This window comes from Psittacula echo, assembly GCF_963264785.1.
Source record: "Psittacula echo genome assembly, chromosome: 2".
NCBI classification, from domain to species: Eukaryota; Metazoa; Chordata; class Aves; order Psittaciformes; family Psittacidae; genus Psittacula; species Psittacula echo.
In genome coordinates this window covers 147624506-147744416 of record NC_137737.1, presented here as the reverse complement: position 1 = coordinate 147744416, position 119911 = coordinate 147624506, and the positions used below count along the sequence as shown (strand labels likewise).

Here is a 119911-nt window from a genome sequence, read left to right as displayed (position 1 = left end):
GTTTTCAACTTCTCTTTTTCTGTTATAACATCCAAGTTCCTGCAAAAGCCACCCTAGTGAGATAACAGGAGGAATTTATCACAATCTGTCCAACATTTCAGCACCAGGGTGAGACTCGTATCTGTTTAGATTCTTACATTTCATGTGTCACTGACTTGGTAATTGTTATAATAGTGAGCTGAAGTGCAGAGAAAAAGGGATTTTGATCCTGAGATATGCAGAGGCAATCTGAAAGGGGTTTTCTAAGCCTGTCCTTACTCAGCTTTTCCGTTTTGTATATAATGTTCAAACACTCACAGGACCAGACAGAGACTGCGAGATTCCTGTGCAGGCTGACAGATAAAGCATAGCCAAGAGATGGGTTCATGTTTTAGTGCTTGCTTCTGTGATTAGATAAATATTTTATGGAAACAAACAGCTTCAGTAAGATAAAAGCTCAGAAATTCATGTCAGGCCAGTAGACCCCGTAACTCAAGTTGACAGTATGCTCTGCTAAACCAGCATTTTGCATTACCCAATGCCAGTGATGCCATTTGTTTGAGTCCCTCTACTTACCTACTGTACCTGGAATATTTTCTAATTCCTTTGCAATAATTTCTAAAAACAGTTGAAATCTTAAACGTTGAAGACTTCATATGTATTTCCAGTAGTTCTTTTTTTGTTTGTTTTCTCTTTATTCCACATTTAACTGATAGCAATTATGAACTCATTCAGCCTGAGTTGTGTCTACACTGTATGTTTAGCCCAGGTCACAGTCTGGGACTTGTAGTATCCATCTTAGTGCACGGGCTGGGAGGTGTGAGTCAGCTGGGAAGTGTGATTAAGATCTGAGAAGGAACTGCTTTCTAGACCACATCTCAAGTGTGAAGACAACACCTACTAGCTAAGTGGTAAAAGCCAGCTTCTTAAGTTGTCCCCCAGCTATATCTGTTAATGAGCTCTGATGTCTGATTGCAAGATCAAAAAGGTCGGCTTAAACCACTATAGCTTGAACTCACAGTTGGACTTTGCACCATAACCAGCTCTGAACACTCAGACGCTTATTTTTTGTCCTTTGCTGAGATTCAGTCTAAGACACTATTCGTTATTAGTCCTTTGCTGCTTATTCCTACTTCTCAGACAGAGTTTCTGTTGGCTGTTGCTCTTTCCACACTGTTCACGATGGAGCACACTACCTCAGGTGATCTGGCTCTTCCATGCCCTAGAGTGAGCATCACAGCCAGGGTTTGGGGTAGGTGGTGGGTGCAAGCATGTAGTGCACATAGATCTGTGGATATGTGGTTCTGGTGTCAGGAACAGATGCAAACAGTTTGACAGGGTGCCAAACAGCTGCTTCCATGAGACACAGAATCACACTCCTGTATGATTGATGAGGCTTTCAAAAGAGAAACAGTCTTTGCCAAACAGTATTCCCCAAAAGAGAGGTTCCAGCGTTGTCTCCATCTTTAAGCACATCACATTCTGTTGTTAGGTGAGGCTGTGCGACACACAGACATCCTGCGGCTGAGGAACACCAGCCAGAGAAACTGCTCCTCCAGCTGACAGGACTCCCGGGAGAAGCAGCAGGCATGGCACACGGCAGTTATGGCACCACTGCTGCAAGGCATCAGAAACACTGCAAACCAATGGCATCGCTCAGCTCCACCGGGATAACTGCCACCAGCAGCTATTCTGGCTCGTCTAACTCTTGTCTCTGTCTCCATAACAAACTGCAGTAGATAGGTGTTGAATCACTCTGCCACCCTGTGGTCCTCTCAAGAATTTAAGTATGAAAATGCCTACTAGAAAATCATTGTGAATTGATGCTCGACAGAAGAAAAACACTGTTAATTTAATGGTAATTTTATAAGAGAATAATCTGTAGATAATATAATCTCTGCACTGGATTACAAACACAAACATAATTGACTCCATCATAAGTTTCCCTCCACAATGAACACAAAGATAATACCTACTCTAGTCAAAATGAAAAGTTTAAGTCAGTAAAATCCTGACTATTATGAAAGCACCTTCCAAGGAAGTGTTTGTCTGGCACCTCCTGTGTACTCAAAATATTTATGGATTTCTTCGAATGCTGAAGCAATGAGACAAACTCAGTAGAGCATGCTTATAAAATAAATCAGATACCACATTGTGCTGAGATATAGTAAAATGATCAGATATGACCCGTCCTTTTACTGAACCAAGGCAAAAGGGGTTTTGGTGCTACAGAGAACCAGAATTCATTATGGAGAATGAGTTTTGCTGCAGCTGTGCATCAGGGAAACTGGGTGCAAAAGGAACTGGTGGAAGGAGGCACCAACAAACACAACTGGGATAAAGCAGAAACGTAGCAAGGTTTTATCATGAGAGCAAATACAGATTGCTTGAAATACAGAGCCAGGTAATAATATTGTCAAGGGCTAAACTGTAGTGGGAACACTGTCCTGCTCTCAACATCTCAGCAGAAAGAAGAGCATCAGAAAAACAGTCTGTAGTTGTGTCCAGGAAGAAAACTTCACCAAGGTGCTTTCACCCAGAGAAATGAGGACAAAATGGTAAAGAGCTGTGAAGAGAAAAGGAATGGAGAGAAGGGAGTCCCAATAAGAACAGAAGTGGGACTTGAGCTGAAGAGGGGGAGAGAACCGGGAAGGGAAGGAAAGCTGGAAGGAGCCAGTCCCTCAGAGCTTTTCTCCTCTGTATTACACCATCTTCACACTGGGATGCTGCCTGTCTCCACAGCAACTAGCAAAGAGATGACTTTCCTCCCTGGCTGCTCTGACTCCCCTCTCTGGAGAGGAGCCCTCTAAATTGTCACTCTTAAAGACGTATGTAGTATAGAAAATTGGCGTGGATGCACCCCAGGAGACCCACTTACTGGATGTGCCTGCCACAGAACAGCATCAGCTACACCTCTGTTTTTCTCATAACCCAATTTGTCAGACCCCAGTGCCTATTTCCCCAGGAATGAAACTTGCACAGAATTTTTAATCAAAGATTTCTAAGTTTCATAATTGCCTTTGATGTTTGTCTCATTCAAGTTATTAAATTGAGGAGGAAACTCATTTAGCTTTCCAGAGGGAGGTACCTCCCCTCAAGCCTCACACAGCATCTCTTCTGAAGCAGTTCATGATGACAGCAGCCTCATTACCCACTTACCAAACAATTTCCTAGAGAAAGGCAATTCTGTTAGGTAAGGGCTGCACCAAAACTGATGACCCAGTCTCCAGCAGGTAGGTGGGAGAAGATGAAAGGACAAAGATCTCTTCTAACTTTACAGGAATTTATTTTCTGAGTCAGGAGTAACTGGAGATCTGAGAGGCCAAAACATCCAATGAATAGAAAGTTACTTCTATTGTGCCGGTTATAGCTTAGCATACAATATCCCGTGTGATACACTCGCTACTAATCATTACTCACAGAGCTGTCAGAAAAAAATTCCAATTGCTCACTGACACAGTGATTACAATGGAAAAATATCTGGCCTCAAGACAAGCTGTAATATTCAGCAGCAGGAGAAAAAAATCAGATGGTTAGGATGTCCACAGAAAAATATCAAAAATCCAACAGATACAGAAACATTCAGGCTTTAGGTATAGGCCTTAGAAATACCTGATGAGGGTATAGATGGAAATCTTCAGAACAAAGTGTTTCTTGCAGACATGTCCACAGTTTTATCCACTTTTGTGTCAGACAGATGGTTTGGGGCTAAAAAGAGCATATCACTAGATAGAATTCCAGCTGTAGTGGGGAGCAAGATGACAGATCACTTGCCAGATGACACATACTGATGTTAAGGATTTTACTATTAGTAAGGTCTCCAGACTGAGCCTTGAAATTAGTCACAAAACACTCTACACAGTATTTTTAAAAGAATACATTTAATTCCATTTATCTACAGACATTTATTTCCTAGATATTAATGATAATACTGTTTAAAATCATTTTAGTAGGAGGTGTGTTATGTGATTAAATTTTAGGGCCCACAGTAAAGTTTTGCCAACTAGCAAGATCAGCTGAGTCTGAATTACAATATTTGCTGTGCTAGAAGCACTCTGGAGATCTATCCAGCAAATGCAGGTGGACCAAAAGATCTAAATGATGTACTCATATATTACATGACATGCACACCTGTCACATACTCTAAGCCCAGAAGGGAAGGGTGTCCCTATAATTGACAATGTTCTGCTCTTTCATGCTAATGTTAACAGAAATTGTAGCACTTTCCCACCCACTGCACCCATGTGCACACTGTGAGGATGTGCTCTGTAGCTGAGAATGTCCTGGCTGACTGGCTGAAGCTGGGAGATGCTATAAATGTCGGCTGGATACCAGCTTGTTCAGATCTACCCCCCTTTACCACCTCATCATGAATTACACCAGTGTGACATGGCTGATCTCTGCCTATGTTTGCAATTACATATGCTGTCCTTGTAGAGAAATGACACAGCAACAAAATGGGTATCCAAGCACTAGTTGTCTCATAAGCATTGGGCATCTGGGTTTTTCCTTGTTGCACCAGTGTACCATGGAATTCTCAGTCACTTCCTGTGTTGATAGTGTTTGTGCCCTGGCTATTCTGGTACTTGTTTTCCAGCTTCAAGTGTTTCTTCTCCAGTGTTTCCAGCAGAGAGCCAATTTTATGCCACTGAGATACTCGAAGCTATTGTAGAGTTTACACAAGTATTTAGGTTTGATTATGACTATTTATTTTCTCCTAACTTGAATATAACTGTTTTGTATCTCCCTGTTGGCCTATTAAGAGTGACAAGACAGAATTTATCTGAGGTGGATGAGCTATCTGGCTATTCTAGTAACTGGCTAAAATTTTCCCTGTTTGAGTCTTGGACTCTATCTCCTGCTTTCTGGTTCTTTGCTGGCTGGCATGATCAGGTATGATAGTTTTACTGGGATATGAGATTACAAATGATTCAATGTCTGAAACATACAGTATGCGAGCCACTGCTTTGCTATTTTAACTACTATTTTAAAAAATAAATTAAACAAAGAAATAAGTCTGACTCAATAACTAACTTCAACGGAGAGCAGAAGAGTGTGTGCTCTGGTGGTTTAGGGGATCTGAGTTTATTTAGGGTCCTGAGCTACAACTAAAACCTGAACACTGTGATTAGCAGAGACAAGCACATGCAACCTTTATGAACTTGTCTAACTTTTTTGTGGATCACACTCATTTTGACTTTCACCACATCTCACGAGTTCCACAATGTGTTGTATAGAAAGGTCTTCTCTCCTGTTACCCATAACTTTCTGTTCATTTCAGTGGTATTCCCCACTTCTTGCATTTGAGACAGATCAGACAATTATTATTCAAGCTATGTGAATGCCATGAACACTGCTAGGGATGGAGCATTCACCACTTTTTGGGGCAACCTGTTCCAGTGCCTCACCGCCCTCACAGGGAAGAAATTCCTTATATCTAACCTGAACTTCCCCTGTTTTAGTTTAAACCCATTACCCCTTGTCCTATTTCTACAATCCCTGATGAAGAGGGCTGATGAAGAGGAAATGTAACATACACACTGATTTTCAATATTGCAGAGGGCATTTCAGATGTAAAAAAATAAATCCTTGAAGTAAGGTTTGTGAGGCTTTAATCAAACTGTGTCTCTTCTGTGGAATAATCTCCAAGAACTGTAACTGAATTGTGCAATTATCACCCGGCTGATAACCTGTTACTGTATTCAACTCTGATGCCCTGCCAGTTTCTCTAGTGCTGGCTCTATTATCTTTCTGTTTTCACAGCCACCTTCATTATGCTTTGAAGGACATTCATAAGTTTCTATTGTGTATACCTTTGGCATTGAAACACCTCATTTCATGTAGCCCAATTTTCTTACTACATTTTACTGTAAATCTCCCAACCACTTGAATTGAAATCACACCTAGGAAGTCATCCTCCTGCTGCCTGATAACTACAGCCTGATACTGGTAATGTGAACTGTTATAACATATGTTATCTCCTGGTTCATTGTTTTCTGTCTTAGCTATGGAGCTATGGAGTTATTTGAACTTCCTTTCTTTGATCATTGTAAAATAATTTCAAGATCCTACCAAGCTCCCTTGCTATAGCATTTCCTTATAAATTGACAGCAACATTGGTAGTTCAGAATCTCCTCATTTTCTTTGCAATCCAAATTTGTTAAATTATTCATCTGTGTCTCTTGAAACTAACTTCACGAGTTCCTACACAAAGCAGTTTTTGTCAGTTAGGTCACTGCTCTAAAGCATTCTTGGTGAAAACAGAAGCATAATACAAGCTGTTTCCTGAGAAATGAAACATGTTTCCTATAGATTTACGTCCATGTTTTTGCTGATAGGCCAGTTGGCTGCTGCCTCTCAGAATGGATCAGAGCTGCTTTCCCGTAATTAAGGGCACCAATATACTGTTCAGCCATTGATTTCCACCAAACATCTAGTGACTTTACTTGCCAAATTTCCCTGACCTAGAGCAGCAACTTCCAGAGTTGTGAAAGACAGGCAGAGAAAGATTGCAGGCAGCACAAGCACACGTGTTTCTGCTCCTTAGGAAACAAGCTAAGAAACATTTACAACCAGAACTACTAGGACAAACAAAACTGGTTGGAAAAACCAACCGGGGAGCCAGCTGTTCTGGATAAGGCAGGGAAGAGGCATCGTTGAAGAGGAATGACTCTCAGTGGTACCCAGCTGTTGTCTTTTCAACCTCTGCTTCATGTTTCTCTTATGGTTTAAGAATGTCAGATTTCCTCTTGAACCTCTGAGCTGCAGACTATTTCCACTGCAATAATCACACCTACCTGTGGTTTTTGCTCATTCCTGCCATACCCTAGGCCAGGCCACAGCACGAACCCCTCCATGGGGACTATGCAGAGCCTAAGGGACCATGCGCCATGAGCGATGTCAGGTACTTGCCCTCGGTCAGGCTATCCCCGCAGCTGTGGCGACAGGAGGAGCAGAGATGGGTGATGCTCGTAGGTGCCTTCCACTCACTTCCACACTGCAACGGTGGCTCGGGCAGTCAGCCTCTCCCTCTCTCCACTCTTGCTCCCACGCAGTGGTGTTAAGGAAGTACCCAGAGGGTACTGTCAGAGCTGGGCACGGACTCCTACGTTGGGCCTGGTTTTGTTATATTTTACTCTGAGCTGCTGCGCCCGCCCTGCTGGCCACAGCCGGAAGACCGGCAGTCAAACAGAGAATCAACCCAACGCCTACGCCTGCGCCTGCGCCCGCCTCCCCGCCTCCCGCGCCGTCCCGCCCCTTGCCGCGACAGGCACCGCCTCGGCGTGGGGCGGGATAACCTTGCGGCGCGTGGTTCGGGACGGGTCGGCTTGGCGGGCGTTATGCGGAACCGAGCAGAGGTAGACGCGACGCTGCAGACGGCCAAGGTGAACCCGGCGGAGCTGCTGCCGGTCGTGCATTGCCTCAGCTTCGGTCCGCAGGCGGCCGCCGGAGAGTGCTGTCTGCTGCAGCTGGAGCCGGGCCTCTGCGCAGAGATCGAGGCGGGATGCAGGTACGGGCGCGGTGGGACTTGTCCGCTGTGCCGAGGCGCCGCGCGGCCTGGCGGTGGTGACAACTTCCACTCCGTCGTCTCTTGGGGCTCAGCTGCCGTGGTAGCCGGGACGGCGACCCGAGCCAGGCTGGTGGACCGGGGCAAGCCCGCCCCGCGGCGGGAGGCGGGAGTTTTCCACCCTTAGAGCTCGGCCCGCTGTGCGTGAGGATGGAGATGGGGCAGGGCTGTGCTGTTCCATCTTTAACATGGCTTTTAAACGTGGCCTTTTCCAGACTTCTTCTAAAACAGTTTGCGTGACAATGTAACTGGCTTTTAAACCTGGCTCTGTTACACGGAAAATCACACTAGTTACACCTAAGAAGCGTTTTATTCATTTATTTATTTACATATGGAAAAATTGCTTCTGAGGAGACATTCAGCTAAAACTCAAGAGCTTCTCATCAGGCATATGAGAACAGATGCCAGACACTTTGGGTTTAGGAAAGGAGATGATGTCTTTAGAAGAATCCCACTGACTCTGAGATTTTCCGGCTGGAGCTGTTGAGGTCGGGTGGATGGCAGGGTGCCTGTGAGACAAACAGCAAAGGATGTACAGTGTTAGCATAGGCGTTTCATGGGGTGGTTGCCTGGCATCTAACTCCGGACTAGAGCAGATTCTAGGTAAGTTTTTGATACGGTTTTAAAATTCCTGTCTTTGCTGCAGTGCCAGTGACATAATAAAAACATTTAAATGAGACAGTATTAGAACTCTTTATAACAAAAATAGCCTCAAATAGTTGGGAAGACCTGAATGTTGCCCTGCTGTGGTATTACCATGTCCTCATTAAGAACCTCTTTTTAATCAGGTATGTGAGCTGGGGAGGGGGGTTTGTATTATTTGTCCTGAAATGCCCTAGAAGATGGTTTTGTTTCCTGCTTGGAATTACTTGCAAGAAAACATACATATTATTGAGAAGGGATTATCTGACTGGTGCTGCACAATAGACAGAATTTGTGTTTACTTTATTGTTTCATATTTAGCCAGTTTCAGTCCACATTAAAGGACAACTGTAGTTGTAATCTAATTTCAAAGATCAGTGAACTAGTTCAAGCTTTAATCAATGCTTAATCAGTGCTTGGGGGGGTTGTGTGAATAGGCAGATGAGGTGATTCAAAATTGCTCTGCATGAGTACCTTGAATTGGCTTTCAGAGAGAGAAAACTCAAAAAGGAAAGGAGAAAACATAGTTAAGGTATTTTAGATTAATTGACAATTACATCTTTATATTTTGGTATGCTGTGACTGCTGTTACCAAATAGAACTGCAGCTTATAACTTTCTTACCAATGTATAAATACAAAAAAAATCAGACAAGTTTAGCAGGTATTCATTCTGAAATAGCAGTAAAAATACATCTTTATTTTTGTGTTGTTTCTGTTGCAGCCTAGTAATCCGTGGTGAAAAGGATGAACAAGCAGTGTTGTGCAGCAAAGATAAAACCTATGACATGAAAATAGCGGATACCTCAAATATGCTGCTGTTTGTTCCTGGTTGCAAAACTCCAGAACAGCTGAATGCAGATCAAGCATCTTGTAATATTATTCATTCACAGGTGTGTCTTTCTGGGCTTTTGTTTGTTTTAATTCTCTACTTTCTTATTCTCTATAACTTCTTGTATTTTACCCTTCTGAAGCACTTGTTCTCAGTGACTAGATTACCACATTTTGCTGATAATTTTTGGTAAGTTGCTTTGAATCCAAATGCTATATTAAAATGTTTTAAGGGTCTTTGCTTTTTCTTGTAGATCGCTGGTTTCTCCAATAACTATTGGGAATTAAGGAGATGCCGACCAAAACTGAAGAAACTGAGAAAGCTTTTAATGGAAGATCCCTATGTAGGGCCAGATAGTCGGAAAGATCAGGCTTCGACATTTTCAAAGGTCAGTCAGCAACGTGAATTACCTTCTTGTAATTGTTAACGGTCAAATTAAAGTGAAGCTATATTCTTAACTAGAAAAATGCCTTTCCTCCCATGTTTCACAGTACTGCTTTGGGTTAATTTTTTAAGCCTATACAAATTGGTGATTATTAGCACTTCTGCTGAGTGGCAGGTAAGCAGCCTTTTTGGGTTTTTAGCAAAGAGAGGAAAAGGAAGGACACTGAAAGAGTCTGTGGATTTCTGTTTTCAATTGGGAAGTTTCTTGAAGACAGTCTCCAGAACCTTTTCTAAATTCCTTGAAAGTTATATAGCCACTAAGGTGTAATGCAGCCTTTTCTTCTTCTTCGGGTGTGAATATATGACTTGTCATGTATGAGGGTGGAGGACACCCATTGCCAATCAGTAATTCATGATGCAAAGGAGAAGCAAGGAGTTGCATACTAGATGCAAGGAAACGCATGATAAGAATGATATGTGGCAGAGAGAGTAAGACTGACACTACAAGAAAGGAAAACACCCATGTGCAAATCGTTTGCCAATCAGTAATTCATGATGCGAAGGAGAAGCAAGGAGTTGCATACTACATGCAAGGAGATGCATGATAAGGACGGCATGTGGCAGAGAATAAGACTGACACTACAAGAAAGGAAAACACAAAATCCTCTCCTGCTGCCCTTTCTGTTTCCAGGAAATTCAGTTTAGGATCTAAAGAGTAATGGAGAGCCCTGGACCGTGCAGCGTGTGATCTCAGATAAAAGGCTGATAAAAATCCTGGTGTTTTGTTAGTTTTGACCTTAAAACCAGAAATGGTTGCTCCGAAGTATTTTATGTTGAGGCTTGGTTGAAGCTGATACCAACAAACCATCTGTGCTTCAATGTACAAACATAGATGGTACTTTTCCCCCTTGGAGAGAAATGCTGCCTCTCTTTTTCTGGACTATTAACAGACTAATTTCTGAACAGTTTCAGAATCTTTTTCCCCCAGCACTTCCTTCTCCCATCTACTCTGGTCTAGGTGTAGAAGGACACGCAACAGAATAGGGGATGGCAGAGGGAAAAGGGCTTAAAGTGTCCAGAAAGTACAAGCACTAAAAAAGACTAGTAACGGGGGGGGAAGTCATGTAGAATGATATCTATTGCTAATACTGAACAACTATTATAAAAACATGTCAGTGTCTCCCCAGACATTAGTGCCTAGTTTGAGGACTGTTCTTCTCTGTTTTGAAGGAGCATGTATTTCCTGTATCAGCTTACTGGAGAAAACTAGATATAGCTGATAAATATAGGCAATTCTTATCTTGCCACTGGTTATTTGAAAACAAATGACTCTTGGGATATGTTTAGTCTCAGTTACTGACAGTGTTTAAGAACTGTACAATATGGTCATCCCTTGCTGAAATACTCTTGCGAGTTCAGTGCTGCTTAGCCTGATGATGTTTAATAGGAATGGCATTGAAGAAAGCAGAGACCTTGCTGTATTTGTTAAATGTCTTTTTTAACATGTGGCTGTTCCAAACTTAGTATTGATTTCTTCCATTTGTGTTCCCATAGTCTAATGGATCTCAGGTACTTAATTCTTTTTTTTTTTCTGTTCTGATAGAACTATTCTTATGCTATAATCAACAAAACTTTAATATTAGAGTTGATTAAAAAGGCTGTAAGGTGAATAAAGGAATTTATGAAGCCCTGTTTCCTATGGATTTAAGTCTGGTGTTCTTTCCTTTTACTTCATTCCTCATGATACCTTCTGTTCCTCCTATATCTCCTAAAACTTTACCACAGACAGTATCTACAGTAGCCTCTCATCTCTCCAAGTACTCACCTCTCCAAGTAACTGTTCTGCAAGAAGCTGTGTATGTTGTGGCTAGGGCTGTGCTACATGTCTGCTGATTGGTTACCAGACACCAAAACACATATCTGTTGAGGTCATGCTGGAGGACGCTTTCCCTCAGGGGAGGTCCTAAGGTGGAGTTTTGACTTCTGTCCAAAAGGGATAAGTGATTTTTGTTTTGCCTTTTCTTTGAATCTCACAGGTTAAAATAAGTGATTTAGGAAAGACAGAACACATCTACTTTTCATTCTTCCTGCGATACTTTACTTAAGATGCCTACTTGTGCTAGTTTGACATCCTGGGAATACAGGTGTATTACTTGTGCATGGCACAAAGACTTCCCTGTAGTTAGACTGGCTTTTATATTGAATAACTCTTTGAGAAAATGTAAGTTACAGGAAAGGTTTCAGAGTGTGGTAAACCTTACAACTGAGTATGCAGGGAGGGGCACGTTACTCTTCATTATATCTTACAATGCATTTAGCATGCTTTGCTGAAGCAAAGGAAGAGTAAGGATAACCTGTTTTATTTCTTTTATTTCCTCTTACTGCAGTATACAACAGAAGATTTGTTAAGTCTGATTCAAGCAAGCGAAGAAGAAATACTGCACCATTTGCAGGTGATAGATGCCTGCAAAATTGAAGGTATTATTTTAAAGAATATTATTGCTTATGAGGAGCCAACCCTTCTTTTTTTCCCAGAATATGTGTCTCCTTTTTCTAAGGCCCATTTTACATCCTCGTCTTTCAAGGTGCAAGTCACTTCAAAGCACCGAGGTCTGCTTCCATAGGTCCTATGTTCTCTGCTGCTATGAAGCTGATCTAAAGGATAAAACCAAGCAGGCACTAACCAGTCTGGCTCTTCCCAGGGTAATTCCTTCTATACTGCTACAAACACTGCCATCAGAGTATCCCACCCATAGCATGAGTATTTTTTTGGCTTCTTGCCCTCTTCATGGATGAAGAGTTCTAGAGTGTATGCAGTTATAGAGATAAAAATAGCTAATCATTAGGTAACCCCCAGCCTTTTCATAGCTCTTCCTTCGTCCCATACTGGGTTTATCTCAGAAGTCTTCCTACCATGTGAGGCAAGGCTAGAGCAAGTATCTCACCTTGGGACAGGCCCTACTCATCCTTTACTTGGCCAAGTCCAAACCCTCACCTGGACATAAGGTGACAGTAGTCCTGGAGTCAGGGCAGAACTGAGCTCTGGAGGTTATCAGGTCCAAACCCCTGCTTTATGGCATGGCTGCATGTAACCTTGGCTGGTTCTGTTCTGAGTATTTCCAAGTATGGACAGCTTTGTCCAAGCTGTTCCTGTGTTAGACCCTCCACAAGGGAATAACTAGCTGAGATTTCCCTTGTTGCAGCTGATGCTTTTTGCTTCCTGTCCCATCAGTGAGCGCCACTGGAAAGACCTCTGGTCAGTTGTTTTTTGTACTGTCCCATTAGGTAGGTGAGGGTCTCATGGATGGCTTTCCTTGTCATTTACAGCTGCACAGCACCATTGTACCTCATCTGTGCTTTGTCACATCTGGATTTCTGTGTACTAGGCTGGACCTGAGCTGTCACTTTTCAGGGCCAGTGCAGCCACTTCCTTTCTTACAGTTCTATGCCTGAATTAATTACTAGTTTTTCCAGGTCTGATTCATCTTTGTATGGAATTTATAGTGTCTTTGTATTTGTGGCAGTTAATCTACATAAACAGTTATGAATAATTGAGATTATTTAACTTCTTTCTCCTTTACAACTGTTTTTACTATTCTGTTCTGTTTCCCAGTTTTAATTCTGAAAAGGACAGAATGTTGCTGTTGTACTTTGTAAAGGTGTGATCTAAATGTCCAGACTCCTGTAATATATGTACAGGAGAACAGAATTAAGGTATCAATGTTCTCCTAAGTCTTGATTTGTGGTTTTCTATTTGGCAGGATATTGGAGAATTCTGGAATTTGACTATGAGATGAAACTCTTGAATCATGTGATTCAGCTAATAGACTCAGAGTCCTGGTCTTTAAAGAAGGTTCCTTTACGTACCTGCCTTGAGGAACTTGGATCTCTAGAGCCCACGTAAGCCTTTACATTTAGTAATTAAAATTGTTTACAATCATTATTAATTAATTACAATAATTATTGTTTCTTAGAATTATGGTCTTATAACTGTATATTCCAGTTACCATAGTGTTAATGATACATTTTTCTTTGCCTCTAAAATATACACGGGCATTAGTAGCTTAGACAGGTTAGTAAACTGACTGTAGTGTCTATTGGTAATATTTCCACTGATTAATAGTAGAAACATCACTGCTGAATTATAAATTATGGAAGTAGCATGTACTTAAACTGTAAATTGCTGGCCATCTTGAAATACTTATTCTGAAGCTATAGCTAGCCAAAAAGGTTTAGTTTATCTCTTGTGTAACATATAAAATGTGGCATGTTTTCTGGTGTAATAAATCCAGATTGTAAGATTTGAATTTATTGTACTGCTGTTTGGAGTCATGAAATAATTGAAGATAACCATTCAAACAGAGCTTAAAGTTTACAGTATGTAGCATTTGCTATTTATTTGGCTTTTGGCTCAAAAAGAAATCTTGCTTTAGTATTAGTGTCTGCAGTTATGCTGGAATGTTATGTCAGAGTTCTAGAAAAATGCCTACTATTCAGTAAGTGATAATTAACTGCCAAATTTGTGACTTGCCATAGAATCACAGAATAGTTTAGTTTGGAAAAGACCTTTAAGATCGTCAAGTCCAACAGTTAACTGCCAAGTCCACCACTAAGCCATGTTCCTAAGGGACACATCTGCCCATTTTTTTAATACCTCCAGGGATGGTGACTCCACCATTGCCCTGGACAGCCTGTTCCAATGCTTGATAACCCCTCTGGTGGGGAAAAAAAAAAAATCCTAATATCCAATCTAAACCTCTCCTGACACAACTTAAGGTCATTTCCTCCTGTCCTATTGCTTTTTACTTGGGAAAAAGAGACCAACCCCCACCTCACGACAACCTCCTTTCAGGTAGTTGTAGAAGTGATAGTCTCTGCTGAGCCTTCTCCAGACTAAACAACCCCAGGTCCCTCAGCCGTTCCTCATCATGCTTGTGCTCCAGACCCTTCACCAGCTTCACTGCCCTTCTCTGGACCTGCTCCAGCATCTCAATGTCTCTCTTGTAGTGAGGGACCCAGAACTGAACACAGGATTTGAGGTGTGGCATCACCAGTGCTGAGCACAGGGGATGACCACTGCCCTGGCCCTGCTGGCCACACTACTTCTGAAACAATTCTTTCGATTTGCAAAGAAGTGACACTGCAAGAGTCCCTCTTCCTTATTCTCCTTATGCCTTTTAGTCTCTGTTACTTAAAACTAGAAAGTGGAAGAGACCTTTGATGACAGCACACAGAATTAACTTCTATCTGTCCTATTTGTCCCCTTTTGTTCTCTTTTGCTTTTAAGTTTCTATGAATTTGTTCATTTCAGCCATGAAGATGTGTCACATCCTCAATTCTCCTTGACAGCCCCCCCCCCCCCAATACCTGTTCCTTCATTTTCTTGGTAACTGTTTCTGTAGTGTCTAATGAACAGTTTTAAAACTTGATTTCTGATATTTTATCTTTTGTCCCCAGACAGATGATAGAGCACATTCTTCTAAGCTATGGCAGGAAATATTTGGACAATGGTAAGTTTGGGAAAGCACATGTATCTAAATTTTCATAAAGGAAATAGTTATTGATGAGTAAATGCAGATTCTGAGGATAGCCCAAAGAAATGAATTTGCTACAATGTCAATAAAAGGAGGGAGTAAACAGTGAGCTGAAACCGAGTAAAATGGTTAGAGAAAGTTTCATAGGAAAAAGGACTATTAAACTGTATGAGATGCTAGGGAAAAATCAGGAACTAACAGAAGTACTGGGAGTCATTTATTGGGTGTCTACAAACCATAATTTTGTGACTAAACACACACGACTAGTAAAATTTAGGTGGAATCTCCTGTAGGAGGTCTCAGATGTTTAAGCAATTAAACAAATAGCAATTGTGCTGTTGTAAATAGTGAATGGCACATGGATTTCCCTGAATTCAGCCTGCCTGAAGTAGACATCTGCCTTTGGTCCCTTGAACTGCACCACAAGACCCATTGATTGTATTGATTAAATCTCCTTTGCTCATCTCACATATAGACAGAATATTTCTGTGTCTTAATCTGGATTCTTCCCCACAGTTGCTTTCAGCTCACCTTTGGCTATAGCAGGAGTTGCACTCAACCTTTCAAGAGAAAAGAAAGTAGCTGGAGTGACACAAATTATAATCTTCGTATATTCAGATAGGTTGTACAAGAAAACAAGTTTGCAGAAAGTCCTGATGACTGAAAAAGTCAAAGGAAGTGTTTATGCCTGATGTCGTTCAGAGAATTTTAGTCAAGTCAGTGTGAAGCAAAATATAATGAGTTGATGAAAGGAAGAATGAGGATTTAAAGATTATAAAGGACATGAAAGTTTTATTGAGTTGTTCAACCGCAGGCAGCAAACACTTTAATACAAACCATTGTGAATAGGAATGAAAGATGATAGAAAAAGTGTTACTGTGAAAGGGAAGAAGATGGAGGGAAAGTACATTTATTGACATGGATTAGTACTTGTAGCTGGGGCAGTGCTTGCACACACAGAGAATATTTTGCACTTGAGAATGAAAAGATGCCATCATTTGTCCAAAGTAATACCAAGTCAGATTCTTCCTGAGGAAAAGAAAAAACAGAGTACTTGGTTTGTAGAAGACTGTAAAGCAGAATGGAAACACGAGGCTGTACTCTGGTTTTTTTATCAAAAAAGCAAGAACCCAAGATAACCTGGTTTTTTTGTTTCTCAGCAGGGGAGGTTTACTTTGAGATGCATGAAGATAAAATATGCAGAGCTATAGCGCAAATGCTTTTGCAAAATGCAGTTAAATTCAATTTATCAGAGTTTCAAGAAGTCTGGCAACAAAGTGTCCCTGAAGGGATGACAACAAGGCTTGATCAGCTTCAGGTAAAAACATGAAGTATGGATTCTTTCACAAGTAGGCTGTTACCTGCCTTGTGTCATACATACATTTTATCAATTAATGGTTGTTGATGTGTTATTTGTGTCAGCTTTCAAGTTAAAGTACTTCTTATACACATCCTCCATGAGCGCCAGTGGTCTGGAATCAGGACAACTGAGCTTTCTGCGAGTCTGGCATGTTTCACTGTTTGGAGAAAAGTTTCAGCTGTTGATACCTGTAAATGTAACTAGAACAGAAACTGAAGCTGTTGTGGGGCAGACTGGGGTGGCAGCCAGCAGAGTAGAAAGCACTGTGAAAATCCTTTTGCTTGAGGAGGCAAAGAGGTGTTGGAACTCAGTGGATTTCCCCTTCCCTTCTTGTCATATAGGAAGTGATAAACACTGCCTGTAGAGCAGCACCTTTATGATACTTTTCCACTTTGCCTTTCATAGTGCAGTTTTAGAAGGCTTTGGATGGTTAAGGGCAACTTGTACAGATTATTGCCAGGAAGAAGGAATTTTAATTGTTTTGCCTTTACTTAACATTTCCTCTCTGCTGATCTACAGGGCTTGGCTCTTTTGGATAGAAGCTCAAGACCAGAGACCATCTTTCTGCTAAAAGTAGAAGACTTACCTGAAGGAAATCAGGAAAGATTCAACAGCTTATTCAGCATACGGGAAAAGTGGACAGAACTGGATATTACCCCTTATATACAGTAAGAATCATAGAATCATAGGATATATTTATCTTTATTAAAAGTAATGTTAATATTCTTCCCTTTTTGCATAGCTGACTTACCAGCTATGATTGCCTCAGATACTATACTTCCCATTGTAAATGACTGGATTCTGTATGAGTGGAATCCCTACCTGTGGGAACTGTAGCTATATTTGTTGGATTTAAACTTGCGTAAAAAGGTGATTCTACTGTTGGAGGCAGATTCTATTGATTGAGGCACACTTAACTCAAAGGATAAACCTCCTGACATCTGTAAATAGTCTCCAGATTTACAACACGAGAACTATATATGCTTCCCATGCTGTGTCCTTCCTTCTTTAACACTCACATTCCAGTGCTGTCTGGAATCCTCAGCCAGGATACACATGAGCAGATCTAGATGGTAACCCAGAAGTAACTGCGTCAGACCCCTATGACTGTCTCTAAATTTACTCTAAGAAGTTCAAAGCTAACTGTTTTCTAGATTGAAAACCTTTAGAGAACAGTAATAATAAAAACCAACCAACTCCCTGTAAAAACCAAAATCCTTGTTTCTGGAGTAAATAATGTAGTTTTGCCAGTCACTTAAATGTCAAAGCCAAGTTCTAAACTTAAGGTAATTTGAAGCATTATGTGACCGTTACAGTTTTGTGGGTTTTTTTCTCCCAATATCCTGATCCAGTTTGTTATATTTACAAGTATTTCATGGATTCATTTTGTATGAGAGTATTTCTAATGCCAATGTCATCTGCTTTATTTCCTCTATAGAGACTTGTGTGCAGAGAAGCAGACCGTTGGGATTCTTCTGACAAAATACGCTCGCTGCTCAATGCAGAATGGTGTTAAAGTTTATAATTCTAGAAGACCCATCTCCTAACAAGTACTGTTTTAAGAACTGAGAATAATGAATGGAGTAACAGTGAACGTTACTTGTTGTTACCTTCTGGGGAAAGGAGTTGTCAACCAATGTCATACAATGTTCTTGAGTTTAAGCAGCTAAGCTTCTTGAATGAATTCTGCTTTCTGCTCAACTAAGTAGAATATGAGGGCATTTGCCTCTTCTAAGAAACTACAGTGCCAGCAGCCTTTGCCCTCTCCTTCCCTTGTTTCTCCTTGTTTCCTTTCTGTCTGTAGTTATGCCAGTTGAGCTACTTCTTGAATGCTCTTCAGTTGTCTATCCATAAACTGAAGTCTGACATTAAAAATTGATTCAGTTATCAAGGATGTTTTAATTTGATTTCAACAGCAAAACAGAATGTTTAGCCTTTTGCCCATTAGTTAGCATTCCTAAAGATTAAGGTTGCATTGCAGTGCTGACATGTTGAATACTGCAGACCTTGACGAGCTCGTAAACAAATTATTCCTGAGACTGCACTTACCTTAATTTTGGAAGATGGTTCTTTTTATGGTCATGTCTGTGAATAACGCTAGCACAAGCTGCTGGTACTTTAACACTTGTGAAGTTGCCTTTTACATATTGCAAAAAAACCAAATTGCAATCCAAGAGTGAAGGACATCTTGTTATGAGCTTCCTCTGAACTGCCATTAGAATGTACCTGAGGTAAAATTTGTTTTACAGAAGAGTAGCTTTGCTTTTTAAAGAGAACTTACAAAACTTTGTAATAGGATTTTTTTTACTTTGCTGTAACAATGTGCCTTGAAAACTTAGGGTGAAATATTACTGTGTAAAGTAATAGGGGTTTTTTTTATGATACTGTCATTATGTGGAGTGTCTTGTAATCATTAAAGGGATTCTTTACATGTCAGTGAACCAGAGTTTAATATTAGATGTTTTTCATATATTTTTAAAAAACTTAGTAATTGTAGGGGCTTGTATACAAAAAGCATTTGCTGTATTGAAGTCACATGTAAGGTGTATCAAAAGCCTTGGAGCTGCTGGCATACCTAATGCAGGGTGAGCGAGGTTAGAGGAGACACTGAGGGGCAGGACTTCATGCTTGTCCTTGCTGAACTTAATGAGGTTCCTATTAGCCCACTCTTCCAGCCTATCCTACTCATCCGTTGCAAGTGTCTACTTCCCTACTTCATCCGTGGTTGCTGAGCTTTAGGCAACCATGGGTACAGTTGATCCCATCTTCCAGATAATTTATGAGAATATTAAACAGTGTTGGGTCTTATACTGGTACCCGGGTCTCACACTAGTAAATAATCAACTAGACAACGAGCAATTCACCCCCACCTCTTGGTGTGGCTGGTCAGCCTGTTCCCCACCCACCGCACAGGCCTCGCCTCACGACTGTAACGTGACAGTTTCTCTGGAAGGAGGCTGTGGGACTGTATCACAGATGCGTGCATGATGTATCGTATGATGTGTCTTAGTATCCTCCTGTGAGCCCGCGTTGGGTGCGAGTCCTGCTGTAGTTTATGTGTGCGCTAATGTAGATCCGAATGTCGGTGACCACAGCTCTACCCCGGCAACCGCGAGCGGGGGGAGCCACAGGCGTGTTTAAACCGTCAGCAGAGGGCCCAGACTCATGCCTGGCGGAAGGTCCCGGTCCACATCAGCTTTATGGCCACAACCGTCGGAGAGGGCTGGGGCACTGCTGGCACCTGAACGGAACCCCGGAGGGTGACCGAGACGCGAACTGCCGTTTGCCGGCCCCCAGCCCCTCATACCGCCTCCTCGGTCCTTCTCTTGCACTCGCCCGCCATTCTCAGGCGAGATCCTGCCCCGCCCCAGGCAAGCCCTGCGCATGCGACCGTGCCCCGCACCTACCGCCCCCGCACTGGAGGCGCTCAGCGCGCATGCGCCTAGCTACATGACCCGTCCCCGGGAGACTTGGATTTTTTTGCGGGGGATATTTTCTTCTTTATTTCTGTTTTCCCCCGCGCCTGCCTCTGCCACCGTTATTCCACCCGTCTGGAAAACAGGGATCCAAATCGTTTCCCGTTCTTAAAGAGCTAAAGATCCTTTAAACGGGCTGTGACCTTTCAACTGCTAGGGGTCAAAGGTTGCTCACAAGATGGCGACCGCCGCTGAGAGGGATCCCGCCGGCGAGGCCGGGCGGGAGCGTTGTTGAGGGGGAGCCTCGTGCCGCGCCGGTGCGCTGCTGCAGCCCTCCATGCTGGCCGGGCCCCGCCCGCACCGTACCGTATCGTACCGCACCACACCGCACCGAGGCGAGCCGTGGGAGCCGCCGGCACAGCCGCCGACCGCAGCGACGATAAGACCGGGACGCGGGGGGCTTTGCGGCGCAACCTGCGCTCCACAGTAATCCCACAGTCGCCCCCCGGCTCCGCCTGGCAGCGGAGAGTGCGGCCTCAGCCGGCTGTCCCTGATCGGGGACCCCTTGGCCGTGCCTGCCTAGCCGCGGCCTTACTAATTGAGTAGCTCCCACCTCCGCTGCCCGTTGAGCCGGTTATTTATCATAGCCTCTCCGGAAAGGGAGCACGCAGCGCCGCTGGACTGGTACCGTACCCCCAGTGGGGAGGGGTAGCGTTCTGCTCTCGTAAAAGGTTAAATAGAAAACTGCATGTCGTTTGTGCTGTAACTATGGTGCTAATCCGAGCTGAAGATGCCTGACTGGTGGGAGTCACAGATCCACTGGCTAGATGAGTGATGAAGTACGACTTGAGACAGGGGAAAATCAAAGGACACATCGATCGAGGATGATGCTGATGCCATTCTGACGGTCAGCAGTGTGTGTCTAGTGCTGTTGTTCAGGATGAATAGGAAGAAGGGAGACAAAGGATTTGAGAGCCCAAGACCTTATAAATTATAAGTATCTATTTATTATTTTATTTTTAAGTTGCTATACTTGAGACCAGTGCACATTGAAACCGGCCACAGGCTGATCCGTAACTGTTTACCTGAGAAGGTTGGAACTGCTGCTTATGATATAGCTTGCATTCAGAAAATGTGTGTTGTAGGTGTATGTTTTATGTAAATGGACTCGCTGGTGGATGGTGAGTCTGTCAGCCATGCAGTCTCATAAACATATGTACATTGTGTTCTTCAGACCTTAGAGATTTCCACACCCTATCAGCACTACAGACCATGCTGCTATGTCTCATCCCTACTGCTCTGTCAGACCCTTTTGACTTAAGGGCTTATGTATATATTTGTAAAAAATGCTTGCGTTTGCAACAAGCACCTTTGTTAAGCAAATTGTCATTTTTGCACATGGATTGTTTTGGTTGTAACCAAACTCTAAAGCAGTTGGTTGGGCTTTTCAATGGATATTTATGTATTTCTGTTTATGACTCCTTGATTTCTTTAGAAATATGTAACACAAGTCAATTTATAAATAGAATCACTCTTGTTCTCACATACATATTAACGTATAGGTAATGTCTGAATCCATCTTGGATGCTACCTGTTATCATTCTCTTGTAGGAATTTTTATTGAACTTGCCTAGCTGAAGCAAAGTCGATTTTTAATGCACAGAGTACATGATTATGTATGAAAATTGTATTATGACAAGGTTGTATCTTTAGTCATGAATAACACTACTGCAAAGTGTGGTAAAAATGCCACCTACTACACAAAAGATATAAAAATAACTTCCAGAGATTTATAAAGGTTAAAATTACTATTTTATCTTCTTTTTTTAAAAATGAGTTTTATTTACTAGGAGTTCTAATATTTCATTCAAAATTAAGCAAATTCATTTGACTTGTTTAAAATACCTATCTTTTTTAATATATAACCATTATTTAAAGTAAGAAATTCTTACGATATGAAATTGTAAAAGCCCATACTGCATTGTTTCATGTATAGCACCTGCTTACATAAATGACATGAGAATCAACTCACCAGGTAAATTTTCCATAGGTGTCTCAATGCAGGAATTATAGCTGCTTGCAAATTGTAATACTGCACATCATTAAAGTGTTAGAACTTGATACTGTGCCTTTAGTAATACAAGATTTTTACATACTGGTAGATGATGTTCAAAAGTCATGTTGTTATCTTCCGGTATCACTAGAATCCTGGTGTGATGCTGTATTTGATTTTACTGAAACTTTCCTGACCTTGTGTGCAACTTCTATTCATTATTTATTTTGGACCATGTAAGAGATTTAGACAGTTGTGAATACTTACAGAGCCAATCCAAACCAGTCTGTGATTCTATGAAGTACATGCTATACACAGTATTTGTCTATATGTACATACATCCTGTATGAGCGCTCTGTTTTTTTAAAAAAATTGTTAGGTTAAAATGTTATTTTAAATGCTTTCATTTGTGTAAAACTTAACTTATTTTAAATTTTTTCTTTTTTTTTCCAGCACAACTCACCAGGTAGTTTGTATCAACAACATAAATTTTCAGAGAAAGTCTGTTGTAGTAAGTATTATTTTAATAAAATGTGAAAGTAGAAATTAAATGTCTGGGTTTTCTTCATGCTTTTAGAGGAAATAACTTCACACATAAGCTAATTATGTTCTTCAGCTTCTTTATGCTTTATACCTTCTGATCTCTTAAATCTGGCACTCCTCGATATGCATTAAATAAAATACTTTGTGAACACTTTAATCTCTGTAAGGAAAAGCTTTCTGAAAGAAGGCATTGCATTGTAAATAGTCTTACAGAGCAATCTGCAATTCAAAACTGATGTTCAGCACTGGGTTAGCTGATGTCAGGGGTTGGGTTCATAGAGTTCTGTATCTTGTGGGTTCACTGGAGCTTTGAAGAGACTGCATGATCTCAGGCCAGAAGTCATTGTGGCTTTTTGTGGATTTCAATACTTGACTGAATGGATTCTGCCTAGGTTTAAAAAAATCATCTTGAGCTCAGATACCAAAACCTAAAACATAGTGATGGAAAACATAATGATGAAGAACATAGTGATGCCAGTAACTCGAAGTCTAGTCATTAGAGCCAGGTCACTCCCAGTAAAATAGGCACAGAATCATAGAATAGTTAGGGTTGGAAAGGACCTTAAGATGATCTAGTTCCTACCCCCCTGCTATGGCCAGGGACACCTTGCCCTAAACCATGTCTCGTGATTGTTAGTCGTGTCTTTTTTTTTTTTAGTTTTGTTTCATATCTGGGAAAATCCACCTGTTCAATGGTATGACACAAAGTGTATTCTAGACTATTCTAAAAGGGCAAACCATTTTCCTTTTAAAATTAAAAAATATTTTTTTACCTACAATTTACCTTTGAAATGCATTAATAAGATTATACACTTTGTGAGTTGTTAAAGATTTCATAACAGGTTTTGGTTTGTATTTTCATAGGGTTATGTGGAACTGACAATATTTCCCACAGTTGCAAACCTGAATAGGATCAAGCTGAACAGTAAACAGTGCCGGATTTACAGAGTGAGAGTCAATGATTTAGAAGCAGCTTTCATCTACAATGATCCGACGCTGGAGGTTTGTCACCATGAGTCAAAACAGTAAGTGTTGTTTTTAAAAATCTGCAGATGCAGTGTATTATGTTGCTGTCAAGCGTGACCTGTTTTATTGTACTGGCAAGTTTTAGCTGGTGATTTCCTAATGGGAACTTTTGGTATGAGGACTAAATTCTGGGAGAGAATTTTGGCAATAATTTTGACTCTCTGCTATTATTCTTTAGAATTTCTTTTACTAACATTTCTTTGTATTACAATTTTGTAGAAGTATATGAAACTTTTTTATGGCAAAAAAGTGGTGGATGTAGGTGGTAGTCTCAGTGGTTTTCATGATGTGTAATGTCAGATTGGATGTCATTTTTCTTGCTTCCTATTTTTAAGCATAAGAATAGTCATATGGTATCAAAGTTTTGGGGAATATTTCCTGTTTTCCTAGCAAATTTTTGTAAGAGTTGCTTCTGATTTTATTCAGTACGTCTAGGTAGCCTTATGTATAATTAACTTATTACTTTGAAACAAATAATAGGACTAAGGCAAATCATGTGACTGCATCAGGTTAACTATTGGACTACTAAATTAAGATGCTGTCCTTCAGCTGTTTGTTGTGTCCTCTTGGATGGTGACTGCTCCAAGAGATTTGCTAGCTAAAAAAATGGAGAGGGCTCAGTAAGCAGCTTTAGAGGTGGCATCAACTTGGTTAGCTCACATAGCTGGTGAAGGCAGATAGGAACTAGCTAGTCTTATTCTGAAGCAAACTCCAAAGAGTTCTTAAGGTCCTGCTGGTTAGATTTGTGAGAACAGTGGCATTCTCAAATGATGTGGATCTATAAGAGTTTGTCTACTCATTGCCTTAATAGTCATTAATTAAAGAGAGCCTTTGAGATGTTTCTTAGCCCATTTTAGCTTTCAGGTTAAATCTGACTTAGTCTCTCTGACTGTAAACTAGAGTATTAGTTACTGAATTGTTGTTCAGTTACTGAAATTCAAGTGCTACTTTTTATCCTAAGTTATGTATCTTTGGATTTGAACTGTTTGCATATGGCACTATATTCCTTTATTCATCACTTAGCAAGAGTTTTAATAACTCAGCTTACAATGTTCATTCGTATAGGAGACTGACTTGGATATCAGAGTTCTGACATTTTGTTTGAGTTCTGATACTGAAACATTTGAGTCTTGTTAATTCTGTAATTCCTATCTGGTTTTGACTCAGTAAGTCAAAAATTCAGAATCCTCACTGGAGAATTCTGATCATTGTGCAGAGCTGGAAAATAAAGCTTTTGGTCTTTCCTAAGGAATCAAACTTTCATTATTTATTAACATCATAGATGAGAGTACAAGTCTTAGAATATTATAGAAACTCACTTTAATATTTGAAAAGAAGAGTTTCAAATTCATTACCATCTGATATTGAAGAGCAAGTTTAAAAGCATGTAGCTTCCCACATATTTTGGGGAAATGATGGGAAGAGACTTTGGTAAAAATCTCTCATCTGTTTGGTTTTTGGTAAGAGAAGCAACATGGGCAAACGTTTTTCACTAAATATTCTCTTTTGGTTTTACTGAAACAGTTTGTGTTCTCACACCTTCTTTTGGCTGGCTTGGTTAAGTTTACAGTTTGCTGAATTGTTGAAGAACTTCTAGTGAAAGCACTATACGTGTTTAACAGTGGCTAATATGAAATCGCAGAGTCCTCTAGGTTGGAAAGGACTTATTGAAATCACCTGGTCCAACCCCTCAGCTCAAGCAGGGTCAGCTAGAGCAGGTTGCACAGGGCTGACTCCAGTTTGGTTTTAAGTATCTCCGAGGGTGGAAACTCTATAATCTCTCTGGGCAACCTGCTTCAGTGTTTGGTAACCATCACAGTAGAAAAGCATTTTCTTTTATGCAGGTGGAATTTCATGTATTTTGTGTTGACTGTCACAGAGGCAATGAACACAAAGTGAAACCCAGGAAATTTCCTCTGAACATCAGGAAGCCTTTTTTTTTACTGTAAGGGTGACTGAGCCCTGGGACAGTTTGCCCAGAGAAGTTATGGAGTCTCCATCCTTGGAGATATTCACAAACTATCTGGGCATGTTCCTGGGCAACTGACTTTAGGTGGCCCTGCTTGAGCAGAGGAATTGGACTGCATGATGTCCACAAGTCCCTTCCAACCTCAACCGTTCTGTGATTCTGTAGTAACTTCATCCTGAATAACTGCTGGAAGATGTGAGAAAGGTGCAGTCTTTAAAATTATCAGAATGAAAACTCCATTATGTTAAGAAAGGGATCGGGAGAGAGAATTCTGTCATTTTGTGCAGAAAGTGAGATTTCGTTTAGCATTCTAGTGGTATAGTGGAACATCATCCTTTTTCCATATTACCCTGTTTAAGAGCAGTGAGTGAAATTTGAGGACAGTGCATGTAAAGTGAAATACTGTCTCTCAGAGGGCTACAGTGGCCTGGGGTTTTTACTACTGCAGGTTTTCACATCACTGTTTGAACTTAATAGAAGGTCTCTGTATTTCATTATTCCTGTGTTATTCATAGTTATGGAAGACAGAGGTCACCAAATATTCTTAATGAGGAACTGGTATGCCTCTTTTCTGTATCTTGTATTACATGATTTAGAAAGTATTCCATGGTTTACAAAGTATCAGATATGTATTTTTTCCATGGGCATACCTGGTCACAATTGGATATCGAGCATGATGGTAGTAGCTAAGGTTTGATTAAATACAGCATCTCTGCTCTTAAGGCAGGATTACAAACAGAAATGCAGGAAATCTTAAAAACTCTAGAATTAGACCCTAAAAAAAAAATCATCAGTGGCTTTCCTCTGCCCTTCTTTATAAACAACTGCTTCTGGAAACCCTAGTGGTTTCTAGTAGTCTTTATATCGAATCACCTCGTCATCTCTTCCAAGTTCTCATTTGTTATAGCAAATTTAATGATGATGTCCTTTGTACCCTTGCAGCTGAATTAGATATATCAGTTGTTTTGAACAGGACACAGATTAGTCATCAGGTTTTGTTTCTGATGTTATAGAAATAGTTACCTTTTGCATGGTTTTTTCCAATAGTCTATTGAACTAGTAAATATGAAATGAAGATGGTTCTTGGCAACCTATTTACTTAAAAGAATTTGGTTTGCATCTTTACTCTTTCCTGTGGTGTGTAGCAAATAAAAAACCTGAAGTTTTAAGGTTTTGTATATAAACATTTTCTTGCTTTTATAAAGCTTTTGGTTTAAGTAAATGTTGATTTCTGAAAGAATACATAAAGTTTGTAGAAAAAGTTATTAATTTAATGGAATCTTTCTTACCTTTTTTTATAAAAGTTAAAATATTTTAAAGAATTCTTACTCCCTTAGTAAGAGAACTCAATTAAAATAGAAAATTCTGTATTTAAAACCACTATAATTGTTTCTTTGTGAAGACTTGCTGCAGCATCTGTGACTTGAGAGATTGTTTGCTCATAGGAGGTGAAGGCCAAGTGAAGTGAGTAATTGTTTATGTTGTGCAAATTTTGGCATGCAAGAAAACAGTTAAAAGAGGTTTGAGAAAGTCAAGATTAAAGAGAACTTTCTTTGTGAAATCCAAGCAGCACCAGCTGAATTGTTTCTGTCTCACCCTGGTGTCAGATCAGCTCTTTGTGCTCTGAATTTGAACATTCAGCTTGTTTTCAGTTCAAGTAATACTTTTGTGTTTTATATTCTATTAATGCAAAAATCATGGACACTTGGTCTCTGTCATTTCACGTTTTCAGCATTGCATAAGATGAAACAACTTTTTATTCTTGTCACTTATGCTGAATGACAAAACCCCTCAGTTAGAAGGGAATTAAAAATGGGCAAATTTTGTCAGAAATGTTAGAAATCTTTAATTTGTGCGTGAAATATATTTTCAGCTTTGATACCATTGCCAGTTTACCCGTCAGTCCGAAACCATAATTTCAGGTAACAACTGAAAGGACCTTTAAAGTTTTATCTAGAAATAACATCAGTCTTCCATCTTGTCATTTCCTCCTGATGCTTCAGGACATCATAGCTTTTTCATATTGGCATAGATTGATGAACTTACAGAATGCAGTCACTTCTTCTCTGTCTGAGCAAACCTCTGAACAGTGCTGTAAGGTAGAAAACAATTCACATCATTTTGCCTTGTGTACACCAGGTGGCAGAGAATCCCGTCTGTTTCAGACTTTTAAGGAAGAGTTTGCGATCTTGTAAAGTGCAAATAGTGTTGGAGAATGCCTGTTTGGGTCTTGGTGTAGGACTACTGTTGTTGAATGTTCCAGCTGCCTCCGTCCAACTCATCTTCCCTCTTTTCTTGTAAATTGTTGCATTCTCAGTTCTGTCAGTATAACATAAGTGGGATTTATTTTTCTGGGCTCTGGTATCTAGAAGTAGTGTAGAAATGTAGAAATAATGTAGAAATGTAGTGACAGGACAAGAGGTAACGGGTTCAAACTTAAACAGGGGAAGTTTAGATTGGATATAGGGAAGAAATTCTTTACTGTTAGGGTGGTGAGGCACTGGAATGGGTTGCCCAGGGAGGTTGTGAATGCTCCATCCTTGGCGGTGTTCAAGGCCAGGTTGGACGAAGCCTTGGGTGGCATGGTTTAGTGTGGGGTGTCCCTGCCCACAGCAGGGGGTTGGAACTAGATGATCTTCAGGTCCTTTCCAACCCTAACTATTCTATGATTCTGTGATTCTAAATCCCACTCTGTATTCTGACTACTGAGACAATTGCTTGTATCTCAGCCCCATTTACATTAAAACAGGCAAATCCTACAGGTAGGATTGTAAACTGTTAAATAGCTGCAGCAAAAGTTTGGAGTTTCAGTGCAGTGGTTTGATCTCTGGTAAGTGAAGTTTGTGATGATCCTGCAGTTGACGGGTTATGTGCTTCACATGTTTGTGTGATAACTGTGGTGCAGGGTTGAGAAGCTGTTGCATGACATTATTACTCAGTGTAAAGGAAGATATGTTTATAGGCAGCTAATGTACACATAATGCTTTCCTGTGTTTCCTGTGTGTAGGTCCTCTATTCAGTGTAGTTTTAGCCTTTGGCAGTGTATACTTGTTCATTCACTAGTTCAGCTTTATTTTTTCTTTTTGAACTTGAAGCCTGTAGTTTTTAAACCGTAAAATACGAAGATTTTTTGATATCCTCTAACATACTTGTTGCTTCAATTACAAGCAGCAGTAAGGTGTGAGACAGCATGATGGCCTTCAGGACATGTCTTGCAACATTCTGAGAAATCAGTGATCAAGCCTTTAGCATATACACAAAATAGAAAAATAACTGGTGGGCTGAGCATATGTTATGCTGCAATAAATAGCTTTCATTTCCACTGGTATGATGCTTATGTGGTTGTAAATTCATGGTAGACTTTGTCAGAAATAAACAGAAGTGTAGAGAACTTTTGAAGAAAGAGATGGCAAAACCCTTAACCTTTAGCAAGAATGAAAATTTAATTTTTTCAGTGGGCCAAAGGTTTAAATCATTGCCTTATTAATGAATTATCTACATGTGTACAAATTTCATATAAATATATATATATTCAAAATATGCTCGGTATGTGCTGTATCATATATTTGGGGGGTTGGACTCGAAAACCAAGTGTTAATTGTATCATAGAATCATAGAATAGTTAGGGTTGGAAAGGACCTTGAGGTCATCTGGTTCCAACCCCCCTGCCATGGGCAGGGGCACCTCACACTAAACCATGCCACCCAAGGCCTCATCCAACCTGGCCTTGAACACCGCCAAGGATGGAGCATTCACAACCTCCCTGCACAACCCATTCCAGTGCCTCACCACCCTCACAGTAAAGAATTTCTTCCTTATATCCAATCTAAACTTCCCCTGTTTAAGTTTGAACCCGTTACCCCTTGTCCTGTCACTACAGTCCCTGATGAAGAGTCCCTCCCCAGCATCCTTGTAGGCCCCCTTCAGATCCTGGAAGACTGCTATGAGGTCTCCATGCAGCCTTCTCTTCTTCAGGCTGAACAGCCCCAACTTTCTCAGCCTGTCTTCATATGGGAGGTGCTCCAGTCCCCTGATCATCCTCGTGGCCCTCCTCTGGACTTGTGCCAACAGTTCCATGTCCTTTTTATGTTGAGGACACCAGAACTGCACACAGTACTCCAAGTGAGGTCTCAGGAGAGCAGAGTAGAGGGGCAGGATCACCTCCTTCGACCTGCTGGTCACGCTCCTCTTGATGCAGCCCAGGATACAGTTGGCTTTCTGGGCTGCGAGCGCACACTGCTGGCTCATGTTCATTTTTTCATCGACCAACACCCCCAAGTCCTCCTCTGCAGGGCTGCTCTGAATCTCTTCTCTGCCCAACCTGTAGTTGTGCCTGGGATTGCTCCGACCCAGGTGTAGGACCTTGCACTTGTCATGGTTAAACTTCATGAGGTTGGCATCAGCCCACCTCACAAGCGTGTTGAGGTCCCTCTGGATGGCATCCCTTCCCTCCGGCATATCAACGGAGCCACACAGCTTGGTGTCATCGGCAAACTTGCTGAGGGCGCACTCAATCCCACTCTCCATGTCAGTGACAGAGATGTTGAACAAGACCGGTCCCAACACCGATCCCTGAGGGACACCACTCATTGCCGGTCTCCAGCCGGACATGGAGCCATTGACCACAACTCTTTGCATGCGGCCATCCAGCCAGTTCTTTATCCACCGAGTGGTCCATCCATCAAATTGATGTCTCTCCAATTTAGAGACAAGGATGTCGTGTGGGACAGTGTCGAACGCTTTGCACAAGTCCAGGTAGATGACGTCAACTGCTCTGCCCCTGTCGATTAGTTTCGTAGCCCCATCATAGAAGGCCACCAAATTGGTCAGGCAGGATTTCCCCTTAGTGAAGCCATGCTGGCTGTCACCAACCACCTCCTTGTTTTTCATGTGCCTTAGCTTGTCTTCCAGGAGAATCTGCTCCAAGAGTTTGCCAGGCACAGAGGTGAGACTGACTGGTCTGTAATTCCCCGCGTCATCCATTTTCCCCTTCTTGAAAATGGGGGTTATATTTCCCTTTTTCCAGTCATCAGGAACTTCACTTGACTGCCATGATTTTTCAAATATGATGGCCAGTGGCTTAGCAACTTCATTCGCCAGCTCCTTCAGGACCCGCGGATGGATTTCGTGAGGTCCCATGGACGTGTGTACATTTAGGTTTTTAAGATGGTCTCGAACCAGATCCTCTCCTACAGTGTGCCTAGGATCTTCATTCTCACAGTCCCTGCGTTCGCCTTCCAAGACTTGGGTGGTGCGGTCAGAGACTTTGGGAAGCACAGTATCTGGGAAGCACAGTAAAATAGCAAATGAATACAAGTAATGAAGAATAATGAATTATATGTGGATCAAATAACTTATTTTGACAAGTTGATGTTGAGTACTGTAGGAAAAAAAGTGGTTTATCAACTGTAAGTTTGGGCTGTGTGACAGTTCAGTAGCACTGCTGCAGCTAGTTTCCAGGCAATCAAGAAGCATCCATTTGAGCTGTAATTAACTGTGTTTTGGGTAAATTGTGGTAATAAAATGTGCCTCTATCAGGATAAAATGTGAATCACATCAAATACAGAATGGTTGGGATTGAAAGGGACCTCTGGAGATTATCTATTGTCAACCTACACTTAGCATTAGGAAAATAGATCTTTGTTCCTTGGGCTGTAACTTTTGGCATGTGCTCTGTTTTTGTTAAAATGGCTGTATCGAGTTTATTGAGAATAGTACAACCTATGAAACAAATTAATCTGTGGTACTAAGCCTTCAGTGGATTCCTTTTACAATGAATCACCCATTTGAATTGGAACACTTCACAAAAATAGAAATATCAGAATAGACTGTTTTCCATAAAATTCTAAGCCCTGTGCAATCTACCTTTTTTTTTTTCTGTAAAATCATAACTCTTTCTGTCTATGAACTCATTGATGATTAAAATGTAACCACAAGCTCATCATGATCCCTAAATTTGGAGCAAATTCTCACTGATGTATTGGAAAGGGATCCCCTATCAATAACAGTGAATTTTCAGAACCAGTTTAGATTAAAACTAAAAGCTTTGAGGCTTTACAGTCTAAAAAAATGTTACTGTTGTTTTCTGTTGCTAGTGTCTTTAATTGCTAAGCTAGTTCTTAGTCATGCAGTCTTTTCTTAAAGAACATTTTCCTGATAGTATTTGTTTGACTTCCTAGGATGCCATTTAAAGGCAGCTTAAAGCGGCATTGATCGAAGTGATTATGATCCCACTCTTAGTCTTCTGTGCCTCAGTAGCAGCACTTCTTTGACCCCTCAGTATGTCAGATCAGAGAGCTAAACCAATAAACCAACTGAAAATTGTCTGCAAAGAAAAAAAAGCCCCTTTTTTTTTCATTCCCCTTGACATTTGACACTTTCAGCTGCATCACCACAGGGTCGGATGAACAGTGGTCCTCTTAGTGAGTGATAGAGTAGGAATGTGTGGCTGAGACTAGGAGACAACACATCAGCTGAAGTTTAATTTGGTTTGAATTGTTCTTGAACCATAGCTGAAGGGAAAAAATTATTATGTATTAAAACTTGTGATTTGGGTGTTTCTATGCTCATATGCTCCTACTTACTATTCACGTCCGATTTTCAGAAGCTTCCAAGCAAAGTAGACAAGTTTACTGCTTCTAACATTTTCAGTCTTGGTAGTGGTGCCAGGGAATTTGTGCACTATTATTGCCAAAGATGAAGAACTGCATGAAAATATGTTCTCAATATATTTCAGTGTTTTAGCAAAGTTTTTTAGATGTGAAAGGCTAGGAATATGACCATGGTGGTTGACATACCTAGACTTATAGGATGATGCTGGCATGGTTAATTACCCTTCAGTCTTCCAAGTAAGGTACTATAATTTGGGTTGAATGCTGTTTTCTCTGTGGGTAGTGAACAGAGAATGGTTAGATGAAAGCGAAATCCCGACATGAGATCATGTCTGCTTTGTGTGGACTTCAGATTCCATGGAAGAGTGGAGTCTGCAGCCAAAACTTAACTCAGTTGTGGTGCAGTAATCCTGCACATGGGCTGGGACAAGCCCTGGTATCAATGCAGGCTGGGGGATGAATGGATTCATAGCAACCCTGTGGAGAAAGACTTGGGGTTAGTGGTGGATGAAAAGCTGGACATGAGCCAGCAGTGTGTGCTCATAGCCCAGAAAGCCAGCTGTATCCTGGGCTGCATCAAATGAGAGTAGCCAGGAGGTCAAAGGAGGTGATCCTGCCCCTCTGCTCTGCTCTCATGAGACCCCACCTGGAGTACTGCACCCAGCACTGGGGCCCCCAATGTAAGAAGGACGTGGATGTGTTGGAGTTAGTCCAGAGGAGGCCATGAAGATTATCAGAGTGCTGAAGCACCTCCTTATGAGAAGAGAAGGCTCTAGGGAGACCTTATTGTGGCCTTTCAATACTTCAGGGGACCTGTAAGAAAGATGTGGACAGACTTTTTAGCAGGGCCTGTATCAGTAGGACAGGGGGTATTTAAATGGCTTTAAACTAAAGAGGGTGAGATTCAGACTGGAAATATGAAAGAATTTTTTTTACGCAGAGGGTGTTGAAACATTGGCACAAGTTGCTCAGAGACATGGTAGATGCCTCATCCCTGGCAACATTCAAGGTCAGACTGAACAAGGCTTTGAGCAACCTGATCTAGTTGAAGAGGTCCTTGCTTATGCCAGGAGGGTTGGAGAAGTGACCTTTAAAGGTCCTTTCCAACCCAAACTATTCTATGATTCTGTGGTAGCTTTATGCTGGATTGTGGCTTTGTCCCCACATTGCTTGGATTAATCAGTGATACCTAAAATCTGGAAAAAACTGTGATGAGTAATTCAAGCACTTCAGGTATAGGGTTGTGGAAGCTTTTGAAGAGCTCTCTGTACTGGAGGATTATAATTAAGAAAGGTTTTACTCCCATATTCTATGGTTTAACAACCCATTTTTAAAAAGTATGAAAGCTATCATGTAAAGATGCAAAAGCAGAGTTAGTTTTGGGCCTGACTGGTCATCCTCCAGCATTTGAACATAATCATATTAAATAATAAGATATCATCCTGCTCATAACTACTTTAACAGTGGACATATGCAGTAAATAACAATCTAAGTCATAACTGAAGTAATGGTATGACTTCGGAATGAAATGCGCAGTGAAGTAGCAACTAATATATAGTACCTTAAATCAAACCTGATTAGACTAAAAGTATAATGCGTGTTTCTGTGTTTGTGTGTTAAGGCCAAAACTCTAGCATCTGATATTTTATGTGATACTTACAAGTGCATAAAACTATTACTATCCATCAAGCTAAGGGAATACTATTGCCAAGCTAAAATCTCACTACATTTAGAAAAACAACTTAAAAGCAAAACTGCAATATATGAGGAGGCACATCTTCAAGACAGATGTTTAGAATAAGCATACAAACTTAATCCAAAATTTATAAAAAACATTTTATTTTCTAGTCCAATAAACATAAATATTACTCCTATTGGGAAGAAAATAACACTGGGCATTTCTCATTTAATTTATTGTGGATTATTACTGCTTAAGATTTTTCATCACAGATCTTTTCTGTAAGAGCTTGGGTTTAAGTTTTGGGGGTTGAAATCTAATCTTTACTCCTCCTTTTTCCCTCTACTCCTTTAAAATCAAAACAGAATGCTTGGTTGAACATGCACCATGAAATTCAGTATAGAAATCATATCATTTCCAAAGTTGTTTCTTGTAGTTCAGCATGTTCTTTAAGAATTAACTGGGTATTTCTGACAGGAGGAATCTCAACTATTTTTCCAATGCCTATGCTGCCGCAGTAAGTGCTGTGGACCCAGATGCTGGAAATGGAGAACTCTGCATTAAGGTTCCCTCAGAGCTGTGGAAACATGTTGATGGTAAAGTAAAGAGACTGTATTGAAAGCTTAATTTAAGATGCGCAAGGTTGTTAGCTACTAGTTTGCATAGAAAGATTTAGATAAACAGAAGTAACATTACATTGTTTTGTGATATGATGTTTCCTTTTTCCTCACCGATATCTTTCCAGTTGAAGCTTGAAAAATACTTCATGCTTCTGAGTAATGTAAAGAAGTGGTTGCAAGGTTTCTTAACACTCTTTACAAGCTCACTCTTGGGTGATCACGAGCCCAGAAGTATACTTGAGGAAGTGGCTGTAATGGAGTGTACTGACTTGGTAACTTGTGACATTGAAGTTGCTTACAATTTATATGATCCAACAAGAAAATAATTTACAAGGATATGTCTGTATACATATTTAAAAAAAACAAACAACCAAACTGTATTATTTTTTCCCTATCTCACTTTGAAGAATAGTCATTTTTAAATTGATCCGGTAGAGAAAAGTAGACTATTTTATAAACTGGTACACTGGATCCTGCAACAAGTAGCTGCTTTTATGAAAATCAGTCTCCAGTGTTGATTACTTTCTTACATGGATTTTATTAGTTTTTTGTTCTCTTACATCGTTGGATCAGGTTTTCCCATGCATTTATGCAACCTGTGGGAGAATAATAACAACTGTATCATGAAGCTGACTCACACAGTGTTGTCAGATACACCTTAATGGGAAAGACACTTGTGTATTTTAACTTTGGTTCAAGTTCCTGTTGCCTTACTTCCAAGCCTAGAAGGGAAAATATTCAAACAGGTATAATTTTTCTTTTTAAAGTTTAATGCCAAAATATGGCGAGACTTGTTGGATAAATTTTACCATAGGCTTGATTTTTCTTGCCAGTCTATTCATAGGTGAGATTTCTGTGAAACTAAACCAAAGCAAAGACACTTAAGTTACAGGAAAATTTTAAACTATAATAAGAGGTTTTAAGAAACTGCAAATGACAATAACATGTATTTTAAGAATGTGCCTATTACATGCAGTTTTTTGTAGAAAAATAGTTTCAACAAGGTACAAAGGAGGTCATGGGTAGGGTATAATCAATGTATAAAGATTCTTTATTATTGGGGAGTTGGAAGATGAACTGTAACTGCAGTTGCAGTTTTTATTATTTAATAAAAATTCTTTTCAATTCATATCCTCTAAGTTAAAGCTTAAGAGGTCTCAATTTTGTAAGCTTTTGAGCTGTGTTTTGTAAGTGGACCTGAAGGTCTATGAGAATCAAGAAAACGTAATCTTGAAAGAGCAAGAGTCCACACCAGAATGATTATTCTGAAATAAATTACATGTAATATGTATATGTTTACTCCCATTTTATTCTTGGTGTTGCAGAGTTAAAAGTCCTGAAGGTGCATATAAACTTTTCTTTGGACCAGCCGAAAGGAGGCCTTCATTTTGTGGTACCCAGCATGGAGGGCAGCATGGCAGAAAGAGGGGCTCATGTCTTTTCATGTGGTTATCAAAATTCTACAAGGTAAGAAAACTGTCTTTGAATGTTAGACTGTATTTCCTATTTAATCTCAAAGTGTAGGAAATGCAAATAATTTCTTTGAATTCTTGTAAGTTTGAAACATTGTAAAACTTAATTTGTTTTCAAAATAAGCTTGAAAGGATGTAAAGTAGCATCTAATGATTAGTAATTAGGATTTCTAGTCTTTCTAGCTCTGCAGGAGGTAATGGCAAGGAAACTTGTAATGATTTATAAAATGAATATACAGTGGGAGTCAGGTGTTCAAGGACAGGTTAAACAGAGGCTTGGGTGGCATGGTTTAGTGGGAGGTGTCCCTGCCCATGGCAGGGGAGTTGGAACTGGATGATCTTAAGGACCTTTCTAGCCCTAACTATTCCATGATTCTATGATTCAGAGTATTTAATAATACAGTTTGGAACTTGTGAGAAAAATCAGCTGTGAAAAAGAGAGTATTATTGTTAATTATAATTGTTAACAGCTTTTCCCCAATCTTGACTTCCCTAGATTTTGGTTTCCTTGTGTTGATTCATATTCTGAGTTGTGTACCTGGAAACTTGAGTATACTGTAGATGCTGCAATGGTGGCTGTTTCAAATGGAGACTTGGTGGAAACTGTATATACCCATGATATGAGAAAGAAGACTTTTCATTACATGCTGACTATTCCAACTGCAGCTTCTAACATCTCCTTGGCAATAGGACCTTTTGAAATCCTTGTTGATCCATATATGCATGAGGTAATAATTTTCATAGAGGCCTTGTTTTTAATTTGTAACGAATTAGTGACTGTTTTTATTGCAACCAGTATATATTGGTCAAATGTGGGTATGTCTAGATATGACCTCCATGAATACAGTTATGTGGTAAACTTGTCTTGTGATGTCTGCATTTAAATTTGTCTTCAAAGTAAAGCCTTTGAATCAGCAATAATTCCACTTATGCCCAAATTTATGGGGCTAGGTTAGCTGGAGTTGGTAAAAGCATTTTTCTCAAAATAGCTTTAAACCAGTCCTGTTGCTGGTAGTAGATTAAAATGGTTGCTACACATTTGGGTAGTTTTCTGAGCTGAATTTGACATTGAGTTTTCATTCTTAACAGATTGTTGCCATAATGTTGAAGTCCACCCATCTGTAGTTTCAGATTGGGTAAGGATGGACTTGGCAGGCAGATAAAGGTACCAATTTAGCATAAAGACTGGCCTGTATATTCTTCCTCTGAAAGCATGATAGGAATATACTGATAAATAGCTATGTTTTCCTTGATCCAAAGGCAAACATTAGATTTTAGTCCTCAGAATGGTGTTCTGTTGACTCTTATTGGTGGGACAAACTCACTTGTGAAAGGTAATAACTTAGAAAATATCAGTTGTTATTTGAAAAACCCAAGCTGGTAAATTTCTGCAGTTTGACTTCTGTAGAGCTCTTTTGAATTATACTTCTTGAACTGTACAGTCTTGACTTTGTTCCTGTGTCACTGTTGAAGCAATATCATTGGCTACACCATAAGTTTGTGGAAAACACAGTAATATTGAAGATTACTTGCAGTTTTAGCCACGACAGGTCTTTTAAACAGTAGCACTGCTTGACTCATGTGAAAATAGCTGATTCTTTGCTGCATAAAAGAAAAATATTATCTCCAAAAGATGTTGGATTGCAAAATGAAAGAAAAACGGCATGTATTTCTTAAATGATACAACCTCTGGGTAGACATTGTTATCATGTGTTGTCTATTAAGATTATCTTCCTGTTGTTGCTCTCACAATATCCTGGTGCACTTTTCTGTCATTGATAGTCATTATCACAGCTTGAAAGTGCTTTTTTTCTGTGAAATTTATAGCAGCTATGTTTTTGTTGTCTTTAGGGGGAGGGTTTGTGGGTTTTTGTTTCGTTGGGTTTTCTTTTCTCACCCTGTTTGGGGGTAGGTTTTGGTTTCTGTTTGTTCGGGTATTTTTTGCTGTTAGGTAATATACTTGATATTTATGGATTTAAATATATTTGTCCGTCTTGTACCAAATGTTCCTTTGCTTGTAGGTGACTCACTTTTGCTTACCACAACTTCTCCCATTGCTCAAACATACCACGTCATACCTTCATGAGGTGTTTGAGTTTTATGAGGAGATTCTTACCTGCCGCTATCCGTACTCCTGTTTCAAGACTGTTTTTATAGACGAAGCTTATGTTGAAGTAGCTGCTTATGCATCCATGAGTATTTTCAGGTTAGTATTTGAGAAAATTACACCTTCTTAAATCCAAAAGCCCAGAAGCTCTCGATCCAAGAGTATTGAGAAATATGTGAAGCTCTTACTATTTTGGTAGCCTGAGTTTTGGGCTCTTTAGTTTGAAGAGGCTGAGAGTTTTTTGGCATTACAGACTTTTAACACCATTTCTGATTTTATCTGTTACAAAGATGTTGGATTTGTATCTTCTTCAAGAAAAAATTGGCAGTGGTTTTCTTTCGGAATTGGAAACACTATGTATGAAATATTTAAGAAAAGTGAAGAATTTTAATTAAGTTTTATTTTTTCTTCAGCTGGAATAGAGTACCAGGAATGCAAAGGAGTTTCACCTGTTAAAACAAACTGCTACACAGAGAGTTGTATGTAGATGATAATAGCAGGAGATCTGCCTGGATTAAGGGTATTACAAAAAGATGTTACTATCTCATTGGAAAACCAGTGAAGGAATTACTTCATTTGTTTTGGCTGTTAAAGCAAAGTCTGTATTTTGTTTCTTTGGAGCTGGTGATCATATTGTGTTGTTTTTTTTTTGTGGGGCTCCAGCACAAATCTCTTGCACAGTGCAATGATTATAGATGAAACTCCACTGACAAGGAGATGCTTAGCACAGGCCCTGGCCCAGCAGTTCTTTGGATGTTTTATATCCAGAATGTCCTGGTGAGTATTTTACTATTGAACTCACTAGAAAATTGGGAAAATTTGGGAAACTCCAATTTTAATTTGCATGTTGCATTTTATCAGAAGAATAAATGAAACAGTAACTGTAGAAGAAAGGAAGAAAAAGTGAAAAATAATGAACCCAATTCAATAAATGAAAATCCAAGAGGTTGGGTGGTTGGTGGTTTATTTATTTGTTTGTTTGTTTTTCTGTTTGAAGGGAGAATGTGAGATATAAATGTTCTAAAGACAGAGATTGAACTTGTCTTTTTTCAGAAATTATTGCTACTGAATGCTGTAGTGTGCTTTGGCACCTGGAAGTTTTAGAAGGGAGAATCTTTTGTATCATCAGTAAATTTCTGTCATATTTTGGGAGAAGTGTAGCCTTCATAGGAAGTACTTGTGGAGAATAAAACTAATTGTGAAGAAGTTTGGGGAGGGGAATTCAGAAATTAGTGTAAAATGAGCAAATTCATTGGGGTGGTAAGCTGCCTATAGCTACATCTCTCAGAAAATCCCCTTCCGCTACCTCTTGCGGTTCTGGCCAGTGTTTATTTTAAAGCCTTTTGCTTTATATCAGGAATTTCTTTTTCATGGCAAAAGTGTCCCAGAGTATCTTTGGCTTAAATAAAAAATCAACCAACATGTTTTTAAATTGATGCTTATGCTATTTCTTTTGCTCTCTTCCTTAATTTCTAGCTTCCTTCCATGGTGAAGCCAATTTTTTTCTCCATCATAACGACTTTTTTTTTTATGCCTGTGCACTTCATCATATGTGACATTATCATGTGTCACTAGTTCATGATCATTTTGTAGGCTTTGTCCTTTTCTCTCTCTGAACATAACTCTTTCAGAAGAGGTGTTCAAATGGATGTCCGCCAAATTGTGAGATAGGTATTTTGTCTACTTGCTGGCCAAATTTGCATTGCTTTGAGATGTTTATTAACAAATTTGGATCATATAGATTAGCAGTTGATTTAACTTTATTGTCCATTTTTATGGTTTTATTGTTACTATTTCAGCTAAAATAGTTTGGTTTTGTATTTTAACTTGGGCTTCTGTGGTAGAAGTTTAGTTTTCACTGACTTTTCAGTTTTATCGGTCCCATCCAGGTGCCAAGTTCCATAAATTGGGTCACAGCTCATCAGCCTCCTATTGACTTAGAGAAGTTATATAACTTGCTAAAATTTGTGGCTGTTTTGAGCTGGTCAAAAATACCATCCCTCACAAAATACCTTCTGAAGTGCTGTAATTCATGCTTCTTTCATATTATAGGTCAGATGAATGGGTGCTAAAGGGAATCTCTGGTTATATTTATGGCCTTTGGATGAAAAAAACCTTTGGTGTTAATGAGTATCGCCATTGGATTAAACAGGTAACAATATAATAGTACTATTTTCTATATCTTTCAGACATTTTACATCAAAAAAAGATGCAGTATAAAACCAGAGTGTAATAAATATAGCTTTGCATTGCAATCTAAAGACATGTTTAGTACTGACAAAACTTAGAGCTGAGATACTTTTACTGCTTGCTGCAAGGAAAACCACCAAACATACTAACTAAAATATGTTTCTCTCTGCCTTATGAATAATAATGTTCATTGTCTCTCTGTGCAGTTAGTTTTGCTCTTGTTATTTGGGCTTTTGTACAAAAAGAGAAAGAAAAGGTAATAAAGTACTTTGTTAATACCTAGAATATGGGATTCATAAGGAGATGTATTTGGTGGATTTGTTATACTGTGATGTACACCCATAAAGCTCTGAAGGGCTCCATTGTTAGCTTGGATCAATAGTGGATCAGGTATCTTTTAATATGTATTTAAGTGCTAAATTAAATAATGAAACAATAAAAGACCCCTGTTGAAGGGATTTCTGGTTTTGGAAAAGAAATTTCTGTGTATATCTTGCATTTCCAAATTTAATGCTCCGAGACACATAATTTCTACTGATAGCAGCAGTGACTTCTCATTTTTTGCCAGTAACATTAATTCACAGAAAGATGTATATCTTCTTCCTTTCATCATATTCTCTTCCTATTCCAAAAACTAGATTCCTAACCCCATGGATTCCATTTACATCCCTTACACACATTGGGTCTCAATACCATATCCTTATCTGCCTAATGCATATTCAGCTCACCAGTCATGTGCTGTCTGTACTAAAGGTGTTGATGCTTTCAAGAACAGCAGAACTGGATGAACATCTATCTTGAGAGTTCACTGCTGCTTGCAGCAGAAGTTGCTTCTGGATATTAATTGCTCATGCTCTTCCCTATGAGTTAGCTAGGTGCTTCCACACAGAACTAAGAGGTGTTACTGTTGCAGTCTCCAGTTCTGCTGTTACTGCTTTGAATATTTTACCAATATATCAAAGTGTAAATTTGATATGAATCAATAAATACTGATATGTATCAAGATTTGGGAATTCATTGACTAACACTGGGTTGCAGATAGCCATCAGTTCCCTCCCCCTGTGCTGAAGCTGACCTAGTTTGATTCAAAAACCATACTGGCTGTTGGGTGATAGTGAGTTATGCGAACATCCTGCCTTGAAGTGTTCATGTTAACATGAGCACAGCACCACACAAATTCAAACTCATTCCAGTTCAAAGCTGGCTTCTGTCTGACTTGGGCATAGGTCAAGGTGAACTGCTACATGCTGCAGTCCACTGTGTAGGAATACCCAGTATTGCTTTCCACTGCCAGGAAATGATGGTCACCTTTATTTCTTTTGGTCAAAGATAATTTAGTTATTGAACACTAATACTCTTTAGATATAATGTAGTTAAATATTGTTGGGGGTTGATCCACAATCCAGACCCAGAACAAGTATTAACTGCTAATTTCTACTGGTTTATTATTGTTTGCCATCCTAAGGAACATCCCTGATTTTAAAATGCTCTTTGTGTTTGTAAACAAGTTTAGTTAGGAGGTATGGCTTAAACAATGACATGAAGAACTTTCCTGTCTTCTTTAAATGATTTATCTACTTTTCAAAATCATGCTTGCTTCTGTGTGTTGTATTTTTTAGGAGCTAGATCAAATAGTGGCGTATGAACTGAAGACTGGTGGAGTTTTACTGCATCCAATATTTGGAGGAGGAAAAGAGAAAGACAAGTATGTTTATTTAAGCCACAAGTCATTACAGGGTCTATTTTTATGGGGCCATTAATATATGTCGTCAGTGTGTTGTGCAGCAAAAGGCCAAAGGCTGAAGATCTTCAGTTGCCCAGGGCATGTATTACCAGTCTCATAAAGTACATCTTGAATATATTGTATCACTTTTGTTTTATTTTTCTTTCACTTTAAATCTTGAAGGGAATGAAATATAATGAATGTTTTTAAAGCTTTTAGGCAGCTACTTTTGAGTAAGAGAATGAGGGAATATGGAGCCAGAATTTTGACCTATTTCTGGAGTAGTTAGTAATCTTTAGGCTTTTTACAGTATCATCAGTTTCCTTTTTCTTTGCTCTTTTTTCTTTTTGCTCACATTTACCACCTTGCAATTTTATCCTAATTTCTTAATCAGTTGGATTAAGTTGGAGAAAGAAGTATTAGATCAGCCGTCTGTGAAGTACCATTGGTAACTGTGAACTGGCTGGATTTGTATTTTTACTAGTAACTGTAGCATTCAGTAATGACAGTTTAGGAATTTTCCCCTTACCTCTTGTGATACATACTACTCACTTGAGTAGTATGTGAACCACTGGAGTTAGAAAAGTATTACTAGAAGTCAGATCAGCAAGTTGATCCAGGTTTCAATGACAACCATTTCCCAGGTTTTTCTTTTCTTGGCTAAATTAATCCAGTTATGACAAAGCCACACGAAGAGGTTCTCTTTGGAAGCTCCTGAGCAGTATGTGTGTCCTGGGTTCAGCAGTAGCAGTCAGTTTTTCTCCTTCTTTTCTCCTCACAAAACAGTGAGGTTGAGCATGTGCAAGTAGGGTGGGAGAATATGTGAATTTCTTATGTCTTTACTGCTGCGGAAGCCCTTGTATTATGAAAATACAACCAAAATTGTCTGCAGCAGTGGCTCTTTTGCATATATGTGTGTGCAAATACAGATTTTGTTAGTTTAAAATTAACAATCTGGATTTAGAACTGAATGAATATGCAACTGACTCATTTAAATTTGAACAGTGATCTCTTTTTGAGATATGAAAGAAATTGTTTTCTGAAACCAGGAATGGGATATATTGTCTGGTTTCCCAGCCAGGTGAATCCTCAGCAACTACCGTGTTTTCTTGGTGCTGACAATCACAGACACAGCTTGTGTATGTGTATGCATACCAAGCTATTACTCAGTTTTGTTTGCCTGCTCATGATGGATCTTGATTTAGCTCATGACGTGTTCTTGCAAGTAGTGAAGCAGACCAAGAATCCAGGTGCTTTTGTTACATTTACCTCTGAGAAGCAAGTTATAGCCAGCAGCAGTCAGTAGGGCACCCTGTTGGTGATGTCATCTTCTGTTGTTTGGGGGTTTTTAAGGAAAATTTGGGGTACAGCTGAACTTGAATTAGTTCTTGGCAGACTTTTTAATTTGCAGCATTACAACTTGGCAACATACTCCCCTATGCAGAGAAAATAAATTCACATTAATAGGATCAGATGAAACCAGAGAAAAAGGGCACATGTTTAAAAAAGGAAATTCACTAAAATGAAAGTCTTTTTGGAACTGATAAATTTATTGGTTTTATTGTATTTATTCTAAAATTGGACACATTTCACAAAATCCTGTTCTAACGCGCTTAAATTTGTATCTTCTATGTGATGCATCGCTGCTAGATGCTCTGTGTTCCTACAGCTATTTCACTACTTCATCATATTACATTTTGTTAACAGGAAGCGTAACATCACTTAACTATGAATTACAATTTGCTGTTTCTTGTAGATTGCAAAGTTCCCTTATATGTAAATTAAGTGCATGTTCCTGGCTCTGGGAAATTATATATATTTAGGGGAAGCATTTTCATGATGATGTCTACAACATTTCTCTCCAATATATATTTTTGCATTTCCTGGTTCTGGTTTTTGTGTTACAGTTTCCTGCCAAGTGTGTTTGAATTACAGCAGTCCCAATTAATAATCATATGAAGAAAGAAATAGGGTAATTGCTAATCTAATTTTTCTACTAAATTAGAATTAGGATATGGAAATAAATTATTGGGATTAAAGAAACTTTTAGACACATGAATTAACTTCTGTGCAAAACACAGTCTTACAAGTCCTTCCTGTTCCAGTCTGGTAAAACAAAACCACTGCTCTCCAGAGCACTTACTTTAAAAGAAAAAAATCCCAGACCTTGGGAGAATGAAAGAGAGGAAACTGCATGTTACCTGTTTGCTGTAAGGATGAAAGCTTCAGAAAAACGTTTTGCATGTTATATTTTCATTTTGCGTTCTCCCCTCTCAGATTTTGGTGCTGGTACCACCCTGTTGTAAAATTGCAAAAGCTCAAGAAATTTATATAGATATATTTTAAATGAAAGTCGCATATTGAGAGATTCACGCTGAATGACAAGATTATGTCTGAGAGCATGAGCATTAGGAATTTCTGTGGAAGAGCTAGTTCACTTTTCACTTTGACAAAGGTTCTAGGTCCACATTGCTAATTTTAATTCTCATTTCAATAAAACTTTCAGAAGTATAATGATTGAAGAAAAAAATAGAATCAGAAGAAATGTATTAATATTAAATAAACTGCAAAATATAACTGTCAAATGCAAACGTGTCTCAAATTTTGATTTGCACTTAAATAATGTAACCAGTACCAAGATCAGTCAACACTTAGGCAGTTTAAGAAGGCTGAGAATGTGGGTCGTGGCTGGTTGTGATTTTCAAGAAAAGAATTTTACCAAAGTCAATCAACTGTATAATTTGAAGCTGGATAAATAATTTTTATACTGAGACCAAATTATTATATAACGTCTGAGCCACAACCTCAGTTTCCTCATTGCATTTCAATTCTTTCATGGTTGCTCAACCATCTCTACCTTGGAATGGAGAAGTATCCAACCTTAGCAATTGCCTATCAACTAGAAACAGCAAGAAGCAAACCTAAGTACCTTCTTATTCGTGTACCTATTATACCTAAGCAGGGTAGTACTTGATTAAATTTAGAAGTACTTTTCTTTTTTTATCTACTTAAGGTGTTTAAACAGACATTAATGAATAAAGTTAAGGGATTCTCCCAGTAAATAGAAAGATGGAAAAAAACATCAAGGTGTTACAGCTGCGTTGGTTCTTGCCGTCTCCTGAGATCTTAAGAGCTGCAGATAAACAACTAAGTGCTGGTCCTGTCCTGGTAGAACAGTTCTTACTGCTGTAGGTCTTTCAACTGCATTGAAAAATTGGTCAGAGTTTAAATAGTTTAGTAGGTCTTTGAACGTTCTGGAAGACCAGAGTTTTTGTGATGTAGTTGGCATAATAGATCAGGCTTATAGTGCTTATCTTTGATCATTACAATCTGTGAATTATTTCATTCTGTCTTGTAGTGTGTTTTTCTAAAGTCTTTGGACAAATCAGGTGGCTTGTCCATCTGGAAATGGTTCAGCTTTGTTGTCTATAAGTGAGAATCACAGGGAAAAATCCAGTCCTGAGCTCAGGAATTAAGAAGGTAGCATTTTCTGTGTCACAGTGGTCAATTTGTGGTTCTCCACCAACCAGCATAAGATATGTCTGGGTTCGCACTAAGAAATTCACCTGACATGGTGCAGGTCCAGTTTCTTCAGATGTTTGTTATTCATTAATGGAAAACTCAAATTCCCTGTGAAAAGAACTAAATGAAAATACTGTAGCACATCAAAAAGAAAAAGCCATGGAGTTGGTTTGTCAGTAGAATAAAGTCAGACTTGTAGTTATCTCCATTTCTCAAATAATTGAAGGGGGGGAGGTCCTATTTTTCTTAAGAATTTCCATATCACAGCTGCTTTTCTGCTTGGAAATGACCTATAGGTCTGAATGCTTGTGTTCTGAAATGGCAAACTTGGTAAAGAAAATGAAAGCTTATCAAAATTAAGGCTTTTTGTGTTTTATTACTGTGCAGAATCCAGAAATCAGTTCTGTTTTAAAAAGTTTTCGGGCTTCAGCATTTTTTGTCTTTTGACATGGAATGAGCTTAAACCATTTAAAATATTTTGTTTACAGACATGAAGGATATGTCTGAAGAAGCACCACAGATAGTTCAAGTTACAGTGTGGCAGCTTGTAACATGATGCTATGCGTAGTCTTCCTTGGCATGTTACCTGATTTAGAAGACAGCAGTTTGCCAGAGTATTAAAAGCAAAAATTCACTGCTAATATAGCAACCAATTCCTTTTCTCTTCACATGAAACTCTGTTTACTTTAATTGCAACAATTATTTATTTAAATACAAGATATTCTTCACATACAGTCACTTGTAATGGAAGTGGAGCAGGGGGAATCACAATGATTTGTGCTGGAAGGGACCTTCAGGATCATCTAGCTCCAATGCACCTGCCATGAGCAGGGACACCTTCCACTAGACCAGGTTCCTCCAAGCCCTGTCCAGCCTGGCCTTGAACACTGCCAGGGATGGCGCAGCCACAGCTTCTCTGTGGAAACCTATGCCAGGGCCTCAGCACCCTCACAGTAAATAATTTCTTCCTAGTATCTTACCTAAATCTACCCTCTTTTCATAATGTCAATTTATGAGTAATTTCTGGACTCAAATTGCTTGCTAGACTTCCTTCCTCGGGTTGCTACTGCTATCACTGTCTTTACAGTAATGCCTAGCATGTATTACCTACCATTATTCTCTGTTCAGCACTGGCTGTATGCCAGGTCCATACACCCATGTCACACAGAATGTAAAGTGTGTAGTTATTTTAAGCTTGTCATAATTTATAACTTTAAAGCAGAAGAAGAGATCCTAAATAATTGTTGTTGCAGCTATAATCTTGGTTGCTAAGATATATTTAAAGTTCCATTCCGTAAAATGCAAAATAGAGCTGCTTTTTTATTATTATTTTTCAGCCCTGCATCACATTTACATTTTTCTATCAAACACCCTCATACGTTGTCCTGGGAATATTACACGATGTTCCAGTGTAAAGCACATCTTGTTATGAGACTGATTGAGAACAGGATTAGCATGGAGTTCATGTTACAGGTAGGTATTTAAATGATTATGTGGAATATATTGCTTCTGCCTTTAGTTGTATTTGTATTCATTAAGTGGAGTTTAAGGCAGAACAGCACAGGTTATCATAGGATTCAATTTGTATTTTCAGTTTTAGCAGGATAGAACAAACATAAAATGTAGGTAATTTGTATTAGGATGGCTTAGCTATTATTATTACTCATAACTTGCAATACTTCTTATATATTGTATATCCTCTTTAATATTAAGGTTGCTTTCAGTGATTGTGATTGGTTGTTAACACTGAGGACCTGTTTTACTGCCCCTAATTGGTGTTGATGTGAGCTAGTCTAACCAAATTATAAATAATGAAGTTGTTAATGCATACAGCTTTTGCTCTCTCCATTGTATAAATTTTCAGTGCTAGAAGGAGCATTGATCTTTATATTGGAAAAAGTGGTTGAATAGAAAATGGTAGTTTTACTCCGAAATGCAAAACTTCTGTAGAGTTTTAGGTTTTTCTTCTTTACTAAATATGTTTTGTGAAATGCCATGTTTTGGGCTTTTTTAAGGAAAACATTTATGCACCTGTGGTAAGAGCTATTTTAAGTAGTTCTCAGCAGATGCACCTTTCTTAAAGCTTTCCTTATGTAAATCTGAATTATTTTTTTGCAATATTTAAAAAGGAATAGCAAAGTAGAGAACCCAATGACTCTCATCTTTCTGAAAAGCAGATCTGGTCGGTGATCTGGTATGTTCAGAAGCTGAGGTTTCAGAGCTTTCTAAGGATCATGGATGCTTTGCCATAAAGAAAAATACATTTGTGTCTGCAAATCAGAATTTCTGATATGGTCAAGCAAATAACTTTCTGAAATGTCTTTATTTTGAAAGACTTCTTTTAAGGTCAGTTATCAAAGAATGAGTTTTTTGGCCTTTAGTTGCAGTTCAGCTGCAACTAAACAGAAAAGCATATTTTATATATTAAAGTATTTGTGAAAGTAATAACTTTTTATCATTTTAGGTTTTCAACAAGTTGTTGAGTCTGGCCAGCACTGCTTCATCTCAGAAGTTCCAGTCACACATGTGGAGTCAGATGTTGGTTTCCACATCTGGGTTTTTGAAATCTATCTCAAATGTCTCTGGCAAAGACATCCAACCTTTAATAAAGCAGTGGGTGTATCCTTTTTATTTTTGGTCTGGATTGTTAATATGGAGAATGAATTTGGTTTTTAATTGGCACTGTTAAAGGAATGTGAGGAAAGGTATGAAACATATTTGCTTAAAGCAGTTAGGTACATTATTCTTTGAATTAGATATATATGGTTCACGCTCCTTTCATAATCAATTACAGAATGCTGGGTTTTTTTCACATGTTCTTTACTAGAAGGCATTTCATGATTTTAGATTCTACTTTGAAAGAAACACAAGAACTTTGCTGGAATTTAAGGCCAAATTATACTAAAGAGATTCCAGAGGACACTGCCCATAGAAATATGCTGAAGTCTGACATGGAAAATGCTATAGTCTGGTGCATTTTAAGATGTGATTTCCAGTAAATCACCATGAAATAAGTAAACCTAAAGCTCAGATTGATAGCTTAAAATACACTGATATTTAGTACCTTGGTAGCTTGTGTTAAGATTACAGTTTAAAGTAAAATAAAGCTCTGTGTGTTGATTTTTCATATTTAAGTGGTATTAGTCAAGAAATAAGGTTTCTTATTTTGGATTAATATAAGGGTTAATTTGAATTTGTTCCATTTAACAGGTCTAACTGGTAGTTTTAATTAATGTGATTGCAGGCTAGAACCATACCTTGCTGTTCTTACAGAAAGTAGAAGTGGGTATTAGTATTTAGACATTATTTATTTTTACAGACTTAATGTTCATGCAACACAGTATCTAACTAAAACCCCCTGCATAATTAATATTTATGAACTAATATGAGAAGTTAAGTGTTTTATCTGCGTACTCTAATTTCCATGTGTAGCTGTGCCAAGTACTTGAGGAGGATAGGAGTTCTCTATGTGCATATATTCACACTGCAGCTATACCTAGATGTTAGCGTTACTGTCTGAGCTGGGTGAATCTTAAATACCTCTGTTCTGTAACCAAGGAAAACTTGTAGCTCAGATTTTGGGACTTTTCAGCTTCTCTGGACTTTGGCCCCAAGCCTGATCCTGTTAACTGTAACTGGTGTTTAATTCTAGGGTTTTAGTCTCCCTACCATGCTTCAAACGCTGTTGCAACCTGTGATAGTAGATTTTCTCATAAGACCACAGCAGGTCATTGTATCATTAGGGAGAATATCGTATTACTCTTAAATAGTGCCATCTTACGCTATTAAGTGCTTGTGTTGGTGCTGAGTTTAAATGCTGTGCCAAAGAAACCACAAAAAATGCCTTAAGCTGTACTTCGTAACAAAGTCACAGACCTTTATGAAGGCAGCCACCGTGAACAGAACCAGTGTGAGGTGTCTAGCCAAAAGACGATAGCTTGGAGGAAAAGTTAATAATTCACGTACATAATTGTATGTTAGAGAACTGTTTAGGGAAAAAAAAAAGAAATCTTAAAAGTTCATGAATTAACATCAGTATTTTAATTTCCTGTTTTTCTTGCTATGAGAAATTGTAGGAATAAAGAAGCATAAAGCAAATGTAAAGAATGAAAATATTATGTTTGTTTATAACTATTGCATTGTGCAACTAGAATTCCTATACTGCTAATTAGGGATCAGAGCGGAGTGGTAAAATTTTATGGTAGCTTTGCATTTAATAGAAAAAGGAATGTATTGGAATTGGAAATAAAACAAGACTACACATCTCCTGGAACTCAGAAATATGTGGTAAGGTCCATTTTCCATATTTTACCTACAGATACAAGTATGATGCATACATTAATAAGCATAATTTTAATGTTAATAACAAAATCTCATGAACTTGAAGGGTCCTCTTAAAGTGACAGTGCAGGAACTTGATGGATCATTCAACCATACATTGCAGATTGAAGAAAACAGTCTTAAACATGATATACCTTGCCATTCTAAAAGCAGAAGGTAAGAACAAAAATACAAACTGCAAATATTTTTAATATGAATGTATGAAAACATGTAGTGCATTTGAAGGTCAGTATATGCTTTTTTATATTTTGTGTTTATGTTTTCTTGATTTTACTGAATAAGATTTACCTGTGGTGTAAAGCAAGAAAATGGAATTTACTACTGTTTATGGACAGCAGGAAACCTTCTATTTTATATGCAGTTCTGAATTATAAGTATTTTTATTAAAGTTTCCTAAAGAACTTATTTATATAGAACAAATTGAATAAATATTCTCATTAATAAAAATAAAAATGCCTCTAAATGGGAAAGACAAACTAGAGAGAAGATTAATGTGAACCAGAGGAGTACTTCAAGTGAAGATATATGCAAGGAGCACTTGCATAGTTTTCCTTTTCTGTTAAGAGCGCCAGGGCTGTTTACTAAACCTAATGAGCGAGAAAAGTAACATACTTCCCAAATAGATTCTTTCAGCTTACTTATTCATTTAAATAACTATTTTGATGTCTGCTTCTCAAAGTTGTATGCTTACATGTAGTTAGAGATGTTAATGGGAGCCAAGTTTAAGCCAATTTAAAATATTGGTGATTATTATTTGAATAAAACTGATGCACAGCTCAACTTTGTGAATTTTGTGAACTCTCTCTCTTTGCTGGAGAGAGCATTATTTTTCAGTATGGTGAAATACAGAGAGAACTTTTGCAGGCTTAAGTTCCATTTCTAAAGATATGTTTGCTAGTATAGTAATTAATACTTACTTTCTTCTATTTTTTTTTTTTTTTTTAATAGAAATAAGAAGAAAAAGATTCCGCTGATGAATGGAGAAGAGGTGGACATGGACCTTTCTGCTATGGAGTAAGTTGGAGCTTGTTAAGAGTTCCTCAATGTGAGACTGAGCCATGTTCGCCTTGTTTTTAAGGGCTTTATAGTAATGTTGTACTTCATTATATGACTGGCAAATTTCAAGACTACACCACATGTCTTTGCCTTCTTTGAGACATTTCTTCTGTAGCTGGGAAAATGTTGGCAAAGTGTAAATGTATGGGTTAACTGCTATAATCAGATTTAAAAAATTATCTTAGGCATAATAAGGTGATATAATTACTTGATTCTTTCATAGACATATCTAATATCTGTCTGCTGGCTTTATAGGTAAAATGTAAATAAGAATTTGCTTGAACCAAAGAGCAAGCAATTTTTGTTGAACTTCAGTGAAGACCATTTAACTGGCACTAAGGCACACAAGTTCCCGAAATCTGTGGTTAATTACAAAAGAAGACTTTTAGATTGAAAATAGGTGATGAAATGCTTAGGAACTATAATTCATACTGGCATTAATTTCAGTTGGAATTGTTTAGCTCTTGGGAAGCAAATTCTTGTTCAACCTGCTTTACCCTCCTAGAGTTTGAACCAGTGGTGTTCTCAGAAGTACTGAAGGTGTTGGTACCTTGGTTGCTGGCTGCTCTTGAAAACTAATAGTGTGTCTTTGAAGAAGGATTGATTGGTTGTCACCTTAAAAGTGCTGGAGATTGTTGTAAATTTAACCTCATCTGAAATATGATGAGATATAATAAGTGATATTTACATTGAGCAAGTTATTGTTATAATTTCTGTATGATAGTTGGCATATGTAAAATAGTCTTTTAATCATATTTAAGAGCAATTAATATAAATATTTGTTATGTTCATGTAACCATTGCATTACATGTAACCATTGCATTACCCTAAGTTGAGACTTCAATAATAATCTTGGAACTACCTTTCAAGTGGTATAGGATTTTATGCAAGTCACTTACGTGTTATTTATCTGATAACCTAATCTCCAATACTGTCATTCTTTTGTCCAGTTTGGATTCTTCCAAGCATATATGATAATTTATTCTTTTTTATCCCTCTAAATCCTATGTATGAACTCTTCTTTTCACTCTCCTTTACTCTCTCGCTACTATCTGTACATTAATTCTAGATATTCTACAGATGTATACAGAAATACACATTATATTTATAATGATGCTTTTTTCGCTCTTCCAAACTCTCTCCTAATTCTATGTCTGTATTTTGTTGTTATCAATTTAACGTGAAAAACTGAGTAAGAGACTTTAATATATAGTTTGTGCTTGTTGCTCCCATAAACTACTTACGCTGTCATGGTGCTGTGTGAATACTAAAGTATCAAATGTTTGTTTGGGTGGAATACAACTAAGTAATTTTATCTGTAGGACTAAAAGCTTAATCCTCTCTGTTGATACTTTATTATTTGGCTTGGCAGTTTTGTGCATTTGCATGTTTATCCCTTGTCAGCTTTCAACATCCCAGCATGTGTGCGTTTGTAAAACACTTTCATATCTATTGATAAAAAAAATACTTTAAAAATACTGGTGTTTACCACCAGATTTTCTTTGTTGCTTTTTGTAGTCTTAAACTGTAGGAGTGCTGCTTACTTAAGAAAGTTAGTATTTGAGGACATAGCATTAAATATATTGAGATCGTATGGTAGTTTACCATGAACTCAGATCTGTAGGTTAAGAATACTAAACCACTCTATCCACTTTGAAGTATTAGAGGCTTGAACAGGTTGCTCTGGGAGGCTACAGAATTGCTATCCTGAAAGCAGGAGATCAGTAAAGGTGACTTTCAAAAGTCCCCTCTAAGTTAGATTATTTTTTTGATTCTTTGATTCTAAATATTTAAATAATAGCTTGTAACAAGTTAGAACATCTATTGAATTCCTACAGTTTTGAAATGTTCTAAGCTATTAATGTTTTCATGTTTTTCTTAGTGCTGATTCCCCTTTGCTCTGGATAAGAATAGACCCTGATATGTCAGTACTGAGGAAGGTAGAATTTGAACAATCTGATTTCATGTGGCAGTATCAGCTTCGATATGAGAGAGATGTGGTTGCACAAGAAGAAGCCATTTTGGCATTGGAAAAGTTCCCCACTCCAGCATCACGACTTGCACTGACTGATATACTAGAACAGGAGCAATGTTTCTACCGAGTGAGAATGATGGCCTGCTTCTGCCTTGCAAAGGTGAGGTTGTGTGAATGGGAGCTAAGGAAGAAATCTGCTAAACATTGTAAGCGTTTGAAATGGGTTAAAACTCATCACAGTTCTTAAACTGGCTTGATATTTAACCTCTTAAAAGTGTTTGCCAAGTATTTTTAACTTGACTGATTTGAAAGGAAAGCTGTATTATTTTTGTCTGTAAGTGGAGACTGCAGAAGGCTTTCATAATCGTCAAAATTGAGATGTCAGACATGAAAACCACAAGGGATTTTTCCAGATTTCATTAAGTGGCAAAAATAAAAGACTTCTGTTTAATTTTTTTCAGAGCCAAAGTATATTTTTTCTATTTTACTGGGAAGTTCCTTGGCCTTTCTGTTGAGAACTCTGAATTGCTGAAATTCATCTGTCTAATATGAATTCACATTGCTGCCCTATATCATTTCGTATTGAATAGGGGCACAAAATAAACATCATGTTGGTCTGCAATTAAATATTTAACAGCCAAATAATTGCTTTGAGATCAAAAGATCTTTTTTCTTTAGACACAAAGTTAGCATTAAGAATGAAAATTAGAGAACCTTATGAAACAACTGTGTGGAAACACAGAAGAATTTCTGAAAAGGTATGTTGTTGGCATATTTTGTGCACATAAAGGCATACTTATTCATCACTTGTGGAGTTCAGATTATTGGCATATAGCTTGCTTTCTTCTGTTTACATGTTGAGAATAATTCAGTACCTGTTCTGAAATTTAGAAATAAATCCTTTGGCCATATTTTTAAAGTCAAAATCCAAGAAATGTTTGTGACAAAGTATTTTAATATTATGAAATACTGATGTAATACTGCCAGTGTATGTACTTGTATTGGTACTGTTGGTATCTGACTTCAAATATTCACTTGGAGTATTTGGAAGTGGATATTCACAGGTAAATATTAAGCAGTTGTTACAATGTCTATAAAACGCAATAGGGTTTGGTTTTTTTGGTCTTTGAATTATCAGGCAGTTGGGCTGCAGATAATCATAACTGGTCTTCCTCAATTATATGAATAATCTTGGGTCTACAAACAAGGTTGTTGACTTACCGAAAAAGGATTATAAAGCTATGTAAAAAGTATGGCAGTGACACTGACTCAAGGTGAAGGAGCATGGTAGGACAGAGTTGTAGATGTGCTTATGTAAGTTACCTCGGAGGAAAGTGTAATACATTCTTTTAGTAGTTCCAGTTAGTAAGAATCACTTCCTATTGTCATTAACTCAGTTTAATTTTTACAGCCTGTAAATATTAAGGATTTGTGTTCTTCATTGAAAAAAAAAGCAAAGTCCCTCATGTTTATTTTGGGGGAGAGTTCTTTTTCGTTGATTTGCAGCTTCTAGCTGGATTGTGGCTACCATTGTAAAACTTTCTTGGTGAAAACATGTTGATGTAGAGGAAAGATAGGTGACAAGCAATTATAAAACTGAATTTACTGCTCCTTCTAAATATACATATTCATGGCTTGACTTCGCGAACAAAGATTTGGGAAGGGCTTTACCCACGCTTACTACAAGCGCGCTGATGACTAAAACAAGTGTGGGTGGTAAACCCTTCAGGCCTGGATTTTTTAGGTGAGGCACAGAGGAACTGTCCCCACCCTTTACACCTGAGGTTTATCTGCCAAGGCCTAGCGAGCTTGGACGGTGACAGCAAAGTCCTCAGGTTGTAGGTTCTCTTAGATGGATGGCCTTACAGGGCTAAACGAGCTCCATCTGCCCAGGTTTGAAGTTAGAGTTGTCCTTCTCCTAGGATGGTTGCCCAAAGGCTAGTGAGCCCATCCTGCCCATGGACACACTTTGTCTGACCCTTCAGTTGAGACCTGTCTGGCACGGGAGACCCTACCGGAGGCATATGCCACCACCAGCATAGCTCCCAACCTCACAAGGGCATGCAAGCTCTTTCCCCACGACAAGCGGGTGCCCATGAAAGCGAAATATACCATATACTTTGTTGTAAACCACTCTAGTCTCTTGGGCATAAAGTATCTAGGATACATATTCAATCCTCATTGATAAAGAAGGGGGGGGAAGGGGTGTGTGCATGCGCACACTTTGCTGAGTAGTTCATGACAAATAACCCTACAAAGATAAGAGAAAACAATATCACAATATTAATTCCTGGGAGGCTGATTTCCCTTTTCAGATCCACTGCAGTGTTGGCGATGTGCTACAAGCATTAAAAAAGAACACCACCATAAACTTAGTGACCCTCTCCTCCAACACTGAGAAGTTTCATAGCTGTGCATGGCAGTTATAACCATTTTTTTATGCTATACTTAAGGATGCAGAAACGAAATGTACCTGCAGTCTTTTTAAGTAGAAATAATGCAAGGCAGGCTACTTGCGTTATGATATGGAGAATGTGCAAATACATTTAATTCAGAGTGTGTATCAGTAGAATAAGTAGAAAATTTGGATTGTCAGTATTTAAAGAGAATTTCAATGAGTCAAAACACATTATAAGGATAAGAAATACTGAAGAGATGATGATTTAACTACTGTTGATTTAATTTGAAAATACTGTTGTTTTCTAGATTTTGCAAATGTATGAAACCAAGGATGCTGGCAAGGCACAAGAGCAGTTTTCTCTTGGTGGAACCTTCCCGCATTACACCAAAACAGTCTATAACAATAAATTGGTCTCAGTCATGGTCTCATTGTGAATTATAATTGAAGTTAGAGGTGGCTGATTTGCCTTTCACTTTAGGGGTGGTCTTAGTGTAAGGATGGCTGAGATCTACGTAAAGTCTAGGCTGAGGTTACTGGCAGGGTAAATTTGGGAGGCTGGTATTGCAAAAGCTTCTTCCATCACTGGCTTCCGTAGAGTCAAAAAACTTGGCTTAATAAACACAGAATTTTCATCTAAAATATAAAAGAATAATTCAGAACAGAAGTTTATCATGGAAAGATAATTATTGGCAGACATCTTCCAAATGGAACAATTTTCATAAGATTTACCTTTATTGTAGAGAAGGTATATTGGGGATGGCAGTGAAAGTTTAGCTAAAGTAAAATAATACATTGATGAAAATATGTATCTCTTTAAAGCACAGTATGTTCTTGGCAATTATTCTTTTTGATTATGGGAAATGTGTATTCTTCTACAGCCAAACTAAATTTGCAGTGGTGATGTTAATACAATTTCCCTTCCCCTAATTACACAGATTGCAAATTCCATGGTAAGTACATGGACAGGACCACCAGCCATGAAGTCACTCTTTACCCGAATGTTTTGTTGTAAGACTTGTCCAAACATTGTGAAGACCAACAACTTTATGAATTTTCAAAGCTACTTTCTGCAAAAGGTAAGATTTGTGTTTTTCCACTGAATGTTTTAAAAGAAATGTCAAAATACAAAACCTTCAATTGTAATTGGCAACTACAGGAACATGGACAGCACAGTCCTGCTTTACCCCTTCATAAAAATACAAAATAACTAATTTTTTCTTGTATGGCATCTGTTTGTTCCATTTTAGTCAAAAATCAGTTAATAAATAGCATACACACAATAATTATTTGTGAATATTTATGAGCTCATTCTTAAATAGAATTTAGTGCACAGGAACAAAGCTAATCCTTTTATCTTTTAGGTGAATTAATAAGCTGTTCTTACTCATTACTGGCAATATCGTGTTGCAAATAAAATCTCATAAATATTACCTTAATTGGTGGGCTTTTTAGTTCAAGGCATTACATAATCCTTCTTGCTCGCTCCTATCAGTTGTCAACATCATGTATTGCTGCATCTTATTTTGATGCTAATGCAGATTTATGTACTGGAACCTACAATTGTTGATTGTACAGTGAATCACAAAAATTAGTCACAAGGGTTTTCTCTCAAGATTCATTTTATAATTATTGGATGATTGAGTTATTATTCAACAGATGTAATTTTCCTCAGTATGGAGAAAACTCAGATTTTGTTTTCTTATAGTGCCCAAAACTGCTTCATCCTTCTCGCCATGTCTCTTTTTTGGACCTTTTTTTGTATTTTTCTGCTCTTTTTGTCATTGTTCATTCTTTCACACTAAATCTTATGCCTTTCTCCCTTTGAATCCCATGTCTGAAGTTTATTGATCTAGAGTAAAACTCCTGAATCTGTGTGAGTGGAGCCTAGAGAGCTGCTTAGCTCATTCTAAAATAAATACCTAATCAGGCTAATACCTGTCTGGCTAATAACTCTTCTGGCTTCCCTGACTGTATTGGATCTATACCTCTCGATGGTAAGAGAAACCTAGAAATTGTGTTCACATGAAAACACCCAAATTCAGTGCCTGTCTCAGACAGTTCCAGCATCATTTTCTGTATTTCATTATTTTTCATTTGTTACCTTTTTGGTGGTTCCTTGACTTGAGAATCTTTTCTTGGATGTACAGGGGTTTTTTTTCTGCACTATGACTAATTGTTAAACAATTACACAGTTGGTTTGGTCTGAATATTTTATAGCGTGTATGACTTTCAAAAAGCACTTCTGTACAACTTTTCAGAGATTTGTTATTGTTGAATCGTTCATTGCTCATTTCAGGCTATAGCTATCATTTCACTAATATAAGAATGATGTTAGTATTAATTTTATTACACAGACTATGCCTGTTGCCATGGCCCTTCTGAGAGATGTTCACAACCTTTGTCCTAAGGAGGTTTTAATGTTTATTTTGGATTTGATCAAGTACAACGATAACAGGAAGAATAAGGTAAAGAATGTGTTTATTTGAATCCCTCACTTTCTTGTTGAAAAAGGTCTTAGTTAACATACTGAGTGATGGTTTATGCTATCAATGTAAATCTGGCTGGGAGAGTTGATGAAAAGGTGATACGCTAAGATAAACCGTAAATGTTACAGAATGTTCTGTAGCTGACATTTCTATGGCAGCATTTCTTGGATGTTTCAAAGCTCTTTGTGCTTGTTGACTTACAAAGGAACTGTCTGTCTTCATGTGCACACATACTTTTCTTACTTTACTCTTTTTCATTTGGAAGACCCATGTGTTTAGAGAAAATGTGCCTGAGACTGACATGTAGCCTGCAAAGTTAAGCACTCATTTTGTTGGGTTTGTGTTGGATTTTTTTTCATCTCAAGAAGAGTATTTGAAAGAGCGAGGAAAGTAAATAATATTTTTTTAACAATACATAGGACTCTGGGGTTCTGGACTCTGAATATCAGCTCTAGCTTTCAGAACTGGATTGTCTTCATTTAGTTAAATAACAGCTGAAAGCCACATTAATAAATTGAAGCATCTGAGTTGGAAGTGTTGTAATCTAAAGTTTCTTCCCACACAGACCACCTCCAAAGGATGATTAGATGACCTTTAAGATCCTGAGATGATACAAAATTCCGTCTCCCTAGCTAAAGAGGGAGTTTACAACTGCTGGCAAAATCTTAAGTGAAACAAATCTGAAGCATCTTAAGCCTCACTTTCTTGTCTGTAGAAACACATCCTGTAACAAGGTGCTTGTTGCAATATTACTGGAATAAGGAGATGATAGAGGGTGGAGAGGTAGAGAGTTAGACACGTGAATGCAAGCACCAGTAGCCAAAACGTGATGGGTTGATCTAACATCTGCGTACCATCAAAGAAGAGACCCCACCTCACTTTGCCACATATCCCTTCCATGCATGTATTTGACATCTTTTACCGAATCTGACAGCTATTGGGTTTGTTTAGATTAAATTAACTAATAACTCAAGTCTAGTGCTTTTTCCTGGTTTTTAAATTTAATTTTGTACTTCTTGTTGCTCCCTAACAAGACCAACAAATAACAGCAGCCAGCATAATGGAAGGGGTGAAATTTCCTGAGGGTGAGCCCAGGTAAAAGGAGTGAATGAAAGGGCAAGAATTTCCACACTAAGCACCAGTGAGCCTGTTAGCTCACCTCAGAAGCTTGTGAAGTTGCTATCTAGATAAACTGCCTGATTTTCTGAGGTGCTAAGCACTCAGTAACTTTGGTAACTTTGACATGGAATATAGAAACAGAGAGGTAGTTTTAGATGCTCTCGTTTAGGAATAATGGCTTTTATTTTCCGTGCCTGGAAAATCTTCAATGCCTGATTTTTCCATTTGTATAAAGCAATGTATTACTATTAATATGCTTTTTTTACAGAATGAAGATTAATGATTGATACTGCTTAATTGCTTAATCACAATCCATTTTCAGAACGAATTTATACCTGTTTTACTTTCTCATGCAGTTTCTCACGTGATTTTTGTTTTAAGGTCTTGTTCTGTAATAGTGCTTCAACATTTCTTTTCTTTTAGAGAATATATATTGTTATATTTGCTTGTGTTTAAATGCTGGTTTTATCTAGTTTTCAGACAACTACTATCGTGCCGAGCTGATCGATGCCTTAGCCAACTCTGTAACTCCTGCAGTCAGCGTGAACAATGAAGTTCGAACATTGGATAACTTAAATCCTGACATTCGACTTATTCTTGAGGAAATTACCCGTTTCCTAAATATGGAGAAGCTTCTTCCCAGTTACAGGCATACCATTACAGTCAGGTGTGGTTTAATAGTTGTACACATAAAGAGAGGCAGACACATTAATGCTACTTTTTGGGGGTTTATGTACACTTCTGTACTTAATATTTGAGATTTTAGCTTGTGGGTCTTAATCATGTGTCAGATACCTTCCAATTTCCAAAAGCTGATAGTGCAAGTTTGTTTTGATTGCTTTCTTTTTCAACATTAATTTCTACCAGTGTAGACTTTTAATAGCAGGCATAAGGTGATCATACTTGTACCTCTTTAAGAAGTTTCTTTATGAAAAAGAAGTCTCTTTATGAAAGTTTTGCCTTGTAACAATAACACAATGTAATCTGAGCTGTGTTTTTTGTGTGTACTAGTTTAGTTCTACTGAAACCAAGCAACAGATTGGACATGATGGGGAATTCTGTTTGTGTTTCTACCTCATTCATAGTTAATGGAAGCTATGTGTTAGTGCTGTGAAAGTAATTATAGCATGTTAATTTGATAATATAATTCTAGCAAAGTTGCAATATTTGATTTTGAAGAAAGTAATTTTATTCTTCTTGGCTGGCATTTCATCAATTTAATGTAAATTTCCAATTTCTACTTTATCTAGCTGTTTAAAAGCTATTCGGGTGCTCCAGAAGAATGGTCATGTCCCAAGTGATCCTGCTCTCTTCAAGTCATATGCAGAATATGGGCACTTCATAGATGTCCGAATAGCAGCACTGGAGGCTGTCGTTGATTACACAAAAGGTACTTTTTGTCAAGTATTTTGGCACTTTGTAACACATGTGATATAGTAGAAAGGTGTAATACCTCATTAATAATAGGTTGAAATAGTGTGCGCCAGAAAAGCTTGTGTGATGACAGATATGTTGGTAAAAAGCTAAGATTTCTCAAATTTGTCAAATGCAAGTTTTATGAAACTAGCAAATGCAAGTTTTATGAAGATGTGATGAGCATTGTTTCTCAGTGTTTGAATCAGCTACCTAAGTTTTGAAATAATGAATAGACAGCACAGTGAGTAGTGGTAAGGGATTTTGGTAATTTCTTTTTAACACTTCATTTTCTGTAGTTTTGATTCAGTTGAGTTCAGCCATAATTGCTGGTCAGAGTTCTTGGTTTTGCTTTTTTGCATGCATCTTATGGTTGTGTTTTGAAAACTCAGATTATTGGCTGGTTCTGGTTTGCCATTTATTACACACAGCTTATGTTTGTGAGATATTTCCATTCTTCTAGTATTGTCCTTATTGTAGTTGACTGTTACAGGTCCTTGAAAAAATACTGGGTAGTTTTCTTAAATACCATTTGAAGTTCAGATTCAATCCTGACAGATTTGCTGGTGATGGTTAAAAACTACATAATGATTTCATTTTCAGGGCAGTGGAAAGTTTCTTTTGCTTTTTATGTTAATAATTGTTTTCTCTTTTTTTATGAGGGCTTTATTACTTTGATCTTAATGCTGTCATTCTGTCCAAAGATTTCTCAAACTAGATAGGCAGTGGGAGGTGTTAAGGCAATTGTAGTCTTTGAGTGAATGCATCTGGCATTGAGGCATATGCTTACAGATTGAATCCAGACTGTTATACCGAAAAACTGCTAACTTCAAGAGAGGCTGTGCACTGAGTGTCAAGTCTCAGGCTCAATCCTCAGTCTTGTAATTCACCACACATTCTGTATCCATAACCCACTGCACATACACTGTTTGATGACTCTGTGAATGGTACCCAGCTAGAATTCAGAACTCTGCTGGTGCTGTGCATCTCTGTTAGGCTACTTGCGTTGTTCCTCCCTTCACAGAGTGTTAGTGGAAAGATTGCTGGAGAATGGAAAGCTTACTCATCAGCTTGCTTCATTTATAATCTCCTCACTAATTCATCCCACCTTTTGGAAAGAAAAACTGATAGAAATAATGTTTTCTCATTAAATTCTTGACCTTTCATGGATGGTGTTTATATTTAATAATTAACTTGGACAGGAAAGTGTTTGTACTGCAAAGTAATACAGTGCAACTTTAAAACAGATGATCAAATGAGTTGCTGTGTAAGATAGGATAAATTGCTTGAAATAGTCTAAAGGAAAGTAAAATTTGAATGGTAAAAAGTAGTAGAAGGATTATTTGAAGAAATTAGTGATTAAGTTGAACATAATTTCTGACTGAGCTCACTGTGAGATCTGGAATTTATGGATTAGTGTATTACTGTACCTAACTGACTTGCCCCTTGCCAAAGGCTTTTTTCTCTGATGCAGAGGTAGCAGATGCAAATATCTATCTGCTATAAAGTCGCTACAGTTCACAACACAGCCTACTGGCTAACTGGTCATTATATCATTTCTCAGGTACAGCCTTCCAGTACTAACCACATGAACTTCTGCTGTTAGACTGCAAGTCTTTGATGAAGGAATAAATCTGAAAGCTTAGTGTGCTGACTGACTTCCTCAGCTACCCATATACAAGTTAGCAGCGCTTGTCTCACTGAGCCTAAACCTGGCTTTGGAAGGAGAAATGATTTGCTGTCTATTGCCAAGAGGTCTGATTCTCATTGTTCCTGGCTACCTGGTTTCCAGTTCGTCCTGGCTGTAAACCAGCAGCTATCAAATGCCTCTTGCTTGTGCCAAAGCTGGCGTTTTAGCAGTTCTTGTAAAGGAAGCTGACAGATTTTGTAATTTCCATAAAAAGGAAAGTCTGTATTTTCTGGGGCACTGTGGAACTCCCATGTTTTTCTATCAGCTCTCAGGGTAGGAATAGCACTGCCCTTTTTTAAAAGTTACTTCAAAAGAAATAATCTCTCCATGGAACTGAATAAGTTGTTTTCTTTGCCTTTAATAGTAAGTCTTTTTTTGAGACATGGTAACTCTGTAAAATGTTTGAGGCAGCATATAAGGACTTGGACAGTTGATCTAAACTGGCTCAAAGTGAACAGGGCTTATTAACTTTTTGAAGTTCACTTCTGAAAGTTGTATGACTATTAGTAGCTATATGTATACAACAAAGCAGTTGCATGTTTAGAAGAGGTAGCAACAAACTGTTCTAAAGTGTCATGAATGTTTAGGGTCTCAGAGATGTTTTGCGGTAAGTGAGAATTGGTAGAATCATAGAATAGTTAGGGTTGGAAAGGACCTTAAGATCATCTAGTTCCAACCCCCCTGCCATGGGCAGGGACACCTCAAACTAAACCATGCCACCTAAGGCCTCATTCAACCTGGCCTTGAACACCACCAAGGATGGAGCATTCACAACCTCCCTGGGCAACCCATTCCAGTGCCTCACCACCCTCACAGTAAAGAATTTCTTCCTTATATCCAATCTAAACTTCCCCTGTTTAAGTTTGAACCTGTTACCCCTTGTCCTGTCACTACAGTCCCTGATGAAGAGTCCCTCCCCAGCATCCTTGTAGGCCCCCTTCAGATACTGGAAGGCTGCTCTGAGGTCTCCACGCAGCCTTCTCTTCTGCAGGCTGAACAGCCCCAACTTTCTCAGCCTGTCTTCATACGGGAGGTGCTCCAGTCCCCTGATCATCCTCGTGGCCCTCCTCTGGACTAGTTCCAACAGTTCCATGTCCCTTTTATGTTGAGGACACCAGAACTGCACACAATACTCCAAGTGAGGATGCACCATCTCTTGTAATCTGAAAAATGTCAAGAGGATTTTTACTTCAGAAAGCAATCACTTGTTTTTATGTCTACCAGAAGTATGAAAATCCACACATCTTTCTTTTCTCACAGCCTTCTCCTAGACAAACTGGCAAGACAAAGACAGGATGGGTGGTCTGTGAGCTGGGTAGGAAATTGGGTCATGGGCTGCACTCAGGGGATGGCGATAAATGGTCTTTGCTCAGGCTGGCAGCCTGTCACAAGTGGGGTCCCCAAGGGAACATCTTCATAAATGATCTGGACAATGATATTGAAAGCAGCCTCACCAAGCTTGCTGAGGGCACTGAACTGTTTGGTGAGGTGGACACGTCAGGAGAGAGAGCCATCTTATAAAAGGACACAGACAGGCTGGAAGAGTGGGCAAGCAAGAACTGTATGAAGAACAAAGACAAGTGCAAGGTGCTGCACCTGGGACAACAGAACCAAAGAGCCCAGCACAGGCTGAGATTTATGTGGCTGGGAAGCAGCAACATTGAAGGAGACCTGTGGGTCCTGGTGGACAACCAGCACACTGTGGCAATGAAGGCAAATCGGATCCTGGGCTGCAGCCACAGAGGATTAGCAGCAGAGATAGAGATGTGATCATCCTGCTCTCCTCACCTGTTTGCACCTGGAGTACTGTGTCCTATTCTGGCCACCACAATTCAAGGAAGATGTGGGCAGACTGGAACAGCCCAAAGGAGGGCCACAAAGATAATGAGAGGGCTGGACAACCTGCTCTGTGAGGGAAGACTTTGAAGGTCTTTTATCCCTAGAGAAGAGAAGGCTTATGGGGAACTCCCCACAATACTCCAGTTCTTAAAGGGCAGCTACAGAGGATGGAGGCTTAATCTTCACAAGGAGCCATATGGAGAGGATAAAGTGCAACAGGTAAAAGTTGCACCAGGAAAGGTTTCATGTTGATACAAGAAAGAAATTTTTACAGTGAGAACAATCATGCAGTGGCACAACCTCCCCAGAGACGTGGTGGAGTCTCCATCACTGGAGGTTTTCAAGATGCAGTTGGACAAAGGTGCTTGATAATCCTGTCCCTTTCCTGTGAAAGGTTGGACTAGATGATCTTTTGAGGTCCCTTCAAGCCTGGGCTGTTGTATGGTTCTGCGATTCTTCTGGCTAATAAGATTGGTTCTGCCCAAGAGCAGGTTTAATTTGTCATTGCTCCCCAAAATGTTTTGTAGTTGCTTCATAAACTTGAAGAGCAGGTTAAATGCATTGATAGCAAAGCTTTGGAAGTCTCTCAGGCCTCATTTACACTATAAGGCAAATAGCAGGAGAGACTTACTTTATTTCAAGCAGAAATAACGTTAAAAAGCAAAGATTTCCCCCTTTCCTTTAACCACAAATATGGTGTTTCTTGGTTCTGTCATCCAATATTGTCAGCTTAAAGGTTTCATTTTCTAATCAAAAAACATTTCAAAATCCCTTTTGTTAGCAGTCAAAATAATCACAGCTTGCTTATGATTGTGACTCATAATACTATATACAATATACAATAATATTTTTCTTACACACAAAAAAACTTTTATATGCTGTATTCTAGCTGCCTTTTATCCCAAAGAAGGGAGCTGCCAGTAAAACTAGCTGTGTATGGACTTGAGCACAGGCAGTCACTAATCCCTTAAATTTATGTCCTAGGCATGACTTCTCAAAAACTTCTTTGATTTTTAAGTCAAATCTGAGATCATGGCATCATCCAGAATGGTGTAGCTGTGGTCTAAGTGGTGCAGAACGTGAGCTAATACATTCTGCATTTGAACAGGGTTTGTGTAATTGGTGTTGCTGATAGCCTGTGTTGGTTCCTGTTTGGCAGTAGTACTTGGACAATCAAAGGAATTTTTTAATCTAATTTAAATTTTAAACAAGCTGATTTTGTTTCTAACAGTGACAGGTAGCAATTTTCTAGAAGCGTGTGCTGATAGGTTTCAAAATCCATTTGAATTGCAAAGTATACTGATTTAAAAAACTAAGGAAGGCTACTGAGAGGAGTTTGCTTCAGTTTTGTGTAAGCCCTCTAGTTGTCCTCTTTCTTTCCTATTTATAGATAATAATCTTTCACAGATTCCTATGCATGAGAATTTTAGGTTCTCTGTTACCTATGGAAAATAGGATGCTGATGCTTTTGCTAGTTGAAATGATATATGGATGTGTTCATTTTAGGCAGCACACAATATCAACATGATAATTTACTCTGTGATCTCAATCAACACTCTGGAGCTGCAGTTACCTGCTGATAGTCACGTTGGTGGTTGTCAAACAACTGAGGCATGAAGGGGTTTTGTGCATGTTTCTATTCCGGTGTAAACCACTTTTTACTTGAATTTGCAATATAATTAATTAAATTCCTCTTTAGTTGCAGTGATTCAAGCTGTTTGTGTTCAAATTCAGAAACCTGTGATTGTCTTGATCAAAATCCTTCCAGTTTATGCATATTTATAGGCATTTTATTTTCTTTTTCTTTGCAGTTGATAGGAGCTATGAAGAACTACAGTGGTTACTTACTATGGTTCAGAATGATCCTGTACCCTACATAAGGTTAGTGAGTTAATAAAGAGCCAGTATTTTTACTAACGCTGGAACAGCTAAGTAAATTCTTGGCCTGGAATCGCTAGAACAGATCAAATGCTGAACTGCTTAATACTTCTTCACAAAACAGTTTTTTTCTTCTTGTTATATAAATTGAAACGTTTTGATGTTTCAACAGTTCACACCTCAGAAACTAATATACTCTTTTCTTACTCTCCATTATATTACTTTTCTTCTTTATGTTCAGCTCCTGTGGTGTAAGTCTGAAGTTAGAGGTTGCTTCCGGATCATAAATAGATCGGATGTTGCATGTAGCAAAAAGACTTTGTGATACTTAGAAAAGACAAAGGCTGAGGCATAGTGCACACAGTGTTTTGCCAGCAAAAAGTGTAAAGCAATTGTTAGACTGTAGATGGGGTGAAAGGATAACATGTGAAAATGTGGTGTAATTTCTAGGATTGCTTGTTCCAGCTTTGTTTTCACCAATCAGCAGATATTTTAGCACATTCATTATAAAACTTTGAACACAGGCGTTCATGATAATTGTTTTTGCCCTGACACTTTCTTCTTATGGCCACCATTAAAATACTGAGTTTCAAAGATAAATAGTATTACTTTTACTCTCTCTCTATAGGTGATTTTTTGCAAAGGTCGTAGCTGCAAGATTGTTCTGTGTTTTATTTGTCATTTTTGTTGATGGAAGTAAGGACATTTGCACTCATTAGAGGAAGTTTAGCTTTGGTCTAGGAAGGAGATTTAATTTTATTTGTATCTTTTTGAAGAGGAGTTTAAATTTTTAATTGAGTGCAATGTGTAAGCCTCCTCCAAATGAAAGAAAAAAGAAATATATCTGTAGTACTTTTCTTGTTCCAAGTCATAAGACAGCAAAATGAAAACTTGGCTATACAGGGAAAATACTGAAAATAAGAAGTAATGGGACAAATAATTATTCATAAAATGTTTTCGAGGCCAAGTTTAAAGAAAAAGTGGGGAAAAATGTATCTACTTTCAGTGTGTAAATACTGTAAGCAAACATGTAAGTGTAGAATCTCTATACACCAGCATAACTTCAGAGGTGAGAGTGCTCCTTTCCAGAAAAATGTAAAAGTCACTGGCTTTGGTCCCGATGTTTCGCATCAGTCAGAAACACTTAAAGTTGCTTAAAAATTCTTTGGTGTCATTATGTAGGGGGTTTATTTGCCAGACTTGTTCCTTCTTTGTAATTATAAAGTCAGTGTGCAAAAAAATTGTTACTAAAGAGAAGAGCATAATGTAGGCTACAGTTTGTACCTAACTGTTAAAAATAATGTTTAATAAGTCCTGCTGCTTTGCACCTTGGTTTTTATCTTTAACTTTTATTATTTGCTTATATTTGCTTATGAGTAAATCTGAGTCTATACATATTGTGGACAGAAGGAAGAGCTACAAGCATAAAACATTGGTTAAAATTTTTGAAGAAATCCTGTATCGAATAAGGGTCCTGTGTTGAATAAGCTTGTAAGAACATGGCAAACTGAACAGACTTTGTATTCTTAGTGTATTCATTTGGATAAAGATGTTGTCTTTTTCTTTCAGGCATAAGATTCTGGATATGCTGACTAAGAATCCACCTTTTACCAAGAACATGGAGTCCCCTTTATGTAACGAAGCTTTGGTAGATCAACTTTGGAAACTGATGAATTCAGGTTGGTTTTTATTTCTTGGTTGGTTGGTTGTTTTGTTGCCTTTTTGTTGTAAGGTTTTTCCAAATAAGCATTAAAGACTTGTTTCAGAATATGCTAAGAGCTCTCTTAGTTTCAATAGTTAAAACTGAAAATTCAGTCTCAGAGGTTCAATATCATGTAGATACCTCCAGAACTGTCTCAGTGACACAGGGTACCAAACCTTGGTTTTCATTCTTTTGTCTACTACTGTAGCATGCTTTGATATACTTTGGCATAGAATGATTCTTTGACCCAGATGTTCAAAGCAAATGTTTCCTCAAATGATGGTGTCTCTGTTACCTTTTGCTTTATAATTTGCTTTAAATTAGATAGTCTCTCTTTGTCCTCTTTTACTAAACTCAGAATATGAGAGGGTAATGTTTGTATAGGTAATTTAAATGAGATTTTTAGAAGCATATTATAAATTTAAGGCTCAATTTGCTTTGTGTGATTAGGAAAGATCCTAATGAGAGAAGGGCTTGAATCTTTACCATTGACCTGTTTTTCATTACTAAAGCAGTTTTATCCAGTACTGACAAACTGCCCTTTAACATCTGGCACATAACTACATAGATTACATGTAAATGTTTATATAGCTTTTTTAGGTCATTGAAGGCTATCTATTCTCCGTGTACCATTATTTTTAGTGTTCAGAAGTTTACAGATACACTCCAGGGATTGAAGTGGAGAGACTACCACCAGTAGTTCAGTTTCATAGGATTTGCCAAGTGTCAGACACAGAAAAGAAACAATTTTGGTGTTCCCATCAGTTTGTTTTTCCTTTTTCTTGAGAGAAGAGTGTGTGTAGTGTTTCTTATAACCATTACCTCTTTTTGCAAGTAACAAATAGGGTATACATTCTTATTATGATTCATGGGCCTTTAAGTACTTAAATTTCTATGCATCAAGATGACATAATGTTTCAATTTATTTTCTGTAAGGGATAACTGTAGCATTCCAGGGTGCCTTGAAAAAATGTTTGTTAATGTGAGACAAGTTAGTAGCCAGGTTTAAAGCTGCACGATCCTAGAATCATGAGTTGCTTTCATTTAACATAAGCACATGCAATGGAAAGCAGACTGATTGATTTATATAATCTGTTTTTTTCTTTTTCCTTCTGTGTTAATCTGCAGTAAGTGGATAATGCTCACAAGTTCCAAAGATTGCAGAGCAAGTCTGCAACCAATTTTATTTAAGCTTAGGAGAGAGATACTGAGTGGGAGTTCATCTTATCATTGAAAGATGTACTGGTTTAAGAAGTTGAGTCAATTATTTGTTGTTGAAATATTAGAATAGGTTTTAAATTAATATTTGTGAATATGTCATTCTCTAGAGAGTATTTTAATGTTAGAAATGTCCAGATCAATGTTCATGGTGCTTTCACTTTTAACTGAGTTAAGTGTACGTACAGCTAAGCTCACTTAAAACACTACTTAGCCCCATGAAACTTTGTATTTACGGAATAGACCTTGTAATATTATTTTATGCTAAGTCTTGCACAGCCACATTAACATGGCATTGGCACATCTGTGTCTTGTTTACTAGATAGAGTTCTGTTCCTGCTGTGGAACAATATGTTCAATAAACTTTCAATCAGTCAAGAGCTGGGCTGAGTTAACACCAGAATCACTGTATTTGCAGCGTTGCACCAGATGTAAGATGTCTTTGTGTTGTGATTGGTGCCAAACGTGCTTTGACCATTTGTGTATGAAGATAACAAAAGCAGTACATAGTTTACAGTGAAAAATAAAATCAGTGAAGCATTACTTTGTGCAGTAAGAATCCATATCTCCAGTATGAATCTACATTAAACTGTTGAGTACCCAGTGAAGTGCATAACATAGTAGTGACTTCAGAAAGCATGTTTATGCATTGCTGGTTTGTATTCTTTATTAGTGCAGTTTCCAGAAGGTCACACTTAAGGCTACTACTGTATTTCCCCCCATGGCAGGGGGGTTGGAACTAGATGATCTTAAGGTCCTTTCCAACCCTAACTATTCTATGATTCTATGATTTCATGGAATACACAGGCAAGTGTGACCAAATCCATTGATGCTGAAAGCCATTTTGGTAACAAAATACTCTATTTAATTGCCCAATAGTAAAACTTCAAGTGAAACTTAAAATTCATGTGGGTATTTTCCTTGTAGTTTTCATTATGTTAGTGTAGCACTTAGTTTCCCACTCTTGTTCTGCAAACATGTTTAGGTTACAACCCAAACAACTTAGAGCCTTCCTTTTAAACATGTTGTGGCAGCTGAGTTTGAGTCAATAAGAGGCAGGAATATTGAGGAAAGTGTATCTTAAGCACAGAAAATGTCATACTCTGGTGGATCCAGATCACTTAAACCCCTTTATTTAGGGGAGAGGAGAAGATACTGTCTCTGTATTAACAATAATCTCTTTTGGATTTTAGGAACTTCACATGACTGGAGATTACGATGTGGTGCTGTGGATCTCTATTTCACACTCTTTGGCCTCAGTAGACCTTCTTGTTTACCATTACCAGAGCTTGGTCTTGTTCTTAATCTGAAAGAAAAGAAGGCTGTACTTAATCCAACGATTATCCCTGAATCAGTTGTAAATAATCAGGAACCTGTGAATAGTACTAACAATCACGGACAGTCAGTAGGATTTCAGAACACCGTAAGCACAAACCATCTGCATACATCCCATTCAGCTGGCTCCGAGTCTTTGCCTTGCTTGCTGGTTTAATTTTGTATTGTGTTCAAGCTTCTCACCCTTTAGCTAAGCTGCCTTTATACCTTGTTACTGTTTATTCCTTCCACTTGAAAAGCTGGCATATACCACAGCATTTTAACTGTTTTGCATAGCATATGCAAGCTTTTACTTGTTTTTTTCTAGTCTCATTATTTCTGTTCTTTATAAAACTTAACTTTTTCTATACTGCTTGTGAGACATGAAGCAATTCACAGAAATGTTTGATGCTGTGATGAAAACTTTTTTATTAGACTAAGAATATTGGTTAAGGGCAAGTTATGCAATTTTCCAAAACAAACACTTTTATCAAAAAATTTATTACATCTTAAAATAGATATACCTCTTTTTAAACAACATTAAGAAACGTGAGAGTTGGAACTTTACCACATCTTCAGTGAACTCAAATCGGGACTATTTAGTACTGTGCTCTGAAGGATTTGTAACAACTTCTGAAAAATCATATACATTAAGGTTCATATCTTTCTGGTTGTGGAGACTTCAGTCCTAACACAGAAACCATTGCATAGTTAAAAAATAGATGTTATGAGCTTATTCAAGTCTTGCTTTTCTTACAAATAACTGCCACTGCTGCAAGACCAAGTCTTTTTGTTGGACAGATTTAATCATGAGAGGAAAAACTCAACAGACATGCAAATAATGAGATTCAAGAACTACATTTGATTGAAACTGCTTCTGAGTAAATCCTGAAAGAGAATGTGAACATGTGGTCAGCATGTTCGAAAATCTTTCCACCCTTCTGAATGGGATGGTTTACTGTTACGTTCAGGCACATGGTTGATTTCTGTATCGTTTATATTCAGAAGTATACCGAGCATGTCAATTATCACAGTACCTTGCAGGCCAATTCCAGTAGGGGGAGAAAATTATAATGGAGTCAAACATCATTAGAGCTATCCTACATATTTACACAATTTATAATAAGTCCCAATTTGCTGCTAATAAACATCAGAATTAACTAGCAGTAGACATTTTGTTGGCAGATTTTTAGGCTTCAGTTCAGTGAGCATCCAAACTTTTTTTGCAGCCTATCTCAATAAAAAAATTTACTTGTAAGTCTTCTTCTTCCTGTACTGCCCTCTTTTGTGATAGCAGAGTGTTGCTGCATAGTGAGCTGGATCAGGGCAGGATCTGGTTGAAAAATATCTTTTTTTATGAGCAGACAGTTCCTGCTGGTTCAGTTTCTTGGTCCAGTTCGTCATGTAGTTAGACAAATACTTGTGGCAGCCCAGGACAGAAATCTGTGAGGAAGAGGAGGCTGCTTCTTTTAGTAGCAGTACGCTAGTGTGAAAATGCCGCATTAGTATAAGCCTCAATTCATACTTCATTCCTTGTATCTTTTCCTATGCCTTATCTCCATTCTCTTACCCCTTACTTTAAGATTACCATTTTCCATATAACTCCCCCAGAATTCAGGGAACTGATTTTCCTTGTTAAAAAAATCAAACTAGAAGCATAAATCAAAGATTGCCTCTCACGTAGCCAAAGTTTATCCAGAAGTGATTCACAACAGTTGTGTGTTGGATTAAATAATAGGGTTGAAAAAAGGGAAATACATATTTGAAGGAAAATAAATTAACATGATAGAATACATCAGATTAACTAGATTCTTTAAAGCAGACTCTATATGCTGAGAGCATAAACATGTTAAAATCAGTACCGGTAGACTTGTGGCACTGAATTTGCTGAAGATGGTAAATGTCACCCATTTTATAAAATTGACTTATAATCGTTCAGGGCAAATTTGTGGGACTTTTGTGTGCCCTTTGTAGGATAGAGGAAAGAGCAGTTCAGTGGAGCAGCTTATGCTCTTGAGAGTCTATGATACAGCTTTTATCTAGTTTTTAGTGGGCTCTTAATTATGTTTGCTTCTGTGGTATTTTTCCTTCTATATTTTGTGTATTGGGCTTGTTGTAACACCTATCTCCTGTTTTACTGACTATATGTGGAACTTAGTAGACTCTCCTGCTATTTTTATATTCCTTTGACCCTGTTTTTGTGGACAGTCTAGGCAGTAATTTACAAAACAGTTTAACTTTTTAATAATATTGTTGTGAAATCAAAAAAAACCCAACCCAAGTTGCAAGTGCTTGTTATGATTTGTATTCAACAGAGTAAGCATTAGCTTTTAAAGCTAACTAAAAGAACTAAAAAGTAACTAAATCCCATGTGTAAATCAGAGGCTATCACAGTTTTTCAACTATGATTTGGACTGAGGAGAGTCTGCGAGGCACAGAATTATAGAAAGGCTATTCAGAGGCAGCAAATGTTGTTGCGCACCAACAGTACCATGATTGTGAGAAGGAACAGAAAAGATGCCAATGGTAGATATGCAGAAGGAGCAGGGATAGAAGTAAAGAAAAACTATGTTTGTAGGAGAGGTTGGCACAAATCCATACAGGGTTTTAGAAAATGCTTTTACCAGAACTACAGGGAAAACTTTGTTCAAATCACCCACTTTACCCAGAAGTGTTTTCAGCTGTCAGGTCTCTTTTAGGCTGAAACATGGCTCTTGCTATCTTCTAATTTTGGTCTTTTAATGCTGCTTCAGGAGGATGATCATCTTATTAAGGAAACAGCATCCAGCATTTCTGGTCATCAGCAGGGGGTGAAGAGGAAGGCTGATATGCCACTCGGGTCTCCATTGGAGCCAGGGCAAATACTAGAGAAGAATGAAGACAGTAAAGTCAAACTCAAAATCAGAGTAAGAAATGGAAATTCAACTTGCACAATATGTAGGATATTCAGAATAACAGCAGTGGCTTCTGCTGACTTCCCTTAAAGCTGTGTTCAAACAAAAGACACATTGTGTGTATGTGTGCAGTAGTTGTTACACTTACTTTGCAAAAATCGTTTTCCATCAGATTCTTTATTGGCTGAAAAGAACTAAAATTGACAGTTAATACTCCTGTTCACACAGCTTCATGGTAAATTAGAATGAAGAAAACACACTGACCCTTTTTAATTTCACTGAATTTTTATTCCTTCACAGTGGTAGATATCACTTCCTTTCCCTCTCACCCCCAGTTTACCACACAAATAAAATATTGTAAGTTCTATTTAGTGATATTCTTGCAAGTTATTAGTATCTGCTTATTTTTTGTTTCCTGATATCTTAGTTCTCAAACTCTCAAGAAGAGGAGGAAATTGATATGGACACAGTTCATGACAGTCAAGCCTTTATTTACCATCATTTGAATATGTTGGAGAGACCATCCACACCAGGTACGAGTAAATTTATTGCCAAAATGATAGTATGAATTTTTCAACTATTTCAGTCACTTACGAGGTTTTTTTACTACTGTTTATTCATAAACATAAAGTGTTGGTAAGTGTTAGATGTTAACTGATGTCTAGGGGTAAAGGGTGCATAAGAACATTTCTCTAGCTTCCAGTATATTTATAGATAACTGTATACCTATGTATTTTCATTGTCTAAGTAAGACAAGTATGTATCATGCTTATAAAAGTGAAAAGCTCAGGAAAGAGTAAGACTACGTAAAGCTGAAATAGAACCCCATAAGCAATTGGGTTAAACTTACTTCGCTGTAGTTGTTACTTAAAAAAAATAATTTTGAAAATTAACTTTTAAAAAAATAGCAAGATTGTTAAGGTTAAAAAAAAATCTCAGAATCACTCAGTGATTTATAACAACTTCAGTATTTGAAAAACTTGCAGGCCTCAAAGATACTTAGAAGGGCTTTTCAAAGTTGAAAAGATTGCATCTATGAGTAAAATGGTTTAATTTCAAGCACTTTTACTACTTCTCTTAGTATGTTTTTTAATAAAATACTTTACAAAATAATTTCTCAAATAATAGTGTTTTTTAGAAACCTTAATGCATGCCGAACTTCATTGATGAACATGCACGTACGTTCTTACCTGCCAGTAGCAAAGAAATTCAGTGGATAGTCTTATTTTCTCAAAACATTTTAACCACACTTCTTAAGTTTAGTTCCAGAACGTGCCAGTGGTACTAAGCTGAGCTATTGTGACCATGTAACAAGCATTTTCGAGACCTTCAGTACTCAGCTGTGCTGCTTTTGGCTGGGATAGAGTTAATTTTCTTCACAGTAGCTACTACTAGGCTGTGTTTTCAATTTGTGCTGAACACAGTGGGATAATACCAGGTATCTTTTAGTTACTGCTGAGTAGTGCTTACACAGAGTCAAGGCCTTTTCTGTTTCTTATTCTGCCCCACTAGTGAGTAGATTGGGGGTGCACAAGTTGTTGGGAAGGGACACAGCCGGGACAGCTGACCCCAACTGACCCAAGGGATATTCCATACCATATGTCATCATGTTCAGCATATAGAGCTAGGGGAAGAGTGGAGGGGGGACATTTGGATTCATGGCATTTGTCTTCCCAAGTAGTCGTAAACACATGATGGAGTCCTGTTTTCTTGGAGGTGGCTGAAGACCTGCCTGCCCATGGGAAGTGAATTAATTCCTTCTTTTGCTTTGCTTGAGTGCACAGCTTTTGCTTTCCCAATTAAACTGTCTTAATCTCAGCCTGTGAGTTTTCTCACTGTTACCCTTCTGATTTTCTCACCCATCCCATTGTGGGGGCGAGTGAGTGAGCAGCTGTGTGGGACATAGTTGATTGCTGGGGTTAAACCACAGCAGCATCCAAAACAAGATTTTAAGGTTGCAGTACTGCAATGTGTAAAAGTGAAGTATTTGGCCTTAGAAGTAGGATACATAGTAATTACCCTCTTGCTTGTTTTTCTGTTTTTATCCAGTGGTTGCCTAATCTAAAATCCAAGTAGATCTTAGCAGCAGGATCTGGAACGTTGGTTAAGTTTTGAGTGCCCTAGGTCCTGAGCTAATCTGACAGGTGACCTCATCTGCTTCCCCTGGGACCTGGCAAATTAGTGGCCCTATTTAAGAGAAGCACTGGTAGATGTTCCTGTTCTTGGTGTCCTGCTGAGGCTGATGCCGTGGTGCTGGCTAGGGGTATGGAAGCTGAAGACTCATACTCCCTTAGGGCCTAGGACTTAACAGTTTTACTTCCTTGGCAGATGCTGCAGCCACCAAGAGGTTTTGTTTTGGTTTTGTTGTTTTTTTTATAAAAGGTAACTGCTGTCATTGCTCAGCTAACAAATCAAGTTCATATGGGGACATAAAACACAGGGAGGTCTAGTTTCTGGATTCCAGATGGCCTTTGGTTAATGACATATGCCTGTACAGCCAGGTCCACCAGAATGGATTTGCTGTTAAATATGTAGAGTAGCAAAACTCACACCATTTTACCTAAAGAACAGGCATTTTAGCAAAGTAAAGGGGAAGGCTGCATGTAGGTTGCTGTTACAAACTTAGGAGCCTAATTCGGCTCAACTTTTACTTTAAACCTCTCAGAGCTACTTGGTTTGTCCTCAGTGTTACGGGCAACCATCACATTTTCTGTTACAACAAAGAATGACACATCCAGGGCACGCGAGTGCAAAGCTGATCCACTGAGGATTAGTATTTATAACTCTTACATGGTATTTTGCAACAATTTTTTTTACCAGATTTACACACTCTATGGAATATAAAGTCATAAACAAAACTCTGCCAAATACTTCACAAATAGGACTTATGGGACCCTCTGTACGCCAGCTCTGTGCTCCAGCTCTTGCATATTAAGTTTGCACTAGAGTTCAGAAAGGGTAAGGCCTGATCAGGAGTGGAGTAATGGCCAGTTGACTGCTGCTTTTGTAGACCTACAGCAGACAAAAGCTACTTCGAGTTTCACTTGTGTGCTGAATGACCTTCTCACCTCTGCCATTCAGGCATTCAGCACACGGGAATGCATTTTCTTTCATAGGTAATAAATGAGACAAATGCTGGGGTTTTGCCATATAATTTATTTTCAGTAATAAGCCTTTGAAAAGCAGAACTTTGAAACACTTCAGATTAATTTCATTTTCTTTGGTTTGTGCAGTAAGAAACAGTTCCACTTCAGATATTCTTTGCTTCTAAAATTTCACCTGTTTCTTATTCATGGCATTTTTCTTAGAAGCAGAGATGTATGAATTTCAGACTGGGTAAATAAAGACAGTTCAATCTTTAAGAAATTGTATACTTCTGAGAAGGAACAGATGGGGAAAAATAAAAGCATACGTAAATAAAATTTTTCATGCATAGGAGTGTTTTGTTCTACAAAGGAATCACAGATAATGTTTCCTGAGGGCCTTGGAGTTTTTGCAGCAATGACGGAGGATGGGCCCACTTCAGTGACTGCTTATTGTGAAATAGATTGACAACAGGTTCTGAAATGGTCTCAGTGCCTTGTTAGTAAATCCGTAAGATCTTGTATCTGCCTCCATACTGTGACTCTTACTTGGAAGGCAGTGAGCTCTTAATCCATACTCAGTTTTCCTCTCACAGCTGTGGGTTATGTCCCTACATGTCACATGAAGTGTTAGGTCATGAGCCAAACACAGCCTGTGAACAGCAGCTGCCAGGAGGAAGTTCATTTGTGTCTAAATCCTGCTGTAGCTGTGTATTCCTTTCTTTTCTTTTTTTTTTTTTTTTTACACTCCCCACCACCCTGAATGATAATTTGGGTTTGTTCAAGTTGATGTAACCCCTAAAGCCAGGAAAATGTTATTTTCCATTAAAACCTTTTTGGTTTTTTTTCTTCCCAACGTGTTTCTGCTCATGGATGTGAAAGGTTAGGGTTCAGACATGCTACACAGGCAATAAAAGAAGTCTTGTACTACAACTCTTGCAGGATTACAGGTTTCAGTACTAGAATTATAGCACCTTTTGTAGTTCATATAGAAAATCTTTTAAATCCTACTGAAGCGTCCTGTCTACAATAATAGAACTGTGAACTCTGGTAGTTATAAGAGATTCTGGAGATTCTGAACATTTTTCAAGACATTATTAAAAGGAAGAGCTGTGTACTGTTGGAAGAATGCTGTTGCGTTGATTATTCATCTGCCCTAAGGGCTAGGAACATGGCAGCCTTTTTAGAGCCTCTAGTGCTGTGCAAGTTCACATTTCTAATGTGAGAACAGATTTTTTTGCTACTAAGTCACCAAGAATAGTAGTAATGCTCCCTACTCTTCAGATCAAAATAATTTCAAGATCAGATTTTGTGTAAGCAGTAGATTTAAACTCTCATTTCAGACTATAAGAAGACTTGTTGACTTCAGTGAGATCTGATTAAGATACACTTCTATATTTACTTTAATATTTCACTTATCTGAAAGTACAGCAGTTCAGAACTAACCTCTAAAAAGTTATGCTGTGTGTGTCAGTGTTTATTGATTGGCATGTTCTTTTCTGCGTCCAGAATAAATGCCTAGCTGTAGCCTGTGTGGTCTGCCAGTGGTTATACGTCTTTAGGGCTCAACAGATCATCACTGATAAACATTTAGTTAGAGTTTTCCCAGCTATTTTTGGTAGTTTGATAGCTGATACAAAGCAGTGTCCAATTCTCTCTTTATTTCTATAAAAGAAAAAACCAAAAAAGAAATACAGCAGTGTTCTTTTTGTACACTGGCAGTCCTTTCTCTGATCACATTCAGGAGCTTTGAAGACGCATCCTGAGCATTCAGACACAGATCAGAAAAATCTTTTGGCCATTCCATTAATCCTTTTCTGTTTTCTAGGATAATCAAACTGGAAATTTCCACTGCTGACCTTGTGGGTTACTCTTTTTACCATGTAGATGTACATGAGGCTTTGATGGTCTAGGCCACACTCTTACCTCTTGATAGGATTGTGGTCTTATCACAGTTACTGTCTACAGTTTCAGGAAATAATGATTTACCTGGATTGAATTGTTTCTGGAACGATTTGAAACTGGATACAGCACATACTGCCGTAAGGTATAGAGGGAAACTGTTGCAGTCATGTTTAACCAGTCCATTTACAACAATATATCTGAGCTTGTGGTGCTAATCACTGCATTTCAAGTGTATAGTAGATACTAGGAGTTCAGTATGAGATGTATGAAAAGGCCACTCCTCTGGAGTTCAGTGAAGCTAATAGCTAATAGAGTTAGCTATAAGAGCACCAGTACGTCAGAGCTCAGCCAAAGAGGCTTCTTGCCAAAAAGGGTTACAGAAGCATCAGCACAAATACATAAATACATAAACACTTCTTGGATATGAGGACAATACTGACGATGGATTTTTGCTACTGTTTTTAATGAGGGAAAAATTGTCATTACTGTTCTGTTAGACTATCCTTTAATAACATGTAATATTACTATAGTATCTATTTGATAGTATCTGATACACATATATTGACTTTATTACCTAAAGTATAACTGTTTCCAAACTGGTGACTTGTAAGTTTTGAGGTTCTGTAGATAATTTTACCTCATTGAAATAGTATGTGGTTAATTGCACACTTCACAAGCAAGAGTGTTTTAAAGTGCTTTATCTTAAAATGCATGAAAGCAGCTTTAATAGAAACATAAGCCCTGCGGATAAAGTGACAGCATAAATGAGAATTGCATCAGTGTGTGGCTGCAGTGTGTTAACTACATGGTTTAATAAAAGCAACTTAGTTGTGTAGCTGTGCCTGTCTCTAAGTTAAAAGCTGATCACTCTCAAATGGAGTCACTGTCCCTGGTAGTGTTCAAAAACCATGTAAATGAGGCTCTTAGTGATACTGTTTAATGGTGATCTTGGCAGTCGTGGGTTAATGGTTGGACTTGATGATCTTAAAGGTCTTTTCCAACCTAGTTGATTCTATGATTCTAAACCTAGGAGGTGGGTAAGGCTAACAACTAAATTTGCATGTGAACTACCTGAAGCCGTTAGACACAGAGGATTCTGGATTGACTTACTGATTTGAATGTTCTTTTTCTCTAGAATAGGAAATACTCTAGAATTCTATGGAATATTAAAGTATATGTCATAAAAATAACATCACAGTTAAGCTAGTATTTTAATATAAGGACAAAGCAATATAGTTTTGAAGCAAAATTCAACTGAGGAAATTAATAAAACAGTTATGTGTTAAAAGTTATATTTTGATTAAATCACCAGCTTATCTGTGCAGTACTTTCACAGATGCTATACTTTGGGGTAGGTATAGGGAATTATCTATCTGGATATAAATCACACTAAAAAATGTCAAGTCAGATGAATCTGTAAATTTGAACTAGTTCTATTTTTTGTGTTGAAGCCAAATGAACTGATTTGTTTAGCACATCCTCAGAACACTTCTGGGTGTTTTTATTTTTATTTTAACTAGACCTTTACTTCTCACTCTCAAACTTTTAAGTTTTGTCATATGGTCCTTCAAAGAACACTCTGATAGACAGAACATTGATCAGTCTTTTTCAGATACATATATATAATTTGAAAAGTCTACTTCTTCAGACAAATGATGAGACGGTCTTGCACTCTGGAAGCCTGGAATTATTTATGCTTGGTAACTTTTTGTATGTGCTTCGTTGGTGGTTCAACAGACGCATAAACACAGCATTAAATTAAAAAATAGTGTGTCTTGGATGTTTCCAGGGTAATACTAAAAAAGAAAAGTAGAAATAAGGAAAAACAGGGTAACTGTCAAAACAATTTTTAAGCTCTTTTCAGCTTAAAGTCTCCCAGTGTTCTCTCTTTAGAGCAAATGCTGGCCAGAGCTGGGCAAAGTGCATTATTTTTCTCATTAGCAACCTTTCTTTAGGTTCTGGGGGAGACACAAATTGCTCATGTGCTTGTGTTGATGTCCCCTCCTTCCCAGAGGTGGTTGGTGTCAGGTTCCGGCACACTAGCCTGTCCTCGTCTGAAACACTGGATCCATGAGCCTTAGCCTTTGCTTTGATTTGTGAAGTTGGTTTCTCCCTCTCTGACACGTGAATAAATCAGGGTGCACATGGGGTCATTGTTAACAAGTGTCACTTTGGAAAAGTCAGCTGTTTTAAATAGATAGTACATGCAAAAAAATAGAGACTGTAAGTCTGTGGTGTCCTGCCCTCTTCACACAAAATCAGAAATACAGGAGAAAACCATATGGAAGATCTAGTGAAAACCTCTTGGCATGTTAAAGTCTCAAGTTATGTGTTTCCAAATTGTACAAGTTCAGTAGCTAGAGTAAATTAGGTAGAACACTACCCGACACTGTTGTTCAGTGTTCATGTACCAAAAAAAGGAAAAAACTGACCCTAGATAACTGATAAGCAGGATGCTGGAATTATCTGACAGGAGCTTTTATTACAACAGAAAGTGTTACTTTAAAACTCATCAAGATCTAACATTCTTTCATTCTAAAACTAAATTACAAGACACGTGTTTTCGTATTTTGTTCTCACTCGCATTGGTTCCCAGGACAGTTTTAGATCTTTTTCCCATGGAATAGTTACACTGTCTAATTTTAAACACCTACCCAGCTAGCTGGAACACTGCAAAGCCAATAATTACATTGGAATCTCCACATCCCAAACAGAAGGAGATCCAAATGCATTTTCTTCCAAGGAATGCTCCTAACCACTTCAGAAGCGAGCTCCTGGGCTCACCCTCCGCTTATTGTGGGTTTCTGTGATTCGAGAAACCCAGGTTCCAGTCTTGCTTCCCCTGCCAGAAGGAAATGGGTTCCCTGCAGGAAGAGGGAGTGCTCCATGCCTCCACACAGCAGTCCTGCTCTACCCCTGGTGATATGAGGATAGTATTAATGCCCTGTAAAGCAATTCCTACTTAGCCTTGCTTTCCTACTTTGGCAGCTTCCTGGCATGGGCTTTAAGTATGTATTCATTAAAAAGAAATTAAAATGAAGAATAAGTGTTCTGCAAGAAGTTTAACAGTGAATTTCACAGGTAAAAATTGGCAAGTTTTTTATAGAGCTTTTACAGCTCTGTCCATTTTAAAAGAACTGAGTGTGGTAGTCTGCGTGGATCCTGTCTGAGCCATTATCCAGGATCAATATAATTGATTCCTGATTTCAAAGCAGTCTTTAGGAGTAGGAGGAAATTTTCTGGGTAGTTATTTTTGGATTTAAAACCCCAACAGATTATAGCTGTCATTTACCTCTGTGAAGAAAGTGTGTGTGTACCCTCAGGTACTGGCTCTTTTATTTCTTACTTGTAGTGTATTGCCAACTTTGACTGTCTCCTTAAGCCTCAGTAGCCTTTGAGTTGCAGCTGGATCCCAATTCTCCCCTTCCTGAAGATCTTCCTGACTTGCAGTTCCTACGTGCTCATCACCACCCCTTCAGTCATGTTGGCTTAAGTTACTGTTCTCTTTGCTCCCTAATTTGCTCCAGTCAGAGGTGTTTAACTGTTTTAAAGAATAGATTTTTATATATATATAAATAACCCACCTGAAATAAGTAAAGAAGTGATAATACAGACTGATGCCTTAGCAGAGCTGGTAGTTCAGTGAACAGCAGGAAATGTGCACAAATAGCAGGTAGTACAACATAGGCAAGAAGGGTGTGTTGGATTTCATCATTGGTTTTTGCTGGCACTTGGCATTCCTGCTCCATCATCCCTGCAGACTTAAGCCCATGTCCTTAGACCAGTCATACTGAGTTAAAGTTTGTAAAGCTCAGAGGTTTAACCTTGGTTTGAGGTTGTTACAGATGTAGTGTCTAGACTTACAGGTTCAGTTTCCATAAAAATAGCTCCATTATTTGGAACTAATGGAGCTGTGAAGTGTTAAGGGTTTGTGGCATGTGTGTGGGTTTTCTGTTTTCTTTTAAGTTGACTTCAGTTTTCCTTCAGTGTTTTAGTGTATCATGTGCCTGTAGCTTAGGAATACGTGAGAATGCGTTTCATACCTTAGGTCATCTTTTCCACATCTTTTATGGATGAACACTGATTGGTCTTCGGGCTTTTTGCCATGACCTTTATTTCTGTGTTATGGAAGCTGTGTTTGTGTCCCTGCCACAGGTCACCTTTAACACCTGTAACCTATTTTAATGGTGTCAAATACCATGTGCTTTGGTTTTCTGGGGTGCAGCCTCCAACCATTCTTTTTCTAATGACCCAAGTCAGATATGCTCTTTTCCACTGATCTGTCTTAGGGTTAATGGCTGGTTTTGCATCCTTTCATCTTCTGAAGAAAATGTTCCTGTCTAAAAGCTGCATGCTTTAGAGGACTGAGCTCAGGCTACTGGACAGATTTAGGTACAGCTAGGAGTTCCTTAAAAGAAATACAATTAGAAACAGTTACATTGTGAAGCAATCTTGTACCTTTTTGCATCAAATATAATACTTGTATGCTGTCTGCAGTGTTGAGAACAGCTCCAGGTGACAGTGTAAAAAAAGTTGTAGTAACTGTCCACTGAAGTTGGCAAATGGAAATTTAAAATACTTGTATAGTAGGGACTTTACAGGACTTTAAATCTATAGGAAACTATTGTTCTCTAATGCAGCCTCCTTCATAACATCATCAGAATTTTTTAGCACCATATTCACATCTTGTGGTTGAGTCCAAGCATATTTCTAGAAAGACATCATTTTTGCTATTTAAGACTTCAAGCAATAGTGATTCCACCATGTCCCACAGTAAGTCATCGATTATTCTCACTGTAAAAATGTTTTGTATTTTTGACTTCTAAACACTGCATACAGATGTAGATTTTGTTTTTTCCAGCCATGTTTAAAAGCAAAAAGCAGCACAGCTCTACAGTCTAGAAACTTTCCTATGTATGTGCTTCAGTGAATCAGTTCCTAATCTTTGGGATAAGGCTAGAAAGATTGCATGGAAATTTTTCTCAATGCTTGTTCGTCATACTACACGGAGCTGGCTCTTCAGACTTCCAGGAATGATTACCGTAAATGAATATTTCTTGCCTTTAAAGAATTGAAACCAACCAACCAAAAAGATGTACTGGGAAAAAAACATCCATTTTCAAATATACAGAAAAAGATAATTACAAATTATATCAAGTAATTCCATGTTATTTAACAGGGATGTTTTCACCAAAATCTGTAGGGAAAAAAAAAAACCGTAACACAAACACACATTTAAAGCAGCTGTGAAGAAAATCAATTTTAAAAGGAATAGTTGCCTTCAAAAATCTGTTGGTACTTTTCTACATTTATCTAGTAGTTAAAGCATGTTCTTACAATGTGAGTCATTTGATTCAATTTCTGCCTAAAGGAATTCCAGCCTTCCTACCTTCCAAGCGTTTCCCATCATTAACAATGTTATTCTTAGATTATTGCCCTTTCATCCATACTGTTGAAGCTTTTGCAGTCTGTGTGAAATAATGAAATACTAAATGAGCCAAAGAGAGAATGAGAAAGTCATTCAGGAATTGAGAAGTCATGGATCACATTTTCCTTTCTCAGATTCACATAACAAGGCTTACTCAATATATAAATAGTTCTAGTGTATTTGTGAAATATATACTAATAATGGTGATTGCCTTTGTTGGAATCTGCTTTTTGTTTAGAAATAAAAACATATAATCTTTCAGATAGGCTAAACTGGTTGTGAGAAGTTCTGTTCAGTATCAAAAGGTTTGTATATTGTTGCAGGGAGCTTTAGCTCATGACTAAAAGGCATTCACATCCCAAACCTGCACTTCAGTGATTCCAGTCCAGCACTTTATACCAGAGTTTTCACAAGCAGCTATCTTTTTATTGTTCATGATATAGTGGCCTTCTGACTCTCTTTAAAAATGCATTTCTGGAAGCTAGTATTACTTGTCTTTGTAGTTGCTAATTGTCTGGGATCCATTTATACTTCTGAGAGAGGAAGGAATAACTGTAAGTTTCTCAGTAGTACAGGCATTTTCATGGCATGTTCAGAGCCTTTTCTGAAAAAACATAAACCAAGTATGTGAATGGTACAAGTATCATAACATTATCTGTATATTTAAATGATAATGTAGTTTTTATCCAATATTTCAGAATTTCTTCTGCTTGAAAACAATGCAAGTTAAGCATTTACTAACCCCCTATATCTGTTCTTTCAGGTAAAGAACAATCTTCAGGGGAGGTGAACATGCACCCTGTCTCAGCAGCTCCGCTGTCTGTGTTTAGTAAAGAATCAAACTCCTCAAAACATAGTGACCACCATCACCACCACCACCATGAGCACAAGAAGAAGAAGAAGAAACACAAGCATAAGCATAAGCATAAACATAAACATGACAGTAAAGAAAAGGAAAAGGATCCCTTTGCTTTCTCTAACAGTCCAGCCAGTGCACGATCCATCCGTTCCCCATCACTTTCAGACTGATATCGATGGCTTCTCTGGAGTTCAACTTGCAGTATTCTCTGAATACTTAGAAGGGTGTATATAACTATAGCTTCTGTCTTTTTTCATGGAAATAACAATATGTGAATTGCCTTAGCAATTCAGAAGCTCTGCCACTGTCCTCATTTGAAGCATTCTATTTGCATATGCAGTTGTTGAAATAATCTGATTCAAAAAGTATGTTTTATGACTCTGAGTCATTTTGCATTTCACTGTTCTCCACACCTCCCACTCTTTTTTCCATTTTAAACAAAGAAAACAGCCCTTTATGTAAGGGCCTGTGTCCACTGGCAACCCCCTGCACATCATGCTGACCATGTGTGCTGCCAGAACCAATTATGTTTTAATCTTTTGAAGAACATTATGAGGCAGAGTATGTTTTAAGCAGAAGCCAATTGCCAGGCCTTTGGTGAAGTGCTGTTTCCAGAGTAGTGTTGTATTACCAAGCGTAGACCTCCTGAGAAGACAGGGATTTTCTGTAGTCTTCAGTTGAGCTGTTTCTTGCTTTAACTGTTGCGCTGTAATGTCAGAATTTTAAGAACAGTACACAGAACATTTGCCTTTTTCACATACTAAAACTCTTAAAAATCCTAAGCTGCTCTTAAGCTGCTTTTATTATGGACATGACCCTTTGAATATAATGACAGTCTGCAATTATGTTTTTGGAATTTTAGCAAAATGCTTAATGCATGTTTTGACCTGTAATCAGGCTTTTAAAACTCCAATAAAGTTTGCGAATTATTTTGACAGAGGTAGATTTTTTTTCTTCAGCTTGACACTGGAATATACTTTTGAAAGATGGCTTTGCTAAAATTAAAAAAAAATAAAAAACCATATATTTTTAAAAACCATAAACTTCAAAGACTGAAAAACACATCTTTCCTCCTGCCAGAGGGTGGTTTTTTGAAAGCATTCTATGTGATCAGCTCATGAATCCCCAGGAGAAATACATTAGTAGGTTAAGCTAAGTCTGGGACTTTGAATGACGGATGCATTTAAATTACTTCAGCTGTGGTTTATGCAGTGTACTATTTACACCCAGCAAATGTTTCATTTGAAAACTTACATTTTTAGAAGTTTTGATAATAGAGATAAATAATCTCTGCCACTTTTTATGTGTTTTCTCTATTTGTATGTGGAGGCAGGGGTTTGACTTCCATGCACTGATTGACTTCTGTTGCCCAGAGGTCACTTCACCTTTAGCTTTCTATAAAATAGTTGTATTTGGGCTAACTATTTTTAAAAGAAATTTCCCAACTTCCTTTGAGAGACTGATTCTCCTTCTTAGGACAAAGGCAGAAAGTTCGACAGGGATCCAAGAAGACTTTTTAAGCCATATTCTGTTTTATTAAAGTTAATAAATACTTTTAAATTACATACCCGCTGTTGAATCCTGTAGTTTTTGTAATACCAGATTATCTTTAGAATGGAAAGATGATAGACTCAGGTGTTTTGTAATACATGTATGCTTACTTTGTTATTCAGACACTGTATCCCTTTAATGCTTTGTGGCTAGTTGTGCTAATTGTTGTATTTGGAGTACACATTAAGAGAAGTTTGGGCTGGATTTGGTTGTGATGGACGTGGGCAGCATCATGGCTTCTCACCATCTGCTGCCACACCAGCAACTCTTCCTTCACATGAGGAGAAGCCCTCCTTGGTGTGTTGGGTTTCCTCTCTAGCAATGACTGCAAGCTCTTAGCACTTAGATAAGCTAAAGGCCACAGGAACAGGAAAACACCCAAGAAGCGCAGGTAGAATATGGTACAGAGCATGGTTGGGGTAGACTAACCATGTGTGCAGCTTGGCTTACCACGCTCTTTGGGCCAGCGAGCTGCTGTGTGAGCATCGTCAGTTGTGGATTGCAGGGAGAGGAGTGTGAGGAGGCTGTAGTAACAGCTCGGTGGAAATGGTTGTAGGTGTTTTTCCCTTGGCTAAGGAGTGAGGTAACAGTGCCAAAGGTGTTTGTGGGAGACCTGGGGTAATAAGCAATGAAAGCTGGCATTGTTTGGGAGAGTGAAGGCAGATGCGTTTATGTTTTAAAAATGAGGTCATGGATAATTTAAGCTGGTGGAGTTTCTACTTTGGTAGGCATGGATTTACACTCTTGTGCTGAGGGGAACTGTGTTGTTCAGTGATGCAGGCGCAGGACTGAGGCAGAGCTGTAACATGGCAATTCTACCATCAGGTATTTGGCTGTATGGCTTCAAATGAACTACTGAATATATGCTAAGGCAATAGGGCAAAGACATTGCTAATAGAAAACTGGAGGGGCAAAAAAGTTCTAAAAAGACTTTCCAGTGCATTTTCTGAGGTTGTATCATGATCCTGGTTCAGAACATCCACTAATGTGTTTGATAGAATACAAAATGAGTTTTGAGGTCTGCAAGGATCGTGATGTGGACAGGCAACAGCTCAAACTGGCAGATGTGCTCTGAAGTCAGAATACTTTGGTTACACAGGTGATCCAACAACAGAAAGCTCAAACTCAGTTGGAATGAATGTGAAATACTGAACGGGGAGAAAATGGAAGTGTGTGAAAGCAAAGGATTCCCACTGTTTGCAAGGTGTAGGGAGGGGAAAAGCATTTGGTCATGTAGAGATGAGCAACTTGATATTGTTACAAAAGTGAAACTCACTGAAGGATTAACAGGAATTTTTTATATAAAACATGAAAGTAATTATTTTATCAAGTGCCAGTGATTTTGGGCAACACATTTAAGAAATAGGTGGGGAAATTCCCCTAAATCAGAACAATGGGTAACATTATATATAATTAAAAAAAATAAAGGGAGCACAGTATTCCTGATCTAGAATGGAAGAAGTCTGAGCAAGGAACTCTCCCTTCTGATACTGAAACAATTGCTACAACAGAAAATGTTTATCAGTTCTTCTTGATATTTCCTGTGGGAAAGATTAGCTTTATTGGCAAGAAAAAATACTTTTGTTGAATGTTAAGATGGAAAACATTTTGACAGGCACCGGGCAATGACATGAAGGCTCTCTTCTTGCAGGGTTTCAAGCAGCAGATTGGCAAATGGCTGCAGAGGACATAGATGGGATGCTTTGCCCTCCACAGCAAAGTAACTTGTTGCTGCAGTCTGTTTCTGTGGTTTCTTTGATCCTCCATTTCTGTCAGTGAAATCACTGCAGTGGCTCTCTGGATGTGATGGGCACATCTGGAAGGCTCAGGTAACACAGGTCTGTGCCTGCCAGAGATGTGACTGATGACAGTTTAGCTTGGGTTTTTCATCTACTGAAAATCAATGACTATTCAAGGTTATAACCTGACATCAACTTGAGTTAACACTTTTTATTTGGATTTGAACTCGTAGGTTGGCTGTAACCTGTACGGTTGATTCCGGTCTGGGTTCTGATTTTCAGTTAAAACTTCTCATTTGCAGTACACTGTGCTTGAAGCAAAAGGAGAAATATATACTGGAAGAATACACATTGCACATATAAAGCAGAAATGCGTATGTTGTTAAGATGCACAAGGCAGTCAAAGTCTGGGGAATTTATTTCGCTATTTAGTTTTTAACATGAATTCCTTTATTGTCTTCATTAGAAACATTGTAATACACATAAGCGTTGGGCAAACGTAATATTAGAAGGCCTAAATGCATTTTTAATGCAGAATTTTCTTTTTGGTTTTATTTTTGTGTGGTTTTTCTGTATTTCTTAGCACAATTACAGAATAAATCATCTATGAAGTAACTGCTGCTTCCCTTAGATTCATAGACATGCTCAAGTGTCTGACCATTCTATGATTCTATCTGATTGGGATATAGCTGCTTTCCTTAGGTGTCCAAGTAGGCATTTATTTTAGCCTTGATGTGTTCCCTGCCAGCCCTGTCAGTCTGTCCTGCTGCAGTGGAGGAAGGACAGCAGGATGCAACTTCTCCTGAGTTATTGGATGAGCTGTTTCCACTGTTCCATCGCAGATTGTGCCATCCCATGGAGTGTTCTAGCTGGCTTCAGGATTCGTGTCAATACTAACAAGGCAACTGACACTGTTTAGCTTTTGGGGCTATAAAAGCTGTTTAGTTTTGGTGGATCTCATGTTTATAGAAATGTGATAATTTTTGTAGATTTTAATATAAGGAATTTTTAGTCATGTCAATGTTTTCAGTTCCTTAGGACTGTTTATTCACAGCAGCTTAAGAACCTGCTTTTTAATGGAGCATCAGTATTGCATGGAGGCCCTTAGAATACACAAGGTAAATAGAAATATTTTGGATGGACATAATTACTTTTTCATGTTTATCTTTTTTATATATATATGCATAAAAATATTAATGATATCTATATTTCCTAGTTTTATAATTGTTAAAATAATGAGTGTTTGCATGTGCATTAAGCCATGGCAGCTAATATTTAAATCTGCATTATTCCATAGTCACCTGATATCATAAATATAGTTTTTCTAACCACATTTCCAATGTTTTCTGTTATTATTACTTTTTGCCAATTAAACCTATACCATTAGTTACCTCTGTTAATGTAGATGAGTCAGGATTTGATTCAAAAGGCTTTGTATTTTATTGAAAAACGCTTCACGTAGGTATGGTGCTTAGGATGTGGTAACACCATGAAGTGACAGCAAAAATTGAAGGCATATTTGGCTAGACTTCTTTCATTTCTGAGTGAAAGTGAAGCTGTGTGGGCACGCTTTGGGCTGACCTGGTTTTCCCCCAGCTCCTGACCATGCTGGATTTTCTGGGTGCCAACCAGGCTCTTCCATGCCCTCCTACAACCCTTTCACCTGTGAATAAACTCGTGGTAGTTCTCACTGTGTTACCAAGCTGGAGCTTTTGGGCAGAGGCTGAGTAGGCAGCGAGGCTGATGCACAGCTTGTGGAGCCGAGGGTGGAGTGGGGAGAGGGAGGGAGGCGCGAGCAGAACAAAACCCTCTTTGGCAGCAGCAGCCGGTTCGTTTGGCTCTGCTGCTCCTTGCAACTGCATGGGGAGAAAACAATGCAATAGGGAGAATTCCAGATTTTACATCTGTGCCTCTTTGGGAATTGTAATTCTGTTGTGAATTGGTTGAGTGAGTGTTTTGAATCAGACTCATTTTGGCAATGTTGGGAGGCTGGAGTGAGATGAGCTGACACGATTGGCCATTATTTTTTTCTTTGCTGTGTTAAAAGAGGAATGGTCTCAACAAGAAAAGGCAAAAGAAATGCTTCAGAAATTACCCTGAAGGTCATATCAGGTCAAATGGGGGGTTTAAATTATTTTAATTATTTTGAATTTATTATTGTTATGTTTTATTCTAATCTATTTTACTTTTATCCACAGAATTGAATTTCACAAGGGTGTTAATGTGAAGCATTTCATTCTGATAATGCACTTCTCATTTTCTGAATCTTCCTTTATTTTATAAATAAATCATACTGTAAAATATGCTAAAGTAACTGATAAAACTTCCAATCTCTAACCTACTGTGATACTGTGATACTGTGAAAACTTCTAAATGAGCATATGCCCTGAACTGAAGAAAAAAGCTTGAGGGCATGTTAGGAATGAAAGCACACTTCGAGACATGATTGATTGACTGCTCCTGTTTTCAGTAACTTATTTCGGGGAGAAAAGCCTCTTCTGGGAGTTATCTTCTCCCCACCTGTGCAGGAATAAGTGGGATGACTCAGATTCACTCAGGATTTAAAAGCTGTTTGAATTTGTGTGAGAAACCCTCTGTTTGCCATGGGGGTTGAAATGCTTATGCCAAGCCTTGCTGCATCTGCCTGGGTGTGAGCTTCAGTGTGGGACCCAAGAAACACCGTGAGAGCAATGGAAAGGTGGCCACAGTTTTCCTTCAGCACCCAGCAACACGGTATAGACAAGCAGTGCCGGGTCTGTTTTACTTACACTGTTGGCTCTCCTGAGCTCCCAGTCACTTATTTTGCTAAATATTTTAAGTTTTTAAGTTTTGCTTTAGCACTGTAGAAAAGACTTTGGTCTTTTCACAACTCATCTCCCACCCAGGAGTTGAATTGAAGCATATGGTGGAAGGAGGCTTTTTAGCAGTTTGGGAATAGTAGAGCTCTTCAAGTTATCTAGTGGCCATGAAAGTTTATTGACAGTACGTTATTGTTTTGCTAGTTCTAGTCAATTCCTAGTTTTTCTGTACAGTGAAAAACTGGAGTTAGGAAGAAAGGAAGAGGAGGGACTGAGATTATCTGTCACCACAGTGAAGGGAAACTTTGAGAGACTGAAGGTTTCACATCAGTTCTATCACTCACTACGGCAGTCTCTACTGCTTTTAGGTATTATGGGCTCACCCATGAAATTGTGGCTGTCTTCACTTGTTTTCCTCTGCTGTTTCTTTACCTTCAAGTCTTCTTCCAGTTTATTGATGTAATAGTCATCTGAGAGTTGAAGCTTGGACACCACTCGAAGACATCCACCAAAGTAGATGGTTTAAGCTTCTCTGGCGTATGATACCCTGGACTTGGGGGTTTGAATCTCTTGGTTTTCCATGGTCTGTTCCCAGCTCAGTGGCCAGCAGGCTACTGCAGCTTAGTTCTCCTCTCTAAGGACCAAGCATGGATGTTCCTTGTCCCTTATGGGCATCTTAAGTGGCAGAGTCTGTGCAAGCATCTTCCTTGTGTTTGAAGCGGTATGTATGAAAAAAATGTTTCCCTATCTCAAATGATTTTATCAAAGGATTCAGTCATTTTTACGTGTTGGAATTTATATGTTTATTAGTTAAGTGAGTACTTTAACTGATTTCAAAATACTGAACACTTCCAGTTGCTTTAATTTTAAGACCCAGATTTTTAAAAATAGATGTTTGTTTTCACATTATTGAAAATCTTCCTTAATAAAGTGCTTAATAAAACATTCAGCACTTACAAGCTAGGACAAGACACAGAGGAGGAGAGAGAACAAAGCTTTTTCCTACATCTCTTCATGTAAGAGAGAAATGCAGTTATATTGTAGGAGAATTGAGGAAGGATTTCAAGTGATTGGTTGACTGCTGCTATGATGGAGGAGATATGAAAACCTCTAAATAAAATAGTGTGGAGAGGGCAGTTGAAAGCAGCACTCTTTTCAATAAAAGTTCAATAATTGAATTGGAGACAAATGCATTTATAAAATGAAACCAAGACAATGATAATGTGTGTAATGTAGAACGGCTGCTTAGTTTTTGCCCATTGCCCTTGAGTGCTGTATCCCTTGGTGCTAATTGAGAACCTAGCAAGAGCACGCTGTTGTTGAGGACAGGCTGCTAACTAGCCACTGTATACTCCCACAGCTTGTAGATTCACTTTTTCAGAGGTTTTGACTCTGGTGTGTTTTCTGCTGCCTGGATGGAATGTCCTGCCCGGCACAGCTCTGGTGTAATGGGGCAGAGGGGCAGCGGTGATGCCTGGCCCTGCTCAGCTTGCTGGGCCGAGGGTCATACTGGCACTTCATCAGCAATGACCGCTGTATTTGATCAAAGCATAAGCAGAGATTCACCTCCACACACTGCTGGTGTCCAGCACTGTGTTCACAGGCCGGCCTGTAAACAGGCACCAGAGCAGCACTTTCAGCCTTGAGGAAAATAGGCAGTTTTGTTTAGGGGTAGGTATTTTTTCTTTTCCTTTTTAGAAGAACAGCCTTGTGTTAAACATACAAGTCTGTGAAGTTGAGCTAATCATGTCCTGTGTCCTTTCCATTCAGACTGTAGACTTTTATATATAAAACTAGCTCTGAATGACTGCAGGATTTCAATATAAATTGACATTATATGGCACCGCTCATGTCCTTCTGAGCTAATAATGCTCATACTAAGGTTTGATTCTGAAATATAGCAAAACCTCAGTAAGGCATATGGAAATGAGAGGCCCCGTTGTGAGCTAATGACTGCTGTGAATGAACGAACATGTCAGCACCGTAACATGAGATACACTTAATTGCTTTTTACAATGGATGCTTGTATACGATACACATCAGCATACCGTGAAGTGGCTTGTTATGATAAGACCATAATATAGAACTTTTCTGTTGAAATGGTTCTCTCTCCCTACTTCTTGGGAAATACTTGTTCAAATAAATATGTGGGTTAGTGAGGCAACAGATACTTATTTGTCTCTCAAGTGTGAGTAATGTAACATGAACAAGCATTAATGACCTAACTCCTTAATTCAACAGGAGATCCTTATTTTTCTTACACGCTAGCTTATTTCTTAACATTTTGGAATCCGTTGCTCAGTGTGTGCTGTGTTCCCAAGGGAACTGAGCACAAGCTACAAGTTTTGGGATAACTCCATTCTGCTCAACTTCATAATCTCTTGGACTCTCTCTTGGACTTCTTCAGCTCAGTGGCTGGCAACTGTGTGTATCTGCTCCCTGAATCATCCACTAACATCTGCCTGAAATCATGAAAAGACTCGCAGTTTTCAGTGGATGTGAGAACTGGCCAAACCATCCACGTGATTTACAAGTCTTTGCCCAATTTCCAGAAGAGACTCCAGCGTGGTGAAATTGAAGCCTTGTGAGTTTCTGTGTTCAAGAACTGGAACGATGAACCGGTGACAGAGAATAAAGACAAAGGAAGATCTGAGAGGGAACAGCAACAACGAGGAGAAGCTGGGCATTGATAGAAATCACAAAGTACTCTGGAGAATATGGTTCAGGCACATAAGACCATCTGGGCAACTGTACTCAGCCCCATGGCATCAAAGTATGATGGGATGATCCCAAAGCAGTGTCTTGAGTGGGGAATGAACTGCAGGAGAAATCAGGTCATGCTCAAATCAGCTCAGTCTTGTTCTGGAGAGCTTAGTTGTGTTTCTGTGTCTCCATAGGATTGCTGTGGGAAGCTGGCAGGTCATTTCAGCTATAATTTTCAGAAAAGGTCATTTTTAACTTCTCTGTTCAGCTCTCAGCTTGAAGCGCACAGCTCTAATGAGGAGAATTGCTGACTCTTGATGGCTCCATCTGGAGATAATGGGTCTGTGCTGTACACATCCAGTATGGCAAGCCTCTGGTAGTGCCTGTTACAGACTGTAATAGTAGTTCTATATAATGCTATGAAATCTAGAAACTGGGATGCCTGAAGTCTTAAAGCAAACTCTTAAGATTAGTGGATGTTGTTAGCTGATGTCTCTGTGTCTCATGTGAAAATGGTGGTAATGCTGCTTTCCCCAAAGGAGTGTTGTCACAGTATTTTGGAAATTGTTTGGACACTACTGCAAAGACATCTCTTGATTTTGGATGCTGGAGAGGGACTCTTCATCAGGGACTAGCAGTAGAACAAGAGCTAATGGGTTTAAACTTGAACAGGGGAAGTTCAGGTTAGATATAAGGAGGAAGTTCTTTACTGTGAGGGTGGTGAGGCACTGGAATGGGTTGCCCTGGGAGGTTGTGAATGCTCCATCCCTGGCAGTGTTCAAGGCCAGGTTGGACAGAGCCTTGGATGACACGGTTTAGTGTGGGGTGTCCCTGCCCATGTGAGGGGGGTTGGAACTAGAAGATCTTCAGGTCCTTTCCAACGCAAACCATTCTATGATTCTGTGATTATCTTGTGCAGAGAACAGTTTTGAATGGTGCTCCATAGATAAAGAAGTCAGGAATGTTTATATAGTGACCATGTTGGGCTGCTCTGTGTTGCTGTTGGTATCACTGGCAGCACCTGGAAGGTTCAGCTGGTCCTGCAGCCCCAGTGTGCAGCTATGCAGCATACAAACAGCAAGGGTGTGGTGCTGTGCCCCCTTCTTGTTGTCAGCATATAGCATTACAAAACGGCTCTGACGAGAGCAAGCTGGCTCAACATTTGTGATCTGGAGCAGCTCCCAGCCTTGGTTCACAGGGTGTTCTTGGTGTGGAGAAGCAAATGGAGGAAGGGTGTTGTAAGAACTTCTGTTTGTCACTGTGGGTGATGCAGTTTGAAACAAGGGTGGACAGCATCAGTCCCTGTGCAGAAGGCACCTGAATAAACAGGACACACTGGAATCAGAGCAGCAGAGCCATGAATCATGTCTTGCCAGTGGACATACTCCAGTAGGATTGGGAATCTAACCTGGTTTGTGTGACTTTAGTACATTTTGGGTGATACATTTTGCATTCAGGTGACCATGCTGATACCTCTCAGAGCATGCTAAAGCTGGTTGTTGTTCAGCCGTACTGCAAGCTCTCTTTAGCCTTGTGCTGCATGTTGAACACCATGTGTCTCCTCAGTATTTGACCACTATTTGTATTTGACAATGACCTTGGAGCTGGGATGAAGCATAATTCATGTCAGTGGCACCTTGCCATCCCTTGTTATATCTGCCTGCTTCAAAGTCATTGCAAAACATTAGATGGGCTTCTGGTGAAAATAATTGGTTTTCTCTTTGGACAATATTCCAAATTTAGCACATCCTCTCTGAAGCTTAGCAAAGCACTTTCCTGGAGCTGCATCAAACCCCAGTGTTCAGTGTTTAAGGCTTAGCATTACTGCTTGTTGGAGAAGATGTTGGAACAGTTGGAAGCCCCTGTCACACATTGAGTGATGGTCTTGTTTTCTGGAAAGCTCTGTAGCATCTTGGAGATGTCAAATTTTGGAATGAAATGCTGCCTTTAATGCGGGAATGTTCCCCATGGGCCCTGGTGTTTTATCCAGCAGTTCAAACCTTTGTATACAATTGTTGCTGTTGATTTCCAGTCTAGGGGATTGTCTCAAATCCCCCCCAAGTTTGGTGTCACCAAAAAAGGTCACATCTCTTCATAGCTAATCAGAGAGAAGGGCTCGGCTTTAGGATATCCTCTGAGCTTGAAGACATTAGAGGAACTCTGGATTAGTATAAAGTGATTTTGTGTATTTTATTCCTTTTCCCGGAGGGACCGAATCCCTCTCTTGAAAAAAATGAGACATCCCTTTTCTGCCTCTCTCCGTTCCGCACACACAGTTCATGGTCCCCAGGGATGGGAGGAGTTCCTTCAATGAAATATAAACAAAAAAAATCAAGATTCAGTTGCTATTGGAGAACAGTAATTAGCATTTTCATTGTGAATGCTGAAAGCCCATTACATGTTTTAACCCTCTTATTTTCTGGGTGAGAATATTGATTTGGCTTAAAACTCGCCAGAAAGGCCTGGCTAATCCTGTCACAGAAACACAGAATTTCTTAGTGTAATAGAGCATGGGACTGAGAGCCAGAAAGTGCCAGCATCTGGATTGCTTCCTCAAACATTCATTATGGATATGGATTCATTCAGAGGATATGTTGGTTTTCTCATGAAGTGTGAGCTCAGCCATCACATCATTGCACCTCCAGCTCAAAAGATGGAAGTGCATTTTTGCTATGAAGTTTGTATCCAAGCTGCTTTGCGGCACCATGCGGAGGGGAAGCTTTAGTATCAGGTAAAGGAAGGAATCCCTATTCTGAATGAACGGTCCAGCTGTGCGTTACTGCTGTGCCTGTTGCTAATGATGAGCCGTGTTTACTTACTTTCAGCATGACTGTCCGGAAATCCCATGGCAAGGAGCGTCAGGACATTTGCCAAATCACTACTTCACCCATCAAGCTGATTGTTTCATGCTATTCAGTCTGGTTCACATTAAGGGTTTGCTCTATCGCTGCCTTTGCTCTTTTGGGGTATATTGATTACTTGTGGTGGGTTTTATAACAAACAGCCCCTTTTTAAGGGATTACTCCCCCCTTCTCTCACTGAGCCTGTGGTGTGTTAGTAAATACAGTACTAATCTCTCTTACTTCAAACACAACCTCTCTAAGGCAATTCATCCAAAGGAATCAAAAGCAAACTCTTTTGACGGGTTAGTTATCATTATAATGTATTTTGCAAAGCAAATGAGAAAGAAACAGCCTACCTATAAAATGGAAGGAATGTAATAAAACTGAAAGGGGCTTAATTTCTTCTCCTGACAGGTATCTCATTTTTCCATACATCCAAACTGGTGTAAGAAAGAGCAGTCCTGCAAGCAGAGGGAGGCCGGTGCTGCTCAAGAGCCAGCTGGCTGTGTGAAGGGAACATTTGGCAGCCTGGGGGTCTAGCTGGCTGTGGATGCACTTGCTGAGACCCATCTTGCCAGCACAACCAGGGGGATGAAGCCTCTCCAGGGGGTTCCTGTGGAGCGCAAGGGGAGATTTGACTGATAAAGACAGGCCTGAAAGGCTGCCTCAGGTCTGCAGTCTGCAGTCCCTGTAAAGCTCTGCAATGGACAGAGGGGGCCTTTCACAGCCCAGGCTTGGAAGCCTGGCGTGCTCCCCAGCCTCTGATTTAACAATTTCGTCTTACTTCCAACCTTAGGTGAATGGCGAAAGCATAAGGGATCAGAGAGAGAAGACTGTTGCTTTGCAAGAGAGAAGCGACACCTTCTTGGAACCCTTTGCAAGTTATATTATTGCTGCTCTTATTTGCACAGTTCCACGTTGATCCTGCTGGTATTGGTAAAGAATGAGCTGAATTAATTGAGGGGTGAAAGTCTGCTGGAGCGTACATGCTTCACTAATGAGTTCTAAAAATGGAGTCTCGTCTTATTTCTCCTGTTCATGTGGGGGTTTTTATACCTAACTTCGCTTTTTGTTCTGCTTTGAGAATTTCTGGGTGTCTTGCAGGTAACTTGAGAAGGAAAAAAAATGGGATTGTGCTCTGTAAATCCTTTAAAAGGTAGGAAAGCACCTTGAAAAATTGTCTTTTAAAGTATATTTTGTGCTTAAATTTACTTTTGCAGTTCATATTGGTCCCCTGCAAGATGTGTGAGGACTGAGAGTTCAAACGGCGAAATTCCACTTCGGTAGTAATTACATGTTTTCTGAAGGTGCTATGAACCCTTTGTAAAAGGTAAAATACAGGTTTTGCACCAAGATCTTCATATGCTAAACATTAGGTGGCAGTGACTGTCAGTGAGCCAAGAGAAAGTGGAAGAAGGATGGATGGTGTCACCATGGTTGGTTCATTTGGGTCAGGCTTCCCTGGGCTTGTTCTATTAAATGCTTCTCTCTCTTTGAAGTAATGAATCTATAGGTGGGATCATAAGAGTCATTTCAGGCAGAGCCTGGAGGTGTTTTTACCTTTTGAGCCAAAAGGCGTGATATCAGCACTGGTGCTACAAATAATGGACCAGAATATAGTTCATGAACCTTAGAGATGGACCAAACGAATCTAACCCGGGTTCAGGCTAAAAGGCATAGAGAGCCTTTTTAAGTCTTCTGAGTCAGCTCAACAGCTCTTCATTAATGGAGTCTGACATATGCTTATTTCAATATTGTGATCCATAACAGCAAACTCCAAATGGAACTGGAAACTGAGCTCAACACATCCTGGCAAGTTGCTTTGGTGGATGAGTTGTATAAGCTCTTTTGGCTACGTGGATATGTTGCAGAAGAGGTTACAACAACTGAAACTGAAAATGCTCAAAGCCCTAATGAAAGGTTTGACATCTGAAATGTGGAGGAAGATTATGCTCTGGTCACATGCCAAAAGATGAGAGGGAGGAGCTGGCTTTGAGCTTTTGTTGGCTGAGAAGTAATAAGCTGGGAGAAGACCTAAGCTTTTGTAACAGGAAACTATGAGGCTTAGGCCATCTTCAGGGACTCTTTTCTTTGCTGTCCCCGTTCCTGGCATGTATTTTGTTAAATTACTGACAGCTGTCCAGGAACAGCACCAAGAGACATGAGATGGCATGTAAAGAAAATAGGGGTGTTATGCTCTCACCTGCCCCAGGCCTCTTCTTTGGCATCCCCTCACAAGCCCATTGCCTCTCGTTGTTCCAGCCTCATAGTCCTGTGATGGAGAAATGGCTTTCAAACCCTTTGTTTAGTAAAAGGTAGCTAAACAAGTCAACACAATCACCAGCTTAAATTCACTGTATATGTCCTTGTCTCTGCTGGTGAGTCTGGGAGTCCAGTTGAAAACAAATTGACAGAAGTAGCATTGATGGTAAGAGATCCTGCAAGAACTGAAGCAAAACCTCAGCACATGCAAATAAACATCCACTTCTTGGTGTTCCCATACATTTACTTGGTGCTGCTTGTGAGCAGCATGGTGCAGCTAAGAAATCTGATCTCATTCCTCAGGTCCTGCTTACTCCTCACCCTCCTAGGAAGAGATACAGAGCCATTGATCTGCATCCTTCGTTTAGGCCACCGTTCTGTAGTATTTCACCTCATCATACAACTAATTAAATATACAAGCACTTATTACAAATTACGACCTGGATTATATATCAATGGGAAAATTCTGTTGCAGATAAGCCTCCAAATTTGCTGCTGTAAATCTTGACTGGCTCATTGACACGTGGTTAAAGCACAGCCGTAAATCTCTTTGTGAGACATAGTGAGGAAGGAAACTCATGGGAGTTTTTCATGACAGCAGTTACAAGGAAAAGGCTCAGAGCTGCTTGTTGCTGCCAATCCAACCTCATCAGTGTCCGAAGCAATTAACAGATTCTCAGTTTTGTACCACGGCTGGAAAGTGATAAAAAGAAACAATCAAGATGCTTTTACCTTGATTCCTGTCACTGAGAAATGCAAATACCCATAAAAGCCTTCAGATGTTTTCTCTGGAGCTCAAGTCAAACATTGCAGAGTTTATGGTTCCCAACCCCCACTTTTTGATCAGGAGCATGATGCAATCAAACTGCATCTTTAATGTAAAAGTAGGTGTATAGCTAATATACATTAGCTTTAAAATATGTTTAGATGCTGCTAAAAATCTGTCCAGGTACAAAAATTGCCATTGCTTTTAGGAAATCTGCACCAAAGCATTTTCTCCTATTTTTCTATTGTAAAATGCAAACAAAAAGGAGAAGGTGCACAGAGATAGGCTGCAGGAAGAATATATGGAGCTCCTGCTGTCTCCTTCCTAACTAGGGTATGATTCTAGAGTCAGTTCATCCAGTACTGCAGGACTCAGTGCTCTGTTCTCCCATCCATCTCCCACTCCACTTCTGGGGATTCCCAGAGGCTCACCTTGATGGGGCGAGTCAGCTTGCTAATAGCCAGAAACCAAATCCAACCAAATGCGTGTGTGTGTGTAAAGGTGTTTGTATCTTCTGGGGACATAAATTATACCCCGTGGTGGCCAGAGTTAGTACAAGGAGGGTGCAAGGGTGCTGCCAGCCCCCAGACCTGCTGGGCTGCAGGTGAGACTCTGCTCTGGGAAACCAGAAGGGATGGAACCCTATGGGAGTTTAAGCACTTGGTGGTGTTGAGCACTCAATGGTACTTGGCAATTGGTGCCTCCATCGTATAAAGGACAAAGGTACAAGCTAAAGGTAGCTGGGATGCAGTGGATTTTACAAGTGGGTTTGGGAGAGAAAGCCAGCGTGTTTGAGAACTACAAATGGGAGGCTGTTCCGTGCATGCAGTGCAGGGACACAGCTATATGAAAGGAGGCATTAATCAGGAGTGCGACTGCAGCACCGATTCAGGAAAGCTGTTCAGTGCTCACTTACCTCCCTTCTATTCCATCAAAGCTTGAGCACTTCACTGAATAAAGACATATGGGACCAATAAAGCAGATTTAAGGAGATGGAGTCCAGGTGGCAAAAGGGTATAATGGGAAGTGACTTATGGGAAAATGTTGCATTCAAAACTCTTCTGTTGGTTTAGGTGACCCTGTAAATCCAGGTCCTGCTTTTAGTCAATAGGACTACTCATGAGAGCTAAATTGCTTATGTTGCAGGACTGAGCCTACTGAAAGGAAGACTTTTCAAAGAGGTCCAAAGAAATGTTGTAACTCCTGCTTATAGTGTTCTTGTTTTCTAGCACTAACCCAGTTGTGAACACAGCTGATCAATTCACCATAATTTGTATATTTGTTTGGCATGTGTTTACAGAGGGGAGATCTGGATTTATTTTAAAGGACTATTTTGCCCCTGGTTTCCGTATCCTAGCTTCTTCCCTCTCCACAAAAGAAGCTCAAACAAAACCCCCAAAACCTCCCTTCCCCCACTTAGCTGAAAACTTGAAAGCGAACCCTGCACAGTGTACCTTTCATATGCACATCGGTACCTTGCAGTGAAATGAGAAACAGCAGAAGAGCTTTGCAATAACCATGACAAGAGTGGGCAAGGAAAAAACAAAAAGCCTTTAGTAAAATACTGCTTTGTTAGATCTTAATAACAGAAAAAGTCCCCCTAGAAATAAATCCTCAACATGATTCTCATATGAAAGAGAATCCTTCCACGTTGAAACCAAATGTTCAAAAGCTCTGTGCTTTGTTTTATTAATGCCCATAATTTATTCTTCTTAGAAAACATCCCTCGCAGGCTGCTAGAGCACTCAGTGTGGTGTACATCATAATAAAAACAACTTAGAAGGCAAAAACATTAGAACAAAAACAAAACTCTGAAAGCTTTATGAATAAAACCATGGAGGGGGGTCTGGAAAAAGGACACAGATGTTGTAAGGAATCAAAAGCAGAAGATGATAAATTGTAAGCAGGAATATAAACCAAGCTTTGCAAACAAACTGGAGTTGTTTTAGAAGTCTCAAACAGTTCTATGTAAAATTCAAGTCAAATATCATTTGTGTAGCCCCAAACCCTTCACTGCACAGTGGCTTCTCTCTGCAGCACCCAAACCCAAACAGGCCAGTTTGCTCTCAGTTTTTTTCTCCAGAATTGAGTGCATTTCGATGCAGGGACAGCTGTGATTGTCACTATGATTGATACTTGCTCAGTCTACTACTTAGAAGACCGTATTCCACATTGTAGTTGGGCTCATAGCTTCCTTTCAGAATGGATTTTCTGTGGGTTTCACTTGAAATTCAGGGATGGGTTGTTCACTCATTTGAAATAGCTTTTATACCCCAATTGTAGGCAATAAGAAATAAGAATTTTACTTTTTTTTCCTTCCAAAAAATCAACCGATTTCCTTGGCCCCCAAAAGATTGAAATGTTTAAGTTCTTCCCAGATTATAGCTTTCTTTCCAGGAAGATGGAAATCCAGGCACTATAGTGATGGAGGCCAACCTGCTGGTCTTGAAGTACAAATGGTGCATGAATAACCAAGCCAAGCCACTGCTGTTGGACCAACAGATTCGTGCTGGCACAGCAACTGGTGGGTGGTCAGAATTCCTCACTGTGCTTCAAAGGCTGCTGTTATTGCATGACCTGCAAGTCCATCTGTGTGTCCAACCCCTTGAAAGTCATCACTCCTTCCTTTGTAAGCCTTCTCTGGAGTTTCTTGACTTTTCAGTTCTCTAGGGTATGTTGGCTGTGCCCGTGGCTGTGTTTGTTGGCTACTCTCACTTATGGATTGATGTTATCATCTGGTGCGTCACTCCTTGGTGGAAAGGGGACAATTTATGAGGATTGTGTAACTTTTATATTGCTCCATCTTTAAAAGAAAAATAATAGTAAAATCTACATATCCCTTATTCCTAGTGGAATATCTCTTTTCAAGTCTTAACAAACCAGGTTTCAGCGCTAGATTTTCTGCAGCAGATAAGATTAGCACTGAAATTCCTAGCGTTCCCTAGTTACAATTTGTGAGTTATTGTTTCGTTGTTTCATTTAAGAACTCTGTACATCTTGTTCAGAATGCAGAATTTGACATAACTTGTACATACTGTACAAGACTAGGAACTTCAGAATGAGATGGAGCTGTATCTGTGTTAGATTGGAGATGTTGTTTGGGATAGGGCATCGGGGATTGGCCTTGGACAAGTAAACCAGTGTGGGAAAGAGAAGGATAGGAGGTGTAGAAAGCAATGTTTTAGTGAAATGGAAAGTAGATAAAGAAGCTGTGGTGTCAGCCCTCAAGCCAAGGAGCAGGATCTTGCCCAATGCTGGTAATTCTCTGCTCCCCCCTGTGGCTCCTTTCTGGTCTTGTCCAGCATCTGGAGTGCCCTGCATGATGGCCCAAGTGATAAAGCTCTAAGCTATCTCCAAGCCAAGTACAAGGTCCTACACCTGGGTCAGAGCATTCCCAGGCACAGCTACAGGTGATCCTGCCCCTCTAGTCCGCTCTCATAAGAACTCACTTGGAATATTGTGTGCAGTTCTGGTGTCCTCAACATAAAAAGAACATGGAACAAGTCCAGAGGAGGGCCACGAGGATGATCAGGGGACTGGAGCACCTCCTGTATGAAGACAGGCTGAGAAAGTTGGGGCTGTTCAGCCTGGAGAAGAGAAGGCTGCGTGGAGACCTCAGAGCAGCCTTACAGTATCTGAAGGGGAGTTTATGAGGATGCTGGAGAGGGACTTTTCATCAGAGACTGTAGTGACAGAACAAAGGGTAATGGGTTAGAACTTAAACAGGGGAAGTTTAGATTGGATATAAGGAAGAAATTCTTTACTGTGAGGGTGGTGAGGCACTGGAATGGGTTGCCCAAGGAATCTGTGAATGCTTCATCCCTGGCAGTGTTCAAGGCCAGGTTGGACAGAGCCTTGGGTGGCATGGTTTAGTGTGAGGTGTCCCTGCCCATGGCAGGGGGTTTGGAACTGCATGATCTTAACGTCCTTTCCAACCCTATCTATTCTATGATTCTATCTGAGCAAGTTCACACTGTGTCAGAGGAAACCTTCAGCCCATGCAGAGCCTTTTCATGCTGGTCAGGGGGAACTGAGCTTTAGTTTATGATCTTTACAATTCTTCATATATCCATGCTTTGTCTTCCTGCACAAGTTCACTCATAGCTACAGTTTATGCTCATTTCTCTTCCACCCCAAGCTCCCCATAGCAGATCCTCTCAAGGAGCTGTATGCTGCTGGTGTAGGTTTGTAGAGCTGTGCTATTTTATAGCTGCTTGTAGCCTCATGTACTGTGGCAATCAGTGCTCAGGAGGGGAGGATTAATCTTTTGACAGGATCTCTGGAAGCCCTGGGCCTGATGACTTTACAAAGTGAAGATACATTTTGGCATAAACTGAGGATGAAGGACACTGTAACATCACCACTGGTAGGGAAAGTCTAGTGGAAATGAGACCACATTTAATAGCAGGACAAAAGTTGTTGAACAGAAGTGGCAAACCTTTGGAGTTGGAGCAAAGCTGTTATCCAGATGTAATCCTGTAAACTAAGGGTTAAGAAAAATAAAACATGCCAAAGCAAATCCAGAGATACAAGACCACATCACCCATTCAGATTGCAGAAGGGGTAACCCCAGCCATGCCTAGAAGGTAGCCGGACAAAGTATGCTTTTTCCATTAGCTCAGCTCGTGCAATTATGCTTGTAGAGAATTACATATTTCTGCACAGTTCTGGCCACAGAAGCCATTTCTTCATGCTCAGACCTGTTTGCAGGAGGTGAAACTGAGCCGGGACATTGAAGCTGCAGAGAAACTCTTAATGAAGCAAAACCGCATGAGGTTGTACTTTGCAGGGGGTGGATGGCTGGATTAGGCGGTATATTAAGTAATCCCTCGGGATATTTTTCAACTGTAATTCATGCTCAATCCTCAAATATGGAACAGATTAACAGGAGGAGGGGTTGTAGATTTCTTGTAAATCACAATCTTCTTTTATTCATGGCTATCTACAGACTGATTTTTTTGAAATGCTGTTTCTTATGGTTGATTTTGGTGCTGTTCTACCCAAGGCATATTTAAATGCCAGGACGATTTTCTGATGAGTTTATTTGCAACAATACTGTTTAAAGGTGAATGCAGAAAATGCAGGGATTAAAAGGAATAATGTTCAAGAGGTCTTTATTCTAGCAGGCTGGGGCAGCTGTAAACACCGCTTTTAAAACAAGATCTTAATGTTAGCTCCGGAAATCCATATGTAGGTGCTCAATGTGTGGGATGATTCAAGTCCATAGCTACCCACTCTGATTGCACAAGATCAAGAGATGTTGAGATTTCTGATTCTGATGAGGAAAACAGTTGTTTTAAAGCTGAGCCTATCTAATCTTTTCTCCTGCATAGGGTCAGTCTCACCCACTATAATCTCCTTACATTCTGAATATGGAAAAAGAAAGAATATTTTTTATTGTTTTCATTAATCTTCCAGTACAGCCTGGTCTGGGCTACAGATGAAAGCATGAAACTATGCCCCTCTGTAAGTATTTTCCTTACTGCATTTGTTGTGAAATCCAGTTCCTGAATACTGAATTCTGAACCTAGTGTATCTGGAAAATTGTAGGTTTGGTTTCTGTTTGACTGAATGCTCTGCATGACCAAAATAGGACTTTGGTGGATTTTTAGCTCCTCATCCAGGACTTGCAATCCATGGTCTGTTCAGCTGAGCTGTTCCTTCAAGTGGAAAGTAGCTGCCTGCCACACCTGGAGATTTCCTAAGTGCAACAGCTATATTCCTATATATATCTATACTATAGATATATACCTATATCTATATACCTATATATCTATATCTATCTATCTATCTATCTATATATTATTTATATATATTATATATTATAATATATAATATATAATAAATATATAATATATAATATAATAATATATAAATATATAATATAATATATATTATATTATATTATATATATTATTTATATATATTATATTATTTATATTATATATATCTATATATCTATATACCTATATACCTATATATATATATACCTATACTATATCATATATATATATATGTCCAGCTCTGCCCTGGACACCTCACCACCCTCACAGTAAAGAATTTCTTCCTTATACCTAGCCTGAACTTCCCCTGTTTAAGTTTGAACCCGTTACCCCTTGTCCTGTCACTACAGTCCCTGATGAAGAGTCCATCCCCAGCATCTTTGTAGGCCCCCTTCAGATACTGGAAGGCTGCTCTGAGGTCTCCACGCAGCCTTCTCTTCTCCAGGCTGAACAGCCCCAACTTTCTCAGCCTGTCTTCATACGGGAGGTGCTCCACTCCCCTGATCATCCTCGTGGCCCTCCTCTGGACTTGTTCCAACAGTTCCATGTCCTTTTTATGTTGAGGACACTGAAACTGCACACAATACTGCAAGTGAGGTCTCACGAGAGTAGAGGTGAAGAATCGACTCCTTTGACCTGCTGGTCATGCTCCTTTTGATGCAGCCCAGGATACATATAAGAAGGATGTGTTTATATGTTAAAATCCATTCCTAAAGCCTTTCCTGTGCCTCTGGGGCCTTCAGGGTGATCACTGGCTTCCACTTGCAGCATTGTGTGCTCCCTTGACCGTGCCCCGCCTGGGGCCGCTGCCCCTGCTTGAAATATGCTAGCTGGTGTGCATTAATTCTGACAAAGCATTATCTAAAGCAATACCCACTGCTCCCCATGACATCTAGAGACAGCAGCGTCTGTTTTGCTAAATAGCCTGAGTTTGTTTATACAGAATGAGAGATGACTAAGATTTATTTTAACTGGGCATGACTCAAAGGAGTCTATAGCCATATGACCAAGAATGCTGTGGTGTTAAATGGGGGTAAAGATCTGCCAAAATATTTTTAGATTGCAATGACTATGTTGGGAAACACTAAATCATGGTATCTCCTGTGAACCATGCTGCAACGAGGCTAAGTGTCTCTGAGTACAGGTAGCATATAATGCTCTGTAAACATGCCTTTATTCAGCAGAGCACTTGTAGCAATGAGTTTCAACCCCTCTGCTGTAGAAGAATGTATTTTCCTCGGGCAACGAATAATTAGAAATTATAAGATGAAATTAAGAAAAAAAATTATATTAAAGTTAGATGGGGATCAAAGGATAACAAATTGCTAACGGCCTGGCAGGCTTCACATTAGCTGCTAAGGGAAGTGAGAAGCATCTTCTTTTAAATGGAATTCAAATAAGTATCAGGGAACACAATGCTGAGAACAGCCTGTTATGAGGTGGGAGATCTGTGAATTTGCTGATTTGTTTCTTCCTTGGTGCTTTTTTCCTCCCTTGTGTTAAGATGCTCGGATATTTTGCTTCTTGATACTGCAAAATATGTCTTTTTAAAATTGCTTGCATTTAGTACTTCTGTATCTCTCACTGAATTTGTATCTAAAATTATTTGATGAGACATGCAAAAATACTGACATTGTGTTCTAAGATTCCTAAATCAAACAGTTGAAATCTGCCTGCTTCCATGGGCTCTGTGCATTATCAGGTACCCCGTGCTGTTCTTCCAGCAGCAGCCCTATTTCATTGACAAAGCAGGACCTGCTACCTCTTCAGCAGATCCTCAAAGTTTTGATTTTATCCTGCTTTTAAACGTTCCTTCTCTTGAAGGACTGATGGTGAGGGAAGGGGCTGTAGGGAGCAGGGAGGATGGATTGGGAGTCTGTGGGGAGATTTCAGTGGGGTTTGATTTTATCTGGGGGATGGGCCTAGATTTATTTAAGGAGAAGGAATCCACTTCCCCAGCATGCACAAACACATGCTTTTAACAGGAGAAATGCGAGTTCTGTGTGCAGCTGTGCTATTGAGGGGTGTTTGTGATGGGCAGACAGACATGACCCTACTCCTGGATCCCATTGTGACTGTGAGCACCTTTTAAAACTCTTTTCCCTTGAAATAAACCCACAGAGTGACCCGTGGTCTGTAAGGGGCTCAAAGACACCCGAAGATGATCTCCAGAGAGCTCAGCCTTTAAGTGTGAACAAGTTGCACAGGGTGCTGAACATACACAAAGATCCCTTAAAGATTTATAACTTGACCAAATTTGGCTGGAATTAGGAAGGGATGGATGAACATATTCACTTAACAAAGGCCATTCTTCCTTGGTCCCCAAAGTCCAACCTGTTTCTCTACGGTATATAAGCTTGAGATCTGTTTATGGGAAGGACAGATAACTTTCTTTAACATTAGAATAACAAAGTACACATCCCTCCTTTTAGTCTGAAAAATGTTCAATGTATTTTACCTTAAATTAAAAATAGATTAAAACCCCTGACTCTGATAAACCCCATCTTCACCGCCCCACCTCAATCCTACCTATAGCAATACTCGGTTTTCATGTGTGCTATGTATTGACAGCTTCTATTTTATATCCAGTCAAGTAGGAAACCTTCAAATACTTAAAAATCAGTTGCAATAAAAAAATTTATAATCAATAAATAAATCACTCCAATCCATTAAAAATCCAAAGGTTCTGCTGTTCTTATCTGGATGCGCAAATGTAAAAGCATATGCATTCTAGCAAAAGTGGCCTGAGCTTGGAAGTGGCTCGAAAGATGGCTCAGGATACGGGGTTGGAAGTTAGGGTACTCTGGTTTTGTAGTTAAATTCCTAAAAGCAGCTAAAAGCACTCTAGTTAGTAGATTCTGGAGAAGCACTTTGAAAAGTGAAGATACGATCCATTACTATCCTATCCATTACTGAATAGCTGCATTAAGTGGTCAAAAAGAGCTCAGCACCACCTTGTTATCTGCACATGACCTGTCCTGAGGCATCTGTGGTGAAAAGTGAAAAAGAAAAGTAAAAAAGAGACAGATTAAGCAAGTGCCTCAGATTGTTGCATTTGAAAGCAGAGCTTCAGGACAGGGACGCTTTCCATAGAGTCATTTCAGGCAAAGGTCACATGCGTGCATATAAAATCATTCCTGAAAGCAGCGCCTTTGTCCTGCAGCTATCTCCCAATGGAGCCATTGTCCCACAAGGCAGCTGGCACCCTGACTTCAGCCGTGCTGCGCTGGGAACCCAGGCCCAGGGTGGCCAGGGCCAAAGGCAGCCTGCAACCTCCCCGGGCAAGCACATCTATCCGCAAGGAGCCATTGCCGGGCCAAGGAGAAGTGATGTTTCCATGTCAAGGTTCAGTCATGGAGAAAAAAGACCCGCTGGTACGGTAGGAGCATCTTCCCTCCCCTCCCACCCCCTCCATTTTTCTGACCTGTTAAAGTAGCCTTAAATAAATATAATTGCAAGGAAATTCAGGCTTTGAAGTAGCATGGATGTGTTTTTGCCAAGTGCAACTTGGACTGGGATTTGGAAAGTTAGAAATCCTTTCAGTGTGCATTCAGGGCTGATGTTAGAAGTGCTCTGATTCATAAGGAAAGTAGAAAGTATTTGTAATGCACAAAGAAGAAAATGTGTTTTAAAAGCCACATTAGACCTCTTATAGCTTGTTTTGATTTCTGAATATCGCTTCTCTCTTAACCATTTTCATCTAATCTGCCTTTCATTTATATTGTTACCTTATAGCAATGAATGTTAAAATTGGCATCTGGCACAGACAGAAGCAGAGTATCTTGTGTTTTGCTTGTATTTACCTCCTACAATACTAATATTATGCAAGTACATAATTGTGAGTTTGAAGCTCCCACATCACTTGGCTTTTGATCTATATTAAAATTTCCAGTGTCTGGAGCTTCCTGAGCACCTTTAAGGTGCTTAAGACTTAAAGGCACGCTGTCTAAACAGGGCTCCCATTACAGGCACCTCTACCTAAGACTTTTTCTCCAGAGGAAATACATGGATTTCTTTAGTCAGGGCAGTTACACCTCAAGGATCTGTAATTTCTTCATAACTCCCTATGCCACAAATGTAAAGTGCTGACTGGAGAGGCAAGTTGATAGGAGTTAATAAAACTCCTGCATGCCTTGCAGTTCCCCTCTGGTTGGATTCATAATGGTTTTAATTACTCTGATTTTTAAGTATTAATCACCGGGTCCCTCTTTTGAGTCTCTTTTGCTTCTGATTTGCTTAGATTTTAATTATGATTTACTTCTAATTACTACCGATCTATGGAAGTTTCCTGTCAGCATCAGTGCTGTGCAGGCTGCTCTTATTGCCACCACGTCTGTGATGGAAGCACAGAGCTCTGCAAGTCAAAGCAGGTGATTGATTTGTTTGATATAAAAAATCCCCACCAGGAAATCAGACATTTCTGTTGCAAAGCAGGTTTGAAACGCTGCATTACCTGAGTGGTGTCAGGGCTCTGTGTACAGCTTACACGAGTGCTGCAGCCCTCCCCGCTGGATGTGTGGTGGGTGAAAGAGCTTCTCATGAAGTCCAAGGCTATAAAAATGTTTCCTCCTAGGAGGCTGGCCTCTATAGGATGTTAAGAAAACAAAAGAGTGCTCCATTTGTGAAGTGATATATATTCTGCTAAGCCTTGCCTTATTTCAGAGAATGTAATACAATGGTTAAACTATAAGTTTAAAGTGACTGCAGCAGGGAGGTTTCCAGTTATATATCAAGGACACCAGCTGAGTTAGAATGCCAGATAGCTAAAGATATGCTAGCATCATTCTTGAAAGCTGTAGCTGTTAATAGCAGCACTTGCACAGCAGCCTTTACCATAGGATGCCAAATGCAATCCTTTGACATCAGTTGAACTGGAAGTAGAGGTAATGAATATTTCTGAGAGGTGAATGAAAAGTGGTGGCATGAGGCTGCTCTGGGGCTAGCACCACCTTGTCTGAATTCCCATTGAATGTAAGTGCTTGTTTATGGCCCCTCACCAAATTAATGGGTCACTTATGGAAATGGAGCAAAACCTGTTATTGCTGACACACCAGTAACACAGACGGGTTTCATGTGCTTGCAAAGGCAGTGGCATCCTTGACCTGTGCTGCATCTTGCTGGACAGGGGCATTTGAACCACCCACACCATCCCAGCCCAGCTGGGATGCAGCCTCCCTCAGGCTCATCCCCGGATGCGATGACGACTATGTTTGCAGGGTGTCAGACCAAATGATCTCACAGACTTCCTTTGTCTCAAACCGCATGAAACAATGTGTGCTCCTTGCATTTAGAGTAAAGGAGAAGTGTATCGCTGTCATTTGGGTACACACAAAAAAGTTAAATATATGAATAAACGCATATGGGCTCTATCAACATTTGAGAGCTATTTTGCTGTTGTGTACTGCTTAAATTCCATGTGAAAGATCCATGCGACTTCTCCGAATGGGTTCCACAGGGAATCACTCCAGGTTTTACGCAGAGCCCTGTGCAAACCTAGAACAGGATCTGAACACTTCCCTCAGCACTTTGCAAACAGCATAACAAAGTAGGGAGGAGGAACACAGCCTAGGGACACCCCATCCCACTCCCTGTGTTTTCAATGAGTTGACTCCAGCAGCTCAGCTCTACAGAATTCCTCCAAACTGCCCTATGTAAGTGCAAGTCCTTGAGGCAGGACCAGATTCTGCGGCAGCAGGATGCACCAGCACTCTTGACAAATAGCAGGAAAAAAGGCAAAGGCAGTTGTCCTGGTTTCTGAAACCAGGACAACAGTGAAGTGAATTCCAAGGTAAAAGTTACTATCTACAGGATATTTGCTCACCTATTGCTATGTATGCTATGTTTTTCCCCTGGCAGGATAACCTTTTCAGTCATCTGTACATCCCTGGTGCTGTTGATGAATGTGACAGCTTGAAAACCTTTTACCCAGCAATGACAGGAGAGCAGGGGGATGGCCAAGGGCCGGTGGGGATTACTGGAGCAGGGACAGGATGGTGGTGGGGAACCTGTGTTGTGGCAGCAGCAGAGGGTCTGCGGGCATCAGCCCTGTGCTAAATTCAGTGTCAGGGCTAACAAAGCTGGGGCAGAGAAACACTGATTGCAACTGCAGGAACTGTAACATCATTGTTAGTGTTTTGGTATGTCTGCATTGGCCTCAGATGTGAGTGGGATAGTGGGAATAGGCCAATGACAGTCCAGGCTTCAACTGTATCAGGATCAGTGAAGGATATTGAGTGCAACCCTTAAATACTTCATAAGCTGTATAAAGATAAAATATGGCTTGGCTTAGACATCTTTGGAGAATGAAGAGTGTGAGTTTGTGGCTGTGGTCTGATACCTGCAGAAGGTGATATTGGAAGTGTGTGGCTCAGCCTATAGGAGAGTCACAACTTCCTCATTCTGGACATTCCTCAAAGGCTCTCTTTGCACCCTCAACAGGAATTTTGGCTGAGACAAAACATCCTGTGGATGAAAATATGGCAGCTATGAGGGCGTGAGGAGAAAATGTCCTGGTGAAATAACACTTTGTAATAATTCCATTGCTATCACCTGTAAATGCTTGCTTTTGTTTCTTGCCATGCTGAGGCTGCCCAGCTAAGTTGGCAGTGAAGAAAAGAGGCAAATGGGCAAGGTCACTGCCGTGGTGGGACAGAGATGTTGCTATAAAATTAGGTGAAATTCCTTTGGAAATAATGGCCCTTCAGGATAAATGTAAGAAGCTTTTAAATGCCTCTTGGATATCCAAAACAAAACAATAGGATTCCTTTCCTTGCTCAAGGAAACAGCATTTTTATGTACATTCTTTGTAAACGACAGGAGTGTACCAAAGAATCCCTTGATGCCACAATCTAAGTCCTCTCTTAAAGGAAACAGCCTGAAGGGTTCCAATCTCAGCTGGCTGCCGAGTCCAAAATTGTTCATTACTCAGGGTCATTTGTGCCTGACCACATAAAGTCAATGCATCTAAATAGGCTTTAATTTTCTGATGTCTCTTAACATATATTGGACTTGTGTGGTAGAGTACTACTGAAACAGAACATTAAAAATAGAGCAGAGGTCACAAGGATGGTTTCCTCCCCCCAAGCCCCTCAACAAGAAGGAACAAGGCAACAAGAAGGAAAGATTCCATTTTGGAATCTCCAAACTTTTGTTCTCCTAATTCATTTTGTCTCTGTTCACCCCCAACACTAAGATGTCTTTTTCTGCCTTTCTATTCCTTTACCCAGCCAGCCCAGCATCCCCCACAGATGGCAGGAGATGGCTGTGACAGTCATGGGATACTGGGTGCCCTTCAGCTACTACTGTGCAGTCCTGGCAGTTGCTGTTGGCAGCATCAGACCTGGATTATTCGCTGAAGCTGCTGATTCTATGTGCTGCTGCTCTGTCTCAGTGCAAAGTGAATCTGGTTCACCCCGAGGGTAGTGGTGCTCCTCCTCTGCTGAATTCAGCTGCCACCTGAAGATATTGCTGTTCCTTGCCTGTTTCCATAGAATCATAGAATAGTTGGGGTTGGAAAGGACCTTGAGATCATCAAGTTCCAATCCCCCTGCTCCATCCTCGCTTTTTTTTCTCAGTGTTGGGTTTTTTGTTTTGTTTGTCCTGTTATGTTTTGTTTAAGGTGATTAAATCATAGTGTTCCTCAGCACCAGCCTGCCCTCAGCACCAAGCTGGAGGTCGCTCACCTGAGCAGTGAAGCTCCCATGGTCAGCATGGTGCAGAAGAGGGGGAGAAGAAGCTGGTCTGGTCAACTCCTCACCCAGAAGGATGAAATGTTGAGTTTGCACACCTGAGCAGGGACAGCATGCACTAGAGGGCTTCCCTTCCACTGACAAAGCTATTGTTGGAAAAGGTGTCTTTCCTCTCTTCACCAGAATGGTAGTTAAAAGTCCTTTTTATGCAGGTTGGATCAGATGTTGCCTTCAAAGGTGTTTGGTTGCAGCATCCTGGGAAACGGGGCAGTGAAAGGATGCTAAATTAAATAGTCCCAGCTGCTTTGCAGGCTCTCTGTGGATGCCCAGGAACATCTGCCTCTGCCCTGAGAAACTTCAACAAATACCATTTCAAGCTGACTGTAGTGCTGTCTGCTGTGAAAGAGATTTACTGGGGGGCGAGCTTTCTGTGATGGATGAGCAAAGCAGAGCTGCTTTTGGTTTACAGCAGTCAGCAACTATTAAGCTGAGGAACCTATTCTGTCTGAAAGTCTTGTATTGCTAGACGAAAAAAAAAGAAGATAAGTTAAACCTTAAATAGCTTAGATTATTTGCTTTAAAATAGTGAAGAAATCTACTGATATTTAAGTGGCCAGAGTTTCCCTAAAGCCTACTTGTTTAATCCATTGAAAAATGACTCTTTAATCCTTTCCAAAGTTTTATGCTGAAAGGTGAAAAAAGTATTTACATAAAAAACCCTGATAATCCTTATGCAAATCCGTGCTAGCTCAGAGTTGCATATTTTTGATTTTTAGCACTTTCCTTCTTTTACTTTTTTTGTATATTGCATTCCTGCAGAGCTTGACATTTCTTCAGTTACACATTATAATATGGGTTTGAAAGAAATAATCCAGCAACAGACCACATTGTTTTGTTGCTGAAATGTTGCTTTTACTTTTCTCACCCGTAGCAAACGGGGAGTACTGTTCCAACAGGATGTTTTTCCCTTTGTACTTACATTTGTCATCTTTGCACTCGGCTGTAATCAGAAAAAAAAGCTGGCATTGGACTAAAGCGGCGGTGACACGGTTCAACTCAGGAAAACTTGTGATGCTTGGAAAGTGGCCCATCTGTCCGAAATGACCCCAAAAGTAACATGCAATTGATTTACCCTTTTGTGCACTTCCATTAAAACAGGCAGCAGCAGATGCATGTTAGGAAATGGGGAGAGCTGAGAGTGGCACTGCTCCCCTGGGAGCAGCAGGGAGAGGGGGAAGAGCTTGTCTGTGCTCTGCCCTCCTCCTCCCTGGCCATGGGATGCTGCTTATCTCCAGTACCCAGCTTAGGGTTCAGAAGCAGTGGCAGTTGGCAGCTCACTGTATCTCACAGTCACACTGCTTTCAGAGCTGAGGACCAGAGCAGGGAGCTCATCCAACTGCAGAACCTGAATTCTTTAAGCTGTTTTAACGGTCACTGTGGCCCTAGGAATGGTTGATTGAGTTGAGAGGGATGGAAGTGACAGCAAGAACTAGCCAGTCTGCCAGGACTGCTGTGGACACTTGATATCTGGACCCTAGTGCTGGTTTTATTTCGGTTCTGAAGGAAAAGAGTAGAAAATCCAGTTATTTCCAAGTGAATCAAATACCTCACCCCTCTAACAGCTGGAGGTAGCTTAAGCTTGTGTAAATTAAATGTCTTTCAACTGTTAGATAAATCAGTACCCCAGAAAAGGGGCTGCAGAAGGGACTAAGTTTGTGACAGTGTTAGCTGTGTCTGTGCATTTTAAGTTGAGCAACAGCCTGTACAGTTCCTATTATATCCTGCTCCATATAAATGTTCATGAGTCCACTCAGTGAATCTGATCAGGCAGCTTTTAATAACTATTTTCCAGAGGCCATCTGCGTCAGCTGTCCTAATTTCTTCAGTATTTCTTTTTAATGGAGGATTTCCTTCCTTTTCTGCTGGACTAATTGCATTTAGTGGTGCAGTCTTGCAGTCCTTATGCAAATAGCTCTGCACTTGAATCGGACTTATGTTCATGTGAAATAGGTTCAAGCCCCCGAAGGCTCTCAGCCTTTTTTTTGTTTTAACACTGCCACAGCCTGTTCTATGTCCATGCAGTCATTTACAGTGCCAAAGAAAGCTTTCCTAGGTGCAGACACTTACAGGTCACTATAACAGCAGCCAGTTCTTCAGTCTTGAGATGCCTCTTTATGCATAGAAACAGAGGGAAAATGTGCCCATGTGAAGGCATGTCCTTGTTTGTTGCGGAGGAGCTCTCTGTTTCCAGCCTGACCACACTTCACTTTTTCCCCAGAAGAAGTATTGGTGCTCCAGACCATGAATGTCCAAAGCTATAGGCAACCTGAGAACAATATTTTGGGACATATCTCTTTAAACTGAAATCAAATCGGATTTTGCTATTTAGAAAATGTCAGTGGGTTGGGTTTTTTTAGATTAACAAGAAGAAAACTATTGATTAAAATACTTCTTTCCTGCTCCAAGGGCCAAAAACATTAAAAAAAAAGGTATTTCAAACAAACAAACAGGAACTCTTGTTTCGCAAAGAAAACAAACTCAAAGTCAACAAACCAGCGTTAATTATATCCACATTTTACTTGTAGGGGTGAGATTAGCACTTGGAATTTTTTTAATCATATCCAAGCCTTGAGCTTGAAAAGTGTGCCAAAATAGAGCTTGTGCTGAGGGTAAAAGTGATTAAGCAGGAGAGGTATGTGACAGGGTTATTGAAGAAGTCCCCACAAGAAGTTTTATATACCCAGGAGATTCAAAGCTAATAGTCCACTGAGAAAGGTTCAAACATGGTAAAGGATGTACATACAAGCTACTCAATGAAGCTAGGAATATAATTTGAATTCAGGGACTGTAGTGACAGGACAAGGGGTAACGAGTTCAAACTTACACAGGAGAAGTTTAGATTGGATATAAGGAAGAAATTCTTTACTGAGAGGGTGGTGAGGCACTGGAATGGGTTGCCAAAGGAAGTTGTGAATGCTCCATCCCTGGCGGTGTTCAAGGCCAGGCTGGACAAAGCCTTGGGTGGCATGGTTTAGTGTGAGGTGTCCCTGCTCATGGCAGGTGGGTTGGAACTGGATGATCTTAAGGTCCTTTCTAACCCTATTCTATGATCCTAAGTATGATTCTATGATTCTATGATTCCAAGTCTAGAAAACCTGCTTTGTTCCATCTTTAAGTAGTTTCTTACCTGCCTTTGATTTTGTTTAGGTTTAATTGTTGGGTTTTTTTCTTTCTTCCAGCTTTAACTCATTGTTTCTAAAGGGCTAAGGTTTTTGTGGGATGGAATAGGTTGTATCACTTGTAAAATTCAAATGAATTAACAGTGAATGTGTGTGGCACATGCAAGGTACCATACAAGGCCCTTGAGACCTCAAGATTACTGTCAAGGGGCAGGTGGGGGATTTTCACACCACTGAAGCCTACAGTAAATCTGTTGATGAGCACCTGTGACACCTGTCACCATCTCAAGCAATGGAAAGCAAGGATGAGGATGTGAAGACGTATTTAGCCTTGCATAGGTTGCATTAAAGACATATATGGGCTTTTTGGTGTCATGTTTCACCCATTCACCCACTCCATGCAGAACTGATTTTTCGTTATGGAACAGTTTTTATTCTGCATCATGCTAGAATTTTTATTTATGATTATCTTAAGAAATACAGTTCTGAGCTCGGTGCATTTTAATGAAGCACTTCTGCTGCTTCATAATAATAATAATAATATTGTCCAGAAACTGAAATGGGAAATATTTGTTTTTTTGAAGAAGAAGAAGTTATACATGTTGAACTAGTGTTAATACTGTTGCTGACATGTGCAGTTCACATGGAGAGGTGTAATACCCTTCGTTGGAGTGGTCAGTCTATCAGCTGTAGTACTGCTGGGAGGGGAGAAAAGGGCATTCAGCACATAGAGCTTTCTTAGGTCACTGAAAACTTCGTTATCAGGAGATGAAGACATCTGATAAAAGATGTGATGTCACTGATAAACCTTGCTGTGCTTGCGTGCAGGCACAAATGGTGATGGGGTGTGTAGGGTGCACTTGAGCCAAGACCCCTCCACGGGCTTCAGGGCCAGGTTCAGGAGCCGCAGTGCTATCACTAAACCCACAGACCTCCTTTAGCCACTGAAACTGTTGTATCTAAGGTGGGGTGGGGGAGGATTTATTTCTCCACTGCATTATGCTGTCCTTTTATTCACTAGGCTCTTGGGTTTCAGTCCTCATCACAGTAAGTATACAAGGGTAAAGCAGAGACTGGCACTCAGGTCCTCCCTTGGCTGGCCGTTCCTCTTCTCTCTCCAGGTAGGCAGAGCATGTAGGCTCAGTTTGGGACAGGCACGCATCCAGTACACCAAATATACCTGTGTTTTGTGCAGAACATGGTTTAACATCCATCTTGGGAGGGTACTTACAGGAGGGTGAGGAAAAGAGGGATGTGACAAGGGTGAGGAAAGGAAGGATGCGACGTGCTTTGCTGGCTGTCCTCAGTGAGTTCTGTGAGCCCTGTGAACGCTGCAGGCGTTACGTAGGTGCTCAGAAATGTTGATGGGAATATAGGTGCCTATGGTACTTAGTGCCTCAGGGGCTGGGCTGAAACAAACTGCAATGTTGAAGACTTTAATTTGTGTCACAGTCCCTGAGGGTCTGGCATCCCTTTATGGATCTTTCTGGCCAAGAAAGCTGTCCTCAGCACACTCCTGTGCACCAGCCCCTATGGTTTGCATACCTTTGCCCTCAGGGTGATGATGAGCAGACAGATAGCTGGTGACTGTTCCTCAAGCCTTAGGGTGCTGATGGGTGGTGTTTTCAGGCACCCTGATGAGAAGGGTGTACTTTCATGAGCACAGCCTGGTTTGTGGGTGTTTCCAGTCTCACAGGGTAGCAGTGGCCATGGTGGTACAGTCAGTCCTGTGCCCCCTGCCAGGGAGTAATTATAAAAGGCACAAAATGTAGCTTTTATGTGTGTAAGAACAAAAATACTTGCAGAAGTTGCTGCAACTCTCACAACATGTCCTGCAGCTAAAGGAAGGGACAGTCTGACCCTTGCCTATGCTAACAGCTTCTTTTCCTCTATATCCTGCATATCCCTTAATGCATCCATGTGAACATCTGTGTCCTCTCCTACCCTTTATGATCAAATCATAACTTTTTGTTCCCAAGCCATTTGCTATCTAGCACTTGCTGGAGTGTTTTGCCTCCATCAGGTAAAAAGGACTTCTCAATGACCCTGTTTTAGGGTCTTCAGTGCTTCTCTTACAAGCTGAGCAGACACAGTTCCTTTGTCATTTAGCAGCTCTGGTGTATATTTTCTTGCATACATGGGTTGTGAAATCATGTTTCTGGACTTCTCTATGTGGCTGTAGCCTGGATCCTGGGCTGATCTCTGCTGAGGGAATGCTCATCCCAGATCATCACCCTCCTGCACTGAATCTTATTCAACTTGCCCCTCTCTTCATCATGAGACTACTGACCCTGGCTGGTTTTGCTGTCCTTGCCCTTGCACACTTGCCTCCCCTTCCTTCTCTATCTTGTTTATCAGTCACTGCACTTAGCTGAGAGCCAAAGATATTTGGTTTTGAGCTATTGATACAAGAAGTCTAAAAAACACAGTTAAAAGTCCTTTATACACCAAATTGGCTCTTCTTGCTATGTTGTGCCTCTTTGGGTTTGCTAAAAACCCTCAGGGTGTTTTCAGCAAGGTACTCACATATTCCTATGTTCACTTTGGCTGCTGGAAGTTTATTTGGTTTCATAGAGCTTGTATCTGGGGAAGTTTGATGTTGGCACTGCTTGAATTTCCATAGTTTATCCCAATGTTTTGTTCTTTGAATTGCTATTCCATGTACCTAACTGTTTTCCTTGGCCACAACTACATGGGGAAGCTGCCTTTGGTGGGGAGATGGTGAGTGGTGAGAGCTCTGGGTCACTTTGGAGAAGTCCTTCACCATTCTGTCTTCCATACTGCTGTCAGGCATACTTGAAGTTTTCACTCTGATCCCCCAGCCAGCTGATGTGGCTGCATCCAGTATCCAGTGCAATGTGGAGATGAGCAGCTGAATAGGCTCATTTCTTTAGAGCCCACTCCTTCCCCAGCTTCTGTTTCAGCCAATATACTTAATTTCTCTACATTTTCTTGTCTCATTTAAAAAGAAATGATTAAAAAAAAGTAGTTTTAATCAGATTGTAAATATTGCCTCTCTTATATTAACTCTGTGGAACAGCCTTTCACACCATTTCGCACAGTGTTCTCCTGGAGAAACTGGCTGCTCATGTCTTGATGGGTGTACTCTTTGCTGGGTAAAAAACTGGCTGGATGGCCAAGCCCAAAGAGTGGTGGTGAATGGAGTTAAACTCAGCTGGTGGCAGGTCACAAGTGGTGTTCCCCAGAGCTCAGTACTGGAGCCAGTTCTGTTTAATGTCTTTATCAATGTCCTCAACATAAAAAGGACATGGAACTGTTGGAACAAGTCCAGAGGAGGGCCACGAGGATCTTCAAGGGAGTGGAGCACCTCCAGTATGGAGATAGGCTGAGAAAGTTGGGGCTGTTCAGCCTGGAGAAGAGAAGGCTGCGTGGAGACCTCATAGCAGCCTTCCAGTATCTGAAGGATGCTGGGGATGGACTATTCATCAGGGACTGTAGTGACAGGACAAGGGGTAACGGGTTCAAACTTAAACAGGGGAAGTTTAGATTGGATATAAGGAAGAAATTCTTTACTGAGAGGGTGGTGAGGCACTGGAATGGGTTGTCCAAGGAAGTTGTGAATGCTCCAGCCCTGGCGGTGTTCAAGGCCAGGTTGGACAGAACCTTGGGTGATATGGTTTGGTGTGAGGTGTCCCTGCCCATGACAGGGGGGTTGGAACTGGATGATCTTAAGGTCCTTTCCAACCCTAACTATTCTATGATGCTAATGATATGAAAAAGGGGATCGAGTGAACCTTCAGTCAGTTTGCAGATGACACCAAGCTGGGCAGGAGTATTGATCTGCTGAAGGATTGAAAGGCTCTGCAGAGGGATCTGGTCAGGCTGGATCTATGGGCTGAGGCCAGTTCTATGAGGTTCAACAAGGCAAAGAGCCAGGTCCTGCACTCGGGCCACAACAACCCCATGCAACCTGCCAGGGTTGGGGAAAAGTGGCTGGAAAACTGCTGGGCAGAAAGGGGCCTGGGGGTGCTGATTGATGGAGCTGAAAATGATCCAGCTTGTGCTCAGGCAGCCAAGAAGGCCAACGGCATCCTGGATGCATCAGAAATAGTGTGGCCAGCAGGACCAGGGCAGTGATCATCCCCCTGTACTGGGCACTGGTGAGGCTGCACCTCGAATCCTGTGTTCAGTTCTGGGCCCCTCACTACAAGAGAGACATTGAGGTGCTGAAGCGGGGCCAGAGAAGGGCAATGGAGCTGGTGAAGGCTCTGGAGCACAAGTGTGATGGGGAACAGCTGAGGGACCTGGGGAGATTTAGTCTGGAGAAGAGAAGGCTCAGGGGGTCCTTAGTGCTCTCTACAACTGCCTGAAAGGAGAATGGAGTGAGGTGCACGTTGGTCTCTTCTCCCAAGTAACAAGTGATAGGATGAGAGGAAACAGCCTCAGGTTGTGCCAGGGAAGGTTTACATGGGATATTAGGAAAAAATTCTTCCCCAAAAAGGTTGTCAGGCATTGGAACAGGCTGCCCAGGGCAGTGGTGGAACCACCATCCCTGGAGGTATTTAAAAGAGGTGTAGATGTGGTGCTCAGGGGACATGGTTTAGTGGTGGACTTGGCAGTGTTACGTCAACTTTTGGACTCGATGATCGTGAAGGTATTTTCCAACCTAAACGATTCTCCGATTCTATGAATGCTTGTTAACTGTGGCAATGTTACAGGATGAACTTCTCATGTAAAGTGTCACCTAGTGGTTGGTTGGAAGTTTTGCATCCCGAATTAAATAATAATCAGTATGATCATATAAGCCATAA

At 39.6% G+C, this 119911-nt stretch overlaps 2 protein-coding genes across 4 annotated transcripts; both read left to right on the top strand.

Annotated features, from left to right (window-relative positions):
- Nucleotides 1-7319: 7319 nt before the first annotated feature.
- On the top strand, nucleotides 7320-17843 carry DSCC1 (DNA replication and sister chromatid cohesion 1; the record flags this gene model as incomplete). The annotated part of the gene is made up of 9 exons (XM_080611146.1): nucleotides 7320-7489; nucleotides 8911-9079; nucleotides 9272-9406; nucleotides 11790-11880; nucleotides 13164-13302; nucleotides 14860-14912; nucleotides 16100-16254; nucleotides 16816-16964; nucleotides 17735-17843. The coding sequence occupies 9 exons, from the start codon at nucleotides 7320-7322 to the stop codon at nucleotides 17841-17843; spliced, it is 1170 nt and encodes a 389-aa protein (XP_080467272.1).
- Nucleotides 17844-19756: 1913 nt separating this feature from the next.
- On the top strand, nucleotides 19757-85455 carry TAF2 (TATA-box binding protein associated factor 2). 3 transcript variants are annotated; one of them, XM_080610720.1, is made up of 26 exons: nucleotides 19757-20706; nucleotides 22223-22276; nucleotides 23173-23333; nucleotides 34073-34188; nucleotides 35538-35679; nucleotides 36181-36412; nucleotides 37706-37890; nucleotides 38455-38568; nucleotides 39844-39943; nucleotides 41601-41686; nucleotides 46564-46699; nucleotides 47691-47845; nucleotides 49399-49513; nucleotides 49614-49723; nucleotides 50516-50581; nucleotides 52506-52758; nucleotides 55935-56075; nucleotides 57354-57464; nucleotides 59078-59271; nucleotides 59855-59994; nucleotides 65358-65427; nucleotides 66994-67103; nucleotides 69538-69767; nucleotides 72412-72564; nucleotides 72980-73085; nucleotides 83732-85455. In XM_080610720.1, exons 1-26 carry the CDS (start codon nucleotides 20653-20655, stop codon nucleotides 83995-83997), a joined length of 3600 nt encoding a protein of 1199 aa, XP_080466846.1. In that variant the 5' UTR covers nucleotides 19757-20652; the 3' UTR covers nucleotides 83998-85455. The 3 variants fall into 3 exon arrangements, with proteins under 3 accessions (XP_080466846.1, XP_080466845.1, XP_080466847.1); XM_080610719.1 differs by having other exon boundaries at nucleotides 34070-34188; XM_080610721.1 differs by lacking the exon at nucleotides 72412-72564 and having other exon boundaries at nucleotides 34070-34188.
- The last annotated feature ends 34456 nt before the right edge of the window (nucleotides 85456-119911 follow it).

What these genes read in the sequence shown, in the direction of transcription:
- TAF2 (XM_080610719.1), top strand. Translation starts at nt 20,653, where the DNA reads ATGAATAGGAAGAAGGGAGACAAAGGATTTGAGAGCCCAAGACCTTAT. An exon ending in TTTATATCCAGAATGTCCTG is followed by an intron (nt 38,569 to 39,843) that starts GTGAGTATTTTA and finishes TTCATATTATAG; the next exon opens with GTCAGATGAATGGGTGCTAA. An exon ending in AGGCATACCATTACAGTCAG is followed by an intron (nt 59,272 to 59,854) that starts GTGTGGTTTAAT and finishes TACTTTATCTAG; the next exon opens with CTGTTTAAAAGCTATTCGGG.